This window comes from Haliotis rubra, unplaced genomic scaffold (assembly GCF_003918875.1).
Source record: "Haliotis rubra isolate DU_JTF1 unplaced genomic scaffold, ASM391887v1 Scf13, whole genome shotgun sequence".
Taxonomy (NCBI): Eukaryota; Metazoa; Mollusca; class Gastropoda; order Lepetellida; family Haliotidae; genus Haliotis; species Haliotis rubra.
Window position 1 is genome coordinate 21,413 of NW_025765225.1, and position 144,179 is coordinate 165,591.

A 144,179-nucleotide genomic window follows, 5' to 3' on the forward strand; every position below is an offset into this window, starting at 1 on the left:
TTACGTTTTATGTGACACATAACGATCAGTGTATTGCACATTTACAGACATCAGTAATGCTCAGCTCAGTACTATTGATCCCGACAGGAGTGATTCTTACTACTGGTAATGATATTTTAATTGTCGATTACAAAACAAGGTACGTTGGTTGTTTGGATGGTTAGTTGGTTGTTTAACGCCACACTCAGCAATATTCCAGCTATATGGTGGGGGTCTGTAAATAATAGAGTCTGGACCAGACAATACAGGATCAACATCATGGACATCGTTCTACGCAATTGGGATATGATGACAGGTGTCAACCAAGTCAGCGAGCCTGACCACCCGATCCCGTTAGTCGCTTCTTAAGACAAGCTTGGGTTACTGAAGATCAATTCTAATCCGGATCTTCACGGGTTACAAGTACACTCTCACTGTTCAACGCATAAACTAGGAAGTTGCGTTATCGTGATCTTCGATTGTTGTTTAACACCGCACCTTTAAACGTATAATGACGGTCTGAAAACAATCGAGTCTGTACTAGACAATTCCGTGATTGACATGAGCATCGAACTACGTGGTTGACGTACGATTACATGCCTTGATGGGAGATGGGGTGTTTACCAAAATTATTAGTATATAGGTTATTCATTATTAAAATTCAAATGCGAACATTAACACATCCAGCTTTGGAACTTGTTAGTAATATAATTAAAATGCAGAACTGGCAAACAATTTCAGAAACAAATTCTCCAAATTTCCAAGTGAAATCACTGACAGTGTTTTGCACTGCTGAAAAGTATAATATAGTAAAGCACATAGATTCAGTCAGCAGTCTCTAACCTACCTAGTTAACTTTTAATTGGCTGAATCATTACATATATCAAAGTGTATGATTTAAGACTTATATTAGATCTGCTTTAATATCCCAGTGATTATCATCCTCTAAATGATGTCAATATATAGCAAATATATTCTCTGATACTGGCCTGGCTTCAAAACCATGAAAACTATAGTACTGAGGACGGTTTTATTGTTAAAAGTTGCCCTTAATTCAACAGTTCACGAACATATAGTCTAATGTACACCTGTCTAAAATCAATGTTACTCAGGAGGGGCTTTATTGTTAAAAGTTGCCCTCAATTAAACAGTTCACAAACATATAGTCTAATGTACACTTGTCTAAATCATTCCTCCTCATATTTTCTGTGCTTTTTCATTGTGATGTCTTAACATGATTACACTGTGTATATTTATATAGTCAGTGTTATCTAATAGTGTGTTTAACCTTTATATTGAGCAATTTATAGGTATATGTGTATATATTTGTACGTTGATAATTTCACCAAACAGTGAGTGAGTTAAAATGTAACATCATATTTCAGCGATATCGTGACGATTTACCTAATATGGATGTTTATTATTTTTTCATAAACATTTTTTTAATGATAAGGATATGGACACTTATTCATGTTCATGCAAAATGAATCCGACACCTTATGGCCATTGTGGTGGCGCGTGGTCCTGTGCTTAAAGCTCAGGTCACAAATCGGTGAAGTTAAGCAGCGTCGAGCTCGGAGAGTCCTTGGATGGGTGACCGTGTTTGGCAGCTTGACTCCTGAGAGTTTCTAGGACTTGAGTCCTGCCCAACAACGAAACACATGTGGTCTCACCTTAGGCAAGTGAGTTTGTTCAAAATTGTCTCTGTTCACCCAGCAGGAAAATGGGTACCCGGTCGAAAAAAGTCATATGACTATAACCTTCTAGCGCCTAACAGGCAGCTTGGGTTATCCGGGGTAATAATGGCCTTGGATTGTTAGCGCTATGAGCATACCTAGTGTGGAGTTTGGCGCTATATAAATGGACACATTATTATTATTATTATTATTATTATTATTATTACATTGTCCTGTTAAACACAGAATATGCATGGATCTATTTAAAAATTATGTCCAAATGATATATGTCAAAGTGATCAAAATAATAAAAATATTTTCTTCTGTATTGTCATGCCGGCATGTTTACAAGCACATAGTTCAAAAACACTGCATTGAAATTAATTAATTATGTCTTCATTATGTAATTAGAAAACAAATGCATAATACATGGCTTTTCATACGAACAAACATCCAGAGGACAAATATTAGAAGCAATGACCAACCCTATCATTAAAACCATTCGTATGGATTTAAACGCTTTTCCCAAGTTATTTTACTGGGTGTTCGAACAATATTGCCGCCAAACCCTCCTTGCAATGATGAAAGATATGGGACAAAATAGGCGACATTTGCGTCATTATATCTCATAAAATAAAGATGCTAACGATATTTAACTGATGTGGTCGTTCATTGAAGAAAGATCGACATCCTGAGCCATACTTACGAATCATCAACAGAGCCAAGAGGAGTCACTTGGCTAAACTGCGCTGCGGTAATCTACAGTCACGTATAGAACAGGTCGTTACAACAAACCCCCTATCCCCCTGTGTGAAGAATTTGTCCATTGTGTGATTGCGTGGATGACGAGATGCATTTTCTTTTGAATTGTTATTTTTAACAGGATCTTATATATCAGCTCATGAACGAAGTTTTTTACTTATGATAATAAAAATGAGCAACTATTAGATATTCTAATGTCGTCAGACCCGTTAGTTTTATCGTCAACAACATGTTTAGATGAGGACTTTCATATTTGTAAAAACCGTTTATCATCTTTCATATCAACTATTTATTATATCTGAATTTAAACCGAAATGTACATTAAGTTACACATGAGATTATAGTGTTTCATAAGCCTCAATGGCTGGGCGAATGAATAACTTATTGCCTTTGTTGTGTATTTTAATTAAGTAATCATTCGTGTGACACTTTTAATAAACAATATCTGTCGGTCTGTCTGTCATGTATTGTGTGTACGATTTGTGACAAGAGCCAGAGAGACGACTTTCGTGTCTCGAAACTCTTTAGGTAACGTTTTCCTTCTCTAAAAGCTAAGAGAGATGGGCGTTATTCTGGTGACGTATTCTTTGCTATAGTATCCATGAAAATAGTATAAAGAAAACTACTAACCTCCCGATCTTGGATTTATCCATAGTAAATGTAGGGCGTGTCGGGCACCATTGTGCAGTCCTTGGCGGGGTCGGTGAAGCGTAGCGCAGCCTACCCCGTAGACTACTTTTAGTTTGATATAAACAAGTAATTCAATTTAAATTGAAAAAGGTGCCCCAGTGAGTTGTGAGATTCAGGACCTGAACCTGAGGAAATCTGGACTTGCTTCCTTTAGGGCTTTCCAGAATTGGCTGGGTGGAAGGGAAATTAATGTGGTTCAGGGACTGTGAGACAGTCTGTTCCAAGTTTAGAGAAACACTTCCGCTTCTTGAAACAGGATAAAGGCTCACTATGTGGAAACGTGTGTGCTAACGTTTATAATTACTCGTTTGTTATCTGGACCGCGAGCCGCGAGCCGCGAAGGGGTCCTGCAGCCAAAGACGATAAATGATATGATCAAATTTAGTCATACACAACGCCTGCTAGTGTTAGTGATTGCTATTTATGAAAAACGCGGCTATTATAACATCCAGAAAACTGATCTTTTCATTTTGTAGATGGCGTCAACGTCTCCAGGCAGAAGCCGCCATTTGTTATCTCTGAATGACCAAGAACAGCCAGGCTTCCTGGCCAGCCTGACTTCCTCTGAAGATGGTGAGCCAAACATCATTAATGTGGACGAAACGTTACGTTAGTGTTCAGTGTGATGGCAGTCGAAATGCTATGTTAAATTAGATGTGAAGATCGGTGAAAATTATACGATTGAAACATGATACAATAGGCTGAGAAAGAACCGCATTGAACTCTGGGTACACTTCAGCATTTTGAAACAGACTATCATCTGCTATAAGGAAACGCTGTCATTGGTAATGTATTTCCCGCGAAATATGTTTATAATTCTCTTGTTATTTTGACCGTATGTCTTAATCATTACATAATGGATTTGTTGAGGCTACAAAACTTGAAAAAGTCGTTGTTGGCATCAGAGATGGACCAATCTGTTGTTGTTTTTATTTGCTTTATTTAACGTCGCACGCACAACTAAGGTATCTCAGCGACGGGTGAACCAGTCTGAATCTACTAGTGATATTTATAGCGACACATCCCGTCACGTATTAGGAAAATCCTAAATGATCATAGGTCAGCGCATTTACTTGTAACATCCAGAAAACTCATCTGTTCATGCTCTAGATGGCGTCAAGGTCTTCAGGTGCGTGTTGCCCTTTTTCATCTCTGGCCCAGAGCAGCCTGACTTCGTGGGAAGTTGGTGAGCCGAATTTCATCAATGTGGACGAAAGGTAAGTTTCGGTAATCTTAAAATATGTAAAAACTGATAGAAAATATTTATTTGACATGTGTTTCACTCAATGTATGTAGTGAAGCAAATGAGTTTAATCATCACAAAAATATCTTAAGCAAATCCTCGAGATCTTGCTCGTTTTGCTCCTTGAATAAATGCTGGGGCTATAGTCTTATTCATACCAGGGACCATGACTAAACGTTGTTTTCTCTCTACCATTGTGTTTTCCTTTAAACACCAGGGTGCCGTTGTACAAAACAACCGGAGCGCTAAGCCTACCTTAGGTCTACGTTAAGGTATGGGAGTTACGGTCACCTTAGGTCTACGTTAAGGTATGGGAGTTACGATCACCTTAGCGCTAAGAGTAAGACTACCTTAGGTCTACGTTAGTATGGGAGTTACGGTCACCTTAGCGCTAAGATCGCTTTGTACAACGGCACCCTGGTGTACAAAGTGTCGAGGAAAAGATACTCCCGGTCGTTTCTTCTAGGAAACAGGGTATAATTTATTCTAATGTCTGCCGCAGACCCGTGCCGGTAGCTGTCATATGAGCCAACGTGGTGGCCGTATGGGTTACATTGCAACTCGCGATCGCTGTCTCAAACAATTTGAATCATATCACATTGATTTGCTATAATAAATCGCAAACAAAAGCAAGAGGATAACATTTTTTGCGTTTCACTCCAAGGAAATGGTTGGAAACCTTATGATTGACATACATGCAGCGAAAAGCAAAAACAATTTGTCTCAGGAAACCTTTTTCAAGGTCAGAACAATACCTTCTAATGCAGCTTTAGTGATTTGGAAATATACGCTCAGTTCATTGCAGCAAAGCTAGAAACGTATATTTATTTAGGTCAATTTTATCAAACTAATTGTACTGAAAAAGGAGTGATACTTTCTTGTTCGGTTCTTCAACAAACTCGTCAACCACTTAATCATTATAAAAATCGCTGCAAATATGAAGTCACCGAGTTACGAGTGTGGACATGAGACACGTTTTCAAGTGCCTAGATTTTAATATTATGATGCTGCTCAAATTCTAGAGTTGTTTATATGTATTTTGATGCATTTCCATGTACTACCTATTTAATCCATCATATTCAAGAATGGCACGGTATACTTCAAAATTGGGACCAGTCATGTCCTTTAATTGCTGGCATATATGATCCCATAAGGGTTAGTGAGGATTTCTCTTCCAATACTTTTCTGCATTGCACCCAGAGGCATTGTCACTCACCATTTGACGTCCAACACACCTTGGCATCCTGTGCCTAGATTTTCGAAGCTCTCTTAGCGCTAAGATAGTCGTAAGTTAATGTTAATGTATGGCACTTACGACTATCTTAGCGCTAAGAGAGCTTCGAAAATCTAGGCCCTGGTTCGCGCCGATTATGCAAATGAAATTTACATCACATACATGTCATCAGGTTTGTTCAATATTACTTACTCACTCAGTTTACTCATTGCAACTTGTCAATCAGAAAGCTTGCTTTATTTGTGATCAACCATGATATTAACACTTGATATTAACACATTTACAGTTCCAAGGGACTATCAGAAATGATTTTGACTCCATTATACACTTTTAGCTGTTTGAATTTCTTCCAGTCTGTCTACCTAGAGTAGATATTGCATAGACTTAGTATCAAAGGTGTGCTTCTGTATGTGTGCAGCATTGCCAGACCAGTTAGACGTTCAGTGCTTTTTGTTGCACGTGTCCACAGCTTGATCCTTCGAAAAGTGGAGAAAGACCTTTCACAAGCCACACTGCCCACTACTATTTATTTATTTTTCCACCAATCAATGTTTGTGTATTCAATGTTTTGTGTGTTATTCTTTATTTGGTCTATCCTATCTCTTGGAGTCATGTGGATTAAATGCAAACCTTTTCTAGTTAAGTCTTTTGTATTGCACAATATGCGTTCAGTTCCGGGTTCCGGGTAGTATATGTCATTGCCTCGATTCTTTATATTTTTCATTAATGGTTGTTGTAGTCATATGTAATTAGGTGTATCATTCTGGTACCGATCATCTGTCACATGGGTTGCCCGCAATCTTTGCGTCAGTAATTGAGGTGTGGATTTCAGGCTTAGACGAGGGTATGTGACACTCAAAAAGAGTGTTATGTTAATTACGGCTGGATATTGCCCTGATTCTCATATCGCGATATATTGCAATAATTTAAGAGATATTGCAATGCATATTGTGATATATTGACTGGAATCTTTCTGTCCAAGTGCATACATCATACATTCATAATAGCTCTCTGTGTGCGACATCATCTTCTTATTACATATCATACTTCAGGATACCCGTCCACATTGTGTATGGCTTTACAGATAAATCAAGTATTATTGTCCGACTCTCCTATAAACTATGTAACAACAAAATGATAACAAAGTAGAGAATTGGATTAACAAAGGCCAGGTGTGGAAGGCGAAGCCGGACGCAGGGCCAAGCGAAAGCGATTTAAGTACTTGCTCTCCGTTGGACCCTGAACAGACGAGACAGGTAGCGGCGATGTTCTAAATGCTATTTTGACCACCCGAAGGTTGGAAGTAGCCTCTATTGGAAATTCTAGCACGACATGGTGTGATACTCGATTCTGATTGGCTGAGAGCTCATCAAAACCGTACTTAAATGGCAGTTTAAGACCGCTAATTAAAGTGACCGATTCGCCGCGTATGAATACAACGAACTCGTTGACCGTATTGTTTGTAAACAAACATTTTGCATGTCGGACATCGGCAATTTCTACCTCGGCAGCATCTTTGGTGTTTTTGAAGTAAAAAGCGAATGGTTTGAAGAAGAATTTCTTGACCCTAATCCCAGTGAAGAAACTACGAAGCTGGAAATTCCGTCAGCAGCGCAAAAGCGGCAGTATATTCAAACCGGGTACACATCTAGCGGGCATAACGTCGACAACACACGTCCTAACCTGACCGCTTCCGTCCCGGCCGTAATGCCCAGTCCTTCCACTTCCACTGTCCATGTATCCCACATTAAACGTTGCATGTCGGGTCTTTTCCAAATTGGGAATAGTAGGGTGGTTATCAACAATTATTTCCGTGAATAAAGTTAGCGGCGACTAAACTTAGCGAGTTCACGGTTTGAATTGGGGCGAGTCGATTGTCATACAGTAGGGGAGATCAATAATTCGCTTTAGAAAAATCAAATAATTGTACTTGCTCACAGTATAAACTGTATTTTTTTATTTGTGTATGCTACTTATTACAAATACAAACATTCTGGTTCCTGAAATAAAACATTTTTGTTGTTGAAAATGTCTTATTTTGTTCATTACACAACCTGTCCCTCAACGGGACGATTCCTAGCGATTTCCCGGTAAAAGGCCCCTTCACGCTTTGTGTTCTTGCGCGCCAAACAGTTCGGTTTTAGAACGACGGTTTTTATCAGTCGTGCTATACTAGCCACATAAAGAAACTGTTCATTGTCAAAATATTATCCCAGTTGATAAGTACGATAACAATGTCAAAGGTACATATAAACTTTAATGGAGGGATCATGAGACCATAACAAGTCGGGAGAATTTCAATTGAAAAGTCAATCACAATGACGTCACGAGTCCACAAGCGGGACAGGGGTCAAACGACCATGTCACAAGCTCAATAACGGGTATGTCCACCATCGGCATTGAGAACAGCAGTGCATCGACGACGCATAGAGCCTATCAAACGTGCAAGGCAGGCTTGTGGGGTGCCACGCCAGATTCTCTCAAGTTCTGTTGGAAGGTCAAGGACGTTATCTGGCGGATGAGCAACACGGCGTTGACGTCGATCCATCTCGTCCCAAACATGCTCTATCGGGGAGAGTTCCGGTGAATTTGCAGGCCAAGGCAGTAAGTCAACGTTGTGGTGTTGCAAGAAATCCATAGCAACCCTTGCCGTATGAGGGCGGGCATTGTCCTGTTGGAATGTTAACCCAGGGCCATGACGTTGCAGAAAAGGAATGACCACAGGTCGAAGAATCTGATCCTTGTAGCCCACACCAGTGAAGTTCCCCTGAACAATCACCAAAGGAGTTCTTTGGCGTGCTGTTATTCCACCCCAAATCATCACGGAATCACCACCAAAGCGATTCCTCTCCAAGACACAGGCCTGTGCATAACGTTCTCCCACGCGTCTATAGTCACGTTGAGGTCCATCACTATGGGAAATGTTAAACCTGGACTCATCTGTGAAAACAACATTTCTCCACCAAAACAAGGGTCTGCGGACATGATTTCGGCACCACATTCGGCGAGCTTGTCGATGACGTTGTGTCAGGATAGGCCGTATGGCGGGACGTCGTTGTCTGATCCCGTGATGACGTAAACGTTGTCGAACTGTGTTGGGGTGGATACGGTGAAGTCCTGGGATGGTTCGGGCAGTCATCACTGCAGTCTGAAACCTGTGGCGAAGATGGGTCACCCTTATCCAGATGTCCTGTCTTGGCGTTGCTACACGTGGACGTCCAGAACGTGGCCGATCGATGACGTCATTTGTGTTCTGGTAGCGTCTCACCAGTGCAGAAATGGTGTTCCGGTGGCAGTGGAAATGTGCAGCCACTTGTCGTTGAGACATTCCCCCACGGACAATCCCAACGACCTCATATGACGTTGTGCAGACGTGAGCCTTGGTATGCTATGCGGTTCAGTTCAATAGCCGTTTAATTTTTTGAACAATCGCAAGGGCAGGGGTTGAGCTTTCCAAAGTGACAGTATTGTGTGGCATTCATTTGCTCTGTTTCTCTTTCCCGGAATGCACGTGCAACAATGTACTGCCCGTCTCAAGGACGAACCCACTGACGTCACGGAACGTGGCACGTGCATGCATGTTGGATACATGTCACTAATCTCTGAGTTTAAATCCTTATGTGTCTACACAGGTTTGATAAATTTAGATTTAAATTATTTTTAATGCACAGTTTCTTTATGTGCCTAGTATAGAATGAAAATAAAGCTACTCTGTTTTCAAGTTTGCGGTCCTTTATCGTTGATTTAAGACCGCTAAATGTTCAATTTAAAAACTCACGCTTACGCGTTTTAAATTAAATATTTAGCGGTCTTAAAATCAACGATAAAGGACCTCAAAATTGAAAACAGAGAAGCTTTATCTTCTAAATAGACTGCCTAGCAGCAGCAGCGAGGTATAAATCGAGCGAGAGATCGGTCCCGCGTCCGCCCCGAACCTCGCCACCTGACGTCATTTTAATTCAATCTAAAAGTTAACAAAGTTAAACATATTTAGTATGAAATCTGTGGGTAAAGAGATTAAGGTTATGTAAAATAGAGATAGGGTTGATAACAGTTATAGTCTTTGGAAGTTTGAGATGAGAAGCGTGATTTTAAGTTACAGGAAATAGAAGTGATAGAATAAAACGGTTTGGCAAACATGGGGAGGGTGGGAGGGAAACTGAGAAAAAGATGATAAAATGAAACTGCTAACAAGTGGTTGATAAAATGACGGTTATCTAAAATGGCGGAGGAATGAAAGAAAGTGACGTAATATAAATATGATGACGTGTCCAATTGTGTGATGACGTAATGTAAGCGGATGTGATGAAATGCACATCATTGGGTGTTTGTAAACATGAGCACGTGTTTTGTTAAGAAGAATTTATTGTGTTTGCTGTAAATACATGATATGTAATTGTGAGTAGAATGAGAATAATTGTAGGAATTCAGGAAATGCATGGAGCCGTCCCCATTGTGTATGGCTTTACATCAATGGTTTACAGATACATAAAATAATATAGAGCCTAAGTGTAGAATGTTTAAATGAAGTACTGTATTGCAACAAAGTTTTGCGAAAATAAAGATACAGGTAAAAGTATAACATGATTTTCATGGTCAGTGTGCACTTCAATGCAGTATGTAATTATTGTTACTGTATGTCAGTGATTCATTCAGATTCAACTCCAACATAAACATGTGTTGACATGAACTATTGCAAAATGAAACAAAAACATGATTTAGGTGAACTACTTGAGCTTAAAATCTCATGTGACCTCCAGTAACTTACATCCTTGACTAGAATGTCATTATACAGTCCTACAAAGTGTATAAGACTTTGGCCTGATAACATACATGTATGTCCCATTATGAAACAAACAAAAATAACAAAATAATGTGAAATTTTCTCTCAGAGCCAGAGGCTCTACTAATACGTCCAAATAAAGATTTGTCAAATCTTAGAAGGGCATTTAGAAGTGCATTATGGATGTCAACTTCTTTATTGTGAATAACACGACGTTTCGGAGTGCATGCTTGGTCCTTCACAACAAGAAGTTGCCATTCATAACTCGTGCTTTTCTCAAAAGATTGGTGCATTTGAGGCCATTTAATTCCTCCAAAACGTCACATATTAAACCATTCAAACCCGCAAAACTTGAAGCATTTGGTAAAATATTTGGCACTTTTGGAGCAACTTATGAAGACACTTCCTCTTGTAAAATGTTACATGAAACCAACTGAAAAAAAGTATATTTGGCACTTTTAGAGCACATTTTGTTGCCGTGGATGGCAAGGGCAGATGATTCAAAGGGAGCTAACTCTGGATGACCCAATATATTGCAGAATCTGAACCATATCGCGATAATCGTATCGCAAGATACTGTACCTGTAATATTGCACAGCCCTAATGTCAATGCTTTGATGTTCAAAAAAGTAATTTGCGAAAAAATGCTACGGGGGCAGCTTCCTTTCCCACCAACCCCCAACCCCACGTGTGAGCAGCTTGACCTTGCTCTGTCTTGTTCACTAAGTTATTACTGCAAGCATGTTTGCATGGTTGTGCAGTGGAACGGTCCTCTCTTTGTTGTGCAGTTTGTGTTTTTGTATTCCTCGTGATGAGTTTGCAATTATCCATTACATTTTCTGTGTGTTCATTCTTGCAGGTGCTTTTTAACAGTCTTCTCATGAATGTTGGAAGATTTTCATTTCTTTTTTCGTATTTGTCTCTATTTGTAAGCAGCAGAATCTCTCTAGTTATGTGCAGATGACGTAATTAAGTATCAGACAACAAACACCGAGACACATGTTCTGTGGCGATGACGTTTTATAATTTTATGATTATGGACGCAATTGTGGACTTACATGTATAAAATATTCATTATTGACCATTTTAATCAGTAAAAATGTATTTTACACTTGATTGCGGCATAATTGTATTGGAAAAATATTGCAGGGCTTTCCATATCCACCCACCAACGCGAACTTCGCCTCCCAGGGCTGCCGTGACAGAAACATGATGTCTCTCTTTGGACAGGATAACCTTGCGGAACATTCTGATTCCGACTCACAATAAACAAACGTTTCCCTTCTCTAAAAGTAACGAAGGGCGTTATTCTGGTGGCGTATAGTTTGCTATCGTATTGATGAAAATACTGAGAAATAATTCTAACCACCCGTTCCTGGATTTCAATATTGTAAATATATGACGTGTCTCCCAGTAGAGTAGGCCGCCATTGTGCAGTCCTTGACGCCAATGCATCGTACCCAGAGAACCAGGTTGGCTTGCTTGCAAGGTCTGGGGTTGATTCATCTGCTGTCGCACTCGTCTTCTCAGCTCATGAGTTCGATCGGGTTCAAGCAGCATTCGAAATAAACGTCGGTCCTCAGGCCTGAAGCCGACTGAACCCTCGCAACACTTTTGGTTACTAGGTCCTTATGGTCTTGTTTCCTGTGAATGACTATATTGTAACTAAAATATACGGCCTACATATTCTGATCAGGCCCCGAGGCTATAAAACTGTGGTAATAGTTTTTAGAGTTATACTAGAAAACGATCGCATACTGAATCATGTCGAAAAACGTACGCATTTAAGGCGTCGGTGATTTCTTGCCACCCATCGGTACGCTGTCGATGGATGGACTTCACACCACATCCCTTAATATCTCCAAAGAGAGTTCCCTCTCTCTGCAGAACGTCTTGGATGAGGCATACCACGCCCACCGTTGCTATTGTAAATAAGCAGACGACAACATCCGGGTCGTTTTCTTACCTTTCTAGATGGAAGAGTTCCAAACTGCCGCATGTATCATAAACAAAGAGTACATTGAGCATACTCAAACCGAGTGTGAGTTGTACTCAGCTGTGAACGGACTCAAAACGTTTTATAACCTCAGCTTGAGTACAAAACTCAGCTGAGCGTGATTTTGAGCACGAGCACGGATTTGAGTACGAAACTGAGTTGAGCACGAAAATGTGTTTATAACCTCGGGGCCAGGACCCACAACTTTCTATGGTTCTGGGCCCTTAGGGTCCCCAGCTTTTCAGGGTAAAGGGCAAACCCAGGGTTCCAGTCTGTGGAACGGGAAGGCAACATGGTACGCAAGGCGTTGCGCGTAAGAACGACAGTATGGCGCGTAGCGTTGTCATGTTGAAATATCACTAGAGAGCCACGACACAGTGGGTTTCCCATCATACACTTTGAGCGCAAGGAAACTGCGTCAGGTTAGGTCCTGTGTATGGTTGCCTATCTCAGAAACTTGCCGAGCGCAGTTGATTCCTGATGGTCTTTTGGGAGGTGACTTACCTCATTTGTACGTCCTATTGGTGCGACGTCACACGCGACGCCCAAGGCCTTGGACGATCTGAAAAAACGGCGCCCTTCTGTTGCAAATGTATCCTCAGACTGTATATTGTCTGACGACTACAGTGCAGAGCAGGTGCAACCACGGTTTCGGCAGGCTTTTGCAAGGAGAATATGAATGGATATCTCGAAAGACGATAATTCCTACTCCGACTTCTGGCAGAGGACATACAAATAGCTGCAGAAAAACGAGAGCGAAAATCAGTGTTGGTGTGATGGACAAAATTGAATGGCCAAAATTGAATGGTAAACGATTGTCCAAGACCTGGAAGACCAATGACCGTTATGACAAAATCCTAATTCACCTAGTGAGACACAATACAAAGACCAATGCCGGAGATTCTAGCGCGGGAGTCCAACTCTCCACCAGTACCATCACAAGAAGGCTGCGGTCTGAGGGAACGTCGTCCGATCAGACATCCTTCCTCGCCTATAAGCTCAGACAGAAACGTTTGGCGTGGTGCAGGCTCCGAGACAATCGGAGCCTTATAGCATGATATAGGGTTCATTGGTCAGATGAAAATTCCTATTTTCTACACGTTACGCATGACATGTCGGAACGAGGGATATCACCTGGTAATGATCCATGCAGCTGAACCCTTTGGTGGTGGGTCAGTGATGGTAGCACTGGATCCGTCGTCGTGCAACATTTTCATAACTATCCCTTCCAGTCGTGCGATATTAGTGGATGCCAAAGCTCGATTTCATCGCCCACGTGCAGAAAACGCAAGGAGCCCCAACATAGTCACATTTGAAAATCTGAGACTATCTTGTACTCCAGGTTCGTGATAGAGATCCTCCTGTTCAAAATCTGCTGAAATTGGCAGGCACCCCATGAGGAATGGTGAGAATTCAAAGCATGATTGACAGTATGCGAGACTGGCACGTTATCCATGGAAGGGATGGCTACATCAGGTAATCAATGTGGCCTCCAATGGTGGTGCAAACAATTATTTTAGAGCTGCTTGAGAATCAGGTTGGTAGTTACAAAACTTTAACTTTGTTTTTAATCACTTACCATTATAATACGCGTTTTCAAAGCATATACAACGTCCAGTGTTTGAAGCACTTTAGTGCTATACACATTTTCAGTATAATTATTATGAAGTACTTATATCAATAGAGGGTGGTGATGGATTAATGCTGAAGTATATATATATATATATTATACACGCACGCACACACACACAATAGCATAAAAGCCTCACATATATGACCACTTCTGTTCCACATTAAAGCCTAACAAAGTTATAAAATGTACTACTGTATTATCCAGTATTGTAGATTCAATGTTCGCCTGTTGAATTTTCAATTACCATAACAAAACTCTTTTCTCAGGTAGAGAAATTCTATAACTTCTTTGGGGGGGTTAAGGTGTCGGTTGTACTTCAGATTGCTTTGAAGCTGCTGCTATGTCCCTGATGGTGCTCACGTCAAGTCAATAAAGACCAGAAAGAAAACTAGAAGAAATGTCTGACTATCTTTATTAGCCTTATTAATTATAATCATTACATTTATTAACACAGACATGAAAAAGAGCTGCAAAAACAACCTTGAAGCTACATACAAATAAGCAAAATATGGATAAAACACTCGGATAGTTTGTGCCAGAAAGTCAACATTTAAAAAGTTAATGGTAGAAACAGCAAAAACAGTCTATGTATCAGAATAGTCTTAAATAGGGGTGGGGATATGTTGCCTCATAAATACTTCTCCATGCTTGAGTAGCCTAAAGTCAGTGGAGTTGTGTACTGACTTAGTGATTAACTCACAATAGTTGTCTGATGGATCTGGGTGTGGTTTAGTCATGAACAGACAAATTGTGTACGTAGTAGAAGTGAAATGATTCCATGTTATGTCTTCACGACAAGGGACTAAATCTATATTGATTCAATATGAATTCAGGGTTAGAATTCGTCAAGAGTAATCAAAGCTTGTCTACTATATTATCAGCTGGTCAGCATCTGACTCGAGATAGAACCTTCACAGCCGCAACACTAAATGACCCGTTTAAAAATGCATTGCCGAGGTGCATTTGAAACAACGTTGAACATGGACACAAATACTTCCATTATCCAAATGATGCCCCGTTAAGTTTTCAAAGACACCATACAAGATGACAGGAGTAATCTGAGCCTCTTTCGACAAGTGGGAGTACAGTCTACCATGTATTGAGTCAACCTAAAAGTTGATGATGATATTGCCAATGGCCAGAAGAAATCGTAGTGGACCTGCAGTTGTAGAAAACTGGTGGCCTTATCTGCCAGAAAATTGCCTACATTTAGATACAGAACTGTAAGTAATAGTTTAATCACATCCTAAATAGCTTTAATATACAGCAATTGTTTCAACTGTAGCTTACCTGTAATGAACAGCTTGCTGACGTGATTTTAGCAGTCCAGAGTTTAGGCTCTTGAATTATTTCTAAGCATATTTTCATTGATTGAGTTCTTTGAAATTTGATGATTTATTTTAAATCCAAACAATGAGTACGTCCTTACTGGTGCATATTAAGCCAAGACACATGGCTGGACATTATTCACACATAACATCCGCTCCCCCTGGAATCTTCACATTTGATGTAAGGGTCACCAAGTTAAAAGATCAAAGGAAAAACAGGTCTCATTCCTGGTCTATAAGACTGTTTGTCATTGACAAGATCTAGTTGTTGGGTCAATAATTTATCATTATCACATAAGCTATCATGATCATGTCTTGGAAACGGTGGGCATGTGCATGATAAGCAGGCTTGAAAATATGATGGTTCTATTAATGATAATGACAAAGAATGATTGGAGAGTTGATATTAACCTTTGCTCTGCTTTTGGACAAGGTCTGTTTATAAACTCAACATGCAACTCAGATGAAATATTTGCTGAATTTGTTCTTTCACATCAGTTCCCAATATTTCACCTCTTTCACCGAGGTCTGCAACCAGTAGGACAGACTGACAAGTGATTCTTACCATCTGGCTACTACAACAAAACTAAAATTTCATGAACTAAAACTACATTGAATGACGTGGGGTGGTGGCGGTGACCATTTCTAAACCTGGTCCCATATTTCTTCATCAGATGAAAGAGCTATTACAGTAGACCTCTAGCACATTTCAGTGATTAAGCTTATTTGTGTGTCAATGACAAACCATAACATTCAGACCCTGCAGACTGAATGAGTAGTGTTTCTTTCATGCTCTTTCAATCTCCAATAATATATTTCAAACCGTATCATTATAGTTCTTGTTAGAAACCATCATTCAAATCTTATGGATTATAATGTTCATAAGCATTTATTAAAGGCAACATAGCCCCATGTTGAGTCATCACTTGAAGACTTACCAAAGTGGTATTCGACCCACCACAAGGACAAGGGGTTTTTTTGGTTGTTTTGTTTTGTTTTACTTTTTGGGGATTTTAATATTTTTTTTACCTTTTATGGATTTTAATTTTTTTTTAGTTATATTTTGTATATGTTTTGAATGTATTTGAGCAGCAAATTGCTGTCCCATGTCATTTGACCTGAACATTTTCAGGTCTACTTTGTTCTCTCATTCATTCATACATTCATTATTGTCCTTTATAGTCATTTGTCACTGTATTTCTTAGGGATGACTCAACAGTGGGCAAGTGGAGTTGGGATGGCTAGAACAACATCTAGCCTGGGTGATCTCTATCCATAAAGTTGTAGATAGAGATCTTTAAACAAAAACAATGACATACTCATATTTCTAAACATATGTCATTATCTTTGATAGCCTCCCACAATGTCAGCTGTGACCATCAGTGGGAGGCAAGGGATGCTCCCAAACAGCATTAGGATGCTCTCTAATGCTGTTAGAGAGCATCCTTCTCCCCACCCCTACCCACGCCCACCCATTTTTTTAGACTATTCTGAGGTTAGCTGTTTCTACTGCAATCTTGATAAAGATTGTGTCATCTTTCAAGTAGTTGTTTGTCGGGTTCTCCAGGACAGAGTGGCTGACAAACAGAGGACACCCAGATGCGATGTTCATCTCGGTCTGGGGCTTGCGGAAGCTGCTGCTACTGGGATCAGGGTGGAAATGATCGCTCAGATGCCTCCGCTCCACTCCTTGGTCCAGCAAGTAGAGGGTGACCTTCTGCTGGAACGGCCAGGGAAGGAGAGAGTCGTACTCTCCACGCATGATGACAAAGAACAATGAGACGTGTGTTGTCTTGCCCATGCCATCGCCGTTCAGGTAGACCCTCGTACACATTTTGTATCCATACTTGCTGGTGTAGAATGGCTGACTGTAAAGTGACAGAGTTCTCCCACTCACAGCCTCCTGCTTGCGGCGCGTGTAGTCTCGGATCTTCCACAGCAGGACCCCATCATAGCTGGCAGTTTCCAAAATCTGAAATCTCAGATCCATTTCTGCAATTCGCACATCATGGATACCAATTTGTCGGTCATGCGCAGCAAGCTGAGTGGTGAAGGCATCTACAATGAGAAAAGTAAAAATGCTTTCTAACATCTAAAAATGATACACCCATGTTATCAAAATTGTTTTGATGACACAATTCAGGTGTGTAAAAACTTTGTTTTCAAACTATCCATTTAGAGTATTACAGAATTGACTCAGTCAATACTCAGTTTTACTTTGAAAACAAAGGTAAGAAGAACTCTGGTTTCTCTTCATAAATGACCAATGAAAATGGGTACATACAATAAGCACCAGAAAGCCATCGGCAGCATTGTGTGAAATATGCAAGACATAAAACTGCATTGTTATATCAAATATCATCTCTTCCACTATCGCAAAACAACTGAAAGAGAAAAGTCATAAAAGTAAAGCATGCATTATCATAAGTAAAAGAGAAGTGTAATAGTAAAGCATGCATTGTCATTATCCTAATTGAGAGAGGCATAAAAGTAAAGCATGCATTATCATTATCATAAGTATGAGAACAGAGGCACATTAGTAAAGCATGCATTAACATTATCCTAGCCTACAAATCATGTAACTGAAGGCACATATTCAACTCAAAGATATGATCAGTCTAGCCAACAGGTGGTAAATTACTGAAATAGTTAGATTTGTGTCTGTTCTCAAATGTGTTATCTGAATATTTGTATAGATGTTAATTGAGCTGACCCGGTGATTACTGCAGATTGAAGTATTCTGTTAACAGAAACAGTTGTGAGATTAACTCCCTCAACACATAAAAATCCGGGATCGGGTTGCCTTAGTTGACACATCATCATATCCCAATTGTGCAGATGGTATCAGGCTAACTGCCCCCTGGCAACATAAAAAGCGGTTCCTAAAATTGGCACCCTCAGAAATCATATTGAATTATACAGGTATCTTTGATAGTTTCAGTGAAAACTCAACTCTGCAGAAGTACACTTGAAAAACACATGGAAAATGCATTTACTTTTCTGTTGAACATGCACAATTTAGATACAACTTGAATCACTGAGTACAAAATGCTGAAAAAATTACCTATGAATGTATCATAAAATACATGTTTGATTACCTCTGCATAACCAGAGTGATGAACAGTGACAGTCCTCTAAGACAGTCGAAGGATTGGAGGTCCATAATGCTTGTATTCTTGAATACATCCCGTCAATGCCCTTCTTATCAAACAATTCAAATAGAAAAATGATAAAAAAAACCATTTCTCAAATGAATAAGATCGATGAACAAGATGACACAAACTTAACATGTAAGATATTCACAGTTGTGTATGTCGGAATCAACATGAATGATCTTACACATAATACAAAGTTGGAAAGCATATAAAGGGACATAACCCTGTCTATTTAAAGCGCAAATGTTAGAACTCATTTTGGATTGACACCAATTACATTAGTGTGTACAATTCCATTTCCCCAACCTAAACAGTGTTTGAAAATTTGTGTCCCCATTGAGAAACTGACAGCACAGATGGACAGATGAACTACCTTAAAAAATCTTCCACTTAGATGTGGAGAATAAAAATATTACAAATATGGGGTTGATTACCCGCCAAGTTTGAAACCGGTGATAATCAGAGAAAGAAAAGGCCTTTGTACAAGTTTCAAAACATATTATGTGGTCATGTGCATGTTATTTCCACATTAGAAACAGTGATTAACCGTGACACCCAACTGCAATTACCTGTTTTGCATTGTGTCACATGTGTTCATGTTTTACTGAACAATTTGCCATTTTTTGTGACAGTGAGTGAGTGAGTGAGTTTAGTTTTACGCCGCTTTTAACAATATTCCAGCAATATCATGGCGGGGGACACCAGAAATGGACTTAACACATTGTGCCCATGTGGGGAATCGAACCTGGGTTTTTGGCGTGACGAGCGAACGACTTAACCACTAGGCTACCCCACCGCCCTTTTTTTGTGACAGATGCCATTGGTGGGATAACATATGCCAAAGACATATATACATGTTTATATATTAATGTTCATCAATCTGCAGAAATATTTTCGGTTTATTATGTTGGGGAATAACCAGAATGAGCTTCAGACATTCTTGTTCCAGAGGCAGTCAGTTTAGAAATATTCCAAGCTTAAATGATGCATATACAAACCTTACCTGCAAGAAGATATTATAGTGTTAAGTATTAGAAGTCTAAGTGGTGATACTGATATAACACACAATGCTTCTAAACAGCTGGAACATCCCAATGAGTCTTTGAGGATAGTTTACAAATTTCTAGTAAAAAAGAGCAATGGACTACTTTTTTACTAGAAAATGAAACTGAACTGTGTCATAGGGCAGTCTTTCAGTACCATGAAACATGAAAACTTGAGCATGGGTAAACAGCTTTCTAATTGCAAATTACAGTGGTCACAAGTTTGATTTGTAGCTGTGGGGACTTCTGATATATGTATATTTACCGATAAACTGGCTACTAACCTATCAATGAACAAACTAGAGTCAGAAGCATGTTCACTGATTAACAGGCTACTAACCTCCTATCAATGACCAAACTAGAGCCAGTAGCATGTTCACTGATTAACAGGCTACTAACCTATCAATGACCAAACTAGAGTCAGTAGCATGTTCACTGATTAACAGGCTTCAAACCTATCAATGACCAAACTAGAGTCAGTAGCATGTTCACTGATTAACAGGCTACTAACCTATCAATGACCAAACTAGAGCCAGTAGCATGTTCACTGATTAACAGGCTACTAACCTCCTATCAATGACCAAACTAGATGCCAGTTAGCTAAACCTACTATTATCAATGCATGTTCACTGATTAACAGGCTTCATACCTGCCATCATCAATGACTAAACTAGAGTCAGTAGCATGTTCACTGTTCAGGCTTCAAATGCTATTATCATTGACCAAACAAGGCTTCAAACCTAAGCCTGTATTATCAATGACCAAACAAGAGTCAGTAGCATGTTCACTAACAAGGGATTAACAGGCTTGAAACCTGCTATCATCAATGACCAAAGTAGAGTCAGTAGCATGTCTATTATCACTGATTAACAGGCTACTAACCTCCTATCAATGACCAAACCTAGAGTCACTGTGCAGCAACTTCATGGCAATAGAGTTAGCATGTTCACTGATTAACAGGCTTGAAACCTGCTATCATCAAACCTGCTATTATCAATGACTACTAGACCAATATCAATGTAGAGTCAGTAGCATGTTCACTGATTAACAGGCTACAAACCTGCTATTCAATCAATAGACCAAACTAATGTCAGTAGCATGTTCACTGATTAACAGGCTTCAAACCTGCTATCATCAATGACCAAACTAGTGGAGCCAGTAGCATGTTCACTGATTAACAGGCTTCAAACCTGGCTTCAAACGCTGATTAACAGGCATCAAACCTGCTATTATCAATGAGTAGAGTCAGTAGCATGTTAACAAAGGACGTGGAAACAGGAGAGTAGCACACTGATTAACAGGCTTCAAACCTGCTATTATCAATTAGGCTTCAAACCTACTATTATCATTGACCAAACAAGAGAGCCAGTAGCATGTTCACTGATTAACAGGCTTCAAACCTGCTATCAATGACCAAACTATCAGTAGCATGTTCACTTATTAACGGGCATCAAACCTGCTATTATCAATGACCAAACTAGAGCCAGTAGCATGTTCACTGATTAACAGGATGCTATTATCAATGACCAAACTAGAGCCAGTAGCATGTTCACTGATTAACAGGCTTCAAACCTGCTATTATCAATGACCAAACAAGAGCCATGCATGTTCACTGATTACAGGCTTCCAAACCTGCTATTATCATAAACAAGGCTTCAAACCTGCTATTATCAATGACCAAACTAGAGCCAGTAGCATGTTCACTGATTATCACTGAAACATATTCACTGATTAACAGGCATCAAACCTGCTATTATCAATGACCAAACTCAAACCTGATCAACTGATTAACAGGCTTCAAACCTGCTATTATCAATGACCAAACAAGAGCCAGTAGCATGTTCACTGATTAACAGGCTTCAAACCTGCTATTATCAATGACCAAACAAGAGTCAGTAGCATGTTCACTGATTAACAGGCTTCAAACCTGCTATTATCAATGACCAAACAAGAGTCAGTAGCATGTTCACTGATTAACAGGCTTCAAACCTGCTATTATCAATGACCAAACTAGAGCCAGTAGCATGTTCACTGATTAACAGGTAGAGCCAGTAGTACATGTTCACTGATTAACAGGCATCAAACCTGCTATTATCAATGACCAAACTAGAATCAGTAGCATGTTCACTGATTAACGGGCATCAAAGCTAGTATCATGTTCACTGATTAACGGGCTTCAAACCTGCTATTATCAATGACCAAACTTCAGTAGCATGTTCACTGATCAACAGGCTTCAAACCTGCTATATCAATGACCAAACTAGAGCCAGTAGCATGTTCACTGATTAACAGGCATCAAACCTGCTATTATCAATGACCAAACTAGAGCCAGTAGCATGTTCACTGATTAACAGGCTTCAAACCTGCTATTATCAATGACCAAACTAGAGCCAGTAGCATGTTCACTGATTAACAGGCTTCAAACCTGCTATTATCAATGACCAAACTAGAGCCAGTAGCATGTTCACTGATTAACAGGCTTCAAACCTGCTATTATCAATGACCAAACCTGCCACCATCAACGACCAAAAGAGCCAGTAGCATGTTCACTGATTAACGGGCTTCAAACCTGCTATTATCAATGACCAAACTAGAGCCAGTAGCATGTTCACTGATTACAGGCTTCAAACCTGCTATTAACAGGATTCAAACCTGCTATCATCAATGACCAAACTAGAGCCAGTAGCATGTTCACTGATTAACAGGCATCAAACCTGCTATTATCAATGACCAAACTAGAGTCAGTAGCATGTTCACTGATTATCTGCTATCATCAATGATCACAGAATAAAGATATCTGTAAATTCACTGATTATCAGGTTACAAACCTGCCACTAACCTTTTACTGTCAATGATCACTTGAAAAACCTTGTCTGCTTGTCACTGTGAGACTACAAACTTTCCACTGTAAAATGCTCATAGATTAGAGCTGTTTCAGAGCCACAAATTAACAGGCTACAAACCTGCCATTGTGCTCAAACTGCCATAGCGGGCAACTGTCTGACCACCCTCCATCCCTGCAATCTGCTCTGTCAGACTCTGTGACTTTTCACGGAGTGTTGTCAACTCTCGACTTTGTTGTTCCAGCTGTTCCTTGCGCGGTAGTTCCTCCACCCTCCTCTCCAGCTTAATAACTCTCTCAGTCTGGGAAACCATTTTCAACTGCGAAGAACCATATTGTAGAAGTTAACCCCTCTGCCAGCCTGCTATCATTCATAATCACAGGAGCTTGCTCTGCATGTTCGACAGGCTACTAACCTACTACAGGGCTCCAGATAAGGGCCGTATTGGTGTATGTACGGATAGAAAATATGCACGATACGGTAGGAAATGATTTAGAAAACATAGCAGATACGCACTACAGCAATGGTGTTTGGTCTTAGAATCATTTACAGACGTATTTATCTGAAAAAGTATTGTTTTATTGTTTATTGACCTGTTTACACAAGACTAGCAATGTTGTGGTACATATATGAAACGAAACACAAGATTACTGATACGCGCCATTAAATTCCATTCAGTACTCAGTAAATGTACTCTTAAGTTTTTCCAGTACTCCTATATTCAATATAGGAGTTGCACTCCTGATGTTGAAATATTATCTGAAGCCCTGCTACTACATTACTGATCACCGAGTAATGTGATCTGCAAGTTCACTGACGGACAGGCTATCCACCTGCCATCATTAATGATCACAGTGTGGTGATCTGCAAGTTCAATGACGGACAGGCTCCAGCTGCTATCATTAATGAACACAGTGTGGTGATCTGCAAGTTCACTGACAGACAGGCTATCCACCTGCTATCATTAATGATTACAGTGTGGTGATCTGCTTCAATGATGGTGTGGGTATGGACTTGCTGTCATTAATGATCACAGAGAAATGTGATCTGCAAGTTCACTGACAGACAGGCTATCCACCTATTATTTATGACCACTGAATGGTGTGATCAGCATGTTAACGGATTCACAGGCTGCTAACCTAGGTACTACCATTAATGATCACAGAATGGCGCCATCTTCAGGATAGCCCAACCAGGGGCTACTAACATGCTACCTTCACATGAATTTAGTTCAAATTTCAGGTGTAAAAGATCACTGGAAACACTGCATCTGCTATTTGTATTCAAACAATTATTTGCAGTCATGGCTTACCCTCATATCACGAACCGTAGTCTCCAGCTTTCCAACACTTTCCTTGAGTGAGGCATTTTCAGCAAGAGTCCTTTCAAGCTGAGCTTTCAGCTGATCTCTCTCTGTTGTTATCTCCTGTTAAAAAATGGTATCAGTCAAACATTCAGCCAAATTGCTTGCTTAAACCTAAGCAGAGATGCCAACCAATGGTAAAGGGTAGGAATCAAAGTCATACTTGTAACCTAGTTCTTCCTAAACTGTAAACACTATATTTAATGATTTATTCTAAGATGCTTTGCTACAGGCACTGACAATGCTTTATACAGCGATAAAATACACTTTTGCTATTGTGTCACACTGAATTGACGTCACCAGGCCATTTCAGTCTGCCCTTTCATAATCAAACGTAACTGTGGCAGGGATTTACCTGAGTCCTGTTTTTGAGGGTCCCTGGGACTCATTCATACTCTTAATTTTCATCGGTCCCAGACAACAAAATGGGGGTCCCATACACTTAAATAATATTATTAATACTGTTATTGTACAGTGTATCATGATCATCACATTAGTTGTTAGAGTAATTGATTTGCAAATGATACCATAACCCAGCTAGTAGCAAACTCTTTGATACTTGATTGTTACTTGATTGGAATTTTTACAAAAAGTATTTTGACTTTTTCTGCGTCCCTGTGGATGCGCTAATAAATTCCATTGTGTCCATTGTCAATTTTTACGCATAAAAGACTCAGGAATTCGCGTCCTGTAAATCCCTGCTGTGGTAACTAACGCCACGATTTACATCAGTCGTCATTGCTTAGTATGATTTCCTAAGGTTCAACTAACTCAGTTTGCACCCAGTTTCATGGTTTGCAGTTGCATTTATCGGATAACATCACTGGTTGAAACAAAATGCATCAGCTTGACTCGCAATTAAACAGGGATACAGTTTTGTTTGTTGGCTAGGCCTGTATCCATAGTTCCACAATGCATCCATGAAATGTCACATAACTAGTCCACTAGTCCATAGATGTCCTACGTGACTGTAAACTGTCTTGAGTGAATGAGCATATTTTAACGCTGCTTTTAGCAATATTCCAGCAATATCACGGTGGGGGCATCAGAAATAGGCTTCACACATTGTAGCCATGTGGGGAATCGAACCTGGGTCATCGGTGTGACAAGCAAACGTTTTAAGTTTAACCACTAGGCTACCCCACCACCCTAAACTGTCTTAAGAGTGCATCTTAATGCAGGGTCAGACACATCAATAGGACAGCACTTGTTTTAGCTATAGGTCCCTTTACAATGTTTACCTGTTGAAGAAGCACATTGGCTAGTACTCACTTTAATGATAAATAGGTTTGTACGATTGTAAATGTATCATCAGCCATTCAATTTCCCTCTGTAGCCACTTTCATGAATGTAGTTTGATAACTGGATTGCAGAAGCTGTTGAGTTCAGGGTTTGTTTTGCTGTCAACATACCAAACCTGTCTCTAATGCAGGTAAACAGGATGTGATCAGTTATACACCAAAGAATGAACTACACACAACTGATATCACAAGTTTGGTCAAACAAAATATCTCCCATCCATGAAAATTGGGTCAGACATGTTCCAAAAACAAAATATCTTCCTTCCATGAAAACTGGGTCAGGCATGTTCCAAAAACAAAATATCTCCCATCCATGAAACTGGGTCAGGCATGTTCCAAAAACAAAATATCTCCCATCCATGAAAACTGGGTCAGGCATGTTCCAAAAACAAAATATTTCCCATCCATGAAAACTGGGTCAGACACGTTCATCAATGAATTTGATGTGGCAAACAAAAGTTGTTAGTCCATAAAATTGAGAAGAGTGGTAGTTGTTAAATCATTATTTAAAAAAAAAAACGGCTATAAATTCTTGTCTTTCAATTACTTGAATACACAGCAATCTTCTTTTGAATAGATTTTAATTCAAATCTGCCTTCTGTGATCTTTTCTTGTCATTATTGCATACACAGAAATTTCTAGAATCCTGCATCACTTTGCAAAAAGCACCAGTGCTGTTCAACACTGTCCACTAGGAATATCCTTTGGGTTGATGAAAAGATTCCCTTGTCCATGGCATGACAGTTTTCAGTACTGGCTTGAACATGAAGGCCTGTATCAAGTCAAGGGAATTATGGACATTCCATTCCGTTTTATTAGCATCATATATAATCTGATAACATGAGTAAAGAAGTTTACCATTGCTTGTGACACAGTCCACATATTGCCAGTGTGATGGATGAACTTTCTTAAGTGACATTTGCTAATATCCCAAGGAACATATTTGCTGTCTCTTCCAACAAAGCTGGTTATGTTGTGAATTAGGTGAGAGAGGCTCCCAGAATATAGACAACAGTGATGAATGAGTGTCTGAATATATGTGGTAAATATTTATGGTTTTGGTGAAATAAGCTTCTTATCTTCTGTGCATATAGAGCCTCTCAACGATCAGTAGAAAGTGCTGACAATTCATCATCATTGACAAGCTGGAATGATGATGTATCCTATCTGATAGCCTCTGTCTAGGTCCACTCAAACGTTGATTGGTTTTATCTGTGATGCATGTGTGCCTCCTACAGTACTATGTCAACTGGAAATCATACATCAGCAACATGACACTTGTTATTCAAGAAACATATGTGTCCAGTTTACAGTATCAGTTCTCCACTTCTCTGATACGTCATCAATCCTGCTCGCTGAAGAAGTGCAATTATCATGATTATAGAGGAGGATCAAATACTAGAAAAATACTTCTTTCCTATCATCTCATATTTGTCAAATCATAGAAGACGGAATAGAGAGTAACTGAGTAACTTCACGGTAGTGGTGCCCCAAATAATTGAAATAATCGAAGATTGGTTGCAAGGACTAAATGACCAAGCAATCGATCGTTTTCTCATAATTGAACACAAACAATTTTTGAACACTTGTTGCATAACAATATTTTCAACAAGGTTGGGTTTGTCTGTTGCATATCATAAGCACTACAGGCTCCTCCTTGTCATGACTGAATGTATCTTAAAGACTCCAGGAAATTAATGTTCCTAACATACTCGTCATCCTTTATAAATGTGAAATTTGCAAATGCATCTTGTGAAATTTACAAAAAAACAACCTGAAAGAACTACATGTTTTCCTCCTTCTTTTTTTGTGCATTAACAAACATAACCAGGAAAATTTGATAAATGATGCTCACCAATTATTTTTGATGACTGATCGGTTGTAATGAACCAATCATACTACCTCACAGACATGTAACTTACACCAAGTTCAGTCCTGATCTGCATGCTCTGTAGGTCCATATTTCCAGTATACATTGTCACAAGTTCCAGATGCTGGGAAATATCCCGCTTTTCATGCTCTGCAATGTCTTGTGCACTGCCCTGAAAACATTAATTGAGAAGTTCATCACAATCAAATAGCCTTAGATAGTATTCTAGGACTCTATTTATTACCATAGATGACCATAGATAAGCTGATCTAATAGATAAGCATAGGTCCTAACGTGACCCTTAAACTCAGTTACACTGAGTGACTTGGTTGATCACATATTAACACATCCTGGCCCCCTTTTCACGAAACAAACTAAAGCCTCAGCATTTCCCAAATTTGAGAAAATGCATATCCCTAAATAAACTGAAATAGTTACTAAACTCAAACTTAGTACCCAATTTGATTTCAGTAGATAGGTTACTTAAGTTGTTTGGGTCTTTTTCCCGTTTCTCAAATTCTCAAGCTCAGTTTGAAAATGGAGTAAAACTTGGAGTTTGTTTTCAAGAAAAGCCTGGGTTGAATTGCTACTCATGCTATTAACCTTTGGTTCATTTTTTAGGCTACCTGATGTAATACACCCATATTCCTGCCGACTGCAACACACACATTAGAATCTTCTTAACTTTCAGTATATATACTTCAGGGTTTGGGTCTTTGACTTCTGACTACTCAAATTCCCTGGACTCATATGTATACCCTGGTCATAAATTCCTTTTTACAATATCTTGAAACGTGTTCGTATGTTTGTATAAAGTTAATACTTGTTGTGTGTATTTAGTTTTGTAATATGAGCCTGAGACCTGAATGCAAATAAATTGCTTCACAAAATTTGCTTATAATTGTATGCAATTACTTACAGCAAAAGTACACCCGACAGACTTGAATTTGCATTCCTTCGGTTTCTTCTGACAAACATTGAAATGGTGCTCCAGCTAAAATTCAAAACAGCAATTCATTGTCCCAGATGTACTACATAATCTCCGTCTAGAGAAGTCCACTCAAAACAAAACATTGCAATTAACAGACAAAACAAACAAACATGGACAGGAAACAGTACTGAAATGGTTTTTTTTTTGTATAATCAGAAGCATGGTTTATTTTATCAATATATATTTCTGTAATTTGTCCCAGAAAATTAAATTTCATATGTTGATCATACCAATCTGTTGCTCCCTGTGACACCTCTTCAAAATTGATGATGCAGTGTATTGCAACAGTCATGTTGCCCAAAGCAATGCCATTATACACCAAAGACCATTAATTTTAAATGAGTTCTTTGAACTTCATTATAAAACATACAGTCATAGTTTCTTGGAGGTTAAAACAGTAAAAGATTTAAGTGAACTTACAGGTATAAGAACAGATGACATGATGGTATATGTTATCAATATTTAGGCTGTTAATGTTAGACTGTTAAAGGTAAGTGGTAAGTAGGTATCTGCAGACCTCCTTCCTCTTCATCTGAGGTGCACCACACTTGTAAGGACATGAAATATTTGCTTCTGGGCAGTCCGACTCCTTGTGTTTCTGTTCACAAACAAATTAAAAAAATTCAGATCCAGTATAAGATTAGTAGTTGCATCAAAGGTCAGAAGTACAAAAATAGTTCCAAAAGTAACGAATAATGTGCTTAATGTTATACAAATACAGGTTAAAATACAAAAGAAAGAAACCATGTGAAAGAGGACAAGGTGTACTAGAGAACAACAGTGCACACTAAAGGACACCAAACAGTAACAACAATGTTGACAATTAAGAACACAGGAATCGTTACAACTTGTACAATACTCCAATTTTTATCAGCCTCTTCTGCTATGTTTATGATAACCATCCACTGTGTTACTACAGGGCTCCAGATAATTTTTCAACATGAGGAGTACATACTCCTTATTTGTTCAATATAGGAGTACTGGAATAAGTTAAGAGTACATTTAGAGTAATGAATGGAAATTAATGGAGTATCAGTAATCTTGTGCTTCGTTTCATATATGCACCACAACATTGCTACTCTTGTGTAAACAGGTCAATGAACAATAAAACAATACTTCATATAACACCAAACTGTCAATAAAAGACATCATGCTTTCCTGGTAGCAAAGGGTAAAGACAATGCAAATATGAATGCAACATGTATATATTGACTTTACACAGATTGCACAAGGAACCACGTAATACATTTGACACCTTAGTGTAGTATGGAGCATTGTGTGCTTTTGATGATTCATCGTATCTACTGCAGAACAAGTCAGTATGTAATTTTTATAGCATGAATGTTTTATTTTACTTAACCTGACTCTTACAAATTGCTTATCTCTCAGATATTTTTTAAAGAATTATTTTTTAATGTAGAATTGGTGAAAAGGAATTTCACCCTTTTCATCTTTCATTTTACATAAAATCAGAGAAAATCTACCCGAATGTTTTTTTGCTGAAAGCAAGTGTTTAAAGTCATACTGCTGAGTAAATCCCACCCATTACACCTGTTGAGATCTGGGTTGGAAATGGTCTTCAGCAACCAATTCTTGTCATGAGAGGAGAGCTGCAGAAGAGCGTGATCGCACTAGTTAGCTTGGTCAGTGTATTGTACCCCAATTGCACAGATCAACGCTCAATACGTCAACCACTGGATTTTCAGGTACAGACATGATTATAGTCATGTTTCTGGAATATTGCTTGTGTGGTATTAACAACGAACAAAAAGCACTTCCTGAATCATAAACAGGATGTGGAGTTGGGGGTGTCGCCATCTAGAGGAGTATTCCTGAGATATCACGCCACGTCAGTTATAATAGGACGAAAGCTCATGGTGATTAAGGTATCACGTGTTTACCAGTAATGACAAAGAAGTTCATACTTCCTGGTTTCATATTACAGCATAACACCCAACATAACAAAAATGTGTGCATAGAAGGGGTGATCTGACAAACTACTAATAATAGTGATATTGTTATTCATTCTCTGACAACGATTACATTCATAATGTGTAATACTGATAACACTGAAAAGCTGTACTGACTCAGAGATTGTGTGCAAGGATTTCCATGATTATTTGGGTCCTGTCTGCCAAACACGGTGGCAGGACAGCTTGACACATGATAGGGTTCATTAATATGTATGGGGGTCCATGGTAGGAACATAGCTTATTGGACATGCTTGCATCTTTCACACAGTGCCCAATACATCCCACAAATCATTGTTGTTGTTTATCTTTACTTCCATGACAGTCAAGCCATAACTAACTTCAGTTCAATTGCAGCTGCATACCTGTGCCATGGCTATTGGGATGGGCTGTCTGCACTGGTCACACTGAACTTGGCGATATTGACACTGCTTCACGTGGGAGTCTAGAGATTTCTGGGGGAGGATTTCCATACATCCATTGTGCCTGTTTGGGCATTCAACAGGCTTGAAGGTACATGCACTCACATGCTTCTGTAAAAAAATACAAAAAAAAGAACAAAGTGAACAATGGCTTTAACATTTCTGAAAGAGACAGGGAGTATTACTTTCTTTGTCAAATATCCATTGTTCATATCTATGAATGGTTTCTTTTCTCTGGCAGATCTGTTCAGCTGTTTAATGGTTTCATTCCAACTATACAGATGTGGTATCATCACAGGATACATTAGACATTAATATTTATGGACTTTTAAAAATATTTTATGAAACAACCTATACCATTAAAAGTACATCTGTTAAAATTGTAGTACGGTAAGATCAATTACACACACATATACACTCACATATATAAAACCCTCTATGAAACTTTTTGTTTCATCACAGAGAGTTCTGCTTCAGCACAGCTTTGAACCATACTTCATTAATATCACAGCGTGTCAGCTGACTTCGGAAGTAATGCTTTTTGTTCCGTACTCACAAATAAAAACTCGTCACTGTGCACTTGAATTTATTGTTTTCTTCGTTTCCAACCTACAAACTCCGACGAACAATGATGACTCAATGGCGAACGTGAAATTGTGTAGCTTTCACGCTTCAAAAATGACACACAGACAGACAAACATTTTGCCGCGCACTGAACTGGTCTAAGGGAGATAACTCGTCACACTACCTGCTACACTACCCCCAAATTAGGATTCTCTAATTTCAAACACTTGTACAGCAATATCTGCAAACACAACAGTACCACCACCTGTACATCAAAACTATTATGAATAAAATTACTTCAAATTCCTTTAGAATTTCACTGCGTTAGCATCACACTAAAAGTATTGAGGTGATTTTGGCACACAATGTCTGCTCATACCATGAATGTTCATGTTAATGTTAATGTGCAAATGTCATTTTGGCACTGGTTGCACAGTTCAGAGTTCATTCTGCTCGTCCTTCTCCACCAGTAAAACCAATTTTGAATTGGTCTCTCCAAATAAGATACAGGTCCAAGTCTCTTACCACTCACTGTCAGGTTTCTGTTTCGACAGCCACCTTCACTCTGCATTACTAGATTGTCCTTACCAGTGTAAGTTTCACAAACGCGTCGCGATCTTCCACTGATTCACGAGGTAGATTATCATCCATGATTAACACAGCGTCACCAGCTTTCAAAGTTCTACATGGTGCGTAACCACTTCTGGCGTGCTTGCAGGTTTTGCACAAACTCTCTTCTCCACCTGTGCCAAAATTCATTGACACAGTGCTGAACCGTCTCCATTGCTTGCATGAGAATACATGTCCTCTTTCTGAAACTTGCCGGGCGGTAAAACAATGTTTGATTTAGTGGTGAGAAGATGATTTGGTGTCAGCGGTTCTGAGGAGTTTGGATCAAACAAAGTGTCCACTGTTAATGGCCGACTGTTTACTATCGCCATTACTTCAGCGTTAAATGAACCTTCCGTCATTCAGTTTGCTTTCGACTTGTGACATGAGGTTAGAGAGTACACTTCTGATCGAGCGAGATCTGTCATTTCCCCATCCTCCCCATGCTGTGACTAGCACTGGGTGGATTCATGATAAATGACTCAAAGTCACAGTTTTGCTCAGCATGAAGTTCTTCACAGAATCAGGATCATATAATTCTCCTTGAGCTCCCACAAAGTTAGTACCCTGATCACATCTCAACTGGCGAACAGGTCCTCTCACAGCAATGAACCTCCTCAGCATTTATGAATGAATCCGTAGACAATGTGGTGGTAACCTCAGTGTGTACAGCCCTACACACTAAACAGGTAAACAAAGCGCCATAGCGGCTTTAGTTCCTCTTCCTTCTTTCCGCGTAAAAGCGGACCAAACATGTCCATACCCGCAATAGGTGAATGGAGGAGCCTCTGACATTCTTTCAGTCGGCAAGTTTGACATTTTCTGTTCCTGAACTGAACCCGCTGTTTCCTACATATCACACACTTGGCGATATGATACCTCACTGATGATGAACAACCCGATTATCCAAAGCCATGAGCCGCATTATGGCATTTGCTGTGAGTCCCGTCCCTGGTGTGCTGCCTCCTCATGATAATGTCCGATAATGAGGGTTGTGATATGATGGCAGCTTGGGTAGAATGATTGGATGTTTCAAATTGTCGAGAGTTCACTCAACTGCACTCTTCCTCCAACACGAAGACCATTGGAGTCTACAAGCGGGTCAAGCTTGAACAATGGACTTGTTCCCTTAACTTGTTTCAAAGGTCCATTCACGACTAACTTCACTTTATTAGGCTGTTGTCAAAGCACTTTCCGTCGATACAATCTCCGGATGTTCGACTTCAAAACCTTCAGTTCACCTGAGAAGCACTCAAATTGCACATGTTTAAGAATCTCAAGTTCAGCGTTCTCCAACTGATCAACAGACAGTGATCCTATCACTGGAGTCGCACCTAACTATCAACAGGTTCATTGGGTGATTTCTCACCGAATTCTATGCATCAGCCTTTGCTTTAATCTCAAACAATGAGCAACAGCTTTCTTGGCATTGTTCCACTTTGAACAATGACTCAGGCGACTTACGCCGAGCGTTGTTCGAACGCACTAGAAGCGAGGATTTTCACTCGCTTTATCTCTGAATCATCAAGAGATACCTCAAAACTTTCACATTCCTGATTATCGATGCCGAAGTGGGATCACACAAGAATCTTGGACCACTGGAGCCAGAGTTGATGTAGCCAAGTTCTGAGCACCAACACCTCGAGAAGCTTCTGTCTGCAGGGTTGTCCACACCTTTGGCGATGTCTCCACTGATCTGGTGTTGTATGTTCTCTGATCTGTTGAACCGCGATTGCCCACAAACACATGATAGCGAACTGAGTCATTTGATATGTAGCCCAACACTGCCTTGCTATCAGACCAAAACACCTCTCTTAACTTCTCACAGTGAAGTTCCTTTTGAAGAAACTGACTGATCCGTGCGAAATAACAGGCGGCTGTTAGTTCAAGTCGCGGTATAAGTGACTGGTTTCAGGGGACACAGTCTTGTTTTCCCAATAACGAAGGCACAGCACACATTGCCATTAATGTCTGTACTCCTGAGGTAAGTACACTGACCGTAGCCTAACATGCTCGCATCAGCAAAATGATGAAGTTCCTGCGACTTGACTTCACCAAAATGTTCAGGTTTGAAACATCTTGGAACTGCTGATTTCTCTAGATAGAAAAGTTCAGACCTCCATTTCTCCCACTGAGATCTTAGATTGTCTGGCAAGGGACTGTCCCAATCCAGCTGATCCTTGCAAGCAGCTTGCAAAACCTGTTTGCCTGTTAACACTACAGGAGGCGATGAATCCCAGTGGATGCGTAGATGGAGTTAATAGTTGATACCACCGCCGTCTGGCGAGAGAGGCTGATCCTTGAGTGTGATGCAGAACTGGAAAGTGTCAGATTCTATACACCAGTTCACACAGAGGGCTCGTTCGGCGGTAAAAGGATCTTTCATGAGGTCAATTCCTTTACCTCCTTGGCACAGTCTTCCTCGGGATTGCTGCTATCGTCTCTTGAATTGATATGCATTTGTGGAGTCTTATTCCACCCTCACTGCACATCTGTTTGCTCTTCTGTATGAGCTGAACAGCTTCTTCTACTGTGGATACGGAAGTCAAGCCATCATCGACGTAGAAATTCTCACGCACAAACTTAGCTGCATCTGAACCATACTGGTCCTCGTAATCCTTCGACACTTGTTTAAGTCCATAGTTGGCACATCCTGGGGATGATGCTGCCCCAAACAGGTGCACAGTAATTCTGTAATCTATGGGCTCAGAGTTAATGTCATTGTTGTCAAACCACAAGAATCTAAGATAATCTCAGTGTTTTTCTACCACATTGAATTGGTAAAACATTTGTTCAATGTCACATTGCACTGCAATAGGTTCTTTGCGGAATCTACAGAGCACACCTATCAATGTGTTTGTCATTTCTGGTCCCTTCAGAAGATGATCATTGAGTGATATGCTATGATGCTGGGCACTACAGTCAAATACTACACGTATTTTGTCCCTTTTCTTGGGGTGGTACACCCCATGGTGAGGTATGTACCAAGAACTTCTTGATTCATTTCTCAGATCATACACTGGCACTTGTTCAGCATGGTGATTCTTAAGAAGTTTGTCCATGAAACTCTTATAATCACTCTGGAAATGTTGGTCTCTCACAAAATGTCGCTTCAGCTGCTGGAGTCTATTTAAAGCAACAGTTCTATTGTTTGGTAAGATGGGATCTGATCCCTTGAACGGCAAAGGCATTTCGTAATGTCCATCAGGTCGTTGATGTATGCCGTTCTCCATCATTGACAGAAATTCCTGGTCATCTAATGACAATGGATCACCTGAACACTTTCTGTCATTGAAATCCATTTCCATCATCTTGGATACATCGGCTGGATATACCGGGTACTTCCTTGATTGAAGTCTTGTAAGATACACACACTCTCTTGGTTTCTCTGGTTCAGACTGCTTAACCCACATGGAGCGACAGATGTCATCACAGCGATGACTGAATCCAACCACTCCACAGTGGTCAACATCCATATGATGAACAGTTCCAACTATTCCCAAACCCAAGTCTGTTTTTTGTCCATAGGGATCATCGTCATTGACTGGAGGAACTACTTCACTTGGTGTGAGTGCACACGGGCAGTTGTAGCCTATCAACAAACCAACATCAACATCACATAGAGGGATAAGTTCACTTTCCAGATGCTGCAGATGAGACCACATTCTTACTTTACTTGGAGTTGGTATGTGCTGTCTATTTGCTGGCATAATGTCTTTGGTGTATGCTGTAGGCAAACTGATTTGCTCGTGATGATTAAAACCACGAATTCGTAGACCACTTATCTTCTGACTGTTGATAAGCTGATCTTCTGCCGTCATTGTGGACAACATCAACTTGACATCAGGTCCTTCAACTTGCAATGACTTACAAGTTTTGTCCAGAATGAATGTAGTGTCCGACTGAGTGTCCAATAGGGCATAGACTAAGCGTTCATATTCAGGCCTATCGATCGCGATACCTACACAGGCAGTATCATAGAACACTGATCACCTTGTCCGCTGTCAACATGACCACTCACATGACTAACACTGGATTTTGTTGCCTCACTTTCAACCCTGACTGCTTTGTGTTATTTCCTTTGCTTCGGTTTGATGAGAGCGTTGAGGCAAAGATGATTCTCTCTGATGGATATTTCCATGAAAGGGTGTCGGGTGGTACCTTCCACAAATGGAGCATCTAATTCTCTTTGGACAGTTCTTAGATTTGTGTCCTGATTTCAAGCAAGCAAAACACAAGTTTCTTTCCTGTGCGAAATCCTTCCTTTGCTGCATGGACAAAACCACAAATGCTCGACAACTGTCAATATCGTGATTGTTCTTGTTACAGTACAGACATACTGCGCTAACTTTCATAACACCTCTACTTTCAATTAATGTCTCAAATGCACGTTTCCAGCTGACGAAAATGATTGGATCACCCATAAATACCCCAGGTTCAGGGATAGGAACGCCGAAGGCCCGGGTTCGATTCCCCACATGGGCACAATGTGTTAAGCCCATTTCTGGTGTTCCCCGCCGTGATATTGCTGGAATATTGCTAAAAGCGGCGTAAAACCAAACTCAGTCAGTCAGTCAGTCAGGGATAGGAAGCCTTCCAAGGGAGACTTGATCAGCAAATGTCTTTGTGATTTCAGCAATGTTCAACGAGTTGTCATTTTGTCTGAATTCAGGAGATAAATAAGAAAGTCTAGTGGACACACAAGGTGCAGGGGTAGGTTTCCAATTATTCTCTCTTGTTGTAGCTGTAGCAACTTGAGGTTCCATGGTGGGAGTAGGGCTTCCACGGGTACTCGAGTACGAGTCGGGTTTAGCTGGACTCGAGTCCATTTTCAAGGACTCGAGGACTCGAAAAGAGGAGATAACTCGAATTATTGACGTTGACGGTCTGTCTGCCGTGTGCTAAGCATGAGCGGCCGTTAACGTCTAATATTAAGAAAAAGATATAGCCGGTAACTGTATTATCCCGGAGGAAATTCTCATACATCCAAACTGTCTTAAAATGAATATATACACAGTTCACAAAAATATACACAATAATTACATGCTCAAAACGAATGCTATTTACAAATAAAACTGACATGATATAATTCAATTAACCACATAGGTAAAGAGGCTGAATAATTCTTGTTCTAATCACATGATAATGATTCAAAATATTTGTTGCATTCACGAATACTTGATGGTATGAAAGACTGTCGAGCTCTGTTTTGAGGGAAGGTAATCGACAGCGCGTCCAGAAGGAAGTAGTTCAAAATGGTGAGATGAAATATGTCAACTATCAAATCTAATTTTAGCTGCCTTTTGACTATATCGGAAATACACTCCAGAAATTTTGCAAGCAGTATTAACAATTTTTGAAAAGTCTGTTTTGTTAGCGATGAGACAGATCTCCATACCAACATAGAAAATTGTAGAGTCAACACACTTTGAATAAAGATTTGATAAAAAACTGTCATTACGGTTTTGTCAATGCCTTGACGATAATAATGTTCAGAATCAGAAATTAGGCCAGTAACAGTGGTGTCATCTGCAAATTTCACAGTAAACAAGTCATATATTGACAAGTAACAGTCACTGGTATACAAATCGAAGCATACGGATGAAGGAACACAGCCATGTGGATCTCCAGTAGAGGTTGAGAGAAAAGAAGATTGATAGCCATTGACACTGACATACTGAGTTCTATGTACCCTGAATTCTTTAACCCATCTGAAAATGTTTTTATTAACACCTAGGTTAAATAGTTTACTCCTCACACGGTGTGGCTGCATGGTATTAGTTGTTACAAGTCTGCAGATGAGAGTAAATATTATACATCGATTGAGATTTCACTTCTTAAAAGGATTAGGTAACTATCTTGACAATTGATCGTTGCTTGAAAGGTATGAATTTCAAGTACTCGGGTCCGAGTCGAGTCTCATCCCTCGAGTACTCGAGTCCCAAAAAATGGACTCGTTGAAGCCCTAGGTGTGAGTCTCGACTGCATCAGGCATCAGGGGATTATTGACTATATAATCTTTCACATACTCTTCTGCACTTTGTTGTTTCTGATCAATTATAATGTCTCTCCCATACAAAAATGTCCTTTCACATTCATCAGCTAACACAGAAAACCTCGCCTCCGCCATGTCTAATTCTTTCTGCATCGATAATTTGTCTAGTTCTAATTTCTTACGTGCTTCTGCATCTGCATATTTCATCTGTACTTTCAATGCGCTATGTGGAAACGCTTCGGCCTTGATGAAATTCTACTTCTGTCACTTTTCACACTAGCAGCCACATTTGATTGATTGTCACTCATATTGGCGATGAATCTATAAATATATGCAAGAAATTAGCATCAACTACGATGAAAACAATCTGACAATGTCTTACTTCACAAATCCACAATGAAACTGAGCCCGAATGACAAAGCACATGGCGACCACATGGCAAAAGCGAACGCACATTTCCATCCTATCTCAGCTTGTGAATACAATTTCACTGTTCCGTACTCACAAATAAAAACTCGTCTCTGTGCACTTGAATTTATTGTTTTCTTCGTTTCCAACCTACAAACTCCGACAAAAAACGATGAATCAATGGCGAACATGAAATTGTGTAGCTTTCACGCTTCGAAAATTACACACAGACAAACATTTTGCCGCGCACTGAACTGGTCTAAGGGAGATAACTCGTCACATTACCTGCTACACTTTTTTTGTACTAATTGTAGTATGTGCAGCGAGTAAATTAGAGCATGTGATGATCACTCTGATGTGTTCAAATTTTAATGGAGTTCTGTATGACTTGACGTTTGTTGATATCGTCTTTGGTTATGTTGGTGGGTCGCTTGCCATAGTCGATTCTGGATAGAATTGTAGACTTTTACAGTGAAATCTCTATTGCGGTAGAACCTGAGTTTTTCTATTTTTCAAAAGGTGGCAGTTTGCTGACTGGCAGACCCGAGTAACATGGTGATGAATCGTCAAACCAAACTCCCGGGTTCTTTACTGCGGTTGATGGCTGCATGACGGATCCTTTTGTGTTTATAGATGTCCTATGTCACCAAGGGCTTTAGTGGCTCATTTAGGACCAAATACAATTACTTCTGTCTTGCCCTGGTTTAGCATTAACATATGAAGTGAGTCTTTCCTTATTTGAAAACAAACATGTGACTGGAAGAAACAGGATCATCCTGAGCCTTGACCATACTTCTTATCAGAATGGTAATATCAGTTCATGTTCATACTGAATTAACTGTAAAAATTACACCACCATAATCATTTTGCACCCCATAATAACATGCTCATACTTCCATTATAATATAACTCATACAGAACACAATACTGTCCGTGAGATACAACCCTGGGAAGTTGATCAATTTCCTTTACAGCAGTCTAGCGTGAAACACAATTCATCAAAAGAAACATTTACACAGACTACCAATCATTAGCCCGAACTGGATTTGATTGGAATAATCAGATGTATGACATATACATATATATATAAACACAGTCAGAATGTCAGACAACAGCAGTGCATTGTACTCTTACATTAAGATCTTTCCATGGCACTTCTTTTCCACATCCCAAGTTCTTGAATGGACAGTAGACAGGCAAGTTTCTTATTTCTCTTCTGGCACTAACATCAGGGTAGATCTGGAAATAAAATAGAGGATATTCAAGCATTTCCATTTCAGCAAATTTGTCGCAAGCTCAGCTTTCAAAACGACATATTTAGGCTTGGAATAGTAACAAACACCATCCTGAACATAATTTAGAAGAACCCCCAAAATATAGACCTAACTTTGCACACTGTCTGAGTAAATTAAAACTCTATTTCATCACAATAGTTTATGTATGATGTTATCAGTGACACAATTTTCATATCAATAATCGTTTTTCCGATCAACAACATTTCCAAAATCTTTTTAGCCAGCCCTTGTTTTTCATATAACTGGGGTTTATCCAAAATTTCAAGCTAAGTGCTTTGGGCAAGCAAATCTAGAAAACATTTCATCAAACTTCAACTTTTTACATTACTTTCTAAATTCATTAATAGAGTTATATTACGTCATTTTTCATGAGCTTTTCACAGTATTCATCAGCTTGTGGACAAGTTACTGGCTCGCCCTGCCGGAAAAGTATTTCAACGCATCCTTCACACAATCTGGAAGAGATATACAATACTGATAGGTTAAATTCACACAAACATCAGTGTGCCTGGATTTCTTTTGGAAACTTAGTCTTCCTTACCCTGCTTTTAACAGTAATTCAATCACATAATAGCATACAGTAGCCCATCTCTGAGTGACAGGCAGACAATATTCACTAATCTTGTAGATGAACAGATCAACAGCAAGCCAAAGGTTCATGGCCCAGAATCACCACTTGGTTTTCAATGTTAGTGGTATATAATCGAACAGATTCATTATTCTCACAAGCTAGACATAGGTTACAAGACATATGCATAAGAAAACTAAAGATACATACTATACTACTCAGAAGAGGTCAAGGAATCCCTGAATTTATCGAGATGGATATGGTTAAACTTATTGCACAGATTAACTGAATCATATGAAAATGTCTGGGTTATTCTAACTTCTTTTGAGTTGTATTTTTATTGCTATTGTTTCTGGAGGCCATTGTACCTTGGAATTGTTATTTGTATCCCAATTGCATATATCGATGCTCATGCTGTTGATCACTGGATTGCCTGGTCCAGACTCCATTATTTACTGACCGCTGCCATATAGCTGGAATATTGCTGAATGTGGTGTAAAACTAAACTCACTCACTATTTGTTTCTGGTCTAAAACTTCAAGATAACCTAATGAGAATGAGATTATATTTCAAATGCAGAGATTTTATGAAAATCAAAATAAACCTGCTGTTCAACACTTACCTGTGTCCACATTTTGTCTGAACAGGATTCTTTAAGACGTTGTGACAGACAGCACATTTGTACCTGAAATGAAATCAATTGTTTCATATTCCTCTTCTTGTATTTTGCTTACAAACTTTCATTTGCATACTCTCTATAAGGGAACTCTGAGAGCAATATAATATGGTAATGTGTCACCTACATATGCTCCAGAAATCTGTAGTGGAACATTCACAGAAATGTTTTGATAGGAATCATGCACTTCTGAACACAGTTGAAACACTTTGTGTGAGAAACAAATATTGAACAAATGGGCCACGTTGTCAAGAAAAGTCTGCAAAGTCATTTGCTAGAAAATATGTTTATCCCCAAAGACTTAAAATAATCTTCATGATCTGTGATCATCACAAATAAGAACCATTAAGCATGGTAAAGAGAGGATTGCTATTCACAGGAATACTTTTCTCCAATTTCAGATGAAGGAACTGAATCATCACAAAAAGAACAAATTTCCATTTGTTGGACACATTTCAACCGACGAATAAAGACATGACGATGAGGAATGTTTTCTTAGTTTCATCAAGGCAGACAGCAGTGGATTTATATGTCATTTTTGTCCACTTTTGTATGGTCAATTAGTTAAAGACTTCATTAGCAGTCAGGTTTATGACGGTATCTAATAAGTGCTTCATAAGTGCCCAGATAGCATTCGGATGTTGGCCCAACGTTTGGCCAATGTCTGAATGCTATCTGGGTGGTTACCTTGGCCTCCTTTCAATAAGGTTATCATAAGTCACTAAGGTAATAATAAGTCACTTAGGTAATCTTAGGTAATCTTAGTGCAGTGTTAAAGAATGGGAGTAAGTTAACCTTAGTTAATTAAGGTTGCTTCGTGAAAGGGGCCACAGAATGGTTACTTGAATGGTAAACAAGTCATTATTAGACACCAATGCCTTGAACTTTGCATGAATCTGGCCATCGTTCATAGCTTTTTTATCAAATAATGTCCCATGTTCCAAATATTATTTTTTCTTTTTCATATTCTGCAAGGCATCTATCTCATGATACTTACCTTTCGTCCACATTGATAAAGTTCGGCTCACCATCTTCTGAGGAAGTTAGGCTGCTCTCGGCCAGAGAAGACAAAGGGCTACTTGTACCTGAAGACGTTGACGCCATCTACAGCATACAAAGAAGAGTTTTCATAGATCATAGATGGGGTTTTCCCTAATGTCACGCTATAAAAATAACTACCACGCGAGTTCTATCTCTGGTGCCAGCGATGATATTAACATTCTTTGTAGCCTCAACAAATTCAGTTTTAATGATTTAGACAATGTATGGTCATACAGTCAAGATAACAAGATAAATCTAAACATACTTCACAAAACAGCGTTTTCCTAGGTCGTCGCTATTTCACTCTCGTTCAGAGACCACAGTGGCGGACCATATTTATCGAGTGGTACACATTCTCATATCGCGCGTGTTATTCCGTGTAACTGTTGTTTTCTATGCGCGACGCAAAATGCACGTGCGCGGTTAGCGCGTCCCTCTCATCGAACCCAGATAAATTTATTTATGCTGAACCAGAGACTATATAATAGTCTATTCTACCATGACTTCAGTAAACACTGGATTGTGATTGGTTAATTAAAGTCATTCAGAGGTATATAATCACGTTATACAGGTCTCTGTTTTCCGTGCGCAATCATACATGGTTTACGGTAATGCACTATTTTTGTCTGCCCACTAACATGGCGGACACCGAACAACCTACCGATGCATCGATAAATTACGGCGATTTTACTGTCGGAAATTACACATATGTCTTTAAAGATGGATTTAGCGACGACGGGCACGACTCACTACTTGCGTAAATCACAGCAATAGGTGTTTATATATACAAAAGTACTTCGAAAGCATGGAAACAAATATTCAGTCGAACAAGATCAAAACATCGTCTGCTTTCCGAATAAAAATTCAGCAAAAACAAATATGTTTACGTTGATTCTATGTTATGTCAGAATAGATCCAGCAATAGACTGCTACAAAATTTCCGTGTTAAATCAGCTTTCGTCAACGATATCGCCACTGATCTTGATCCGGTAACGGAGGATGCATTAACATCGAACGCCGAAGAAATTTTAGATTCTAATGCCTTCCGTCCACATAAATAAACAGTTGGGTTATCAATTCAAACAAAATGATATTTTGAAATTTGTACTGTTTCAAATTTAGCGGTAGTAAAACACAATTAGATCTACAGAATCTGCAAACCGTTCTGTTTAGCCCAACATATTTTTTTTCTAAATGTATAATATCGTTGAAAAAGTTATTTAGCTTAGTCATGATCCCTCTTATCCATTACACTGCTTGATCTAAAGTAGTCTATTAAAGTATAATTAATTACCTTACCGTGTTTATGCCAGAGGTACACCTCGTGTCCTGATCCATCCTTTCGGAAATATCACCACAAATCTGGCTCTTTTGTCAACAGACTCGCTTGAACATGCCAGCCAATGCGATTCAATTTGAATTCACTACACTTTGAAGCCACTAGGTCACAAAACACTTTCCAAAATGTGAAAATAATATCCGTAGAATCGAATTTGAGCACAAAGTACACACATGAGTGTGTAAGAGTCACCACAGCTGTCGCACGCAGACGTAGAGGTGCGTGTAATCGTCAAGGTTGACAGGGCGCAAAATTCAACAGTATCTAAATTCGGTACAACACGGACTTCCTCGTTACAGCAAAGCACCACTACTCTTAAATTTTGTACCAGTACCGGTAATTAGATATCAAAGACTATCTCAGTCATACAATCAGGTTAACCTTGCGCAAACTGTCAGTGGCTCTCCTGTCGCATCTTTCCAAATGTAAACAATGACTTCGAGAAAAGGTCAAGGCCATGAGGTTGCTGCCACTATTCTGGTGGGGAAAGGGTCTACGGTGGAATTTTCAAATGTGAACCAAGCTTTGAAACTTATTTGATATATGTTTTCCAACTTATCAGTTAATGATTGGTGATTGATGCATTGAAAAACAAAACGTGATTTGTTATTACTGAATCTGGAGTTTGTTAGTCATTGACGGTTTGCCACCAAACACCCCGTTTCGGGCGATACCACTTGAGATTGGAATGCGAGGCCGCTTCACGTATTGACTCGTAACCAAAGAAAGAGCTCCACCTGAAATTGTTCATAAAATTGTCATGGTAGAATGGAGATAAACCTACTGTGTGGGAAAATCAGAGGTATATAACGAAATTATAATAGCTCTAAATTGTTCATTTAAAACCTCACGCTACGCGTTCGGTTTTAAATGAAATTTAGAGCTATTATAATTTCGTTATATACCTCTGATTTTCCCACACAGTAGGTTTATCTCCTAAATATCTATTATATGGTCTCTGGCTGAACCCAGATAAATTTATGTATGCTTAATATATCCTATTTCGTGTTTCCAGTTGCCTAATAGAATAAAAGTAGTTATACATAAAACAGTTTATTGTGTTAATGAAACAATGATACTAACTTTTCTTGAAGGCAAATGTAAAACGACAAGAAACGTTTAACGTTACCATAACCGTACGGTAGCTGGGTACTGTCTATTTAAGTTGACAAGGATGTCCGTATGGCTAGCGGCTTCACGCGTGCACGTACATGACGCCCGCCACATTTAACCTATATGCAGATAAACAACAAAAACACACAAGCGATATGATTACGCTTAGTGACACTGGAATACTGATGTTGACTACGCTGACACTGTGTTATTGATACAACTTTACAACGCTAACCGACTGACAACAAAAACTTTGTAATATTACACGCGAGATGTGGCTGTTGGGGTGAATTGCCTCCCTTGAATATACTACAGTCGATAAAACGAACACATGCACACGGTCTCTGAACGAGAGCGACGACCGTTTTCCTACCGTAAATGATAGTCTGTTTCAAAATACTGAAGCGTACCGTACCCCAAGTTCCATGCGGTTTTATCGCTGAATCTGTTTTGTTTGTGTTTTTCAAACGCTTCATTTTTAACGGCCTACACATCTAATTAACATATTTAATAGAATGGTTGAATTTAGCTGAGAAATATCCTAAAACACGCGTAACACTATTTCGATTTCCGTAGCGATCCGTTGTTTACATTCTCGCCTCTTTCCGTAACCTCCAAGAAGATCGGCTTGTCCCGGAATAACACGAGTTGGTGACGAATGTCCAGCGCAGTACAGGTTACACACCACCAAATGTTTTCCCATAGACTTCTTCTATAGTAACCTTATAAAAAAAATTAAATATCCAGGCTATCAACAGCCATTCCATGTACACATGGGTACACTCTGGCCTTTAAACTACCATAAAACAAGGGAGATATTATAAAATGTCAGTATGTCAGTATGTCATAACAATAACATAATATTGTTATGTGTCTATCGTCACAAGGACAATTCTGGTGATTGAAGATGCACGGAGTGTCAAGCCAAAAAACAGACCAGGAAGAGTTGTTAAATATGTAAAGTCGACGATCAAATGAGTGCAGCTTGTGTGGTTCTCTCATGTTTATGTTTACCTTCTGCCTACCGGAAGTACTCAGGCGCGTCACGTGATCAAAACACTGACGTCACTGTGGTCTTCCCTATATCAGGCCAACTTGTCCGGCTCGTTTTGCGAGCACAGGAAGCGGAACAAATCAACCCCAGTTCCGCACCAAATGTCACCTACTGGAAAATATCTGTACACACAATAAGCATAAGTGATGGTGATAAAAATGACAGCACTAAATACTTAAAATTGTGGTCAGTTTTTATTACTGGTTGGATGTGCTTTTGAAAAACAAACATCTTACACTATTTCATCCAATCACAGCTGTCACATGTCTCTCGCTCAGGGAGCATGTGATACTGATTTAGTGTAGTGGAACCTGTAAGGTGCGCCCTGTCTCGCATATCGTCACATCCACGGGGCGTGTCACGCTTAGAAACAGCGTTAGAAAGACATATAGGTATATAGACCCTATCCTAGTACTATATAAAAGGAAAGGGATGTAACGACGCCTCCTCCTCAATCAAAGTTAGATTTCACCACGTAAACTATGTTTAAGGCCCCGTCGAGGCCTACGGATCGAAAGCAACATAATTTCCCTACAAAATGAGCTATAAATGGTCACAATCAGATCATTATTTCAAAAGTTATACGCCACGACTCGCCGAAAACAGCTACCTCCGCAATTCAAAGCCAAAATCATGGATCACCCAAGACAGCGAAAACTCACCTTTTAAATTCGTTTATTAATTCCAGCCACGTTGACAGCACCTATGTAGGGCTAGATTCGATCGGCAGCGGCATTCCACGGGTCTAAAAACTTATTGCAACATCTACAAATCATTTCCTCGACAGTAAGCAGGCATTTTCTCCAAAACCATCGGCAATCATACTCACTTGTCGGCCATGGATGACCTTGACATTCAAGTTCGAGTTCGAGTTTTCCCATATTTTATTGACGCTTCTAGACATTTCTAGATATTTTTGTATACTTTCATATTTTATGTACGTTTCCTTTTCTTGCCAAAAGAAGAGGTAGTAAAATATGTAAAACACTGTTCAGCGTTCATAATTTGATTTGCACTTTAGAAAACGATATATAGAATGCTTGAACGCAATGCTATGTGTGGCAAATAGAAGAACACTTCACCGAAACAACCTGATTTATGAAATATCTCAAAGAAAATCAGACTGGCACCCGACGACACCAAACACCGGCAAGTTTGACAGTGTTAGGCGTTGACTCGTACGTTGAAATACTCTGTATATATGTCCATAAAAGAATGACAACGGGGAAAGCTCTATGGATACGCAACGTCTTTATGATTAAAGTAAGCATCGTTTCGGTGAAGATGCTAAGTGATGTACAGGTTATGCTAAGTGATGTACAATTACTGCAGGAAAGGCTTATGCATGAGTAAACTAATAAATGTCACTCCAAGACGTTATCCGTAAAAGATCTCGGTGTAAAACCAACAAAAAATCCATGTTATGTCATTATTGTATTAAATAAATAACTGAATGAGAAATCACTACAAAGGAATTCAAATGGCAGTATAAATGGCCGTGCAGTACTCTCTCTATATATTCACGGACATACACAAAATATTGACACAGTACGAATTTCCCTCATACGCGTTTCAACTTTATCTTCAGGGAGTGATTAGTAGATTATTCTCTCACTCCCTGGGTGTGATCCGAAATTTCCGGACTAGTTTTGACTCCCAGTCTGATTCTAGTAGCAGGCACACCCCCTGCTCTCCTGAATCTTAACAAAGTCAATAAAATAAAATTCAACACTGTTCTGCAATGAATAACACTGCCACAACATGCACAAAGAAGAAAGTTTGAACATCGTAAGAACTTCCTTTGCCAAGTAGTGAGTGAGTATGGCTTTACGCCGCTTTTAACAATATTCCAGCAATATCACGTCGGGGGGACACCAGGAAAGGGCTTCACATATTGTACATCTGTGGGGAATGGAACCCATGGAATCCGGCGTGACGAGCCAACGCTTTAACCACTATATAGAGAATACTACACGAGGTCGTATAATTCGTATGTAATGAGACCGAGTGTGGTATTTTATTTATACCCACGTCTTACATGCATTAAATTGACAAAATAGCGTATTTTTGTTATTTTTTGGTTTCAAACCGAAACCGGTTTCATAAAGAGGTTGCGGAAGTTTTGTACTGTAGTACAATATTTGCATGGCGTCACACTGTAATGACGTCACTGCCTTGGTAACCGACGTCAGGATGCATGTCAGTTGTCATCGCCTCCAGTCTAAGTAAACTTAGTCTCAGTACTATTCGTTACACTCCTCTACTGAGTGTAGGGTAACGAATAATACTGAGGCTAAGTTTACTTAGACTGTCATCGCCTCGTACAGCCTCCTACAGTAAACTACTCCGTAGCAACCCCGTTTCTTGGTTTGCAGTTGCTTCATTCGGCTAACATCACTGGTGGAAACATCGCGTTATGTTTTTCGACGGATATAATGTCTCAGTTCGACTCACAATTAATCAGCGACACGGCAACGTTCGCAATGTTTACATTCCCACAATGCATTTAAGTTGTAGAATGAATGAATTCACGTGTTTGTCATGAATGAAAAAATAGTTACGTCAGAATGTGACCTTATTGAGAGGTCATCGGTTATCCAATCAAATCGTTAGAATCTCAGGTCAAGTCGTTACGACACAGGTGAACGCGATACGACACTCGTGTGACGTACGAGATTAGTATGCAACTACCCATACGTTCACCACGTGGGTAATAAAGGTTGTTACCCCATCGCCCCCTTTGCAAAGTTGAGTACAAAAACTTCCAAATAAACTTAACAATAATAAACACTATGTTCACCGCATCACACAAAAGGCGAGACTGGTGTTGTTTTTTATCATATTGTTAACTATTGTGTTATTGTAGTGAAAAAACAAAACAAACAAGAAACAATGTCCTTATGATGTGTGTATATTTCTTTAAAAAATCAAAACATCTGTGCAACACAGCATTTGTTGAGGCATAAATGTCTTAAAAAACAGTTCTGTGTGTATTCATGTACTGATACTTCAAAAAGGAGAGTAAAACTGTTGAACAGTGTTCCAAATAGTGTACTTTTTAGCACAACTAACTCAGTCATCACCGACCTGACTCGGGATTCAAAGAAAATTCAGCCTTGGCTATTTACCGAATTCTGTGATGAAAAAAACATAACTATCTGTCTGAAGAAAGTCAACAAATGAAAGAGTGTGTCTGCAGATCAGCTAAAGGTAACCGCTGCGGAGGCTGCAGTACTGGAGAAGGCAACAGTTGGTCAGAGTAGATCGTCAGCCTGGTTCGAGTACCGAGTGGGACGAGCGGGGTGCGACGTCTCTCTCCCCCCCTTTTTGTGTAGATTGCGCGTGCGCACTCTCTCTCTCTCACACACCCACACCCTCCTTTTTGTCCTGAAAGAAGTTTTTTATATGACCATTGAAACTCTCGGGAAATGAAGTCTGCACCCCTACTTTCTCAAGAGTGTGCAACCCCAACCCCCTTTCTCAAAAAGCTGAATCCGCCCCTGCGCCTCCAACTTTGGCTTTCATTGAAAATGTAAAGATGATCAAATCTGGTTATTATAAAAAATTATGCCTTATGACCAGGCTACAGAGAGTGAAAAAATGCCGAACATGGGTGTCAGTTTCTTGTGAATTGGGTTTAAAGCATTAGAAAGTGAGTGAGTGAGTGAGTGAGTTCGGTTTTTACGCCGCTTTCTAATATCACGGTAGGGGACACCAGAAATGGGCTTCACACATTGTCCCCATGTGGGGAATCGAACCCGGGCCTCCGGCGTGACGAGCGAACACTTTAACCAACTAGGCTACCCCACCCATTTATTGCGTTAGTTTAAGAGCAATTATTTCATGTAATTTCAATGGTAAAAAGGTGAAAATTCACAAGTCTATAGACAAAGAGTTCGCCAACACAACAGCAGCCTTATTTGTTTGTTTACATGTACTTGAGTCGACAAGATGGCGTCAAAGTACTTTGTATGGCTACCATTTGTAGCAATTACTGCTCGGTACCGTCTCGGCACAGACTGGGTAAGTCAACGAAGTCGCTCTTGCAGAAGTCTTCCCCACTCTTCATGCAATGCGATGACCCGTTGTAAAAGTGTCTGAGGCCTGTTGTTGACGTTGACGTACACGTCGATCGAGTTCATCCCAATGGTGTTCTATCGGGTTTAGATCTGGTGATCGGGAAGGCCATGGCAAGACATTAACGTTAGAATTGGCAAGGTAGCGGACCGTTTCGTGTGCTGTTTGTGAAGTAGCCTTGTCATGGTGGAACAACTCCCTCTGTCGGTCCGAATCTGTCGTGCTTGTCGAACTAGGGGCAACACGTTCATTTCTCCGACGGTAAACACGCTGTCTTCCATCTCGCCGGTGAAGACGATATCGTGATTCATCACTGAACCAAACTCGCCTCCAGTTTCTAAAGTTCCACTTACGGACTCTACGACACCACCGCAAGCCATTGCGCCTACGGAAGTCTCTTAAAACAGGGGCGACAACTGGCCTTCTTGGTCGAATCCCTACTTCACGCAATCGATTCCCGACAGTTTGGTAGGAAATTTTTCTCAAACCAGGGATGCGTTGTGCAGTCTCCACGTCTGTGGCAAGACGATGACGCAAGTGAGCAGCCCGTACGTAGCTGTCACGGGCTTGGATGGTAACTCTTGGACGGCCACTTCTCGGGAGATCTTGGGCGGAATGGGTCTGCAGGAAACGATCCCAAAGGCGAGATATGGTGCTCTGATGAACGTTGAAATGTCGGACAACTGCAGACTGCGACTCCCCAGCTTCAAGGCGGTCTATGGCGATGTTTCGATTGGCGACACTCAGTCGTGCATGAATGACAGAATTAAACACAACTCTTTCCTTTTTATAGTGATCGATACCACATGCCTTTCCGCTTACTTGCACGTGCAGTTTGCTTTGCATGTTTTCTTGTTGACGTTTTGGCGAATATTTCTTCAATCGCTTCTAAAACAAGGAAAAAAATAAAAATTGCTGTGTTTTGGCGCTGAAGCTGTTTACAATCACACAAATATATTCTTTTTGCCGCAGCTACATGAGTCCAATATTCTCAAAATCACTTACATGTATGCGTTTCTCTTTTTGAGGAGTGTAATTGAATTGTCTCTGTAAACAAGAAAATGAACATCCATCCAACAATTCTTCCTCAACCCCCACACGTCAAACCTATTCGTTAACAATGCTCTCAAACTTTGTCACAATCATAACTATGAAATCCAAGGACAGTTTCATGTATGTAATCAGGACATTGTGACATTGTAATGTGGTCAACTAAAGGTCTACATGTATAACGTATACGTAAGATTAATACAATTTGGGATTCTTCGGAAGTCTAATTTGACACAAAAGAACGACTACCCCACCCCACTCTCAAAACATACAAATGCAACAACAAACAGGCAAATCAAACCGTGCACATAAAGTTTGAGTAAAAACACTAAAGGATAGGTTGTTGACGGTTGTATTAACATGTATATCTAGACAAGGGTAGGCTATTTTGCAATGTTGATTTTCTTGCTACTATCAGTTTTTCAATTTCGGTTATCCACCTATTCCATAAGTGTAACATTTTGAAGGTTGTTTGCACTTGTTTAAATACAATTTGTGTGATGGACACTGGCACATTTTTAATTGTTGTACATCTATAAAAACAGAGTTTAGCTGGTGGACAATGGATATATTTCAAGTCAATCCAGGAACTATCAAGTTACATGCAATTACTCAAGAACTGGAGGACACAAGTTCACCAAGGCAGCCAACACTTGTACCATCTTGCCCCCAGTACACGTCTCAGAGGACTACCTTCTTTTGGCAAGTGTGATAGGCAGGGGACGCTTTAACTCGCACGACCTGCATGGGCGGATCCAGGAATTTTCAAAACACACACACACACACACACACACACACACACACACACACACACACACACACACACACACACACACACACACACACACAGAGGCTCCACATAACATCAACTTATATGTGGTCTTTAGACATTTTCAAGGATTGGTGTGTGTGTGTGTGTGTGCTCGGGAAAAACACACACACACACACACACACCCTCTGGATCCGCCAATGACCTAGATGTTTCAACGTTCTGTCTTGAGTTGGGTCTTGCCTTTGGCGGATGCAGGTACTGTTAGCTTTGCACCCCTAGTCAGAAATGCCTCTGTCTTGGAAAATCCAATAATTATTGGTTGCTATGCAACTCTAAACAAAATAATTGCTGCATAGTTTAGACTTAAACTGTAATGAAATAGAGTGAATAGTTTGGCTTGAGAGTTGTGGCAACACATACTGAATAGCTCAAACAAATTTCTGCTGACCACAGGAAGCTAAGGAGCTGTCATACTGGGCCAGCATTTTACCCGATGAGCTATAATGCCTCCCTATCTATTCATGGAGCCAAGAAGTAACATGTTTAACGAACTATTACTGTTGACAGGGGCGGATCCAGAGGTGGGTGTGGGGTGCGCCCCCCAATATGTCCATGAGGAGCATTCCCCACCTAACCTTTGGATTTCAGTGCACCCCTATTCTCCATAAGCCTAGTTCCGCCCGTGTGTTGGTAATGTACATTTTGTTTCATACAAAACACAAATAACTTCAAAATGTAAATGACAAAATGGGTATTCATATTACCTGGGGCAAATTTCTCAATGATGCCGCTCTGAAGTGTAATGACCTGTCACTGGCTCGTTCACCCCTACACAGCGAAGAAGATGCTGGCTCCAGATGTGTTTAAATGGTTAAAATATCAACGTTTATTACAGGGTTTTACGCGACAGAAATGTGACCAGTACAAGAACACACATGCGTATAGAATGAACGCAGAAACTATATATATAGCGCATATTAAACCTGACTGAACTAAATTGTCTACAAGCAATATAAAGTTCATTTTACATCTTACACTACACTACACTACACTTACACTACACTAAGCAACACTACACAACATTATGCAACACTACACTTACACTACACTACACAACATTTTACAACACTACACTTACACTACACTACGCAACACTACACAACATTTTACAACACTAAACTTACGCTAAGTAGGGAACGCCTGAAAACTCACAGGCAGATATATCAACAGTGCCGAAATGCTACCACCTCTTTAATCATCTCCGCTAAAAGGAAATATTGTCTTCACAGTATAGAGAATAGTATGGGGAAACCTGTTTCCCTTTACAGGTTTATGAATACCCTGCTTGGCAAAGGAGGTGATGGTGATAGAGTACCTCCCGGACAAAGTCACATGGGACTCGCAGATTCCTTCAACTCATTTTTCATTTCAAAGATTGATACCATTCGACAAGGACTTTCAGCCAAGGAAGTTGATAGGTGTTTCAGTGAACCTCTCTTCACAGGCGATCCACTAACACAGTTTGCGCCCTTCACCCCCAAGGACATCGAATCAATTATCCGCTCTTCAAAGCCTACCACCTGCGACTCCGACCCATACCAACTAAACTTCTGTTTCAATATCTTGACTTGTTGCTGCCAAACATTACCAAAATTGTCAACTCAAGTTTGGAGAGTAGTGTATTTCCAAACAGATTCAAGCATGCTGTAGTCAAACCTCTGCTAAATAACCTGATCTTGACTCTCAGAATCTTCAGAACTTTCGTCCTGTCTGAAATGTATCCTTCATTTCCAAGACAATTGAGAAGGATGTGCATGTCAGACTCAAAGACCATCTCTCTAAACATCTTCTGCTTGATGAATTCTGGTCCAGTCCTGTTTGTGTTGTATACCAGATATGTCGGAAGGATTACTACAGACCACACAGTTTCTCACCATGCCTACGCTGATGACACCCAGCTCCTGAAAGCATTTCATCTGTCAGATCTCTCCACGTCTCTTCAGTGCATCGCTGAATGTACGCAGGACATCAAGTGCTGGATGACAGGAAACATGCTTAAACTTAATGACACAAAAACAGAAGCAGTTCTCATTGGTACAAAGCAACAACTTAGCAAGGTCAAAACCGACTTCCTTACAGTCGCAGACGCTGACGTCAGATTCTCTGATGTTGTTAAGGATTTGGGTGTCCACATCGACTCTTCCTTGACTCTGGATGCTCATGTTAACCGTCTGAGCAGGACCTGCTACTTTCACCTAAGATCCATTGGTAACATTCGGCAATACCTGACAACTGCTGCAACTCAAGCCCTTGTTCGAGCTCTTGTTACATCTAGGCTTGACTACTGTAACAGCATCCTTTCAGGCCTCAGTTCTAAACTCCTTGATAAGCTTCAGAAGATCCAAAACACTTCCGCCCGCATCATCAGCAAGACTTCTAAACGTTCCCATATAACACCGGTGTTGAAAGAACTGCATTGGCTACCAGTTAGGGCCAGAATTGACTTTAAGATCCTCTGTCTGACATACAAGTGCCTCCATGGTTTGGCTCCCTCCTACTTGTCTGAACTCCTACATCCGTATGTCCCCGCACGCAACTTGCGCTCAAACACACAAAATCGACTGGTCATCCCATCCTACAAACTGAAATCCTTTGGACACCGATCATTCTCTTACTCTGCACCTGTACTTTGGAACTCTCTCCCATGTGCCCTTAAAAGCTCTGACACAATTGACATTTTAAGTCCAGACTTAAACCCACCTTTTCTCAGTATATTATGTATAACTTCATCTGTAAATACTCCAGTGTAAATATTCTGTAGCGCTTTGAGCATGCCTTAGGGTGTGGAAGGGGCGCATTATAAATATGCATTTATTATTATTAACTACATTACACAACATTTTACAACACTACATTTACACAACACTACACAACAATTTACAACACTACACTTACACTGCACTGCGCAACACTAGACAACATTTTACAACACTGCACTACACTTATATTACGCAACGCTACACAACATTTTACAACACTGCACTACATTTTCACTACACTTACACAACACTACTTTTCACTACACTACATGTACACGACACTTCACTACACTACACTAACGCTACACTACACAACATTTTACAACACTACACTTACACTACACTACACTACACCAACACTACACTACACTACGGAACGCTACATTTTAAAACACAGCATTTACACTGGCTACACTAACACTACACTACGCAACACTACACAACATTTTACAACACAACATTTACAATACACTACACCAACACTACACTACACAACATTTTACAACACAACATTTACAATACACTACACCAACACTACACTACACAACATTTTACAACACAACATTTACACTACACTAGACCAACACTACACTATACTTACACTACACTACGCAACGCTACACTACACAACATTCTACAACACAACATTTACACTGGCTACACTTACACTACACTACGCAACACTACACAACAGTTTACAAGACTACACTTACACTACACTACACCGACACTACACTACACTACACTACACTTACACTTACACTACACTATGCAACACTACACAACATTTTACAACACAACATTTACACTGGCTACGCTTACACTACACTATGCAACACTACACAACATTTTACAACACAACATTTACACTGGCTACACTTACACTACATTACACAACGCTACACTACACAACATTTTACAACACAGAATTTACACTGGCTACACTTACACTACGCAACACTACACAACATTTTACAACACTACACTTACACTACACTACGCAACACAACACAACATTTACACTGGCTACGCTTACACTACACTACGCAACGCTACACAACATTTTACAACACAACATTTACACTGGCTACGCTTACACTACACTACACAACGCTACACAACATTTTACAACACAATATTTACACTGGCTACGCATACACTACACTACGATACGCTACACAACATTTTACAACACATAATTTACACTGGCTACACTTACACTACACAACATTTTACAACACTACACTTACACTACACTACGCAACACAACACAACATTTACACTGGCTACGCTTACAGTACACTACGCAACGCTACACTACACAACATTTTACAACACAACATTTACACTACACTACACTTACACTTACACTTACACTTACACTACGCAACGCTACACTACACAACATTTTACAAGGAAGGATAACAGAAAATGGACGAACAACTTCTTTGTTGCTGCGAGAGCTTACTTTTCTAAATGCCTCTAAAAGAAGTTAACATTTTACAACACTAAACAACCTGATTACATATACCTTACAGGACCCTTGAAATTGGTAAGAAGGGGCCCTCTGGACCTAATTTGGTAGGACAAGGTAAAACCATGTGTGAAATATAGTATGCCAATTTACTAGTGATGCATGTGGACTGACGAATTTTGTTTTGGAATGAATCACGATTCCACATGTCAAATAGAAATTTTGGAGATACTATTACTTAGCTTACACTAGATACAAACTGTAAAGCAGTTGTAACCTGGCCACGATTGACATTGCCATTTCTGTCCTCAAGTGGCATCTTTTGGTCAATCTTCGGGGACGTTGTGATCCTATTTTTCTTGGTGAAGGAAAACAGACTTGAAATTTAGTCTTTGGCATCTTTTGATGGTCGGCGAAGCCGCGATCCAATGCAAATACCAAATATACCAAATATATTATTAATAATTTTATGTATATATCTGCTAAAACCTTTCACAAAATGCTCGTTGCAATTGCGTAAATATTCTGTTGGAGTCCAGTCAGCACGACGAATTGCAATAATTAATTTCTTAGGAAGTTCTTCATCCTTTGGAATACAGCAAAACATAAAAATTCAACAATCGGCGGTAACGACTGGCAGACATTATTTTTCGTAAATAACGAGTCCATGAAAATCGAAGTCAACGTTATGATTGTGCCGACAAACAGCGTAGTGCGTTTTGGGTTTGTTTTGTTTTGTTTTGGTTTTGACGTGAAGCGAAGTACGTATGCCCGGAATTTTGTTTTGCGCATAATAACCCAAGATGACGACAGTTCAATGGCGGAACTGAAATTCATGTATGAATTCAAATTACTTCACCAACATAGAATAAAATATTCAGTCGAACAAGGCCAAAACATCGTAGAAGAAAACTTCAGCTAGAAAAGATATGTTTACGTAGATTCCAGGTATTGCCAAAATACGTAATTTCCGTATTATATTTAGCCTGTTAACATGTTTCTTTGGCGATATGGCCACTGGTCCTTACCCGGGAACGGATGGTGCATTAATAATTGAACGCCAAAAGAATGCCTTTCGTCGACATAAATATAGACAGTTCGGGTAATAATTACAACAAAGCTGAAGTACATATTTATGAGAAAAATGTACGGTTTCAAATTATGCGGCACTGTACTGTGTTGCCCGTAGAATATTGTGACATCATAATAGTGTGTATGTCGTAGCAGTGTTCTCGTTGCATTCATTATTCACCACTTGTGCACTTACGAACGAGTTTTATCTTTCACTTTATCACTATACACTGGAGATAAACCTACCATACATGCATTTCCTGTATCAACGTGTGCGAAATACGCAGGCAACATATGGGAAAGCGCGTAAAATCTCCAAATCATCATCATCATCATCATCATCATCATCATCGCTGTCTTCCTTATCATTCACTTCCATGCCACTACTTGTGCCGTGTTGATCTATATTTTCACCAACGAGTAATTATTCGACATGTGCCGTTATCCAATGCACGGAGATGTTCAGTTAAATTCTTCTTCTTTATCCAACTCCATCTTGAATCCAACTTTGGTAAGCGGACGCATGTACCTCTGTGTATCTACTTAACTGCGATGAGTTCAAAACGTTTCCGTGTCTCTTTAACTCGCTTATATTTTGCGGATCACTATTTTAAGCTTACGTGCGTTTCACAAAACGCGGATCCAAGCATGGGTTTTCCCCGTTTATATTTAGCTACAGGGGAAATCACCTATAAATGTGCCTATAGTCTGTTTCAGTCAATCTTTTGGCGTACTGACTGACTGACTGAGTTTTACGCCGCTTTTAGCAATATTCCAGCAATATCACGGCGGGGGACACCAGAAATGGGCTTCACACATTGTACCCATGTGGGGATTCGAACCCGGGTCTTCGGCGTGACGAGCCAACGCTTTAACCATCAGGCTACCCCACCGCCCCATATAGGCGTAAGCATTGCGTATCGGTTCTAAATTGTCATAGTGTTACTCGGCAATCATTAATGGATTTGTTCACTATTTCCGAATTATCGTTAAATCAAATCATACAAATTATATTGCTTGGTTAAATGTTATATACTCTGTGTTAGGTATTATGTGATACTTATATTAAGGGAAATCAGAGACCATATAATCTATTATATGGTCTCTGGGGAAATGAAGTATTATCATCATCATAAAGATCATGTACTGTACAATTCGAGACTGACATCAATGTATAATATACGCGCCTTTCTGACAAACTGTATTTATACAACAATGCACTTTTAACATAAAGAACAAAAAAGTATTCTATGGTGTCCAATCGTATGATGGCATACGCATGTTCAGTGAGTATTTGCTAAATATAATCACACGATTGGTCAAAGGGAGGAAAAATCGAATCTGACGTCGAACCTATAAATAGTTGGTTTTCCCAGTCCAAGAATAGTCTTTTTCCTTATCACAAGTTCACTATTGTGAACCTGTTCGTGTTGGGGTGTGTTATTAATGGATATATTTATGTGAACAACTCAGGGAAATGCATATTTCCCTTAAGATAGCTCTGTGTGCTTGTTTCTTTTGCTTAAATTGCTACTGTTATAACTTGTGTCTTGTGTTTTCTTAAACAATAAGAGACGCTATATGAAATGACAATGCGCAGATATATGTTTTGTATACTCAGCTAAAATAAGATAAGAATCTCTCTCTCTCTCTCTCTCTCTCTCAGACTTAGAACACTAAGACTTTGTCACATCCTGTCTTAACATGGTAGGAACGTCAGTTGTTTGTCAATAGCATATCCAGCAAGTCGGTATGTGTGGCATTCAAGCGTTGTCCTTGGTGGGCGTTCTTGCACTCATAACACGAACCTTAATTTGACATGCATGTTTATGTTCATTTTGTCTATTTCTTAAGTAATCTACAAGTCATGGATACAGGGTACTCCCATGTTGTTCAGTTATGTGGCCACGTCATCGTTAAAGGGCAATCTGTCTGAGCAGTAGTGACGACAAAAATAGGTCCACATCATGCATATTCATTTGTACGCCCGCTTTGTACTTGTGCATGTGATCGCAGCTGTCACGTGTGTTTCGGCACAGAAACGGAATGACACAAAGGTCGGGTAGTATAAGGAACTATACGCTAATGTCTGATAATTAGGATCTGCTGAAACCAGGCTGCTCCATTTTTGCAAAACTAGTCACCACAAATAGGCCACAGGGGCGTGTCACGCTTAGAAACAGAAACAGCTTTAGAAAGACATAGGTATACATAGACCCTACCCTATTTCTGTATAAAAGGATCGTGACAGTACTGACACACCCTTTGGGATTAGTATCATGGGCAAGTATGACCAATGACCAAACATAGAATAACGTTTTATGGTATCATAGACAAGTGAAGATTCCGAGTTGAAAGATGTCTGCAACAGCGTACATGTGCAGGCTAAATAGCGTTGAGGAAATACCAAAACGGTCTAAATGACGTTTGTTTGCTTGTTTGTTTGTTTGTTTGTTTCACTATTGATAAATTCAAATGTATTTTATGGGGGCGAGTGAGTATGCCTTTACGCTGCTTTTAGCAATAGAAATCAGAAATGGGCTTCACACATTGTACCTTGTGGGGAATCGAACTAGCATCGTTTAACCCACTGCCCCTTTTATAGGGATGTTTAGTAAGGTTAAACATGCAATATATGTATATATATATATATATATATATATATATATATATATATATATATAGACGTACGTACGTGCGTGCGTGCGTGCGCGTCCGTGTGTGTGTTATGCAAACTGAATAACCCATCACTTATGAATCTGGAAACGTTACAAACCATAAGATAGGCTTTATTGAAAAAAAGACCACCTTATATTTGGCATCTTCACAGAGAATACACAATGCTTTTTGTACCACCTAAACTAGAACCTTTTTCGACAATGTATCGATACCACACATATATTCGACAATATCAGTAATATCGATTACGCATCAGACAACAATTACTGTGAGTCCATGTAGATAACTACGCGTAAGAAATGACGTCATCATGCACACGGGGATTACCCAGTTGAGAAGATCGGTTTGAATCATGGTTCGCCGTGAAACATGGCTCAGTTCTTCGTTGGACACGACTGGAGACAGACGCACATGTATACAACCTGTGCCACTAACGCAGGCCGTTAAGCATTAAAGGGATGCTTGCCAACCGAGTCCAAGCCATTTCCTATGTGACAGCCCCCTCTTATCGGTCTGTGGATACTCACGATTCATCATGATACTGACCACTGTGTTAGTTGGACAAGAAGAGGATCTGTGAACTAAACAAGCGACCATCGAGATTCTCTTTGTTGGATATACATTTTTAGGTGTATGGGACCCTGTTTTTTTTTGTTTCGAAGCTAAATTCTAAAGGGATGTTACCTGGATGGCCATACAACAGGTAAGTGAAACTGATTTCCTTTCGACTGCATTGCTTTTGAGACTTGAACTCCCAGTCTATAACTGGGCAGCGAACTACGCATTATTTCAACCGGTGATTCCTCAGTCGGGCACCATTCATGAACACCTCCCAAAAATGCAACCATTTTGATATTGCCATTATCATCCTGTCTCAGCCGAATATTGACAATGACAAGTACTTCATGAAGACGAGAGATAGGCCAAACGGCTCATAACATTTCCCTAGACTTATCATGTTGGTGGCGAAGGGAAGGTTGTGTTAGCTTATATACTCCACGGAGTGATCGATGAGTCATAGTTTCGTACGCAAATAGAATCAAGTCATGTTCGTTTATCTATATGTAGATATTCGTGGTTCTGACAGCTTACACTCATGCTGGAGGTTTTGGCAGTAGTGGCAGTTCACAAGGCCACGTCATACCACGTCATCTTTGTTTTTATAAAGAGATTCATTGTCTCTTGGCAAATTGAATATCGTTGGAGCACACACTTCCCTAAGATAAGGTATATCATTGTGTAATATGCTTGAACCCTGCATTTTCCAACTGCCTCAATTTCGATAGTCTCCTTGAACATTATTCCATTGAAATCGCTACCTGTTAAATAATGTGAGAGAAAAGCCCAAAGTGCAGGTCTTTACGACTTTGGTTGAACCCACGAACACGGTAGTGATGCTGACAAACGTATCCCGCCTAGGCAAGGGAGTTAAAATCCTGTAAAAGTCCCTAATCAGCTCCCAGATTGTATCACCTATTTCAGCACGGCTCCCTTGGGGGCTGCATAAATCGCCTTACACGCGCATGCCGCGCGTCGTTGGATAGCTGTGTCCTGTAGCTACACGGAGAATGTTTCCGTTTGTTTTTTACGCAACTTTATAGCCGAGCAATTAAGGTTTCTGTGATTTTAAGCTGTGCGGTTTTTTTCCACGTAGGCCCCGGAGGAAGAAATTTCTTCCACCCAGCCTCCGGTGGAAGTCGCCTGCGCCATGGCATTTTTCAAGCCTTCTACTTTGTCATATCTATGCATGTTATACGTTGTTGGAAACCTTCGGGAAACGCTCTCTCCAAATATGCAAACGTGAATATTGTGCTGCCCCTGGTAACCAGTCCAGATTGAAACTCCGACGTGATGATGTTTGTGTAATTTACTGAAGTTCAATTCTTCTGTGATATAGCAATTTTCGCCAACATCGCGCAGTCATGATATAACGGCTACTATTCTTACACATCACCTCAGAATATACATTTCTATAGCGCGTTTGAAAGCCTATTAAGGCGTGTTTTAGACAATGTATAATACGCACATGTTGCACATTCAGTGGTGGAGCTATATAAGTATTAATGTGCGAATTGCAAAATATATGGGACGTGATATAGATTGGCGGAATTTAGATGAATCTCTACACCGGCTATACCGGCGGTGTTAATATTTACATCTATAGTGCATTTGCAAGATCATTCATGTGGGATTCTGGGAATATGTAATATGTTGTTGTGCAACATTAGATAGTTGAGCAATACAGGAATGAAAATGCTTGACAGAACTAAAAAGTACAAGCGTTTGGAATCTAACCATAACAGCAATACCTGTAGTGTTATTATTTATACTGTTAGTGTATCGGAAAGCCCTTGAAAATGCGGTTCTGCCAAGGTATAATGTGCATTCGATCGACACCTGATAGTCGGGCTATGCGCGCCTTTATATTTTGCTGATACCGGATCAAATCTATGATCTGGCGTGCATGCTCCGTCGGCCCGTCGGCGTTATGACAGCTATACTTTATCACAAAAGCCGCCTCTATTGTCACTTAATTAGCTTTATATCACACTCTATATATCACATCTACGTATCATCATTGTTTTTATAACGTCTGTTTGACCTGTCCTCATGGATTCGTTGTATATACATGCACATCTCTAGCTTCCTGTAAATCTAATAATTATCACTTCATTAGCTGTATATCACTCTGCTGTGTTTACTGTTTAGTCTGAGGCGTGGCAGGTAATTGCCGGAGATGTACCACTAATCAGCAAATTTAATTTCGTCACCGTGGAGATTTGCTAACGTTTTGTTAATATCACTTTGCCTGGGCCACCTCCTTTTGATAAGCAGCTTTGTGATTTTATAATCTTGTCGCCCGACTGATTTCAACCTTGTGCATAGAATGCTTGGTTTTCTTTGCTTTGGTTTGCCCTTGCCCCTCCAAATGGACGTCATGCATAGAATGGAGATGGGCAATTCACAATTTCCTCCTCTCCCTTAAAAACATCCGACTTGGTCACATGACAGTGAGCTTCATCTAAACCATTCCATTGGCTATCTGGCTGGGACGTGGTAATATAAGTGAATGCTCACAATATCATCTTCACAGACCGAGTGTCTTAGTTTATGCATGGTTCGATTCTTAATATCTATAGCGCATTTGAAAGGCCTTTCCAGTGCGCTTCTAACGATGAATAACATGAACATTTGCGACGTTGTGCAAAGGTACCAGTCTTGTCCGTGTATAATGGTAATACATTATGACAATCAATTATAACGTCAGAGCCCTTTCTTTTCATAAATCTAAACATGCACCACTGTATCATGCACATTGCACTACTCGTGATATGTTATGACAAGAAAAACAACCCCAGTCATTTGTTGCCTGCTCCCAACAAATTCCCGAATTCAAAACCAGGGCCTCTTCCAAGGCATTCAACGGTGACAAATGCTGCATATTCATGACTCCACCGTAATATGGTCAATATCGACACACTTGAGCCATTGTAATGCCTTTCATATTTGTAAACCTAATCCTGTACATTTCAAAAGGTTGATTGTTCATTGTTGTTTGTTTTGCTAGTTACAGATTCTGTACGTACAGAATTTAGGCTAACCTTCATCAGGTATCAACTACTTAGTTACTCCAGGGAGACTATATAAGGAGTGTAGAGTATCCCTGGTTACACGTACTGACCCCTACAGGATTCGCGGATGTTATTTTAACTCTTCTTTTTTTTCTAATTGACTATGTTTAGAGTCTTTGAATTTTCCAGTTTTCTGTCCGTCATGTTTTAATTCAGTTCAAGATATCAGTTTTCAGCACTAATGTGTTCCCAGTGGTGTTCTTGAGCACTGTTGAACACATAATTTGGTACATTGTAAGGGGTTTCTTTTGGCAGATGAATTTCTCTGTTCCTTATTGTTCGCGTGAACTTTTGGTCTTATTCTGGCCCCTGTTAGGAACACTAAACGCCACTAGAGATCACTATACATTTCAGTTGTATCTAGTGCGGTTCACGTAAAAGTAATCATGGCTTTACAGTGTATGAACATATGAACTGCGAAGCCACTGGTGTTCACGGAATTGATAAGCATGTCCTACATGAAAGCCAATAGCCGAAAGACCCTGCCATTTATATAGTAAGGTAAGCACATACTGTATATTTACTTTATATAACGTGATAGGTTAACGATTGACAAGTTTTTTCATGTGTTTGTGCTGATGTGGGGTAGGATGCACTCGCCTTTTCGCGAGCACCTGTTGATAGGGATTCATAAACACATGAAATAGTATCATGAAATGGACTGTATTACCAGCTAATTACAAGTGATTTTTTCACTTATACTACATTAACAATATTTGATTATTTGATTTTTTTGTCCATATGAATGAGGAAATATGCCTATGAAACTTTTTCCGTTCGTGCTTTGTTATCAATCATTCGAAACTGAATAATAATAACGCATGAGAAGAAATAATAACGCCCGTTTATTTAAACCGCTTGAATTTATCCGTATTTGCAAATTGATCGTGTAATATTCTACTTAAAGTTTGATAAAGATAAAAGAAAATGTTATCAAAAAATCATCCAACAAAAGAGGCTAAAATATGCCGGTATTCAATAATTTGGAAATCATTATAGAACCTCAGTTTCATGACGAACGGATACAGTCTTAGGCAGGGTGTACACGATGAGCCTAAAAATTGTGTTTAGATGTATCCTGTCAGAATCGTTGCAGGTAATTACAGACAGCGAATCAACGTTATCATTGCTAGAGAGCCAGTTAGGATTGTAAGGAGAACGTACGTATTCTCCTAAGAGAAGCTAAGACTAATTTCAAAATGTGTCCTTTGTAATACAATATCATCGCACACTAATTTGCATAAAGCCATGGTCTGTTCTGAATAAGTCGCATTGGACTTAGAAAATAACCGCATTGCTCATTTCCGCACTAATCTCTCCTCAGTAAAGTCCTTTTTCTACGTTTCCTATCTCCCTCCCACTGCGACTGTAGTTAGGCCGAACTTAGTTTAACAGATATTTCACACTTTCACATATTAACTACCTAAATTGTAGATATAAATGTGAAAAAAACATTATTTTTTCTGTTTCTGACAGTACTTTAGCCGTGTATGATCTGCGGAAAAGATATGTCCTAACGCCGATCCTTGTAGTGATCCAAACTTCAGCTGCTGATTACAGTATATCAGCTGAACCACTGAACCATTTCAGTGCATCTCCTGTAATTCCTAATCAATACTGCAGCGCGTTGAGTAGGATGTTAGGTCGTGTTAGGTCTAGGAGTATTGCAGTGTTGCTGCACCGTATGTATCTACTGTGTGGATTGATGGCTATGATTTGGCTACTTCAGTGGTTCATCAGTTAAGATCTTTCGACAAGTGCTTTGGCATCTGAAAAACTAATGTTTGTGGCAACTTTATCTTGTTAACCTGTTAACCTGTCTTTAACGATATTGGAACATTTTGGAGCTGAAAAGGAGACAGATAGGTGTGGGTTTGCAAGGTTTCGTTATTTTTGCGGGTTGTGAAACAATTTACGCATTGTACACCTTGTTATCTCCGAGACAATATCAATTTCTGCCATGTCATCGAACAGTAGATCTATGTCTCTCAAGATGCCCTTGCTGGTGTTAAGTGTTCGGTATGCAGAAACTGACACGGATATGCCGACAATGATTCAGTTGACATGAGATGAGATGTCTGTCTCATATTGCATTCAATTAAATGTGCACCTGTATACAAGCGATTAATGCTTTTGACGTGATCTCCTGCAATGCCTTGTAAGTTCTTTGATAAACATCCAGGGCGCCCTATGCAGAGTCTCAGTCACTATGAAACGTAAGTAGCCACTGCATTGGACTGAGGCGGTCATATGTTTAGAGTAATACTATTAATTTGAGTCGCAAATAAGCCCATGAGCCACCGGCTTCTGGGCAGGCGACTCTAGGCAAATATCAAGAATGAAATTGTGCATGTGAAATTCCAAAGTATATAAATCATTCGACCCAGGTTGAAAAAATCATTTAATCATTAATAATCCACTTGGGGCAACAACATGACCCGAGTTCCTTTGTACCAGTGACTTACACGAAAGTTACATGACAAGAACCCTTCCATAATTATAAGAAAGGTCTTTTGCAACTCCAGGGTACAATTCCGTATAGATCACATACGTTCTGATGAGTAATGTTCAGGTGACAACATGTTTTTGTTAGATTTCATGCATATCCATACATTTTCAAAACTATCCATGTCCAGTCATGACGTCAAGACGTTTGGTGGTGGTTCTTTTCAATCTACATAATTAGGTCTACTGAACTTCTGATAGGACATTCTAAGTGTCCAGATCCAGGATAAACATGACTAATTGTATCTGTTGTCGTGCGAAGCGGATGCGATTTTGGCAAGTCCTGACACTTCTTCATTTTTGTTCGTCAAAAAACAAAAGTGAACAGATATACACGGGGCTGTACATCTACTCACGTAATGTGTGAATTATCACATTTTAGTTGAGTTGAGTAGTATTGTTGAGAATCCAGTATCTTAGTGAACTGAGGGCTCATTTTGTCGTCGGTTTATGAGCTAGGTGAGCTATGCGCACAATATCAACTTCTTCCCATTCAATGTCTGGTTAAGTTATCAAATGCCTTCAGTAGTATTCAGGACGCTTTAAAACCGCTCTTATGTTCACTTTTGTTTATTTGAAATGAAGCCCGCCCAGATACAGAACATGTTAATAAATAACTTACACGTGCTGTTGCTAAACACGTATTCACTATAACTTTCACAAAGATTTTACATAATAATGATTAAAGTGAGTCTGAATGTTTGTATGCCTGAGATTCACTTACAAATTAGTTATTAATGTGATCATTACTTGAGTTGTATATTACAATATATTTTCTTAACGATATTTTCGTTGTGTATTTCAGGAGACTCTTTTGTGTTAGTATGGAGAATTGCTCAATTAATATATAGGAAATGTATCGAATGACCACGTTTCTGTGATTGTTAGACGGTGGTAATATTTATATTCTTAACATATATATACAATGAAAAAAGCTTTAGGTGAAGCTACAGGAACGAACATACACCAATGTCTGTCAGTGAAAGTAATTGCTTCATATGGTATTCTACCATGGCTACGTGAAATGCTCGAATTTGATTGGCTAATCAATACAATCAGACGGTATCAATTTGGATTGAAAATGCGTCTGATTTCACGGCGCTTCACTGCGCACGTATACAACACTGCCGCACTACTTCAGCTTGGCCACCAACATGACTAATATCAACACAACAGACGTGATGGAAATGCTGATAAAACATATATTAAAACTCGAAAAATACAATTATACGATTTCTCCTCCACAATTATTAGGGAACCTCACTATCATAATTATTACCTTCTGTTATAAAAATATTCAAACTCAATTACAATACACAGCCCCAAACATAAACAAACAATATATAACATATAAATCAGAAAACCTTGTAAAAATACATCCCTGTCTATCCCTATTTGTGCAGCAAAACGTTCGTAAACATTTACCTACCTGGTAAATGGTTTCCGTTTAGAATGGGAAATTCGCAAGATAACGGTCAGGCGAAACACAAAATTTATGCCACTCATACTCCATCATGTCCCGTTGCACCGTTCAAAATGTCAAAAATTGAAACACGAGAATTCCGCTCTCTGCCACCTTCCCAGCAAGGCTGTCACTCCTATGTTCGTACACTTTGAAAAAAGCTTGGCCACAATCCAGTCCCAAATGATGAGAACAATGTTCCAAGGAATCCCAAGTTAGTTGCATGTACACAAAGCAGCACTGTCACTTTTTCGACGAAATTTCCGTCGCATGCCGGGGTGGAGGCACGTACGTGAAATCACGATCGACACTTGCCGATCATAAAAATCAACAGGCTTTGATGAGTTACAGGTCGTAGGTCGATCAGAAAAGGGTCTATTCTTCGATTCTGCAGGGTTCAGATTATTTTCCACTGTCACTTCGAATTTCAACCTTTCGCAAATGTAAACACTGGCTCGTCCGCCATTTCAATCTGTTGCGCAACTGTCTACTTGCAAGAAAATAAGTAGGTCAGACGATTCCATTATAGTGTGGCCAGGGGCTACAATAACACGGCACACAAAACAATAGGCTGGTTTTGGTCGTGTGGAATTGTGATTATAAAAAAACAACCTCTTAGGTGTTACATTATTGCATTGAATAAACAGTAGTTTGTTTTCTTTGGACAGAATATTTTTTATGTTGCAATGTTCGCAGTGTCTTCCGCCAAACGAGGAAGTTCGATTTTAAATCGGTTATGGTAGAATGGAGATAAACGTACTGTGCTTGGAAATTAGATGAATGTTAGACCGAATTGATAGTCTCTAAATTTCATTTGAAGCCGAACGCGTAGCGTGAGGTTTCAAATGATTAATTTAGAGACTATCAATTCGGTCTAACATTCATCTAATTTCCAAGCACAGTACGTTTATCTCCTAAATGACCCATGAAGATCCGGGTTAGAATAGGTCTTCAGCAAACCATGCTTGTCGTATGAGACGACTAACGGGACAGGGTGGTCAGGCTCGCTTGACACATGTCATCGTAACCTATTTGAGTAGATCGATGCTCATGCTGCTGATCACTGGATTGTCTGGTCCAGACTCGATTATTCACAGACCGCTGCCTTAGACAACAAACAAACAAACAAATCATAATAATATGGTATTATATCTTGATAGTCAAGAAGCGTGTAACCTTAGTGAATACCCCTGCGTGTTTTCCTTACGAAGCGCAATGACTCACTTTTCATATGTATATATAGACACAATGCATATTCAACAGCAATAAGACCTTTACAAATAATAGCACAACTTTGATAAACTGTATACCGGAGACGTAGCGCCAGCATTTTGACCCCATAAAACTCAATCGAGTAATCCTTCGATATGGGCAAACAAAGGTTGTCAAAGGTGTCAGACAAGAGTGTTGTTTATGCGTTCAGGTTATCGGGTATGGAGACGTCATCTCGTCGATGCTGCATGAGTGTTATAGTCTTTATCCTTATACTTCTTTATCCTTCGGATTGTATTAATACAAATTATTCGAATTACAGCAGAGTTGTGCATGTACCTCTGTTATATCAAATACAAAACGTATGCTAATTTGGGATACACGTCAGGAACACACGTGGTTTCTTTCAATGCATGTGATCACCGCTACGTCGCTATAAATAGTCAAGTTATTGTTAGGTCCAAGTCACACCAGTATCATGGTGACATATAAGTTAACCTACATATTGTAAACAAATCGTGACATCGGTTTCACATCCAGCCCTCTGATGTCAGCTGTTGTCGATAATGCATGTACAAATATCTCAGTAGCAGTAAGGGTTAGAGAACTTCCCTCCCTGTCTGATATATTGACGGGCTGATTATTTCACCTCCAGTGTAGCGAGTGAGTAAGTTTAGTTTTACGCCGCACTCAGCTATATTCGAGCTATGTAACGGCGGTGTACAAAATTCGAGTATGGACCAGACAATCCAGTGATCAACAGCAATAACACCGATCTACGCAATTGGGATACGATGACATGTGTCAACCAAGTCAGCGAGCCTGACCACCCGATCCCGTTATTCACCTCTTACGACAAGATATGGGTTGCTGAAGATCAATTCTAACCCGGACCTTTACAGGTCTTGGGTCAAAATCACACCCATTATCATGGTGACATATAACTTAACCTACATATTGTAAACAAATCGTGTCATCGGTCTACTGTTTTCTGCACATATACTGAAAGGCAAAAGAAACGTCGTGATTTTGGAAATGACAGTGAAGTGTCAATGGAGTATTTGAACCGATTTTGTATCATGTATGCATTCAGGGATAAATTGCCGGCTTGAATGACAATCGTTCACTAGTTTTCTGAACATATATTTTCTGAACGTGTATATTTTACAAAAATATAGGTTCAAATACTCCATTGATACTTAAATGTCATTTCCAATATTATGACGTTTCTTTTGCCTTTCAGTATATTTTCACCTCCAGTGCAGTGACGTGAGTTGCCTAATCTACGTCCTCGTTGATAAGGAAATCGACGCGGTTTCTAATATCTACAAATGATATGATCTCAACTAGAACGCAGTTAATCACGAATGGGAATATTTTCCTGACAAGTAAATGAGATCCTGTATCGCGTGACTAAAGAAATTGAGTCGATTGTTTACAAACCACATCGTACAGCCGGAATACTCCGGAGACAAATGCATATATATAGTCAGAATTGTTCAATCGACTCTGATTTTAACATATATTTCTTGTGGATGTGGAAAGGGCATTGTCACTTCTCTTTTCACAACTAGATATGTATGAAAACAAGGCAAAAATGTCATACTATGGAGCAACGCAATGGAATGGTTTAAATTCGGGTATATCGATGATTTGATATCGTTCAATAACCATCAAATAGTCATTTCCCTTCCACTGATTTACCCACATGGGAAGTTGAAATTAAGGAGACAAGTAATACTGCCTCAACATTTTCATATTAAGATCTATGCATAAAGATTCAGAGTGTCAAAAACTCTCCACAAGACTGTATGACAAAAGGGATGATTAAACTTCCCAATAGTCAACTTTCCTTTCATGCCGAGCAACATTCCAACACCTCCAGCCTTTGTGTTTACATTGCACAACTTTTGAGATTAGATCGAGCGTGCTATTTTTACTAAGATTTCAAAGAGAGTCATGCCACTCTTGCTCAGAAGTTGTTTGATCAAGGTTACAACATTCAAGGCCTCAGTAAAGCTTTCAGAAAGTTTTATGGTAGATCTAGACATGTGGAGGACATTTCGAAACTTGATAAAAATGATGTCCGATTCAATTCACTATTTTGACTTGTTCCATACGTTCCCGAATTATTTCAGGTGAACAATTGACTAGACTTTGCATATGTTCATGACGGGTGCCCCAGGTGGGCAGGATACGCTCACCTTTTCGCGAACACCTGGTATCATCACTATTACATAGTGATTAAACACATGCTCTGTGATAGTATCGCACGGTGACAATCACTGAATTGTCTGGATCAGACACCAGCTGTGATACTGCTAGAACAAATATATGCTCATGATATAGTTACAATTGTACAATCGACTCTACTTTTGGCAGAGATTTCTATGAATGTAGAAAGGGTTTTGTCGCTTCTATTTATGATGAGGAATAGATCCACGACTAAAGAGCATTTTTAATATTTTCACAACAAAAATTAATGTCATAAGTAAAATATCTCGCAGTCAAAAGGACAATACTGGTTGTACTTTCAAAACCTTTCTAGAGCTTTTAGCAAGTAGCCTAGCAATCGTAAAGATCAAGGTTAGAATTGATCTTCAGTAACCCATGCTTGTCGTAAGAGGCGACTAACGGGATCGGGTGGTCAGGCTCGCTAACTTGATTGACACGTGTCATCGTATCCCAATTGCATAGATTGCTGCTCATGCTGTTGATCACTGGATTATCTGGTCCAGACTCGATTATTTACAGACCGCCGCCATAGCTGGAATATTGCCGAGTGCGGCGTAAAACTAAACTCACTTACAGCAAGGAGCCTAAGTTAATGATTTTTCCAATTTAAGAAAAGATTGGTATGTTTTTCATTAACAATATGGGTTATATATCCAGTTCATGGGAATCAATTTCAATCGAGAAATCATATACACATGGCAAACCACAGCGTACAGCCGCAATACTGCAGAGACAAATACATGCTCGTGATAAAGCCAGAATTGTTCAATCGACTCTGTTTTCAGCAGTGATTTCTTGTGGACATGGAAAGGGTTTTGGCACTTCTATTTTCACAACCAGATTTTTTTTTTTAAAACAAGGCACAAATGTGCATACTATTGACCAAGGAAATGGAATGGTTAACGATAAGAAATAGATCCACGTCTAAACAGCATTTTAAATATTTTCACAACACAAATTAATCTCGGATCATAGTTCAGAAACATAAACAAGTAAATATATCTGTCTGATTTCTGAATGATGACAAATGTATCATTCTGATTATTTTTACCGTACGTTATCTGATAGTTACAGAATTATCATTCATAATTGATTGATAAATGAAAAAAACAATCGGTCTAACTGATACCAGGCTTTCCGAAAGAATGAGCATATCCTCCCCAACTGGTGGCACCCGTCATGAAGCAATATAAAGGCCAGTCAACTGTTCAAATGAAGCATACGGGTACAACTGGAAAGATGGAACTGCATGGGCCTTCACTTTTTAAAGATAATATGTAACGATGTACATGGTCATCACATTTTGTAAGAAAATCAGCATGGACAAAGTAATAGAGTTATCCATGTGTGATGTTTTGACATTTTGAACAACAAAAGAAACGCCACACCGATAGCGGTTTCTTAAAGCATTTTCGGGAATCACACAAACGACATCACCAAAAATTGTACCAGTAGGGTCAACGTCAGTATCGTGTGTGGCCTCCATGGACATCGATGACGTCGTTGCATCGTCTGTACATGTAATGAATTGGCCGGTTGATGAAGGCTATAGGCACTTAGGTCCATACTGTGTTGAATGCCTGATTGAGTCCAGCCACAGTTATCGGCCTTGGTTGGGGGCCATTCAGTCTTCTTTGAATCACGTCCCAAAGGTGTTCTATTGGACTTAATTCCGGACTGAGTGCAGGCCATTGTAGGTTTAGATGCCATGTTGTCTTAGGAAGTCCAATGTTGTTCTGGCAGTGTGGTCACAAGCGTTGTCTTGCTGGAAGATGTGATTTCTGTAATGTCCAAAATGTGGTACAACGTGGGGTCTTATGACTTGGTTAATATAGCGAGCAGCTGTCACGCCATTGTCTCGTCCTGGACCGAGATTCTCGGTGCACCACTGGGTCCACTCTCTGGTTCAGACCGATTGCACCCCACACCGTGATGCTTGGGCCATCCCACGAGTCTCTTTCAACAATGCACTCATTGAAAAATCGTTCCCCACGCCGTCGCCATACACTCATTCTGCCATCGGCTGTCGAAACACAATATCGGCTTTCATCAGAATAAAGCACAGTTCTCCATTGTCGATAACGCCAGTTTCGATGCTGAGATGCCCATTGCAGTCGGTTTTGGCGGTGACGAACGGTGAAGACAGAACCACGATATGGTCTGTGAAAGCAGAGATTTCTTGCGAGCAAACGTCGGCATTAGTGGGTCTATTGTGAGCTCTAATGGTCTGGCGTGCTGTTTCCGTCACTCTGGTGAAGCGATCCTGCAGATGGTTGCGCATACAATGTCGGTCTTGACGTTGTGATGTTACTGAAGGTCGTCCACTGCGTGGATGGTCTTGGATGTTGTTAGTGGCCTGATACCGTTCATGCAGTCGGTAGATTGTCCTAACATGAGCATTAAATTGATTGATTGTCTGGCCAACTTGCAATCGTCTCAAGGCTTGGTTCCTCTGATCTCAAGAATGATTTCAGGTGAGTTTGGGACTCACTTTTATTGGTAGGATTGTCGCAATATGCACGTGCCTTTTCATTTTCACGAATGACATACGGAACCTTTCCCCACGTCTGCCTTGTTAGGTGCGTTTGGTCGCTATGCCTTTTCGTCAGAAAACACACTGATGTTGGTAATAACTATCAATTTAGATTAAAAAACATGTTAACGAAACGGTGCAATCATATTAAAACCACCACCTTGTAAGAACCAAATTTTGCATTTGGTTTTGAAAGATGGTGTTTCTTTTGCGGGTAAAATATTATTGTGTGTGGTTATTTTTAAGATCAGGATGTGGCTGTATATTAGCTGGTCCCTGTCATACATCGCTCTTTGTGATAATTTTTACAGAGTTTTTGAATCCAGAACAAATAGAAATGGGCACACGTTGATAGTTCTAATGCAAGAATTGACAGATTTCTTCCCATGTTAACATACTGGGCCTGGTTTTTCGGAGCTCTCTTAGAGCTAAGATTGTCGTAAGTTAGTGTTAATGTGTGGCACTTACGAACATCTTGACACAAGGAGAGCTTCGAAAATCTAGGTAATGTTAATTTAGACTGTCAGTAGGAACAGCTACATACGTATCTTGTATGGCAGTCAATCTTTGGGAAGCTGGCTGGAGTTTTCCAACAATAATCATAATGACAACACCATGCACCCAGCGAAAACACTCTGAGATACATTCATGAGTTTCCGCATATCTTGTGGACCATTGTTTGGTAAGCAACAACGATAATTATTGTAAGAACAATTAAGTAGGAAGCTGCTTCTGGAAGCGTAAACGTGAATTTCTTCACAGATTAGTACCATCATGTGAAAAATATCTAAAAGTGTGGCACCAATACGCGCCCCAAGCTGTTCACGCCTTTTGGTATACATTTGAATAACTAACGAAGGATGTTATTGTCTCCAATAGAGAAGTCACGACTTACCTTATGACCAACATGTTGGTAGTAATATGGTAAGTCTTGGCAGTCACAGGTAGTGGAATTTACATGTCAGCATTCTCATACATGGCCTAATAATTTATCATTTAGAAAAAGGAAATTGTTGGAGGTTCTGAAATTTTCAATATTGTGGGACATTACATGTTTTGTATACAAATTATACAATTTCACTTAACATATATTATTTCATAAAGTGTTTATACAGCCAGTCTTCGCCATAGTAACTGTGTTGTTACTAATGTGTATTGATGTGGCTGTAAGTAGTCATGCTGCCTGTAAAAAATATCCCAGTATTCTGAAGTATGACGTGCATTAACACAGGGATTTGTCAATCCATCTTACTTCATCATCAACATGAATGTTTCACATATTCTGCATATTTGGGCCATGTTTGAACCAAATCCCTGGAGAGTGATGGTTTGTATGTGGGAAATAAATATATACATAGATACATAAAATAAAATAAAATAATAATAATAAATGTTTTAAAAAATGAAAAAAGAAATGATTAAAAAGTAATATAAAATATACAACAACAACAAAGATAAGAAAAAGACATATCACTCGCTCTCTCATTCATACCCTTGCGTTCTCTACCATAACTAATCATTCACAAGTTTTACATACATGGTACATTGCCCATTTCCTTTCGAATTAATTGAACTTATATTTATTCCAGCTCTGACCTTTTCTATAATATAATAATACTTTGATTGCTTCTTGAAGTGCGACAACATAGGAATCATCTTTCGCAGCTTACATTTATGAACATAATATTTGGTTAGTAGTAGCATCAAGTCCAAAGTAGCATCTGTATGAAATGTGGGGTGAACACCCAAAAATGATCAAATCACATTGAAGATATAAAATACCTGTGTATACACAGTTCAACTCCAGCCGATGTGATGAGTAATGCCAAAAGTTCTTACTTGCTCTACAATTCCAGAACAGATGAACTATTGATTCAGGTTCTGCCTCACTGAAAGTATACAGATTACTTTCAACAATGTCCATTCTGATGTGTATTTACAGGTAGAATTCTGTGAAGGAGCCTGAATTGCACCCATCTTAGTTTATGATCTAATGTGGGTTTTCAAGGGTTTAATAGATATATTAAGCCAGTTTATATTGATCACAGTTTCTTCTTCCCATTTCTCAATTACTTTTAGTCTTTCATCATTATTTATTAACCGAAAATAATAGGTCTTTTATCCTTTTTTTTGCATAAGAAAAGATACCAGTAAGCATGTATTGTTATCTAATATCTTCAGATGTTTTGATTTCTATGCCAAGGACGTTGCAGTATTTGTTAACTACCTATAAAATTCTTTGAAATTCAATAATTATCTCGAAAAATACATAACAAAACTGTTCAAAAGACATAAAATCGCCATTATCATTCAATAGACTCGTGAAGATCCGGGGTAGAATAGGTCTTCAGCACCCCATACTTTGCCACAAGAAATATTGAAATATGTCATGTTCATGGAACTTCTTACTTTTAACACATCTAGCATCAATAGCTATAGTTCTAACAAGAGAGGTTCCCTAAGGAAGTCTTCATAACTACAAGTTTAGTATTATAACAATAATTAGCAAAGGCATTCATAGTGTCTCACCAAAAGCTATTTTGCAGTGATTATGAAAGCATTAGTGGGTATTCATTGCCAAAGATCAATGGCTTTAAATACTGAGGACAATCTTTAGTGAAAAGATTTTTCCACTTCCTTTCATAATAAGCACAAAGTAGTTTTCTAATCCATGTTTTTTTCAAAGCATCAACATGAGCAAATATATTTATCATTCCAAGCCCTCCTTCAGCAACTGGCTTGCAAACCGCTCACCGTTTTATTTTGTTATCCCAAAGGAAACTAAATAAAATACTTCATAAGAAAGTCTGTAGGTGGGTTAGGAAGAGTTAGAAAGAAAACAATTAATTTGGAAATGAGCAAGGCCTTTATTACAGCAATTTTTCCCAAAGGAGTTATGGTTCTTTTCATCCATCTTTTAATAATTTCTTCAATTTCATAGATTTACTTTCCTTATTGAATCTGTTCATCTTGTTAACATCCACAGAAAATATAATTCTAAGAATCCTGAAGTTCTCAGGTTTCTAACGCAAGTTTAAATCTAGTCTAAATTTCACATCACTATTTCTATGGTTTCTTATCCAAACGACTTCTGATTTATCCTAATTTATGTCCATTCCTAATGTATTAATTAGAGCTTCGCAAGATTTCTTTGAACCATCTACGATAAATTCAGTGTCATCTGCGTATTGCGCAATCAAGTATTCAATGCCATTTATCATTATTCCTTTACTATCTTTATTTTTCTTTACAAGAGCTGATAATATTTCTGCGCAAAGTGAGTTATATAGGGAGATAACGGGTCCCCTTGTCTGCAGCCCCGATGAATTGACATCCAAGGTGACATTCTTCCATTAATTACTACGCTTGACTTAATATATACTCTTCACACTTTGCTAAGGACCAAATCATTGATTCAACAGAAAACTATGATGTCGGGTCAGATTTGGCTTAAATATCTCAGCTTATTGTAAGCATGGATCCTAGGTTCCAGTATTTCACTGCATCTTGTGGATCCCATACCTGCTACTGACAGGTGTTGTGTACTTGTCAACAAAATGGTTGATTGGTGCCATGAAAACCATTTTTATGGTTACTCAGAAATAATTCCTGTTTGTTCTTCACTAAATATATTGGGGAGAACCCCTTTCAGTCTATTTGCAATGATTGAAGACAAAAGTTTATATGAGGAATTCAATAAAATAATGGGCGCCAGTTTTTAATAAGTGCCTTGGTTTGTCTCCCTTTGGAATGCAGATTATAATTCCTTGTTTCTGGGTTATAGATGAGTGACCAGTTTCAAAAATGCAATTCAGTGATCTTGATAGGTCTCCAAGGTCAATCCAGAATGTTTTTAAACATTCATAGGAGAAGCCATGAGAGCAGTGACTCTTGTCATCTTTATATTTTTTAAGTGCAGTTAGGAGTTCATTGTTAGTTACTGGCCCTTCAATTCTATCTTGGCTTTCAATCTTATATATATATGTTGCTCACTAAGTAAATTCTTAAGATCTATACCGGAAATGAAGAGACCCAAGCATCCACAAGATTTGGATTTTGAGGTAATATTCAATCTCCACAATGACATCTAACTGTCTTAACTGAATACACACACAAATGATATCTACTATGCCAACTATCCACTCACTCCCGTACATATGAAAATAAATGAATACTAACAACATTCAAGTAGTGGAAATATACGGAAGCGTCCTAGTGCCACAGTCAGAATTTTTTTATCTCCTAATTAGGTGATACTATCTCCTAATTAGGACTTAATATCTCCTAATTAGGACGTAGCTATCTCCTAATTAGGTGATACTATCTCCTAATTAGGTGATACTATCTCCTAATTAGGACTTAATATCTCCTAATTAGGACATAGCTATCTCCTAATTAGGTGATACTATCTCCTAATTAGGTAATACTATCTCCTAATTAGGACTTAGTATCTCCTAATTAGGACTTAATATCTCCTAATTAGGACTTAATGATCTTATAAATAAAGTCAACCAGTAGTCATTCACTTCTGTTTGGGTTTAGCATCTTGGATGAAGTCATGGATGAAAGCATATGCGTTTGTTTCATGTTGGGCATGCACTATTCTGAAATTGTGGCTTGTGTGGCCCATGTAAATGGCATCATTATCAGCATGAAGACTTTGAAAAGGAAAATCAAAACGACTGAATCTGTTTAGGCGAAGACATAATAGTGATATTGCAGAAGTTGCTATGTTCGTAGTGAAAGTGAGTGAGTGAGTATGGTTTTACGCCGCTTCCAGCAATATCACGGCCAGGGCCAGAAGAATCAGGACAAATGTGTGCTTACAAGCTTATGTATCTGAAATGCATAGAAGAGGGATTCATTATCAGTCAAGACATGGTGCTTCATTTGCTGCATTTAGTTGTGGCAGAAATGAGAGTACAAGAACACCCAACTGCATGTACTACCATAGAGATCGGGTAGCCTCCCTGAATGTGAGAGGCTACCACACAAATGAATCCCCCTTGTTTCCTGTATAGCATGGCCGACGCCAAGTTGAAAAAAACTCAAGTAGTCCGTTTGTGTAATGACACATGCCTGCACAAATGCAACTTTATAGAGCGAAATAAACAATGACAACATACAACTTCTATACACAATATTTAATATCCCCGTGCATGCAGAATGGACATGGGTAGCAGAGCCTCCCCAAGCCACCCTTACAATCTATATACAGATGTCTCTTGAAATATACAATATACACTTTACACATCTCTCTACCATGTGGTGGTGTCTGGTGGTATGTGGTGGTGATGGTGGGTGTGTGGTGGTATGTGGTGGTGGGAGATGGTGATGGTGATGGTGGTGGTGTGGTGGTATGTATTTGTGTGTGTGTGTGGTGGTAGTGGTGGTGGTGCTGTGTCTGCTGCTGCTGCGGCTGCGTCTGCGTCGTCGTCAGCGTCAGTGGAACCACATTTTGTCATTCATCAGAATGTTTGACTCTCATGTGTATCTTCAAATTATAGGGGCGGTGGGTTAGCCTAGTGGTTAAAGCGTTGGCTCGTCACTCCAAAGACCCGGGTTCGAATCCCCACATGGGTACAATGTGTGAAGCCCATTTCTGGTGTCCCCCGCCATGATGTTGCTGGAATATTGCTAAAAGCGGTGTAAAACCAAACTCAGTCAGTCAGTCAGTCTTCAAATCATAAGACCATGTATAAGTATTTCCACACAAAAAACAGATATCCATCTTGATGTTTCTCCTCAAAAGGTCAGTGACAGAACAACAAGGTTCTGGGCTAATCATACCTCCATTCATTGGCTCTTCTCTGATTCTCCAATGGCCATAGGCCAGACTGGTTACACCATCTTCGGGAAGATATCGCTTGTCATTGAAGGGAGACGACCAAATATTGGTGCATAAAATGGGGAAATATGGGAAATGCTAATGGAACTACTGTTAAATTAATTGTTGTGATTGCACGTGTAAAAATGACTGTAAAACTTAGTGATAACGTTTTGTTTGTTTTTATAAACATGGTTTACAATATAGTTGTGCAAGACGATTTGAAAGGTAGGCCTACTAACCCACTGACCTAGTTATACAGGTCACGTCTGTTGTACATAGCCAGGCGTGTATGCACAGGCTTAGACTCGAAATATATTATTGGATACAAGTGGACAGACATTACACTATATATAAAACTATGTATAAACCTGGGACAGCCTTCTGTTCAGTTGGGAAGACGTATGTATGTAGCCTGTTACAGATTCGTAAGACAGTAAGGACTGTGTTTATATGACAAGGCATGCTTACATGACGATCTGAAAAAAAGTGACTGCTGATCTCAAAGATAATATGGATTATGCGATACTGTGGATAAATAATAATGAACAGGTGACGTCATTGGCGTTGGGTGTTCTGGTACTCTTATTTCTACCACTACTAAATGCAGCAAAGACGCACCGTGTCTTGACTGACAGCGAATCCCTCTTCTATGCATTTCAGATGCATAAGCTTGTAACCACATATTTGTCCTGATTCTTCTATAACATATAAAGTTATATTTGGGATTACACTTTTAGTAAGTACAATCTCTGGTACTTTTGTTGGGTTGGGTCCCATCAGGGATGGCATCCAATCGCCAGCCATCCGATCGCCAGCACACAAAGTCAGCCGGCTCACCCACCGCGACTTCCAGCCACCGCTGGCGATTAGGTGCCTGACTCTGAGGGTGTGGGTTCGAAACCCGGATGGGACTCAACCCGACAAAAGAACTAGAATTTGTACTTTACTAAGAAAGTGTAATCCCATATATAACTAAGGTTACATCTGACCACTTTCTAAATGGCACTGTGTAATCACTGATTCTGCTACCTCTTCTACCTCTTTCACTAGTATGTCTTCGCCTAAACAGTTTCAGTCATTTTGATTTCCTTTTCAAAGTCTTCATGCTGATAATGATGCCATTTACATGGGCCACACAAGCCACAATTTCAGAATAGTGCATGCCCAACATGAAACAAATGCATATGCTTTCATCCATGACTTCATCCAAGATGCTAAACCCAAACAGAAGAAGTGAATGACTACAGGTTGACTTTATTTATAAGATCATTAAGTCCTAATTAGGATATATTAATCCCTAATTAGGAGATAGCTAAGTCCTAATTAGGAGATACTAAGTCCTAATTAGGCGATAGTATCACCTAATTAGGAGATAGCTAAGTCCTAATTAGGAGATATTAAGTCCCAATTAGGCGATAGTATCACCTAATTAGGAGATAGCTATGTCCTAATTAGGAGATATTAAGTCCTAATTAGGAGATAGTATCACCTAATTAGGAGATATTAAGTCCTAATTAGGAGATAGGATCACCTAATTAGGAGATAGCTAAGTCCTAATTAGGAGATATTAAGTCCTAATTAGGAGATAGTATCACCTAATTAGGAGATGAAAAAAATTCTGACTGTGACACTAGGACACTTCCGTAGAAATATGAACATTTGGACAATTATATTTTCAGATTTCCACAACGTTCACCCCTGTGGGCTTCTTGAAAGCAGACCAGACAAACAAGGAGCAAAGGCACCTCATCCTCGCCACAGACCGTCAGAGCAAGTCAAGACAATGGTTGGATGGAAGGTGGTTAAACGGCCGTTTTACCAACCCTTCTCAGTGCATACCTTCGTGCGGTCAAAGCAGGATGTAAAGATGATGCCCTTACTTTTTGTAATAATCTCCTCACGAAATAAATCGGTCTATGTGAAGGATTTCAATAAACTGCTTGACCTACTGCTAGTGTCACCATCTGTGGAGTCTATTGTCATGGATTTTGAGGCTGCTACATGGGGATTTATAATTAGTATAATAATGTTGTCTATACAGGGATATTCCTTTAGCTCAGAAATATAACTTCCCAATAACTTTTATATTAAGAATATAATATCAAAGTTGACAAAAACTATGCATTTATGGCATATATTTAATCATTTTAAATAAATTGGAGTATTTTCTGATCAATTGAACTTTCACGCATACCTTAATGAAAAAACATTACGGTATGAGTGAAAGTTCGAGAGCAGGATGAATCACGGTCTTCATATTCACTTTTACTGAGGTGTAAGGAAACTCAGCGTTCAGTGTTATGATCTGAATTTAGTGTTTCTGGATCAGTGATTGAAATGCGTTTTTGCAAGACAATTCCGATATAGCTGCCAAACCGTCTACAAATATAGATTGGTGTGCAGTATTGCCCATTTTTTCTTAATGTCAAACAACAAAACGGTAAAATATTGAACAAAATGTAGAACATGTAAACAAATGAAACTATTATTTACATGTCGGATTCTGAAATAGTATAGGAAACATTTTGGTTTGATCGGCATTCTATAAATTCGTGCGTAAGTAAGGAAACATACAACTTTATGGACAGCAGTAAACAAGAAGTTGTAATCCATACAGTTGCATGCTCTATTACAATAGACTTTGTTATTGGGTTTAGGTTTATGCTGCTTTGGGCAATATTCCAGCAATATCACGGTGGGGCACACATGCAATGGGCTTTACACCGTGTACCCATGGTTGGAATCAATCCCTGTCTTCGTTGTGACGAGCGAACGCTTTATCTACCCATCCGCTCAGACTTTGTTATTGGAAATAGTACTTTTAGCGAGAGCCAAAGGAGGCAGGCATTTGAGAAACTGACGTCTCTTTTCGATGCTATTACCATGGAAATTCTGCCTTCATGAGATCGGCAATATTTCAGCCTTATCGTGGCTCTCATTTCAGTATATGAAAATATTTACTAAATATAGTTTGAATATGGGTCCTATCATCGATGGACATGTTAATAACTAGAATATCACGGGTACAATTTATAACTAGTTGATAGCAGTTTAAGAAAATTAATTATTGATCAACAACACAATATAAAAATGGTTAACAGATCATCATTAACTGAAGGTAGATCACCATACCAGGGACCATGTACTATTGCTACCTGCATGGACCCTGGCTGGAACTACACCTTTCCCTCAGTCTAGCAAAAATCAAAATTACGAATATACTACATTTAAAAAAGTCAGACATGCATGCATCAAACGCTGTTGAGCGTTCATAGCATTTTAGAGGGACAATTTGTTTACGTTATTTCAACCACCCTCAAGGGTACATCTGCTCACAATCTAAGTTATTTATTAGCATTATATTTAAACTGTTATGTAAATTCCATTACAAAATGTATAAATGATATTACCTATTGGTCAGAAAGACTTATCAGTACCCCAACACCGACCACTGCCACACCCTCTCCCTCGCACACACACACACTCCCTAACATACATATCGCTCTGGCCCATAGACCCGACATTTGAACCTTTTAAACAGACACCATGTGTATGTCAAGAAAGACACGCACGTTATTAGTGGTGCTCAGTCATTGGTATCACCTCACCTCACCTCACCTTCTAATTATCTCAGTACATTATGGCGTGGTCGGACGCGCTAACGAACCCAATGTGACAGTTACATTGAAGATTGATTTGAATAATCTTTGAATGCGATCAATGTCTACAGCTGTAATGGATATAGTGCGCTGTACGTTCGTGCTTTGGTTGATAGATATGTCATCTGAACAGGTATGCTTGATCAAAAAGTATTTTTTAAAGCAAATAGAGTATAATATAACATCTAAATAGGCTACGCTATAACATTAGATAACATGTTGATTAAAACAATTTGTTCACCCCTTGCGCATCGAGCCAAATTTGACCAGCTTGTCACACATTATCCGCAAAGTGCACATTTTCTGAGATTTAGTGGTAGGAAAAGAAATAAACAATTATTATGATTTAAAAGCGTGTCGAGATAATCTAGGATACGGTCTTTCAGAATCTGTAATTGATGGACACAAATGACAGTATTATACATTCATGTTGACAACCAGGTTTAGAATCAAAACTGAAAATGCGCATCTATACTATTTACTTTAAAACCACAACAAAACCATTGGGAATCACAGTTAATGTATCTGATCAGATATAGTGAACGTATCTAATGCTTGAAGATATCATTTCAAACATTAACAATTTCAATGCAACATGAATAAAAGACCAAATGAAACATTAAATAAGGCTAAGGTTAATACTGGGATATCTTTGATTACAGATATCTATGAACGAACAGTTTTAACGTATCTGATGATTTTCATGATCACGAGCAACGCATCAAATATTGTCATCAATTTGATTTGAATAATCTTTGAATGCGATCAATGTCTACAGCTGTAATGGATATAGTGCGCTGTACGTTCGTGCTTTGGTTGATAGATATGTCATCTGAACAGGTATGCTTGATCAAAAAGTATTTTTTAAAGCAAATAGAGTATAATATAACATCTAAATAGGCTACGCTATAACATTAGATAACATGTTGATTAAAACAATTTGTTCACTCCTTGCGCATCGAGCCAAATTTGACCAGCTTGTCACACATTATCCGCAAAGTGCACATTTTCTGAGATTTAGTGGTAGGAAAAGAAATAAACAATTATTATGATTTAAAAGCGTGTCGAGATAATCTAGGATACGGTCTTTCAGAATCTGTAATTGATGGACACAAATGAAGAAAGGTTTTTAAAATATCGACTGGTGAAAAAGAGTAGTCATTTTGTTGAACGTCAGATACGTTAAGTAGGTAACATATTTCAAACCAGCCAGAAAGAAAACCCGTTGCAACTTGCGAACGCTAGATAATTAATAAGAATTTCATACAACGCAGGACAATAACAAAATAAGTAGAACAATTGCAAATATGAAAAACAAAAACAATGATTTTCCATGTTTTATTCTAAACGTTTCATGTTTCAAATTTTCAGTCAATTAACATAACCATAACGAGACGTCCAATGCTGGCACGTACTTTGACAGTATTATACATTCATGTTGACAACCAGGTTTAGAATCAAAACTGAAAATGCGCATCTATACTATTTACTTTAAAACCACAACAAAACCATTGGGAATCACAGTTAATGTATCTGATCAGATATAGTGAACGTATCTAATGCTTGAAGATATCATTTCAAACATTAACAATTTCAATGCAACATGAATAAAAGACCAAATGAAACATTAAATAAGGCTAAGGTTAATACTGGGATATCTTTGATTACAGATATCTATGAACGAACAGTTTTAACGTATCTGATGATTTTCATGATCACGAGCAACGCATCAAATATTGTCATCAATTTGATTTGAATAATCTTTGAATGCGATCAATGTCTACAGCTGTAATGGAAAACTGTCGCTGAGTTTTCCCTATTGCATCCTCAATGGATCCTCAATCACCACACAAAATGACTGTATTACCCAAATTTACTAACGTCAGGAAATACTCGTTTCATCCGGCGGCCATATGAACGTTTGAAATCTACGTATCATCTGGCCGTCAGATTTACACACGTTTAAAGGGGTGTTAAAATAAACGAACAGTCGGCTCTGCATTTACATGTACTTCACAGGTGTGTAAATCTGTCCATTGTTTCCATGTGTTTCCTAACATGTGTAACAGATGTAAATGCTGTGATTGTAGGACATGCATTTCAATACCCTTGAAATCTTGTATGACCAGGGTTAGGTTTGTCATATATTTTTGTACATGCGTAAATGGTTGGAAATGAGTAAGTATAGTGTTACAAGATTAGAACTACTTTAACATGTATTTCAATGGTGCTGTAATGTAACTGTCACATAGGGTTCGTTAGCGCGTCCGACCACGCCATAATGTACTGAGATAATTAGAAGGTGAGGTGAGGTGAGGTGATACCAATGACTGAGCACCACTAATAACGTGCGTGTCTTTCTTGACATACACATGGTGTCTGTTTAAAAGGTTCAAATGTCGGGTCTATGGGCCAGAGCGATATGTATGTTAGGGAGTGTGTGTGTGCGAGGGAGAGGGTGTGGCAGTGGTCGGTGTTGGGGTACTGATAAGTCTTTCTGACCAATAGGTAATATCATTTATACATTTTGTAATGGAATTTACATAACAGTTTAAATATCTGACCTTAGGTACACTTCTTATATATGCTATACAAGGAGACACTGCTAATTACAATAAAACACAGACGAATGTGTTCACACAGACATGAACCGGTAGGTCCCTAGTTTTAGTGCTCACTTGTATGAGTTATCCGACTGATCATAACAAATTTCATTATCTATACTTTCATAAAAGATTATTACAATGTATTAATGATTCCCGGTGTAAATTACTGTTGTAAATGTGTGAACATGCACATATTTGGTATGACCTCTTTTTGATTCGGAATACAGGTATTATTCCATACGGACGTTTTCTCAAATTTCAGTTACCCGACGGAATATACTGTAGACATATTTTGTTTCCACCTCTTGGGTAGACTAAAGAAAATTGTAGTGATTGCAATTAGCTCATAATTTTCATATTAGACCTATTTTGTTTCCATCTGTAGGGCAGACTATAGGAAATTGTAGTGATTGCAATATTCTCATAACTAAGCAGTTTCGATAATTGTTGAAAGCTTACTACCTGACAGCATTATGTTGCTCATGCGTTTTCTGCTTTTGCTTTTTGCTGTCTAATTTGTTATACATTATATAATTATGTTAATAATTTTGGTATCTCAATATCATGGAATATAATATGTACTTATTAATCCATCAAAGTACCGAAACGTATTATCTGTATGCTTTACTGTTATTGGGTGAAACTGTTAAAAGTACCTTCGTACAGAATTTCGTGGAAAGAGAAACAGAATCAGTGGAAAACTAAATTGGATAAAGATCGCAAACAATCATTATTTATATTCCACTTTTTAAATAATCAGTGTGCAGATCATGTCACTAACATACAAACTGAAGGATATATGGTGACAAAGCTGGGTTCAATCTTGAATGTATAATAAATGTACCAACAGTATCAAGGAATGATGGGGTACGCTCGTGGTTAAAGCGTTCGCCTGTCAGGTCAAAAACCGGAGTTTGATTCCCGACAAAGGCACATTAAGACTGGAAATATATTATTTTGATAAAAGGCAAAGATCTTAATTTCAATTGAAAAAAGAGACGAAGTAATTTGGAAGATTCACAGACTAACAACATCTATATTGGGTCTACAGGTGCAGGAAGCATCTTCAATTATAAAATCACATTCCACAAATATCAGATAAAGGTTTAAATGACATGCATATTTATTGGTATCTTGCCAAGCTCTGTCCTCTCTCAATGCAGTATAACCAGAGTGCTGTGGTCACTACCTCCGGTGGCCAAATTCAGCAATCCCATTACTTTAAAGTATTTTCTTACAGGCATATATATGCAAAGTTAACTTTTACGGGTATGGAAAGAGTGGGGGGAAACACGTGCAAAGTATTAGTACGATGACATTATCCTTCAAAAACATCATATGTACAACAATCACTTATCATTATGGCATTACAAAAAGGCCATATTTCCAGACAGCAAAACATCACCTTTGGCTGGAGTTCCAAATAATTTGACACCGAAAGCCTGTCAGTTAACGCAAAGGAAATAACCCTTGTGTTTTAAAGTGATAGTCACAATGAAGTGTAGGTTGCCATGCATTTTATATTCTGTCTCACAGTCCTTGAACCACATTATTTTCCTTACTGTTTAGTCTGTCTCACAGTCCCTGAACCACATTATTTCCCCTACTGCCAAGCCCTCTGTGCAATGCTAAAGCCTTAAATGAAGCAAGTCTAGATCTTCTCAGGTCCAGGGTCTGTCAACATCTGCAAGAACCCTAACTCACTTTGGGGGTCGGGTTACAAAGTAAACATATCTATAGCTAACTGCCATGGCTCGCCGGACTGAATCTCGTGTCTCCCTGGGGCTCAATTTAAATGGGCTTGTTTGTTTCTATAAAAATTATATATATTCAGACACTAAGCGTTAGTCTATGTATTTTCCGATATGATGGAAATACTAATATTGACCAGATAAAATTCTAAAGGAGCCTTTCTTCAAGCTGTGACTAAACGCCATACATAGCTAGAATTGCTTAGATGATTGACTTCATATAAGGCATCACAGATATTTCACAAACATGGTACAAGACCCTTAGCCTCATTAGCCTATTGCCTCACCACTTGCGAATTAAGCGTTGGCAGATGCATGAGATGTAAATGTTACTGGAGATGTTGGTCCCGCCAGCTGTGGGTGTTTGGTATGGCTCTCCATAACCCGAACCCTGCAGTGAGTTTTCCTAGAGACGGAAAGGGAGAAAATATCGTTCTGTGACTATGGAAAACCAAAAATGTGGACAACACACCATTGTTTGGGTCTTTTAATTGTAAATATGATTCAAATAGCTTAACCTAGATTTCGATATCCTCCGAATGCACATTTGGTTGAAAATATACATTCATCCCGAGCCAAGGACGAATGTTTATATCAGAGACCATATAATATATTATGGTCTCTGTTTATATATGATTAAAAAATGTAACAGCACTAGTATCCATTTTGTCTTTTGTCTTCTACCCGTCAGAACTAGATTAACAGCTAGTCTCTGATATGAACATATTTTACAGAAAAACAATTGATAGTAAAAAAAGAATATTATATAAGGAAAAGGAGCCCTGAGACTTTCTCCTGAAGCTGTGGAAATCTGGACTTGCCATATTTTGTAGACTTGAGTGGGCTTGGATATATTTGCTTCAGGGTCTGTATGACAGACGACGTCCCAACACACGCTCAGTCACATGTGTCTCCAGGTCACGAAGAATCAGTGGTTAGAGGCCCGTATTGCAATTCTCGTGCGTTTGCCAGGCACGTAGCAAGCCAATTTTTTCGTGTAAGCCCTATGGGCTGCAAAGCCTTATATTTAGGTGGTATTGAGGGCTTGCCCAACTTTCATTTTTTATGAGACCTGAAGAGTTATCGTTTGACGTTTGATGATTTCAATAGCTTTAAAATATTGTGGAAAGACTTCCGCCTGTATCCCCCCTTAAAATTCATTCTAGTCAAATCATATCACCTGAATATATATTCCTCTTCCGATAAGGATGAGTTTTAACGTGTTTTGTTTATTTAATCTGAACATACTGATAGACATATAAATGCCACTCAAAGAAAGTTTTCCTCATCGTTAAAATTTAAGGGGGAGGTGTGTGTGTGTGTGTTACGGACGGAAGTCTTACCACCATGGAAATTCGAGTGTGATTTCCTCATATACAAATATGTTTGGACATATTTTATACATGTCAGCTGCATTGATACAATACCATACATCGAGTATTTTTGGTGTTTTTTTCTAAAATAATTGATAAACAAATGAAAAATATACAACTGCATTTCAGTGATGATTCACATATAATCATGACTGTAACGAAACATCCTCATACATGTCGATGGAAAAACAATCATCACTGAAAGTTATGATATGAATAATAACCTGTTTACTGTAAATGGTAATGCTTTAATCAAAGAATATTGTAGTCAGTATGATACATAGAGGGATTTCCACTTTTTAAATGGAACGTGTGTGTAGGTATTTTTGGCAAGAATTAGAAGAAAAATTATTTTTAGCAAAGATCATGTATATGCTCGAGCTGTTTTTTATAATGGTAACTACGCCCCTGTTTGCATGTGTTGTTGACGCGGCATGGACTCCTTGTAACATCACTATTTGATTATGATTCACAAACACATGCCCATGATATGGTCGGAATCACGCCACGGATGAGCAGATACTTATCATGAAAACAGGTTTTTATGTAGGTGGCTTGAAACTCGCTTTTAAAAAGGCCTATTGGTTCGATCACAGTACATTTCGTTTTACAGCTTCTCCTTTCTTAACATGCTCACGTCAAAACTGATTTAAATTCTAATCACAGATTAAAGAATAACACAATAAATAGTATGCCAAATTATCGTTACCATGACAACCCTGTGATATTTCACCTTATGTAAAAGAGTAATGCAGATGATACTGTCGGCTGTAAATTTTGATAAGTTGCTTCATCGCTATCAATGAACACTGGGTATCTATACAATTATATGTGTGATCAAAGGCCATATGATAGATTATGTGGTCTCTGGTGTGAAGGAGGAGAACTTGCGTCGCTAGTTTTCTCGATAATCTGAACACATGTATGTAGCGTGAAACCGGCAGATACTTTAGAAGAAAGTGTTTGCCCTACCTGTAACAACGATGTCCCGTGTCTATAAAAGGGATATAATGTGGAGATGAATGACATGTACTTTTATCTTGGCCCGTTTATGATGATACATACTGCGATCTTTCACAATAATCCCTCTGGCTATCAGATTGAAGGTACGTTTTAAACATAACCGGTATTTCTATTATTGTATTTATAAAGTTCTTCGAACGTTCTCCATATACGTCCGTCATATACATCGTGCACTACCCTTTTCTCTTTTGATCTTCTTAAACGACTGTTAAAAGTTCGAAGAATCCTGGTCAAAGTAGAAAAGTCTTAAGACTATTCCCTACAATTCTGTAACTTACACATTGTACCCTAAATGGGTAGAGCTTTCGTTCGGGGGAATATCAGAAGGACAACGATACAGTTATTTCCAATGTTGTAGAAAGATCTCCACTTACTTAGGAAAACACTGAGATTTTGTATTCATGTCGGAATGATATTTTCAGCCCCTGTCAGATCAGAACTTGAACATGCGATGTCCGCGTCTGTGTCAGACTAAAGGCCTATAAACTGTTTAGCAACACTGGGGCGTAATAGCCATAGATCTTCTCCAAACAAGGGAATATACATCTTGTGAGAATGACTTTTTCGACAGGGAAATTTACAGCAATGCGACATCACAATTACTTACGTGATATTTACTCGCAATCTGAGTTATGGGTCGTCAGTTTAAACAGGACAATATAGACGAATTTCACAAAAGGCACGGAGATCCAACATGTCTATGATATACTCAGAGAACGCACCCGCCTGTGCTATCCGGTCATAATCGCTACTCGATAAAAACAATTTTTCATTTCATGTCTCACAGAATATATAATTTGATTTGGCATTGTTTCTTATTGTATACTTTTGCGTTAGTGAAACAAACTTTAAAGTTTATGTATGGCGTTATTACAGCAAAGGCTGAGCGAATGGAAAATAACATGGTTCAGGCACTGTGAGACTATTAAGAAGGTCACGTGCAGTGCAATAATATTCCAATTATGTACTGCCACAAAATATTTTACTGTAGATGCGCGAGCTGAACAGACTTACGAAATTACGAGTTGGTTCGTGTAGCATGTTTGACTGTGCTCCAAGAGAGACAAAGTGCTATTCTTTTGGGGCAGCTAGGGACACTTGCGAGGACAAAGGGGCAACGCATCGCCCTTGTTCACCACTGAACCTTTCAATCCCTCGAAACATGCACCTCACAAGATTTGCCAACACCACAGACAAGGCGTTACTGATACTGGTAGCAAGAGCGAGTGCAGCTTAATAAGGCGTGTTAGCTTGCGTAATACCGCTTTCTTTGTCAGGCTCTTTGGTGATAAGAATATTGAGGTCACGTGAACGTTGATTTCAAACGTACTAAAATGTGTGAAAGTGAAATTACATGAGCCAAGTAATTCACATGATGGAAACATGATCATCTTGCTTGAGTACAGGTAACATGATGGTGTATGAACCGTTCATATACATACCCCTGAAATCCGGTATGATACATAAATATCTAAGGTGTGTAAACATTTGCAAATTTGAAAATTTACATGTGTTTTCCCACCTAAGTAAATTCACATGTTTCCAACCCGAGTAAACTTAGAACGAAATCGGAAATTTCAGCACCCATTGAAATTCAAAGGAATGCATTGGAAATACTGTATGATTATGTATTAAACGGGGTATCTGTTTTGAAATTCATATTTGGAAATCCCTGACAATCCGGTCAGGGCATACATGAACGAGGTGCTTGTGCATACGAAAATGTACGATGAGCATATGTTTCAAAGGTATAGATTCATATGAAATATATGCCCGAAGTTAGGAAATATCTGAGAACATACGTAAACCTGGTCATGGCATGTATTTCCTACTGTATTTACGTTTATTTCAATGGTTTAGTATCCGGTTTTTTGGTGCTGTGAATGTAGCATGTAATATCACTGAAGTTGACCCAAATTTCATCAGGCCGAAATGGCCACTTGAAAGTAGGGATTTTCCCCTTTCCATGGGTTTGTTCCATAAATGACACCTTTGCATCACAATCTTTTGTGTCTACCTCCACGACCATTCCAACAAACCATTCTTTTGTCGTAGACTGCTGCTACAAACCGTCCTGCCTCTACAACAAAGGCAGATGATGGTATTTCGGTAGGCAAGATTGGATCTCTGTTTCGTGCATTCACTGCAGGATGAGACCGCCAGTTTGCACATAATGCATCTGCACGAAAGCAACCCCGACAATGGCAGGACACATCTCTCGAATGTAGAACACCGTCAACTATTCCTTTGTATAAAAAAGGTAAGACTGATTGCCCTGGGAATTATAGACCTATTATACTGCTTGAAGTAACTGGTAAAATATTTTGTAAAATTATCAACAACAGGTTAAACTCTTGGGCTGAAAGGGAAGAATTCTTCGTTGACGAGCAAGCTGGGTTCAGGAATGGTTTCCAAACACATGATAATATATTCATTTTTAATGCTATAATTGACAAATATCTTTCACTTTACAAAGGTCGCCTCTATTGTGCATTTATTGACTTGAAGGCCGCTGTTGACTAAGTCGATAGGTGTGGTCTCCTTTACAAACTGGCATGGCAATGTGAAAGGTAATACCTACAGGCTATTGAAAAATATGTACCAAAATGTTAAAGCTTGTGTGTCGATGAGAGATGGTTACAAACCGGTTTTTTTATTGTTTATCAGGAGTTCGTCAGGGATGCCAGTTGTCTCCCTTTCTCTTTTCCTTCTTTGTCAACGACATTGTTGAATGTCTATCTGCTGATGGTCAGAGGGGTATCAATCTAGACTTAGTTGAGCTGTTCATCCTATTGTTTGCTGATGATATTGCGCTTTTTGACTTTACAGTTATAGGTCTGCAAAAGAGGCTAGACAAGCTAGTTTCGTATTGTAACAAGTGGAAATTGAAAATAAATATTGATAAAGTAAAGTTATTGTATTCAGGAAGGCTGGTCGACTAAGACATTAAGAAAAGTTCCATTTGAATTGACAGTTGCTTGAAATTGTTGCACCATATAAATACTTCTCTTCCTCTGGATCTGTGGTATGTTACACAGAAAACTTTGGCTGACCAAGCATGAAAGGTGTTTAATATTTTCAAATCATCGGTTAAGAATTTTTATAATCTACCAATTGATGTTCTGCTCCATATATTTGATGTCAAGGTTTTGCCATTGTTACTATACGGAAGTGAAGTCTGGGGTTTCCACCCGTCGCCATCTGTATTGAATGTACACGATAGGTTCTGTAAACAGGTTTTGGGTCTTCCAAGATACACGCCAAATATTGCAGCGCGTGCTAAGATTGGTCGTTATTCATCAAAGGTAAATCAGTACATTAAGATTGTTAAATATTGGGTTCGCCTCCTGTCTCAAGTTGAGAATGTAATCTTAAATAAGGTATATGGGTATCAGTATTGCCTTGCTGAAAAAGGTATAGATTGTTGGGCTTTTAAGGTGAATCTCTTTTGTACAGTTATGGTTTTGGCAATGTGTGGGCCAGTCAAAGTGTTGGAAATATCTCTACTTTCATATCATTATTTAAGCAAAGATGTATTGATGTAGATAACCAGTTGTGGTCATCTCGTAGTATACTTGTTTCGAAGTTGGATTTTTATCGCAGGCTCAAAGAAGGTGTAGCTTTTGAGTTCTATATCGATAGTGTTAGTGTAAAACAGTTTCGAATCTTCTTAAGTAGATTTCGTTGCTCAAACCACAATTTGATGATAGAGTACGGTAGACATTTAGGTCTTAAAAGGGAGGATCGTCTGTGCCCGCTTTGTATCATACCTAACATAGAAAATGAATATCACTTTTGCCTGGAATGCCCTTTTTATGGGAAATTAAGAAATGATATCCTCCCTAAATATTATCAGATATATCCATCTGAAGTGAAATTAGCTTAGTTGTTTACATCAAAGAATACGTATATTATAAATTGTCTTGCAAAATATCTATTTTTTACCATGAGTCTTCGTACCCACAAATGTATAATTATGCAGCTCCCATGATGTTGTACGGTGCTCTAATGATTGTATATTCTGTACACCTGATGTATAATTCGCGGTTATCTCCCATTTGACAGACACCCATTTGACAGACACCCAATTTGCAGACACTGAACTAGAAGGTGAATTAGGGTAACACCTACGGGTATAATGGAACAGTCCACTGTCTAGTGAGTAGAGCAGGGTGAGCCTGAAACAGGTTCGTTACTGAGAAGTTGGATTGTGGATAAATAGAACTTTGTTGTGATTAAATGATAATGATTTCTATTCTCAAAATTGATTTTACTACCAATTACTATCGAATATAAAGACAGGTTTGTCACTGAGAGGTTTGATTGTGTTTATTGATAGAAAAGACCCCTCCCAATAATAGCATATGTACAACAGAAGTTAACTGAGAAAACGTTTTGTTAGAGAGATATAGATATGTACATATTCGAAAACATTCTGATTTGCAGTGAATGAGACACCTGCATTGCCATGTAAGATACGATTAATACAAATCAGTGTTCTAATTTTAACAATACTGTTTAAGATTGTAACAGTTATGTTTTTGAGTAGTAATACAATGGACACAATAATAATAATTGGCTTGTATAGAGCCTAGTTTCCATAACAGAAGCTCAACGGCGCTGCATATATCGTTAAAAACACAGTAAGTGTGAAAAGAGTTCGTTCAAAGAAGTAATGAAAAACATTCTCACATCCATGGCCACATTGACATGATGCGTCATATTTTTTTAATATTTATTCTAAATAAATCGTAATTAAGTGCACTTGTCATATATCTTAATATTGTGTGCAAAGCATATGACTTCTTTATTCCATATGAATAATATTTAGGTTCACATTTGTCTTTATTTATTCATGCGTAAACTGAGATCTTTTAATGTTAACCCATCTGTGATGTCATCTTTTTATCTAGCATTTATTCAGAGTATTTTAACATTTTCCTTCCATTGTTGGTACGGGTCTCTCTCAGTTCATCTCAAATCTAAAATAGACAAAATTGTTAACACTGCAAGTAAAATCGCTGGAGTCAGATTTGAATGTTTATCATCAATATATGAGCGGCAAATCGTAAACCAAGCTGTCAAAATCATATCTGACCGTACTCACTACTTAAATTCGGAATACAACCTTCTCCCTTCAGGCCGCCGCTACAAAGTTCCAACTGTGAAAACTAAGAGAGCCCGTACATCCTTTATTCCAAGTACCATATCTCTCTTAAACAAATGTGAAGATACCTAAATCAAAGAATTTATGTAAATATGTTTGGTATCTCTCTAATGTGTCAGTAGCTCTGCTGATGTAACACAAATTCCTGAAAAGGCATTAAAGTATTATTCTATTCTATTCTATTCTATTTATATGATGCATAAGTGTCGCAATTTCTAATAGCTAAGCTAATGTTTTCAATCTGATGATGCCGACTCCCGTTAGACTAGAAGGGTAAACCGAAATGTTTATGAAAATAAACTGTTTTTATTTTGCAGCAGTAAAAGTTCAAATTGCTGTCGTTTTGTCCATCTTTCGAAATAAATAACATAGCTTCAGTTTGTTCCTGTGTTATTATTTGGACTATTTCATTATAATGTATAGGTAACAGGTAGTAGATAATCTGTTCACTGGGCCGTAAATATTGTTGTTTTAAGGTGTCTGCGAACTGGCTGTCTGCGTAATGGGAGGACACCTAATTCGCCTGTGGCCCCTTTACTGAATAAAAAAAAACTCTCTCTCACTAGTACGACTGCGTGTAGCTTCATAGTTCCAGGAATGGCCTTTGCGGAAGACGTTGCCATCTCTGCTGCTGTTCTTTCAATATCATCCAAAGTGTAGAATCGGTAGTTGATTGACTTTGTATTATCTTTCGCCAATTGATAGAAGTCATGTGGATCCTGGATGGTAACTTTGCCTTGATTGACGGCGTCTGCTGCTTGTCGTTTTGCTGACCCACGTAGTCCATCGCAAGGTCCTTTGCCATGGTCAGTCTCAAAGTAATTCCATCGTGCACCATATCGAATAGCTCTTGTGATGCAGAATGACATCAAAGATGAATCGGTTACGATACTGAGACGACGGACTATCTGTCCAGTAGTGCAGACATTTGGCATCAGTAAAATTGAAGGAAAACTGATTTGTATGGATAGTCAACTTCTCTATTGCAATGAGTGCGACGTTTGGTGTAGGTACTAACACCGTTATCAAGCACTTGATTGGTTGACCTATATAATATGTCTAAAATGGACTTTTATTATGCCTCACTGTGGATACGATCATTAGATTGTCAGGACTGAAATAAAGAACTTTGGAACGACCGAGGGAAACCTAACGGGAATAAACTCCGTACTTACAGAAAGTTTAAGAAACTATTAACAGCTGAACCATATGTCACTGAACTTCTGCCTAGATCTAATCGCAGTACACTTAGCAAGTTACGATGTGGCACCTTACCTCTTGAAATTGAGGTCAGTAGGTTTACACGCCCCAAAACACCTTTAGACGATAGAATTTGTAAATATTGTGATGGCAATAAGATTGAGGACGAAGTTCACTTTTTGGTCAGCTGTCCACTATATTCAGATTTACGATACGATTTGTGGGAAAATGTACTAAATATTAACCCTTTTTTTTCTCTCTTGCCACCTTCCGACCAGGCCATATATATGCTAGGTAATGTTAAATTAATAAAACCCTTAGCTGCATTAGTTACTAAAATGTTTAATAGACGTAAACGCACTTTGTAGTCATGTAATTAAATATGCCACACTCCACTGTTACTTATAGAATTGTGATATTCTATTCTGTTTTAGGTAGAATGTAGTGGCTTGTGTCTCACAGGCTAGATGTTATATTAAGGGTCTTATGGTACAACATGTTAAACACAAATTATAACACTTTCTTCTCGGTAACCATTTGTAAACGCAGTTTGTAGTTATGTAATTAAATATATATACCACACTCCATTGTTGCTTACAAAGCTGTGATATTTTATTTACTACTATCTGTTTTAGATATAATATAGTGCCTTGTGTCTCATAGGCCATATGGCCGGATGTTATATTTTATTGAATGTTTTTAAGTTTATGTATGTTTCATATATAACATGTGACACAAAAATAAAAATATTTTCTCTTTCTCTTCTCTCTTGATAACGGTGTTAGTACCTACACCAAACGTCGCACTCATTGCAATAAAGAAGTTGACTATCCATACAAATCAGATTTTATTCATCTTCACAACTTCTAAAATGCCTCTCAAAGAAATCAGTAAAATTATTTTTGAATTCAGGGATCAAATGCTTCAGAATTGTCAGTACGGATGTGGAATTGTGTTGATTGACATCAGAGACAAAGACATAGTTTTTGTGTTGAAGAGTGTCGGCCACATAGTATACGATAACCGGGTGTAGTGAATACATCAATCAGATATTATCTCAGAATGTAGATGTAGTGGCCTTACAAGAACACTGGCTACCCTTAGACAAGTTACATCATCTTCACTCTCTTAGTAACGTCAATCTGATAACATATAACTGTATGAAAGCTAACTCAACGTGTTCTCGTGGATCTCACGGACTTGCTATATTAGTAAATACCCACTCTCCGTGGAGGGCGAAATCTCTAACAGTCCACTCGGATTACGCAATAGCGGTTGAACTTATCAGACAAGGCTACTGTGATGTTTATGTAATTGGTTGCCGTTTACCTTCAACCAATGTATTACATGCAGCCTACTGCAATGCTCTCAATGAAATACTTGATGTGTATGATTATTTATCTGAGATAAGTACAGCAATTATACTTGGTGACCTTAACTCTGATGTATGTAAATCTCTTCTATCGCAAAGAGATGCGATTATAAAAAGTGCGCTATCGGAAAGAAATCTCGTAAACGCTTTAAGCACAACCAGTTTTAACATACCAACATATACCTATAGATCAAAGGACAACTTACATCAAAGCATGATTGACTATATACTTGTCTCCTCATGTATAAGCCTGATTATATTAGTGATGTTCAAACCATTGATGCATGCCCTTACAGTGTTTCAGACCACCTACCCTGCCTAATATCCATCGACTTGCCCGTAGTTAAACAGTACAACCGTGGAGATTACTACGGTATTCCCAAATGGGGAAGAGCCAATGAAAAAGATATAGGCTCCTATTAATATTCAATTGAATATTACATACAATATCATTATCCTTCCGTTGTAGACGAACATCAGGAAAACACAATTGATACGTATAATGATATGATTACCACTGCCTTATTACATGCAGGTGTCAACACAATACCGCATAGCAGTTATATTTCGGAAATCAGACCGGTTAAATGATGCTCACTACCGCATGCGCGTTGCTCGATGCAAATGGGTAAACAATGATAAACCTCGTGATTCCAACATCTCAATCACGCTCAGCCTATGAAGAAGAAAAAAGTAACTTTCGGCGACTTTTCCGACAATCCAAAAGGCATAATAGAAACGAAATGCTGAAAGAAATCGAAGTTTCAGCTAAAATGTAACTCTTTTTATAAAAATATTCGAAAACAGAGAGCAACTGTTACTTATGTCCCCGTTCTTACCTATGGGGAAGAGAGTGGATCAACACCCCTTGATATTTGTAGAATAATTACAAATGAACACATTATCTTTGCAGGTGACTTTATCACCACCCACCTATGAAAACTATTTAATGCTATCACTACCTCTCAATATGCCCCAAAGGAATATAGACTCGGTATGGTTATACCAATATATCAAGGCAAAAAAGACAAAAGTGACCCACGAAATTACAGAGGTATCACATTAACATCTTGTCTCGGTATGCTTTCTGAAAGGCACCTTCTTAAAAGAATCGAACATAAATTATCAAAATCAAGGCCAGATTTTCCGGATATGTTACAATTTGGCTTTCGATGCCAACATGGAGCCATTATGTCTGTATTCACGCTCATTGAAAGTATTAAAATTTATATGCATAGAGATTCTGCTGTTTTCATTGCCTTTCTTGACAACGAAAAAGCCTTTGACAGGATCTGGCACGATGGATTGTTTTATAAATTACACGAAATTGGTATAAGCGGTAATACCTGGAATCTTTTACATCACTGTTATACTCATAGCGAATCCTTTGTTTGTTACCAGGGTGAGAGATCAGACACATATTGTGTCAAGCAAGGTGTTTGCCAAGGAAGAGTTATTTCATCTTGGTTCTTCCTTACTTTTATAAATGACCTTATCACTTCTCTCAGAGAAGCCAGTTGTGGTATTTGTGTATACGGTATGCATGTTCCCGCAGTCTTGCTTGCTGACGATACCACGCTTATTAGTGCATCACCTAAAGGTTTATAATCATCATTAGACATCGTGTCGTCATATGCCTCTAAATGGCGTTTGACCTACAACCCAGCTAAAAGTACTATAGTTGTCGTCAGCAAAAGAAAATGCACTTACTCTAACTTCCAATACCGCCTTGGTGATACGCTTATCCCCCAATCTGAATCAGCTGAATATGGAGGTGTCAACTGATAATCTGTCAACAAAAACAAGAATCGATAGGTATTGCCAGAAAGCAAGACAAAACATAAATTCCCTCACATCTGCGGGACTTCCTCACTCTCAACTACACCCATTCACATGTGTCAAAATCTGGCTGAGAATGATACTTACAACAAGTCTGTATGGCTGTGAAATATTACCTAACATTAGAGGTCAACAAGCCGATGCACTTGAACTTACACAACGATATTTTGCTCGTATTGTGCAGGGACTTGATAAAAGATCATCAACAGACTCTACTATTGCAAATCTGGGATTGTGGACACTTATTGGTTACATCGATAAATGTAAACTCATCTTTCTTGGACGTCTGTGCAAAATCTCTTGTAATAATTTTGCCAAAAACATATTTTGTGCAGCAATAACCACATCTACAAAATCCCTTCAATCTGTGACGATCTACTATCAGTACTCTACAAATATAATTTACATGTACACATAGAAAAATATATTAAAGAAGGTGCATTCCCTCCAAAGTACAAATGGCGAAAAATTGTAAATACATCTGTACATAGCTATGAAGAACACAGATGGGTTATGCAAAGCTCAATTAATACAAACATGACGCTTAATGCACAGGTCCATTGCAAGTTAAACTATCATATCCTCTGGCAATTGGCATACTTGCATCCTAATAATAAATCTGCCCTCCAAATATTATTAAAATCTCATCACGTGGCAAAATATCTAAAGAATGTAACCTAAGTAACAAATATACTTATGATTATGATTTTCATATACTCCTACACTGTGAACAACTTTACACTGAGAGAAACGAATTTTATTGTGTTTATGATTGACATTCTTGATGTGGAAACCTATGTTGCCTTTGAATCACAGGATGAACTCGATATGCTCTCTTTTCCATTTGGAGGTGAAACTGTTGTTAATGATAATGTTGATCAAGGACATGGGAAACAATCATTTTACGATTTTCTTTATACATTTACCGAATAAGACGACATCTACAATGTTATACTGATTGATCTCTGCAGATGTATAATGATGTATGTCCACCTTCGGAAGTTTCTTGTATAAATTAATTGTATACACATGTAAATGTATGTTCTTATGTAAATTGTAGCTTTAGGTAATCATCTTGATTAATATAATTGTATATACATCTATATCAATTTTGTAACTTTGCCCCCTTCCTTGTATATATATATATATGTATAGAATATGTTTGATCTTCGGATGATCGTCTGGAGGAAATAAAGACTCTCTCTCTCACAAACAGGTTGGAGAGATAGTCATTGAGAATTCGAGTTTGTCTTTTCTCACCTTCGTGTTTCTTTTGATCATTTTTACTTGGCATGCATACACTTATCTCATCCCTTTCCATGAATGAAATCACTTGTCGCTTAAGTCATTCTCTGGCAACTGTAAGCCAGGGCCTAGATTTTCGAAGCTCTCTTAGCGCTAAGATAGTCGTAAGTTAATGTTATTGTATGGCACTTACGACTATCTTAGCGCTAAGAGAGCTTCGAAAATCTAGGCCCTGGCCCTCGCTTTAAGTTGAATCACCTTCGACTCAACGTTTCCCAAACAGCGTCTTGAAATACCAGTTGTTTTGTGAATGATAGACTGACATCTGTATTTCTTAGCTACCTTTCCTCCAATGACCGAGGACAAAACATTCATAGTCTTCTGTTTAGGGTTTGACATGCGAGATTGTTGAATCTCATCCAGTAAGACATTTGCCATTGTTAGTTTCTTAACAACATGTTTAGGAATCCCACTGGGACTTACGCCACATTGGTATAACTCCCTTCTGGTTCTTGTTGAAGGGGTTGACTCTTGTTGCGATTGTGCATTTTCTGTAGGAGCAAAGATTCCAGGCTCGAGTCTTGTTGATTTCAATTTCTGCATTGCCTTTAAACGTTGATATCTTTTCTTCCACCTTTCTTCATGTTTTCTTAAATTCGTCAGTTTTTCTGTTATTTTAGTAACTATTGTTTTACTTTTTCTCAAAGCATTTGAATTTCTAGTCTGACTATCATTATTTTGTAGACTAGATATCACATCAATATCGTCAGTACTGCTTGAAACAACGTTTAACTGGCCATGGTCTGCTTAAACAATTTCAAGTGTCTCGTTTTCTTTTTCCTTCTTTTTCTGGTTTTGTCTGTCCCTATACCTCTGACTGTATAATCTGTTATTCTCTCTAACCTGTTTCTGTTTCTTTTTAGCCAGTTGAGTTATTGGAGTTCTGTATGACTTGGCCCGCACTCGTTCTTTCTCTAGATATTCCTTATCATTCATTTGTTTACGTTCTCTATACTCCCGTTGATACTGTGCACGCGTCTTGCCCATTTTTTAAAATGTGTTGGAAATTGTACATTAGTAACAGTTATCTAAATTACAATGTTAAATCCATAATAGTGAGGGGGTTTTACGGGTAAATGGAAGTTGGCAAACGATACTGTGCGTCATTGAATGATTGTCTGTTGAGATTTGTTTAATCCATGTCAGATTATAGCAATTTCGTCAAATACGTTAATCAATTTTATCAGATACGTTAAATACATTATCAGTCTATATGTTACAGCTAGAAACCAGACCATACATTAATTCTGTAGGTATTACTAAAACATGCATCATACCTATTGCTTGTGTGATTGAATGCACAACAATTCTTTAAACCGATCGTTTAATCATATCAAATACGTTAACACCAACTAAGATACATTACATACATAACTCAACGAATGCAGCGAGTTTGTTGAAGGTTTTGTATTTCTGATATATGTGGGTCCAAAGATGAACATTTATTGAATACAATTCATACAAAGCTATAAATTAACTACCATTATTGAAGACTATATATGATTTCGAAACTTCACTTATCAGTGTCAGCTAAATTCTCAGCAATCGTTGTCAAATTGAGATCTCTCCCGCCAAAAACAATGGGTGGAAGTAGCGTGCTCTTGCATCAGCGCTATAAATATATTAATCCGAAATAAGAATGCACTGGAACACAAACTCTGAATGTCCACATGCTATTACACGTATCTGACGAAAACGTATCGGATGCTATAAAAGCAAACTTCGGCCTACAGTTGGAGTGAAGTTTATCTCACTTAGTTTCACACAGGTTTGTGATACTGCTGTCATCGGTGCTTAAAAACAATTGGTTTACAACTACTGCGCTGTACAGAATCCCTTCAATTGCAGATGACGATTTCACGTATCTGATGAAAAATGAAAGTAACAAACCTTCTATTTCAGGTACGACTACTAATATCTTTTCAAGTTAACTTTAGAAAGAAAAAGCACATAACTGATTTACAGATTGGGATATGTGGAAACGAAAACACTCGTACAACACGTCGTATGGTTTTGAATAAGTATTACTGGTCGATGACTAAAGTGTTAAACGTATCTGACGGCAATATCGGGGACACACAAATAATGCATTTTTTTTTTTAAAGAACAAATAAACTTTGTACTCTTTTAACTATTACATCTGAAAGATTTGTGGTTAGACTTATGCAGAACACCAAATTCATCCTTTAAAAACTTGTGGTTAATTAATACCGAGCAATTAAAAGTTGCCAAAAAGTCGCCTGCTTCACTCTCGCCCGCCAACGAAACCACAGACAGGTTACGTAACTCTGTCGCCAGAGCACTGCAGTGACGTCATATGAGGAACGATTTTCAGTTAGTTGTATAGAAAGTGTGTAGCACGCTCATCATTTTGATGATTTCTCGACATCAACGACGACATGCCGAATCGTTGCTTTGTCGTCAATTGCTCCTAGGGGTCGGGCGATAGTGTCACCATGCACAGATTTCCACAGGACCCCGCAGTTCGTGCTAAATGGGTTATGTTTGTGAGTACGAAGCGAGCGTTGTGGAAACGATATCTTACTTGTGTTCAGATCGCTTCACGGAAGTTAAAGAATCAAAACTACTTACTAGTTGTAGTAAAATATGTATATAATTGATGACCATAAAGATTTTCCATGACACAACTTGTAACATAACGATTTCTTCCTCGGAATTGAGGTTGTGGTCGAAGTAACAATAATATTGTAAGTAGTATTATATTGACACCCACCTCGCTTCCACGAGAGAAATTGTTATGTTATAAGCTATGTCATGCAAAATCATATTGGCCATCAATCAAATACATATTTTACTACCAGTAGAAAGTAGTTTTGAGTTTGTAACTCGGTGAAAACAAACCTAAATAGCATTTATCCTCAGACTGGCGGATGTTCGCGACAGGGCGCCGCCATTTTTGAAAATCGTAAAGTGACGGGCTAAAGTCTGTTAGAATTAATGAGATTATGGTTTGTTTTCATCAAGTTAGAAAATCAAAACTACTTTCTACTCGTAGTTAAATATGTATTGGAATCATAACCAAAAGGATTTTGCATGACACAACTTATAACATAACGATGTCTTCCACGGAAGCGAGATGGGGGTCGAAGTCACAATACTGCGCGATAAATTTCTTGCTACATTCACATGGTTAATGTCCACTCACCAGTATGTAGATACTAGTCAATATGCGTCTTTATATTTGGTCTTATAATCCTAATTAGTTTATTATCATACTTGTATGCATTTTGAAACTAAATAAAAAGCAGACGATCTGCTGATACTTATAGTGAATTTATAACAGAACTGTAATATCTAGACATTTTATAGTTTGCCAATGTTAATCATAATTCGCACACACACCCTGGTGTATGTTGTCTGTCTCATTACACTTCACGGCGAAAACAATGATTCTGTTGAATACTTCGACAAATGAATAAAAACAAAATGCAAATATTAAAATTAAAGCAGATTAAAGTTATAGGAACAATATCAGGCTATTACCTTGTTCGAGGAATGTATCCATCAATATCCACAAAAACGAGTGATATGCCATTCATCTGCAGCTGTTCCATGTGATGTGTCTTTTAACAGTTTAATATACGAAAAAGTGATAAATCTTTTCAGGTATTTCACATTGGTGTATAGTCTCATTGGTCACCCAAGATAGCACACCTGGCAACTAATTGCATAATGTCCGCCTTTCTTTAAAAACAGTAATTTAGTTAGCCAGTGTATTGCCGGCTAATCCTTTGAAAGAAGGACGTTGTTTTTACGGAGACACCGACACGACAGAGTGTATTCAGTATAGATTAGTAAATCTACATACATAAACACTACCTTTTGACAAATCCGCTGTGTAAGATAACAGTAATTAATCAATCAGCGTGTTATCGATTAATCCTTTGATCGATGTTTATAATGTTGAATATGTACTCCAGACACAAGAAATGCCAAAAGGGAACCTTTGTCGGGAAATCTAAGTGTGTTACCACTTATTATACCTGTTATAAATTCATTAACTGGCCATCAAGTGAATGATGACAAATAACATGTGTAGGTTTATACCACCTAACACGGGTTACAACAAGGGAGTATTAATTGCTGTATTTCATGTGAAAACTTATGGGCCGACACTGTTTTGAGAATACAAACAGATTTTTACATGACATGATTAAATATCGAGGTAAAAAAAACACAGAAATGGGATCAATTTGGATCAGTCATTATACAAATCAGGCCTAACGACACCAAGCGATTTTGACAGAATCGTCTATGAAAACAAGTTGTAACTCGGAAACTAGGCAAAGCAGGAGACAAAATTAAATGACAGTAGATTGTGAGAACATATAGCTTTCATTTTCCACAACAGTTGTCACGATTTCAGGTTTATACAAACCTGTAAACAAGATAATTTACCCCCTAAAATGTAGATGAATTCTGCATCGGCCCTCATAGCCATTCCTCATATGACGTCACAGAGACGCCCCGCTCTGATTGGTTGAAATTTCGTTCGCGGGTGAGAAATGGGCATTGTTGTCAAAAAGGTCGATTTAAGTTAATTAAAGACCGAAGTGAGTAGTTTTAATGACGGGGTTTCATTTATCACGATGCCAGTTAGTGATTTATGTATTTGTACCCCCCTAGAGTATATGTGATCTTTAAACAAAGTTTTCTTATGACTACCTAGTATTTCCTTTATGATTTTGCAAGTACTTAGATATATTGTCAAGTCCAATGAGATAGCATATTTACACAAATGGTTGCCTAACGTGGAATTGTTATCAGGTACTTGCTGGAGGAACAAAGGAAATATGTAACAAAGGTCTATACCACGATGCTGTGTATACCAAACTTACTGACACAAACACTGACGTGACATGAATTGTGATACTGTATGTGCGGGCCTCTGTTTTAGTAAGAAGAAAAATACATTTCAATGAAAAAATATTTTATAGGAGGACTGGGACAAAGAAATACGGGAAATGTGCGTTTAGTGGACAATCAGTGTTTTGCAGTTTCGCTTTTTCTCACATCTACTCCCATGTTAGCCTAAAGATCTACCAGTATGCAGCATCACTGTACTGGAATATAGCCGTTTGTTTCTCTGTGTGGAATAACTGAATAACATCCTGACTGAAAGCTTATTTAAAGGTTGGCTTTATTGGCATTTTTGGACACATTCAACGTATGCAAATATTGGCACTAGTATATCTTCGCAAATCGTGAAGGATTACTAGAAATTGCTTAAAAAGTCGATGTATGTATTTACTGCAATTTGACAGAATCTCATGCCACCTTAACACTTGCACGAAGTTTGCCTCCGCACTGCCGCGCAATTCGTCGCGATAATGCGTGTAATAACACCCATTCACATGCACAAAATTGACTCACGTAAGTAAATTTGCGCATGTGTAAATACATATAGTGTGTAATAGTAAATTTACTTTGCGTTCACATTCAATTTATGTAGAGTGAGTAAACTTGAAAGTGTAAATAATAAATAAATTAAATTGTCTCATTCTTTCTCTAAACTTCAACAGAGTAAGAAGACAAACACAGTATCAGATTATTGTAGAGAGGAGTATGGCTATTGCATAAGGTCTGTCACAAGATAGACCTCTCTGGAAGAAAGAAAGAAGTCTGATGGAGCGACATGAATAAATCTAATGACGACAAAGACTGGTACGATAATTTTCGAATGAACAAAGCTTTAAGGGAATTTCGATGTTATCTGCACACAGCTGCATGATTACTTAAAAGCTAGTGACCAAGCTGTCCGCTAACCGCTGGATGTATGAATGAAAGTTGCATTCGTAATATAACGGATGGCTTCAACTTCAGAATATAGAACTGTGGGAAATTTGTTTGGTTTTGGGAAGTCCACTGTTTGTAAATGCATTCATGAAGTTTGTCAGACCAACTTTTCCCCTAAATGAAGATTTGAACTGTCTTTTCCAACTGTGCATTAGCCACAGATGGATGTCACAATTCCTATCATTGCACCGCCGAAGGCTCATTGGAGCTATCTCAACCATTAGGACTGGTACTCACTTATCTAGGCCGTCTGTGATCACAAATATGTCTTCAGAGATATTAACATTGGATGGACTGAGGGAGTTCATGACGCCAGAGTTTTATAATGGTAATGTTTTTGACACTGCATCATTTTACAAGTACCTTGGAATTATGTTCACTCCTAAATTAGCCTGGAGTAAAGCTACATCTTGTCTTGCATCACAAGCTGATAAGGCAATATTCTCTGTTACAAATTCCCAGAGGAAACTTGGCAGCATTAATTGTACAGATTTATTTAAGATATTTGATTGTATGATATCACCTATCCTATGTTATGGGTGTGACATATGTGGCACATCCTTCTGTAATACTATTGAATCTGTCCATGTCAAATTTCGTAAATATGTTTTGATACTTGAAAAATCCACCTGTAATATGGCCTTGTGTGAATTAGGAAGAGTGCCTTTACAGTTTATTTATAGAACCAGTGCTGTGAAATACTGGTGTAGACTTCTAAACATGCCTGACAATAGATTACCAAAACAATTTTATTTTATGTAATTATCTTTAGACAGGGTAGGACGAAATTCATGGGCAACTAAAATAAGAATATTCTTTTTATATTTGGTTTTGGATTGGTTTGAATAAGCCAGGAAATTGGTGATCACAAAATATTTAGTGAATCATTTAAGCAGAGATTACATGATAATTTATTGCAATCTTGGCAATCAACTTCGGATAGCAGCCATAAATGCTTTTATTATAAGCAATTCAAATCTTTATTAAATGTAGAGAGCTACTTGGTAAATAATGATATCCCTCAATATTTAAAAACAAGTGTAGAAGTGAGCACAGCTCACATACCCCCGCTTCCCACTTTGGGACATGGAAATGACTGATATTGATATATGTAATGTGACAAGGATCAGCAGCTCACAAGACTTTCTCCTTGACTCTACTAAACTTTATATACATGTTAGATAATAGTTTTGCCATGTACTGATTACAGTAATTATTTATGGAAACATTATTATTATTTTTGTCCGTGGAAACCTGACATACAATTGGATTTGTGGCACACAATGAAGTGGACGTAGATGAAGATTGTTATTTTTTAGCACATGGCATATCTGTGGGTCATGATTAACTTGTGTATTAAGTTTGGTAAACCTAGCATGTATAGTTTCGATGATATGCTGTGGCCAGGTAACCATCAAACACATTTTGCACCAAGTCATGTTTCCATGGAAACAACAACAAAACAAATTCTGAAAAAACTTTAAAGTAGCAAAAGGCACATCAATAGGTAATCATTAACATGTGTGTGAAGTTTGGTGAACCTAGCATGTAAACTTTAAGAGATATGCTCCGGACAAAACCATCAAACACATTTGGCACCAAGTATGCTCCGGATAAAGTTTCGGGACGGACGGACGGACAGAATGAAAGCTATATACCCCCGTTACTTCGTAGCGGGGGTATAATTATATATACCCGATTTCGGTGATGTAATTTTAAATTAGCAGTTGAAACTGGTACATAAATCAATGTTGCATATAATGAAAGGCATTGCCTGTTTTGTGAATTAAATGGCACCTTGTTGTTGAAGATGAATGGCATGTGTTTTATATCTGTGATGCATATTCTCATATCAGAAATAAGTACATATCAAAATATTTTAGTAAATGTCCATCAATTATTAATTTTATATCTATATTACAGAGTAAAAATGTTAGTATCATCAAAGATGTATGTCTATTTTTATTTTATGTTGACAAGAAACAGATATCTAAATGAAATACATTATATGTGCTCTAATTATCCATCAATTTATGTATATGTATTTTGGGCCGGAGGCCTATTACTGAAATAAAATTATGTTTTGTAAATGGTTATTAAATTTGGAGTGTTTATGTTTAATTGAATGTTGGCTGTATGTCTTAAGAACCTTGTTACTGTTTTTGTGCAGCGAGATCGAGTATATCCATTTTATACGATTGTACTCCATGCGACCAACCAAACTAAAAACCTGTCAGAATAGGAAGTGTTGCAGTTATAACCCCACAGCCAGTTGGGGGGCAGATGGGAGGCCATTATTGGTGTGGGATGTAGCTGGTACGGGAGGACCAAGAGTGACATGAACTGCATTTGCAGCTGACATTGCCACCCTAAACGTGTGAAAACACTCCTTGAGTAACAATAATTTGTAATAATGGTGACATCCTGTCTAGACAGCATCCGGTGAAACAAACAATCGTTAACAACTGTTTCATATTTACTTTTATCTCATCAAAGCAATTTGCATATGTGTATATTTTACTATGCGTACACATGACCTACAGTGCACATTTGCACTCGTGTAAATATACTTTTGCACCTGGTCCTGACCACGTGTAAATTTGCTCATGGTGTATATTTACATATGTGAGTAAATGCGTTCACGTGACACATTTACACACGTATGTATAATTTGCTCATGTGTGCATTTATACATAAGTGTGTAATCTGGTGCATGTGAAAGGGGCTTATTATAAATCGTATGCATGAAAGCGTGAAGTCTAGTTTGCACACTGTTCGCGTCCTGTTTACGTATAAGTTACGCACTTGGCATGCAATGCGTGACCGAAAATGGTGCGCATTGTCACGCAATGGCAATCGTACGACCTACTTACGTCTAGGTCAAGTATTGTCGGCGCATTGGTTACGTCTAGTGAATGGCATGGTACGCACGACGAGCATAGTTCCAGCATGTGCATATATTGCCACAACCACTTCGCGCATGCGTGAAGCAGTCGTGGTATGCATGTGTGTGTGTGTGTGTGTGTGTGTGTGTGTGGATAATTCTAACTTTGGTGTATATCCTTATTAAATTGTGACTATAGGTTTATATAATCAGTGATATATTGACCAAGTGTTTAGTTTATACATACTAAGTCATTATGATGTGATGCAAATGCGTTTGTTTTCAATATTATTCATTAATCAACAGGAATTTCATATGTCAGATACCAAGCAAATAGATGCTTTGGACGAATCTCTCACGAGCGTGGGTGTTGCTTCTCCCAAAAAGACTTCAGTTGTGGAACTTGCGCATACACTACCAAAAGGAAGCCGGACCTCAAGAGACACATTAGGTTTAGACATGAAGATGAAGATAAAAAGAAACAGATCAAAGTAGTGTAGCATTTTCGTGTGTGACCAATGTGCTAAAACCTATAAGACAGTATTTGGACTCGCAGAACACCAATCGGGACACTTAACGAATTCAAATATCCATGTGACCAATGTGATAAGATATTTAATTTCCGATCTCACTATGATGGTCATCTGCAGGGGCCACTTCGACCAAGATGACCCAGTTTAAGAGTCCTTTCAGATAGGCAAGTTCCCTGACAAGGCATCCGAAGGGGCGCTGCCAGAAATTTCCCTTTGAACAATTTTAGGCTAATTCTCCAAAAACGTTTGTAACCTCACTGTATCTCATCAGTACGGTGATGTCGAGTGATACCTCTTCAGAAAACAGCATGAACACAATATTGTCCATGGGAAGTGAATTTGAAGCAACCAATCATGTGAAGTTAAGAAACTTGTCATCGCATTTAAGTTAGGTAAGACAAGTGGAAGCAATTCTATCATTAATCGTAGAATAACTTGCCCAATCTTTTTAAAGAGTATATATCAACTTTCTCAAGACAAAATCACCTGTCAGAGCAAAGAATCCATGAAGATTTACCAGGACAAGTGGAACAACGTTCAGTTACAAGTTACCTGCATAGTTACGATTCCCTAAGATGTATTGTGACGTTTCAATTTTATTACCGCAACGGCGGCAAAAATACTGATTTTGGAAAAATCTTGTCATAAAGTTTGCTCAAAAGAGCTGTGAAATGGAAAGAATATGTGGCTGTTTATAAGTATATTTCTGCAATAAATGGCCATTCTTCCAAGCTATTTTTTATGGTTTCTAGCATGAATGTAAACATAAGAACTGAGGCAACAATAGTTTTTATTCAAAACAGTTATCAGAAAAGGATAAAACTTTGAATTCCTTTGATCCTCCCAGTTAAAATGCTGCAAAGAAATAATTGGTTGTATAATCATAAATAATTCGTAAAAGGTGTTTGAGTACCCACGTGAGGCAGCTAGTTTGCGTGATCTGGACTTTTCTCCTCGAACAATTCAACTGGATTTCTCCGGATTTCTAGAGTTTACATAATGAATACATGTATTTCAATATTTGATACCCATTACAGTACAACCAGAAATAATTGAGAATTTAAAGATTGTAATTTTTTATATTTTCTTTTCACTCATTACTCACGTATTAAATGTGAATATTCGCAGAACATAACTCCAGATTCAAAGGCAGCAATGCAGGCTTCAATGCGGCGGTGCTTACTATTGATCAAAGAAGTTAGAAAGTCGTGGCCCATGCTGTCCCAATATCGGACCACCTCTTCTTTCATTTCAGCAATATTTGTCAGATTTTTCTTATTGCACTTTCCTTCATAAGTCCCCAAACATTTTCTATTGGATTTAGGTCAGGGCTATAGCTTGGCCCTCCTAATAATGTCATATTTTGGGTCCGAAACCAGACCTGTGAATGCTTTGAACGATGTTTTGGGTCGTTGTCCTGCTGGAAAATCCAAAAATTTCCATAGAACACGTGAGTAGATGGAAGTAAATGTCCCTCGAAAATATCTGTGTACCGCTCACTGTTCATATTCCTTTCAAATACACAGACGGGCGTTGCCCCTAACACAGATATGCCACCCCACACGTTAAATTTCGGACTGTACTTTGGGCGCTGATACAGAATTTCAGTGTACATGTATTAGGAAACAGCCACACAGAACTTTCATCTGAGAAAATCACATTGTCCCAGTTAAAATGTCTATGCTGTAAGCACCAGTTCAACCTTCGCTCCTTTTGTTCAGGTTTCATGATCGGTGATGGAATTCCTCGACTATTCTGCCAACCCATTGCATGCAGCTCAGTTCTAATTGTCTCCTTACAGACAGCCACAATTCCTCTATCAATCATATCCAGCCTTAAGTTTTCTAAACTCGTTCGTTTGATTTCAGCAACAAGAATACCAAGCCGCCTCCTGTCGCCGACAGTCAATTTTTTGGGCCTACCTGCGCCTCCCTGGTGCTCAATGCCATATTCATTTGCAATATTTTTCAAAACACGATAAACAGTGGACAAAGGGATGCCTGTTCTACTTGAAATCACTTTAGCTGATCTGATGTCCGTGTTATAATACTCTAAAATTAACTTCCTCTTCTCTGAATCATTCATGGACCGCCTCCGTGGTGTAATGGTTAGAGCGTCCGTCCGGAGAGCGGAAGGTCGCGGGTTCGATCCCCCGACCGCGTCATACCAAAAGACGTTAAAATATGGTACTTGTTGGTCCCTGCCTGGCGCTCGGCATTAATGGGTACAACAAGGACTGGTCGGCTAGGAGGCAGTATAATGTGTCTGAGTGGGGTATTCATGCTTCACTGCGGCATGGTATCTCAGTGGGCTAGCACTATAAAAACCAGCTTAAGTCTGGGCTAGTACAAGCAGCCGCGCATACACATACACACGCATGCACGTCGTCATATGAGCGAAATATTCTCAAGCACGACAGTTAAACCCAATTTCACCTCACCTCACCTAACTCATTCATAGTGAGGAACACTGAAAATGTCGTCTGCTAGCAAGTAAACAAAGGGGGATAACTCTTCACAAACTAATGAAAAAAGGATTAACAGAGTTGTCTCTCTTGAATGAAACCAAGCACTTGATAGCTGGTCAAGGTTGTTTATACTAGAAATCCAATTAAACATATTCCTAAAATTCTCAATAATTTCTGGTCATACTGTATTTACGGTAACATGGATTTGCTAATAGCGCATTGCCGGGAGAGCCACATTCACACGATCACTCAGCCGTGCCCATTACCGGTTGAGCCACATCTTTTTCAACTGTTTTTCTTAAATGTGGCTTTCCAGGGCTATAACCACATCAAGTACGTGGTCTACACTGCCAGTTGTCAGATGAACTGGTTGGGAACTGGTACAGAAGTTGATGAATAATAAGAAAGGTGTGATACTTTATGCGGATACTATCCTCTTTATTATATTATGATGCGACGTTTCGGTAAAGATTCTTATACCGTTGTCAAGCAAGAGTGAAGTAATACAGAGTATATATATATGTGGGTGGATCTTCCCGTCCGATAAACCTCAGAATAAAAAAAACACTTCGACCCCTCCCCAAAAAACATACCGAAAATCAGCCATCTCAGACCACATGATCAACTGTCCTAATCACATCAAGTGGGGTTATGTAGAAATATTATCAAAAAACAATTCCAGGACTTCACCAAAAGAAAACTGGCAGAAGCCCTTTAAATCCGCCGACACGAGCAGAGCCCAAGGGTTCCTCATCCCATCATCAAATTGACAATCATATTGTTTCCATATTTTGTATAGACGTATCATAACGATTTGACTGGATAACCGATCACCTCTCAAGTAGGTAACGTTGTGACAGAAGTACTTTCTCATTCATAACAAACACGTGAATTCATTAACATTCTTTCTACAACTTTCACTACGTCAATTAAGTTAGATGTTTTAACGTTATAATAGTTCATGGCAAAAGTGTACATTATTACACTATACATGGTCTCAGAGCGAACTGTATTTCTTTTCTAAGATGCCAAATTTACTACATTCTAGGGTTAAATACGATTAATCTAAAGCAGAAAACAATCAGAAAAACGACGGTGTCGGTGACCTAAATTAACAATCCTCGTTCAGGGCTAACTGACGCGCTGTTCTATTTACGTGTCTGCCAGTTTGATGAAGGTTTACGTTTGTAGCGACCAGAACTGGGATACGACCAGTTCTGGTCGCAACAATGTTTCCACCAGTGATGTTAGCCAAGTGAAGCAACTGCAAATCAAGAAACTGGGTGCTACGGAGAAGTTTACTGTAGGATGCTGTATGAGGCGATGACAGCTGACTTGCATCGTAAGGTCGGTTACCTGTGGTGTCATATAGCTGCCATCGCGTGGCGCGTAAAAAACGAACGACGTCGCATAAAAAAGACGTCGTCTTGCGCGACGTCGCTTTGTAACATATTTTTTTCTTATTTATAGCTACAAAACTAATGGGCGTCGTCTCACTATATCGAGGGGTTAGTGACAGATAACCTTAAGTAAACAATTCTGTCAAATTTACAGTATTAATGCTGTATAATTCGTATGGGACCTCGTGTAGTATTCTCTATATATTCCATGATATTTTGTCAATTCTAAAGAATGAAATGCATTCAGACAGAATAAAGATACCTTATACTTAGAAACACGTCTTTATCATTTTTCCCGTAATGCCTACAATTAACTTTTGGTCAAATTCATTTTAGTAAGGGTAGAATAGGTCAATTTACTATTTAAAATTTACTTCTTTTTTTTATCTCTGTAATAAATATGCTGAATGAACATAACGTCTAGTCTGATTCTACTGGACTGATCCATTATAAGAAAGGTATCAGCTTGAGGATTAGTTGTGTACTGAACCAGAAATGTTGTTGTTTTAAGCTGTCTAAGATATGGCAGTCTACGTTTTGGGAGGTTACCGCCTTACTTCCTGATCCCTGGACGTATCTTGTTGTTTTAACGTGTAGGAAGAATGGAACTGTAGGCAGAATGGGAAGACACGCCCTACAATGAACTCATAAAAACAACGGAACAGAGCGCTCTAGCCATCATTGCTAATTAATCCTATCTGATATGGGGTTCGTTTCTCCACAGGGGTACAATGTGCGAAACCTATTTCTGGTGTCCCCCGCCGTGATATTGCTAAAAGCGACATAACACTCACCCACTCACTATCTGCTATGCATATTCTGTTCTGCCTCTTCAAAAGCTGACTGCCTCCTATTGTTAATGCTTTAATTCCAATATCCATTGTTATTGTCAATCCCTTTGATACATACCCTCATGTTGTCACAATTTTCCACAAGTATGTCTCTTATGAAAGCAGACCATAGATGCAGTCAACATGACTATTAAAAAAAATCAATGAACACTTGCGATCTGCAAATGACATCTACAAAGCATATGATGAATTTCTTGAAGTGACCATATATGAATTGGAACATTGTGTACCAAGAGAAACCCTATATAAACCAACATCACACAAACATAAATGCAAGACAAAACCATATTGGAACAATATTCTACAGGACTGCTGGAACAGTGTATGTATTGGTGAGAAGAAATGGATCAAGTGCAGAAGCTCTAACTACACAAAGAACAAATTGAAACAGGAATTCCAAACATCCCGCAAGATATTTGATAAACTACTACAAACACAAGCGTCAACATCAACTCAATAAGCAGGCTTTACTATCATCGTTGTTGAACAATGGAAGTGGAAAAGACTTTTGGAAAGAGATTGGTAAAATAGGACTTAGCAACGAAAGACATGAATTCATTTATACCAATGGAGGTAGTGGATTCTGATGGCAATCTCCCATGTGACATCAGAGAAGTTATGAACCAGTGGACTAATGACTAGCAAGTTGTTTAATGAATCATTGGACGATTCTTATGATGATTCACACCTACATTATGTTAAGGCATAACTCCAGAAGATTGAGACCCAGTCTCTAAATATCATCCAGAATGTATCATTATTAAACTCACCAATATGTTTTTCAGAAGTCAGATCTGCTGTTTTCAGAGCGAAAACAACAACGCGGTTGGATCAGATAAAATTACATCAGAAGCTCTGAAAAATAAAATAAAACATCTGTTGAATCATTGCATAAACTTTATATTATTTTTTTTTTAAATGGAATGACACTATCACAGTGGAAATACGGAATTATAAATCCTATAATGAAACCTGGGAGTACTGATGTGAGAAACCCATAAAATACAGAAGAATCACACAATAATCAATTCCATGTAAAAACACTGTGATATCTTGAACCAGAGACTGTCTACGTGGTTGTAAAATAACAATATTTTATCAGAAGAGCAAAATGGCTTCAGAAAGGATAGGAGCTGTCTTGAGAACATATATTCACTGTATACAATCGTCAAAGACAGAAAGATAGCAAAACAAAACACTTCCGCATGTTTCATTGACCTGAAAAAGGCTTTTGAAAATGTTAACCATGACTGTCTGTGGTTTAAGTTATGTCTAACTGGATTTAGTGAAAAAATCTATTCATCAGTCAGATAGCTGTATGAAGATGTGAAATGTTTTGTGCCCCCCTAGAGTATATGTGATCTTAAATGGTCATATGAGCCCAATGTTTGATATAAACAACGGTGTTAAACAGGGATACGCCTTACACCCCACTCTATTTTCAGTATACTAGTACATTGATGACCTTGTGGAAGATATAAATGCTATAAATTGTGGAGTTCGTGTTGATAATACCTGTGTGTCATTGTTGCTGTTTGCAGATGTCATTGTGCTCATTGCCCCAAGTGAAGAATCATTAGCGAACATGTTAAACAGTGTCAATGTGGTGCTGTAAATGGCGTCTAACCCCACAGGTCCTCGTGTCTTTGCGAGGATTAAAGATGTTAAAAAAACATAAAACAGTTGAGATGACCCGCAACTCGAAATGCCTCACAGTACAATACATTATGTATTCTACCATGGCTACGTGAAACGCTCGAATTTGATTGGTCAATCCATAAAATCAGACGGTATCAATTTGGATTGAAAATGCGTCTGATTTCACGGCGCTTCACTGCGCACTACTTCAGCTTGGCCACCAACATGACTAATATCAACACAACAGACGTGATGGAAATGCTGATAAAACATTTATTAAAACTCGAAAAATACAATTATACGATGTCTCCTCCACAATTATTAGGGAACCTCACTATTATAATTATTACCTTCTATTATAAAAATATTCAATCTCAATATTACAATACACAAACCCCAAACATAAACAGTATCTAACATATAAATCAGAAAACCTTGTAAAAATACATCCCCTTCTATCCCTATTTGTGCGGCAAATGTTCGTAAACATTTACCTACCTGGTAAATGGTATATTTAATTCCGTTTAATTCCGTCAGGCGAAACAAAACAATTTGCTACTCATACTCCATTGCATCGTTCAAAATGTCAAACACTGAACTATGAGAATTCCGCTCTCTGCCACCTTCCCGCAAGACTGTCGCTGCTCCGTTCGTACACTTTGAAAAGCTTGGCCACAATCCAGTCCCAAATGATGAGAACAATGTTCCAGGGAATCCCAAGTTAGTCGCATGTATACAAAGCAGCACTGTCACTCTTTCGCATGTCGGGGAGTAGTAGATACAATAGCGGTCCGAGATCAAGTCCAACAAAAGCTTCTGTAAAGCTTTATTTCACAAATAAAGCTTTTGTCAGGCCCTTAGATCTCGCCCCAGTATATCTACTACTTTTGAACCCCTAGTTAACTTCCCGGCCCCACGTGGCACTATTGTGGCATTTCCTGATCACGTGGCGCTATGTCGTGTGAAACAGTTTAATGTTTCGCACCCCTTGTTCTATGTACTTTTTTTTCTCATCTTCGCCGATAGCAGACTTACGAGACTTGAGCCGGATTTCTTGTTTCATCTTACGGCATTTGTCGAAGTTCAGAGGATTGAGATTCCTCTCCTCTGAGATCTTACTGTAAGTGAGTGCTGCTGAGAATATCGCCACTTACCGTGTTCAGCTTTGCTTCAGCCAGAATCCTGATCTCGTCGTGTTTCAATGCCTTCCGGTGCAGTCTGCGTGACACAAACTTAAACACCAATCCAGCCAACCCTGACACCCCAGCTGTTATTTCGATGCCTAGCACTGCGGGTGCAGCAATGATGGTGGCCAACAACCCCACACCTACTGCCCCTAACCCGATACTGGTGGCCATAAGGGCGGTATCAACCCCATCCACGACATTGAAAGCTCTATGGTACTTCTTATACAATGCTGCCCGTGTTGGTGTTTTATGTCGCATAACTGTCTCAAGCAGAACCCGTCTACGGTTTCCAGTGGCTTCGGGGCTTCCTCCGCAACTGGGTATAGACCCATTCTGTGTGCATATAATATACTTTATAACATATCTTTTAATTGTGTGCTATTTAATTCTTGAGCAGTGTACTTGAGGCTTATAAGTTGTAGAGGAGCGTACAGGTAAATATACGAGATTCTAATAGGCGATACTGCTTCCACACACCCGTGGGCTTACTAAGGTGCTTATAGAACCCGTTAAGAGGTCCAGTTGTATGACGATACGGCAACGTTGGTTATTGTGTATGGGGTCCCAACTTATTTGCACCCCAACTAAAATAGGCATCATTCTCCCAATAGGATCTAGCTTGAGATAGGCTTCTATGAAGAGTGTGGAGCCTGGTTTCATAATAATAAGATCCAATTACGTCAAACCTACACCCATCCCTTAATGAATATAACATGTTACCCGTGTGATCCGTTAATAGCTGGACCCCACTTAACTTACACCTCGGAATGAAAACCCCAAGTAAGATACCGTTGTTCCTAATTTCGGAGATATACCCATCTTTGTTTAATGAGATATAAGGTGAGGTGAGGGTCATGTTGATCAACCATTTGGGTTCTTTATAGTCTGCTAGGGACACCCGCCTATACACGTTGTCTTTCAAGTGCAGGATGTATAAGATGTCTTCCTCACCAGGCTGATCAAACCCCTCCATGTCCACTAGATCGTTAAGCATGATGTTGGGACGATGACTAGTCATTATAATAATACTATTACGAGATAGTTTCCAATTGTTTTTCTGATAATTTCTCAGGGGTGCACTTCACCCCAATGAAGTGTATGTTGTCGGGTAGGAAGATCTTGGCGAGTGATATCGTGTCTTCCATGGTCACGGTGACCCCCTGCAGACTGGTGTGGGAGTCGACACCCACCCTCGAGCGTAAACAGTGAAAACGGCATACTGGTGTTGTTTCCCCCACCGGAGTTTGACCCCCTTCACGATTTCGACTTCATCTGGCGATGGTTCCCTAGGTAGACTTTGATGACCAGCGTGGAGTTCGCCGGTAGACTCTCCACGATGTTGACCACTTGCCAATTCCAGACACCAACCGCAATGTCACGTTTTGCACTCCAGGTTTATTCGATAGCATGTGGGCTACCATACTGGCGACAGGGCTGATGACTACGCTACGTCTCTGAGCCGGGACGTAATCCACGAGCAGGGTTCCGTTGTTCATGACTTTGTTTAGGTAGTTGTCTTTGTTCTCCGTAGGGGGAGCCAAGCCTAATATTGAGAAACCAGTTGCCTTTAGCGGGTAACAACACCCACTTGTCATCTTCGGTGAAGATGAGCGTATATGGCTGGTTTCTGGCGACGGTCGTTCTCTCAACATCTTCTATGTCGAACAGTTTGCCCCCGAACGATGGGTATACCATCCATTTATCATCACCGTTGTGGACTAGGGTGTACCGAGTGTTGACGGTCACTCCTGAGGTATCTACTATATCACCTAGGGTTCCACCGGAGGGGACTTCAACGCGTTTGTAAATGTTGTTTTTCAGTTGCAAGGCATACAATTTACCATCTACTCCGGGGTCGTCGAATCCGCGTGTGTCCCCAAGGTCGGAGATCCCCACATTGATGCATTTTTTCAACCTCATTCCGTGGCCTTGTGCGCTAGTCATTTTATGTGCAGCGTTATGCTGAGGTATCCTATATTCACAGGATTATGGTTTAATATCTAACACCGATATTACCAGCTCTGGGATGTTGCCAAGAGTTAACCTCTTATACTGCCGCAGTGAAAACGACTCGGTTCTGCCGTCGTTGTATTTCTCCGTTTTCAACGGTACGGCTCTCAGTATCGTGGAAGGGTGACCACCTTGAATGTTGTCCGTTGTGCTCAGCTGGCCGAGATAAACGCACAGTTCTCGGTACGGTACTAGGTCGGGTAACTTCGTGCCTGTGACGGCAGTTGTTGGTTTTATCTCGTCCGGCAGCATTCTGAGTGTCCTCGCCAATGGTCGGCCGAGCCTCAAGGGGTTTATTCCGTTGTTGATTAATACCACTGTGCCGTTTGAGTCGTTCATCTTGAGTTGGCCCCCAAGGGCTTGAAGACCTCATCACTTAGCGAGCACACGCTGTAGTAGCCGTCAGTTATCTGGTTGCAGGCGCCACTGACGAACAGCTTGTTGTTGTTGACGTTGATGTTAGTCCATCGCGGTAGGTAGGTGATATCGCAGAGTGCGACTTCGAGTTGACCCGACGTGTTATCAATCGCGTGCATAAGCTGAACGGACTCACCGCTCGTTATTCCTGGAAGTGTTACGTACATGTTAGAGTATATATGCTCATTATATAATACTTTAAAAATGGACAAACAAGGAGTGTTTTACTCCCCGGGAGTGTTTTACCCTAAACTGGACATAGATTTCCCACACATGAAGATCGTGGTCGCTGATGGGTTGTATTTCGACGCCCAGTTTATAGATGTATTTGCTAGGTATAGGTTTTCGGTGACTAACGCTAAGGTAGTCCACGCTTGGTTCAACAACCCGATGCAGTTCTGGCAGAATCAACTCAACTTTGCCGTCTGGTGTGTGACGACTGGGTGTGGCTTGCCATTAAGCGACACAGTCAGTCTGTGTTCACGTGTACTACCAGGTCAGACGTATCCTCAAAGAGATCAGCGCTCCACTCCCACAGGACAAAGCATGGGACGCAGTAAACAACCAGTACGATAGACGGGCCTATGAACGTATTTGCAACGAATTTAAGCTAGACCCGAAGACGGATTGGCGTTTGCCGGGGCCGAACCACGGGTTAGGTATCCCCATCGCTCACAATATGCCTATCGTGGATGTCAGCGAGAAGATGGAATAATGGGGGTACAAGTCGTATCATCACCTTACAACAAACGAGTGGGATGACCGTTACATGGCTTTCAACAAAAGCAAGGATTACCGAGTCTGGAGGTTCGAGCAGGGGCCAGCGGATGACTGGAAAAAGTTCATGTTGGACACGTCGAGGGGGTTCACTCATGCCGGCATCGAACGCTTGAACAACTCGATTCGAACGTACATGTGGGCGCTGTTGGGTGCGCAGACGCAAACGCGTTCCAACATCCTCGGTAAGGGGACGCTCAGAAACAGTTTGTTGTTAACGTTGAGGATGCTATCAATGCTCCAGTTGATCTACCGGGTGCCATACGACGATACCAAGACGTGTTGGAATATGCCCGGTCAAAAGTCGACTACGTGTTTTCAACGTGGGGCTGTACATGGCTCCGAACGACATGCGACTTAGAATGAACAAAGTGGTGGGCTACAACAACGAAATAGTCAACCCCGATGTCAACGTCCCCCACGTACCACCTCCCACGACCGGTGAAACGGGTATAGTCGTACCACCCCCGGAGTCCAGGGTTCAACCCACACCCCCACAGTCCCAGCCCCCACACGTTCAGGCATCCAATCAGCAGCACATCGACCCCCGGGTGAGCCTTCAATCGCAGCGTGCCCTTCTTATCAATGGTAAACTTGGCATAGTCTCGTACCGACGGCTTGATGTTGTCTCTCTTTTCAACTGCGGCGTAATAATCGTCGACGGCCGGCTGTACAAGTTCAGCACTTAAGGGGTTGTTCGTGAATGTGGTGTCATCCTCCCCGAACGTCTGGGCACTATCATCCCACATATCATCCATTGGGATGTCATCATGGCTGCCTTCAGCCATTATTTATATTAAACTTTTATATTTTATCTATACAACAATGTATGGTAGGAAACTAGATCCTTTCCGAAGATCAAGAGAGCCTCTAGGCTTCAGAGCCGTGCGCCAGTCGGTGACCATCACCAACAACCCCAGCAAGATAGACCAGAACCAAACGCTGCTGGTTAGATTCCCAAACCTGGGTGAGAATGACCTCATCGTACCAGGCACGGTTCGACTGACGTTCAACCTCACGTTGACCTCCGACAACGACAAACGCAAGCTAGTGCGGAACGAAGGTCGGGCCATCATCAAGAAAACCACCATCAAGATCAGCGGTAATGAGGTGCTGAGCATCGACGACAGCGACGTGTTTCACTGCTACGGGGCCCTCTGGAAGCGAGGAGAAACAGCGTCAATGGCGATGTACCAAAGTATCAGCAAATCGACTCGGTTGGCGGCGTGGGGGTACAGCTTCACGGCAGACCAGCTAGACAAGATCTCGGACGGTGAAAAGGCCATCACAGCCTGCCGCGGGAACAGGTTCTGCGTGCGCGCTTGACTACGAAGTTGCTCGACGGGACCGCGCCATTTTACCAGGCCGAGCTGGGTGATAGGCTTGAATACGAGCTCACGTTTAACGACTACAGCAAAGTCGTGCGTACGCCGAACGTTGATGAAGCCATATACACCATCGACAACATCTCTCTGGAGTTCGACATGGTCACTAGCCCGGAGCTGGCCAGGCAGGTTCGAAACCAGTACTCGGGGAAGGTGGCCATCCTGTACGACTGCATACTGAGACATAGATCGGTCGTGCGGGATAAGAGCAACGCTGTGTGGAATATCAACCTGAACGTGCCGGCGCGATCGATGAAAGGTATCCTGATCGATCGTCCCCGTGGAGGATTACGAGCCATTCCGAAGGGACATGCGATCCACGGATGACGATAAATTGCACGGCAGCGGTCGCCGTATCGACAACGGTAGCGAGGGGATAACAATCCAGATTACCAAGAAGGCTCAACCCGCAGGCAAGTTGAAATTATATCTGTACGTTATTATGGACGCGCAACTTAATATAGACGATGGGAGATTCATGCAAGCCATCTAGTGATGGCAGTAGGCCACTGCCTGCTGGCGGCAAGCCATCTATTGATTTACCCCGAGACCCGCACTGCGCCATAGTGTGCGGGCAGACTGGTTGTGGGAAGACCGTTTTCGTGCTGGATATATTGGAGGGGTACTACCGGGATGTGTTCGACAATATCGTTATCATGTGCCCTACTCTGCACATGAATAGAACGTACACGGAAAGACCTTGGGTGATGACGGACCGGACGTACACAGAGTCGACCTGGGAACACGTCGGCAGGACTGGTTGAAAGCTTATCACAACAAATTCAAGGGGGAGTCGACGCTGTTTATCCTGGACGACTGCAGCGCTAATCGTGAGATAACAAAAAAGGGAGACATGCTATCGTACCTGGCCTTCTCCGGCCGGCACGCAAAGCACAGCGTCTGGGTGCTAACGCAGAAGTTCAACTCGGTGTTGAAAGACCTCAGGAAGCAGACACGATGGGTGGCCTTATTCCACTGCAAGGACAGGGATTCTTTCGAGGAGTGTTTGAGAGAGAACTATGTGATGAGCAAACATGATAGGGAACGTGTGAAGAAACAGCTCGCTGAAACTAAGCATGCTAAGCTCGTGCTCAAGACCAACCAACCCGTGGCCTATAGGGTGTTTTAGCTTAACAATGCTTAGCAAATGCTTAGCAATGCTTAGTAAAGCTTAGCAATTAATTGTTACAGTTCTATAGGGTGATGGTTGTTTTTGAAGTGCTAGTCGTGTGCAACTTAGCCTTTATCTCGTTATGTTTTGCCTGCATCGGGTATTATATTATTAAAACTAAAACTTACTTATTACATTATAAGATGGAGTGTGATGAATTGCTAGAACAACTGTTGGTGCCACAGGATCAACTGTCGCCACAGGTGAGTGACGACAAGCGAGAGAGACTGGTGGCGCTGGCAGTCGGTGGTAAAGCCAAACATTACTTTGGGGACTACACTCCCGATAAAATTCACAAAATGTCAGCCAAAGAAATCGATAAGCTGTACGCGAGATACAAGACTAGACTCGGGGCCGAGATGAAGACTATAGGATTGGCTATGACCCAGATCTACATTGGTATAGCGTCGTACTTCCTTCCCATTCCCCAGGAACGCCGACTTTACCTGTGGGAGGACCTCCAGAAAGACCCTTTTATTGAACACGCCTTGAGCTCTATCAGCTGCGTGCTGTGCCACAAATACGGTATGTTTTTAGCCCCGGTGACGGTGGCGATTATCACAGCAAAGCATTGCCAATTTAAGGAGGGGAAAAATGATAATAATAGTATAGAAGATGGATGCTGCCCAAGAAATGACACAGGAGGAAACCTGAATCCTACAGTCACCAGGCGGAAGAACCCTAAGAGAGTAGCTGCCGGTAAAAAAAGGTGGTCTAACCAACATAAGAGTAACTACACGTGGAACCGGGCTCCACTCCTGTGGATTGCAGGCGCAACTACCGCTGTGGCTCTCTCATGGTTATATAATAAACAACCACCCAGGGAGTCCCGGGAGGGTATCCCTCCACCACAGTTAGAGGTCAACCCACATATCATGTTATAAATATATATTTTTATATCATATACATAATGTCTGAGGGGAAAACGTTCGTCAACGACGCATACCACGCCACCGTGATCGCCAGTCTAGCCGTAGGGTATGCTCGGTTGACCAAAATGGTGCTTAAACAACCGACTATCAAGCTAGATTTCAACCTGCAGGATATGGGTATGCTCATAATGAACCTTGTTATGGCGATGGCCACCAAGGACATCCTAGTAAAACAAGGGATCGTACCAGAAAATATTTTGAAGTAAATGTAACTATATATAGGATGGCTGCGATCGCCATGATGGTCGACAGAGGCGTTAGTAAGCTTCAGGCATTTTTCGGGAGTACTTTCCTCTTCGAAATTACGAGCAGTCGAGGCATCCAGCCGAGATACAAGCTGAACGAAAGCGCCACGACCTGGCCTTTGAGAAATTTCAAGCAGCGCAAGCCGAGTACGCAAAGAAATGTGTACAGAGGATCAATTACATTAACGAACAACTCAGGCGTGAGAACCATGCCGTTAAAACATTCCATGATGTCGACGACGCAGTGAGAGAATACTACCTACTTACCAGTAAACAGCTAGAAACACTCCCTCCTAAGCCCACACTCGCTCAGTACTACACACCATCCCCGGGACAAAAGGACCGGGAACTGGTCTTTATCGCGCTGGGCCTAGCAGCGACTGCGTTGGTTGTAAAACAATTAGACTAAGTACTCATTTAAGTATACCAAAGATGAGACCCGGCCCGTACCGATGCCAATACATACATATGGGGAAGATCGAGGAGTGCGGTAGGAGATGCAGGACTGAGGGGTACTGTTGTTTTCATATAAAGAGTATCAACTACACGTGTTCTGTGTGTGGTGTCGGGGTGAAAGGTCACTACTGCCTATGCAAAGCTCACGGAGTAAAGCGTGAGTCAGACATCATCTTATCTACGAGAAGAAAAAGACTACAGAAAAAGAGCGTGAGCGCCTCCTCAGGATCGAGGTGTAATTAGAGATTATTTACAAGTATGAAAATAATGAATAGCTGGCGAATTGAACATGTATTTATTACTGATGCCAAGCCTCTTATTATTAACAAACTCGAAGAATTGGGACACATCAACTGTCAAATGATGATTGTTGTAAATCAGGATGTCTTCATAGAGTATATTTTGACTGAATCAGTTGATCTACATTCATATATCAGCGACTTTCTGGAAATAATAAAACGGGAATACGAAACTGAGCCAATAATCGATACGGTTATTATTGGTGAACAAATGTTTTTAGTTACCTTCCCGGCGGCCCAATTAGAGATTGACCTAGCTATGTGTGTACACAATGTCTACTACTTGAGAGCTCAAGCAGATTGCGAGGCAACGAGGTGTAATTGGTTACTCTCGAATGAGGAAACTTCAGCTGTTGAGGTTACTTAACATACAACCCCCTCCCACGGTAAAACAACTAAAACTCCGAGCAAAAGAGCGAGGGTTGACGGGTTATTCCCGCCTGGGGAGAGCCGGGTTAGTCGCATTATTAAACGACCCCGTAGCAAAGCCCCACACTGTGAAACAACTCCAACAGGAGGCCCGCGAGATGGGGTTAATAGGCTATTCCCGTATGATGAAGCCACAGCTTGTAGAACTATTACGGCGGAATAGAGCTATTGACCTAGAGTTCATGCACACTGAGCGCGCTGTAGGTAATTATTTGAGAGGCTGGCGCATGCATATTGATAGGAACATAGACATCGCCGATATCAAGCCTCTAATCGCTGATAAAGTCAATGAGGAACTAAACGATTTGGGAAGGATAAAGTTTCAAATCACAGTGAAAATGTCACTCGATAAACAGCAGGGGGAACCCCCAATGGGGTCATTGAGTACGTTCAGCCTTACTTCCAAGGTAGACAAGAAGTCGTGACTCATACCGAGACTATATACGAGTCAATTGATATCAGTTTTCAGCAGATACGAAAATACCTAGAACACTACACGCTCGGGTTCCGGGTGGGTCGTGGATAAAATCGATAATGTCTATCTAGACATAGCTAATACGTGCCGTTCAGAGGCGGGTCGTACCTAGACTTGCCGCCCTACTACAAAGCAAAACAGGCCATGGTCAACATCAAGAACAGAGGAGACAATTGCATGAGGTTAGCTATCAGGTCAGCCTTGTTTCCAGCTGACACTGATTCGAACAGGCCTTCTAGTTATCCCCAAGACGATGGGCTCAACTGGGATGGTATAACCGAACCCACCCCCCTATCCCAGATCACTAAAATAGAAAAACAGAATGATATAGCCATAAACGTCTTTGGGCACGAAGGTAACACAACGATCGTGCACAGGGTCAGTCCAATGTTGGGGGAGGGGGGGAACCCCCACCGCATGATCAATATATTCATGTTTAGGCGAGGTGATAAGTATCACTACACGTGGATAAAACACCTCAGCAGGCTGTTGCACGAACAGTCGAAATACGACGGGAAAAAACACTTTTGTGTACGATGCCTGCACGGGTTCAGCCGACCCGACCTGCTGGAATCATTGTTATTTGCACGCCCCGGGACCTAATCCCTTGTTGATTGATGAGTGAGTCAAGGCAAGTAATAGTCACCAATTAACAAGACCTACTGCCTTGTTAATTAACAAGTTTTTATGCCTCTTAATGAAGCCTCTGGAAGTAAGTTAAATCTTTCATGGGCATTAAGAAGTGGAATGCATTACTGTGACCTGATTTTCACCTGATGAAGGAGCAAGCATATGCTCGGAAACTTCGTGTTATTCACAATAAAGAAGTTGACATCCATAAATCTTGCTTTTCTTATTAAAAGGGTAATTATTAAAATCTGCTGAGCTGTAGGCTTGTTAATCATGTCGCGGTGTGATTATGGCTCTAACACACCTGAGAGATTCGTCAACAGTGTGGTATGCACAGGCGGTGAAACTTGTATTGTATTACATTGGGTTGGTTGCATATTGTTGTGTTATACTGTCAGTTTGTATGCATGTGTGAATGAGGAACCTCACATATTATGACATTGAAAACAGACTAAACTTAACATTTATTCCATGGTCAATATCGCAATGTCAGTGATATGGTAGTATACGAAAGTTTGTTTCACAGTTTTGATAATACCTTCTTTTATGCAGATAAAATTATTAAAAAATGAACGAATAATGCCATGCTTCTCTCAGAGTAAGGGAAGATAATTTATATACTGATTCTGATCAAATTAGATATTTCTTTATCGTCCGAACAGAATTCACAGAATGTTTTGTGTGGGTGTGGGTGTGTATGCATGCACGCGTGTATAACATCTAACTTGAAAGGTATTAAAATTAGGTCGTTTGTAACCATAATGACTGTATTGGTTGGAACACTTGAGGAACAAAAATAATTTCACTCTTCAAAAGGAACTGGAACAGTAACATTTTTTCATGTTTTCATATGAGCTTCAAAACATTGAATGAAATAAATGCTGTATGATGAAATGGATCAGAGAACATTATCATGGCATAAATGACGTGTGAATGACACATGTAATGGTCAAAAATATATAATCACTATGTTAGTTAACTCATGACCAGACACGTCAAACTGGTACCGATAGATATATATCTAATACATATAAATTCAGTATTTCTTAGTACCTGAAATAGAAAACACGAATTTGGAATGAGATGTTTTCATCTGAGATCAATCTGTTAGGTAGCAGTTTACTAAAGTAGAACTTAAATCAACTTCAAAAGATTGGTCATTCGCAAAGTGAAGCAGATCTCACTTATACTGCAGTAAACAGTATGGGGATACACAACGAAACATACCACTTACGTGATAACAACTCCCCGTTTATTGCATAGAGCGGCATTTCGATGTACAACGTTCAGGATAAACAAGCTGATTGAATGTTGATTGATTCCATCACTTGGAGAATGGAGTGGATTTCGACTTGTTGATCTTACTCTCCTGTTGGCCACAACGACGTGCTACTTGCTGAATTACCTGTTGTTAATTTGCTGCTTGTCACTATGCATATATACTTCTATTCACCTGGTTGTAGAAACTTTTATCTTGATAACGGCGTGAGAATATACATAAGTAAAGCCTTTGATAAGGTCTGGCATAGAGGAATTATTTATAAACGGAAAACCTTTGGTATCCAAGGCGAACTATTACAATGGTTTGAAAGTTATTTAGAAAATAGAGTACAACGGGTCGCATTTAACGGCTATAAATCTGACAAGAAAACTGTACTAGCTGGAGTACCTCATGGCTCTGTCCTTGGACCACTTCTTTTTCTGATATACATCAATGATATTGTATGTGATGTTGACAGTAACATCCGTCTCTTTGCGGATGACACCTCATTACATGTTATCATAGACGATCCATCAGTTGCTGCTACCTGTCTTAACAAAGATCTAGATAGAATTTCACAAGTGGCAGGTTACATTTCATCCAAATAACACCGAAACTACTCAGTTCTCACGTAAAACGAAACCGTCTCTAAAACCGAACCTATTCATGAACGGAACAATCATAAAAGAAGTCAAAAGTCATAAACATTTAGGATTAACATTCCAAAGCGATTGTACGTGGAATGATCACACTAATGATATTGTACGTAAAGTTCGCCCTATGATCAGTTGTCTGAGGAGTTTTAAATACCGATTATCACGTAAAACGTTGGATATTATGTATAAATCCTATATCTTGCCAATATTTGACTATTGTTCGCATATTTGGGATAACTGTACTTCTGAGCAATCGCGTACATTAGAAAATTTACATCTTGATGCTCTGAGAACTATATGTGGTGCCGTCCGTGGCACAAGTCATAACAAACTTTATAATGAAACCAAATCTCAGTCCATGCAAGATAGAAGGAATTGCCAGAAGTTAACTTTTTCTATAAGATGTACAACAACCAATTGCCAAAATATCTTTGTCACCTGATTCCAAACTCCGTCTCGGAACTACAAACTACAGCTTGAGGAATAACTCTGAAATACAAAGGAATTTACAGTCGCACTGCCTCTTATGCTAAATCCTTTTTACCTGCCACAATAAATTTATGGAATGCCCTACCAAATTCCAAAGCGTCATGTAATCTCACAGAATTTAAAAACCTAATTACAAAAACTGAAAATAAGATTTACTTTGACCTTAATTATGGCACTCGTTTTTGCCAAATCGTTCACTGCCGCCTCAGGTTCGGATGTAGCGACCTAAACGCCGATAAGTATAACAGACATTTAATAGACAGCCCTTGTTGTTCTTGTGGACATCATAGTGAAAACGCCCTACACTATTTCCTCACTTGCCGTAACTATACTCGGATAAGACTTAACATGTATTTTTACACTACCGGTTATAACCTGGATACCATTCTTAAGGGAAACAAAGAACTTACTCCCTGTGTAAACCAGAAAATAGTTGAATCCGTCCACTATTATATAACCAAGACACAACGCTTTAAATTTTCTCAGGAAAATAATTAAATTTACTCAACAACCTTCTCATGATTGGTTTATATTTCTACAATGGCTTGTGAGACACACACAACTGTAACTCTCTAACTTATGACTACTTAGAGAATAGTTGTATTTCATGTAATCTGTATATATTTATACATTTTTAAAATATTATATTTATGCAATGGTCAGTATCGATGACGTCAAATCCTCCATTTTCATGTTGTATTATATGTTGCATGGGAGCGGTGTTAATATAAGCAGTAATGCTTGTTCACCAATCCCAATTCATCTTCATGAATAAAAATATGTTTAAATCAGAATATACATGGAAACTCCCCCCTATAGACCTTTGATCCAAACGGATGAGTTAACAGAAATGTTGATGCCCGTCTGTTAGCAAATTAACATTGGATTATAGAGACAACGATACTTAGCATATATACATTGAAATATAAAACACATAAAAAACATAGAAGGCGTAGTAAGCCACGAGTGGTAACGGGAGACTATATGGACATATTTATAAGTACGTTATAAATATATTAAAGATGAGAAAGAAGAGACGCTGAATCAGCAAACTGTCTAACAGTTAACATTCCATTTTGAAACTGGTGCACCAACGAGGTGTAGGAATAAACTTCTGTTCAAGTTGAGCATTAGCCGTTTCGAAGTCGAATGTACACTTTCATGCTTCTTCTCATTATATATCCCCATGTAATTAGAGGGGAACTGATCCAGAGCGATTAATGTTTCTCGCCAACAGTCTAATTTCCAAACCAAACTGCAAGCTTGTCGGTATCTGCTCCCTCGACCGTGACGGACACAAGGACTGGGCTTCTGGCCACCTTGACAAAATTTCTTCAACCCAAACAGCGGGACATTAGGAAGGGTGGATGCTCATCAGATGCTGTTATTTGAGAATACCCCTGGTAGTTCCTGTCTGATTGCAATAAAGTATCCCAGCAGTGTATGTTTTTCGGATTTTCTAATGCATAGATGGCATAGTGACTGATCCAAGTTGATCTTATTTCTGTGTTTTTTACCTCGATATTTAATCATGCCATGTCTATTACATATTATATTTATGACAAATATGTGAATAACACGAAGTTTCGGAGCATATGCTTACTCGTTCATCAGGTGAAAATCAGGTCACAGTAATGCATTCCACTTCTTAATGCCCATGAAAGATTTAACTTACTTCCAGAGGCTTCTTTAAGAGGCATAAAAACTTGTTAATTAACAAGGCAGTAGGAATAAACTGGGCTGTAAGAATCTGGGTGACTACCACGACCTGTACTTGAGGACAGATGTACTCCTGCTAGCCGACGTGTTTGAGACGTTTAGGAGGACGCGTTTTAAGCAGTACCAACTCGACCCCGCATGGTACTACACCAGCCCAGGTCTGTCGTGGGATGCATTGCTGAAAAAGACCGGAGTTAGGCTGGAATTGCTCACCGATTACAACATGCACCTATTCATTGAGAAAGGCTTGTGAGGTGGGATTTCCATGGCTACCAAACGATACGCGAAAGCCAATAATCAATACGTGAAGGGCTACGACCCGATCAAGCCAACCAATCATATTCTCTACCTCGACGCCAACAACCTGTATGGCTGGGCCATAAGCCAGTATCTACCCACAAGGGGATTCGAATGGGCATCGCACGAGATCGATGTTATGAGCATCGCGCCGGATTCGAACAGAGGCTATATCCTCGAGGTGGACTAGGAATACCCCAATGCATTACACACATCGCACAACAGCTACCCCCTGGCCCCCGAACGTATGAGGGTTAACCCAGACTGGATGTCCGAGTACCAACATAACTTGTTAGGTGGGCGGGTGGCAGACGTTGAAAAACTCGTGCCCAACTTAATGAATATGACCAAGTACATCGGTCACTATCGCAACACATACAGCTGTACCTGTCGTTGGGTATGAGGCTGACCAAAATACACAGGGTGCTCGTGTTCAACCAGAGCCCCTGGATGGAGCCCTACACCAGAATGAACACGGACCTGCGAAAGCTGGCCACCAGTGACTTTGAGAAAAACCTCTACAAACTCATGAACAACTCGGTGTTCGGTAAGACTATGGAGAACCCGAGGAAACGCGTGACTGTGAAGCTGGTTCGATCCAAAGAGGAAGACAAGCTCAGGAGACTGATAGCCAGCACAGCATTCAACCGGAGCAAGATATTCACTGACGACCTGGTTGCCCTAGACATGAAGAAAAGCCACATCAAATTCAACCGGCCTGTTTACGTGGGGATGAGCATCCTCGATTTATCCAAACACCTGATGTACGACTTTTACTACAACGAACTGAAGAAACAGTACAGCGACAGGAGTGAAGTGCTGTACACTGACACGGATTCCCTGCTGATGGAGATTCGAACCGAGGACGTGTACGAGGACATGAAGAAACGCCTCGATTTGTATGACACCAGCGACTACCCCAAGGACCATGCCATACACAGCACGGTAAATAAAAGGTCCTCGGTAAGATGAAGGACGAGTGTGCTGGCACGCCCATAGCCAAGTACATAGGTTTGAGGCCTAAGATGTACTCCATCCTGAAGGCCGACAATGGTGAGATCCGAAAGGCGAAGGGTGTTAAGAAGTACGTGGTGAAACAACACATCAAACACGCCAGATTCAAAGAAGCCCTGTTCAAGACCCATACCTTCAGGCATAAAATGAACACGCTTAGAAGTGATGGGCATAGGATATACGGACTGACGATAAACAAGACGTCCCTGTCGCCGATGGACACTAAGCGTTGGATAGCTATTGATGGGATCAACACGTATGCGTACGGGCATGAGAAAATTGAACCAAGAACATAGGTGTATATATATACACGATACCATGTCACGGAACCAAAGAAAGTTTGAGGCTATTTACTACAGCCCGCGTGGGTACTGGAAAGGAGCTAGCAGCGTACATAAGCTAGCTAAAATGGCGCGAGTACCCCAAACGAGGCCAAAGCGTGGCTTGAAAAACAAGCCCTGTGGCAGATCTATTTACCGGGACCACCCTACGTGCCTAGAAGGAAGTTCGGTATTAACATACCCAATAGCGTTCACCAGGCCGACCTCCTATTCCTACCCCACGATAAGAGGTACAAGTATGCCCTAACCGTCGTGGACATGGCCAGTCGCTACAAGGAAGCCGAACCCTTGACCGCGAAAGACTCGGCCCAGGTAGCCCGCGGATTCGAACGCATGTACAAAAACGCAGTCCGCTGACGTGGCCCACAGAGCTGCAAGTCGACCCCGGGCGGGAGTTCATGGGTGCCATATCACACCTGCTAGACAAACACGATACCAAAGTCAGGCGTGGCACGGCCGGAGCCCATCGCAGCCAAGCCATAGTCGAGAGATTCAATAGGACTTTGGCAGAGCGCTTATTCGGGCATCAGTATAGACCATTCTTAATGATGCCTCATGAATATTCATATCTGTACCAAAACGAGGCTAAATGGGGCAAGGACACAATCGCATAATGGCGACAAAACTCAATGTATACTTCCTGGTTTCAAATATCCCTTGAACGGTACATTACGAAACTGTCCAGTAGTTCAGGGAAATCGCAGAGAAATGGGAAAGGGCTACACAAATGTTTCTGTAGCATATCCACGGATTGAAGGGTGAATAATTACTGTACATCACGACACATCACGATAAGTCATATGACCTAGATATCTAGGTTACGTTTACCATGTTGCGCAGCATTTATGAAGGGAAGCTACTCTAAAGTCACAGTAGTGGAAATATTACCAAGGGAAGTCAATTACGTTTACTTTATCAACATATGAACAAAGCAAAAAGACGTATTTCCTGACCTGGATTCTAATCATCCACTTCCACATGGGAGTAGTGTTGTTAATTCTTGAGCTGGATAATCGACATTATAAGTAATATGTAGATCAAGATAGCTCTCCTCGAGTGGATCTGGACCAAACAAATTTTTTGTATCATTCATGTGATGAAATTATTTGTTTGGTATTTTTTTCTGTTTAAAATGTTTTGTCCTATCGACTCTGTTTTATAGATATTGGGTATTCATTCACGCATTTATTTTCAGTTGTACAGGACTAGTGGTGATGGCGATGTGCGCGTAGCTGCATGTTACAATCGCAGAGGAAAAACGAATCGCCACATCATCATGTAGAAACTATTTATTTCAATCAACATCTATTATATGGTCTCTGGTGGGACACAATGTGCAAGACAAAACTGGATGATTTTTTTCAAGTTCTTTCTTAACTGATTTGGAGGTGAATAATTAATTTACCTAAATGGACAAGTGGTACCTGCATGGGGAATATTTGAATTAATTTTCAATACTATGTTACTATACCATATAATTGAGTTATTGTAGATCAGGTGTACTTATTCTGTACCACTGTAACTGAAGACATTTTTAAGGAGAACATATTACCAGATTAACATAACAGGATTCACACTACAGCAAACAATTAACCCAAATAAATAACGAACACCTGGAGTGCAGTTAATAAAAATGTATTTTGAAATGGTGTCTTAAAAGTCCAATAACAATAGACACATTCACAATAGCTTCCAACTGTAATACTGATGAATAACAATAACATTTTCAGAGGATACAAATTGAAAATATATTGGGTGCAATATTTATGTTGATAGAAGTATCCTTTTAGATTAGTCTGACATAAATGGCAACAATTACAGCTGGATCAATGCATAATTTATCATAGTTTTCTCCCCTTACACATTATCATAATCTCTTACCTATGAATGATGTTTTTTTCTGATTCCCAACTAACGCTTTTCAAACAGGATGAAATACATTCTTTTTCATCAATTATTAATTAAACAGCAGTAAATGAGTTACATCTACAACTATGTCATTATGAAAGACCTTTCTATTATTCAGTTAAATCCATCAATGTGTATGTATTACAGCTGTCTCTTTTTTCATCCACCAATTACGTAACACAAAAGCATCAAACAATTTCATTTACATTCATGTCTGTCAATTTTTGTGCTGTTTGGGCAAGGTACTTCACAAAACCTGGGAAGATATTCAACAAATGAAAAAGATCCAGCTAATCAGTGCCAATGTTTGAAATGATGGAATACTGTAAAATGTTCAATCAATTTTTATCATCATACATGAATTTACAAACTCTTAACTTTTCAAGTTCAAGTTTTCTGTTCAATTTTTCTATTTTGGCAACCTTTTCCATGAGTTGCCTCCCCTGTTCATGTAAGTTTTGCTGGAGTTGTTCTATGTAGGACTGGGGTCAGTGGCTGCTGTATCACTCTCTGCTTCACTGTAATATAAGCATTGTAAAGCATCACTTATCTCTTCGACCACACAAACAATAAATATATCTCTGGAATTACAAATATACATCAAGGAATAGAGGCTAACATCATTTCATATTTTAGACAGTATGGGCAATCAATATTTTTATATGTAAATAACATAGCATATAGGTCAAAGTTCAGTTGCATTAAATTCTTTAAAACCATGTCAGTTGGCAAAATTAACTTAATACAATCTGACATTCTTACTGTGGTAGATTCCTTATGGGAGGTTCCTGAGCTGGTGACATGCTCTCTGACTCTTAATTAGCAGCATCTGAAATGTATATTTAAACACTAAATATATTTCAGTTGGTGTAATTAGACTGTCCAGTAATGTCCTGTATCCCTGAAGTACTGGTCAGTATGCAGTAATTTTAAAAGTAGATACATACTTAAGATTATTTTAACAGCATGTGTACGTCCGGCATATACAAATGTATATGTAGTTGAAATGTTACTTTGATTTGCAGCCAATCTAATTTCACGGAAACAGAATATTTGCAAATAAAATTCTCTTGCCATCATGACAAGAGTGTCTGCACATGTCCATATGCTTAATTGTTTTAAATATATTGGACCGTTCATAATTTATGACTAGGGGGGTGATGATGATTTTAGGTGCGGTGTTTGTGGGGGTTGGGGTGTCTCCCACTTTGTTTTGGGAGGCAGGGGAGGGGTCAATTGTGTACATATGAACTAGGGGGTGATCACTGATTTTGAACATGACAATGTGTGTGGGGGTTGGGGTGGGGGTGGGGTTTGAATGTGTCTGTGTGTGTGTGACATTCACATTGTACATGTGCCCCTGATATTAAAACCTTGCATAGTGGACAGTTTGTACATTACACGGCAGATCTAGACTATGCCATGTGCCGTAATTATTTTGTACTTACTATGAATCATTTTCCAGGATCTCTCCGTATTTTCGTCAACCACTGCCTTCTTCTGATCTTATTCTTGGGAATATGGTGCAAAGGTACCGTAAAATCCTTACGGGCATCACTCCAACGCAAAGGCACACAGCAGAAATCTTTCCTTTTCGAGGTCGCCGTTTTCAATGTTGGGTCAACCTATTTAAGCCTCGCTTTCGATTTGACCTCGAGGTCATGCATATTGGCTAAGAATGGTCTATAGACCATTCTTAATGATGCCCCATGAATATTCATATCTCTACCGAAACGAGGCTACATGGGGCAAGGACACAATCGCATAATGGCGACAAATTTCAATGTATACTTCCTGGTTTCAAATTTCCCTTGAACGGTACATTACGAAACTGTCAAGCAGTTCAGAGAAATCGCAGAGAAATGGGAAAGGGCTACACAAATGTTTCTGTAGCATATCCACGGATTGAAGGGTGAATAATTACTGTACATAACGACACATCACGATAAGTCATATGACCTAGATATCTAGGTAACGTTTACCATGTTGCGCAGCATTTATGAAGGGAAGCTACTCTAAAGTCACAATAGTGGAAATATTACCAAGGGAAGTCCGTTACGTTTACTTTATCAACATATGAACAAAGCAAAAGATTCAACGTATTTCCTGACCTGGATTCAAATCATCCACTTCCACATGGGAGTAGTGTTGTTTATTCTTGAGCTGGATAATCGACATTATAAGTAATATGTAGATCAAGATAGCTCTCCTCGAGTGGATCAAACACATTTGTTTGTTTTATTCATGTGATGAAATTATTTGTTTGGTATTTTTTCTGTTTAAAATGTTTTGTCCTATCGACTCTGTTTTATAGATATTGGGTATTTATTCACGCATTTATTTACAGTTGTACAGGACTAGTGGTGATGGCGATGTGCGCGTAGCTGCATGTTACAATCGCAGAGGAAAAACGAATCGCCACATCATCATGTAGAAACTATTTATTTCAATCAACATGAGTGGAGCCAGAGACCATATCTGTTATATGGTCTCTGGTGGGACACAATGTGCAAGACAAAACTGGATGATTTTTTTCAAGTTTTTTCTTGACTGATTTGGAGGTGAATAATTAATTTACCTAAATGGACAAGTGGTACCTGCATGGGGAATATTTGAACTAATTTTCAATACTGTGTTACTATACCATAAAATTGATTTATTGGTGTATTTATTCTGTACCACTGTAACTGAAGACATTTTTAAGGAGAACATATTATCAGATTAACATAACAGGCTTCACACTACAGCAAACAATTAACCCAAATAAATAACGAACACCTGGAGTGCAGTTAATAATAATAAAAAATTTGAAATGGTGTCTTAAAAGTCCAATAACAATAGACACATTCACAATAGCTTCCAACTGTAATACTGATGAAATTTTCAGAGGATGCAAATTGAAAATATATTGGGTGCAATATTTATGTTGATAGAGGTATCCTTTTAGATTAGTCTGACATAAATGGCAACAATTACAGCTGGATCAATGATACATACACATTGATGGATTTAACTGAATAACAGCAAGGATCATAATGGCATAGTTGTAAATGTAACTCATTTGCTGCTGTTTAATTAATAATTGATGAAAAAGAATGTATTTCATCCTGTTTGAAAAGAGTTAGTTGGGAATCAGAAAAGGAATTATTGATCATACCGTACGGTACAATGTTACCTCCTGTCAACACGTCATAGCGACACTATTGTGCCACGTGGGGCCGGGAAGTTAACTGGGGGTTCAAAAGTAGTAGACAATGGGGGGCGAGATCTAAGGGCCTGACAAAAGCTTTATTTGTGAAATAAAGCTTTACAGAGGCCTTTGTTGGACTTGATCTCGGACCGCTATTGTATCTACTACTCGTGGTGGAGGCACTTTAATCATGATCGACACTAGCCGGTCATAAAAATCAACTGTCTTTGATGAGTTACATGTCATAGGTAGATCAGAAAAAGATTTATTCTTCGATTCTGCAGGGTTCCGGTTCGACAGTCAGTCAAGTATTTTCCACTGTCACTTCGAATTTCAACCTTTCGCAAAATGTAAACACTGGCTCGTCCGCCATTTCAAACTGTGGCGTAACCGTCTACTTCCAAGAAAATAAGTAGATTCTAGGTCAGACGATACCTTTATAGTGTGGCCAGGGGGGTACAGTAACACGGCACACAATACAATAGGCTGGTTTCGATCACGTGGAGTTATGATTATAAAAACCAAGCTCTTAGGTGTTACATTATTGCATTGAATAGACAGAGTATTTTTATGTTGCAATGTTAAAAAAAATACGAACGGAACCTACCAATCCCTTCACAGACGAGATTAATGTCGCCTCCCATCCCATGCCGGATTCCGCAGTGTCTTCCACAGGACGAGAAAGTTCGATGTTAAATCGGTTATGGTAGAATGGAGATACACATACTGTGTTTGGAAATTAGATGAATGTTAGACCGAATTGGTAGTCTCTAAATTAATGCGTTCGGCTCCAAATGATTAATTTAGAGACTATCAATTCGATCTAACATTCATCTAACTTCCAAACACAGTACGTTTATCTCCTAATTAAAACTCGAAAAAAAATTTATACGATTTCTCCTCCACAATTATTAGGGAACCTCACTATTATAATTATTACCTTCTATTATACAAATATTCAAACTCAATTACAATACACAGCCCCACAAACAAACAAACAATATCTAACATTTAAATCAGAAAACCTTGTAAAAATACATCCCTACCTATCCCTACTTGTGCGGCAAAACGTTCGTAAACATTTACCTACCTGGTAAATGGTATATTTGTTTCCGTTTAGAATAGTCAGTACTTTAGAAGCCTGACTGAAGTTACACGAAACAGAAGTAATGAGAATAAAGCAGTTTGGGCAAACAAGGGGTTTAGGGAAGGGGTGGGAGTGTTGGTGGGGGAGGGTAACAGAAAAAAAGAGAGGCTAAAATTAAATTGCTAACAGGTGGCTTGATGAAATGACGGTTTACTAAAATGGCGGAGGGATGAAATATAGTGACGTAATAAATTGATGACATGTGAATTGTGATAACGTAATGTAAGCGTATGTGATGAAATGCACAGACTTGGGCGTTTGTAAACATGAGCTTGCAGTAAAGAAATTATATATAATTGTGAGTGGAATGAGAATAATTGCAGAAGGTTAAGAATTGCATGGACTGACTGACTGAGTTTAGTTTTACGCCGCTTTTAGCAATATTTCAGCAACATCACGGCAGGGGACACCTGAAATGGGCTTCACACATTGTACCCATGTGGGGATTCGAACCCGGGTCTTCGGCGTGACGAGCCAACGCTTTAACCACTAGGCTACCCCACCGCCCCAGAATTGCATGGATCGTACAATAACATTTAGCCAAATAATGCGAAATGAATTTATAGATGCGTAAATATAGCAACCAATTACCTTAGAGCGACTTCATTAGTACTTCCATACACCACGAAGGTAGTCCATCTTTGACAATATCCATTACATCACGTGACATATCACATGACGCAGCCATATTATGATACGAGAGCTTGTTTGAGTGGCAGTTTAGAAGTTGAGACGTACAATATAGAACAAGTTTTATGGATAACAACTTCTTTATTTCGTGAGTGCGACGTTTCGATACAAATTCTTGTACCGTTGTCACTCCTGCTTGAAAACTGTACAAGAATCTGTATCGAAACGTCGCACTCACGAAATAAAGAAGTTGTTATCCATAAAACTTGTTCTATATTATGATATGAGAGATTGTACGTGCGCCTCAGGGACACTGATCCACCGCAATTCCCCGGGACTGGTTGCTTTTGTTATTGTTTTCCCCTTGCAACTACCCGAATGATATCCCGGAATTCTTGACTGATCATGAGTTGCGATCTCTGCCGCGCCACCCGTATAGTTACATTTATCAACAAAGGTGAAATACAGTTTCGTCTTGAAATTTACTGGAAAATGTAGTCTAAAACTTCATCTGCCAGTGGTAGAAAATGTTAGAATAAACTTCAATGTACGTCTTTATATATTTCCTGTTAATCCAAGCACAATTAATTTATCATTATATTTGTATGCACTTTCTAACCTCATAAATTAGTACACGATCTGTTTTTAATGAATTTATAAAATGAATGCAATATAGTTTGTGAATTGCCTAAGGGAATCATCTTTAACACATACGTGCGATATGTGCATGTTGTGGATGAGCATCACTGTATCAAAGAACTTCACGGTGATTTTGTTGAATGCTACAACAAATAAATAACAAAATATCAAAATTAATACCGACTAATGTTAAAACTAATGTCATTTAGATAAAGCCTATTACGCATGTATAAGCACTATCAAGGAGGAAATGCAGCAAAGGCTTCCCGTCATAAAACGTCTGGAAACAGAGACACAAACACCCCTGGCTAGGAAATGGGATGTCATAATGTTCACAGAGAGGATGTGGTGTGAGGCCTCTTGGTCCAGGAAAGCTAAACTTAAACAGCAGTTTGTTAAAGCCAGGTGAGGCTTTGATAAACTTGTAGAAACAGAAAAGAGGATACAGAAGCCAGTTACATAAGGAGCTGGGGACTATGTGTGAGGACAACAAATGAGTACTGGAAGCGTATAGGGAGAGACGGTGTAGGGAATGAGAGATAGAGGGTGATCACACTGGAGGTGACGGAAGACGATGGCTTAGTGTTCTAGAGAAGTGAAGAAAAGTTATGAAAGCCTTCTGAACCCTCCAGTAGGAGATACGGACCAATAGGTAGTTACGTCGTAAGATGGTGACTATTCAGATTTAGATTTCAAGTACGAAGTACGGAGCTTCTACCTGGGAAACCACAGAACACACTTCTGTAAATGCCCTCCATCACAGAGCGATTCGTTTTTCCTTGGTGTTGGGAAGTATGCGCCGAATGTGGCAATAAATGGAGAAAGTGGATGGGAAAGTGGTAGAGAGCCAATATATATCAAAATATACAAACGAGTAATAACCTTTTGGCATAAGATCGCTACTTGTACCAGTACTTTGAAAATCTCCAGTAAACTGTACAATTATATCCAAGTTAATGTCCCAGATATGTTAGATCGACTGAGATGGTTTTCATCTGTTAAAAGGAACAATTACATGTATCGTTAGTAATTGTTAGTAAACTTACCTCTGGATTATGGTTGCCTTAATTCTGTGGTTCCCACAGTCACATACAGAAAATAAAATGAAAAATTAAAACCCTAAGTCATAGCTATCCCTATTGGTATGCTTACTCTCTTAACCCCAAGAGTTACCTCCCCTTGACATGACGTCATCCTATTGTCTGTTTCAAAACCTCACAATTTTTTCCAAATATATAACTTCTAAAGGAAAAGGCGGGGAAGGTAGGGCGGGACATAAATCCCATAATCCAGAGGTAAGTTTACTAACAATTACTAACAATACATGTAATTGTTCCTAATTAAAGCGTAAACCTTCCCTCTGGATTATGGTTGCCTGAATCCCTCATAAGGATGGTGGGCTATCCCTAGAAGTATAAACCTCTACATACCACTAATATATCTTCCTGAGAACATCCCAAACCTTCTAGGATAACTATGACTTAGGAATATCTGTACCCTAATAACTCGTAGAGTTGTATTAATTGTGAAGGAAGATCAACCTCAATCATTAAGTGAGCAGTCTCTTTCCTTCTTGACTAAGTATTTACCATAAAAAATTCATCCAATACAACTTCTTACAACTTCTTGAAGACCTATCGTTACCCTTTACGTCACTTCCGGATACCTGACATTATTTCCGGTCCAAATCTGGAACCCGCTTCCTGTCTATGACGTCACTTCCGGTTTCCTAGTTGACCCCCAAAACCGATAATTCCTTCTCATGGACGTCATTCACGGTTCTGAGACACTTCTGGATGATTATTTGACCAAATCTACATAATAGTGGAACGAAAGAAAGAGACTACTCCCTAAATAACTGAACCCAGAATAGTGCTCGGTTAGTTATAAGAAGGGATATACAAATCGTTCCCTACCTGATTCTTCTCATTATTCATCTTCCTTTCTTGATGTGAGTCACACTTGAAGATCGGGTGCCCGACACTTGGTCCCTCAACCCGATATACTACAGAATCCCCCCCTTCAAACAAAAACAGGGGGCACTAGGCGGAGGAGAGGTGCTGTGCCACTACTAAGGGACCCAGGGACTTAAGGCCCTCCAAAGAAGAGGCTACATCTCTTAGATAAAAATTAATAAAAGTATTCTGAGATTTCCACTTACAACTCATGACAACTTTCTCAACTGAAACTGAGCCCCATGCTGCTACTGAAGCAGCTAAAGCCCTAATCCCATGAGGGGAAAACTTAGTGGAAACTGTCTCTTGATCCAACCCTTGATAGGCAAAGGCAATAGTCTTTCTGAGCCAGGAAGCAATAGTGTTTTTGGAGATTTCTGAATCTACATTCGTTTTGCAAGATAGGAAAAGACGACGACGACTCCGTCTAAAATTAGATGTGCGATGTTGGTACCATCTAAGAGCTCGAAGTGGACATAGTAATCTTGATCTCTCAGATCTTGAAGCAGTGGCTGGTAGAGCTGGTATCACATAAGATCTGTGTCCCAGTGGACCCAATGCAGCGGTCTGGTTATTAGCCGCGAACTCCGGTACTGTCCTACAAGACATTGACTGCATGCAGTTCTGACACTCTTGATGCCATTGCAAAAGCCAATAGGAATGCCGTCTTGAAGCTCAAATATTTCAAAGTGGTATCTTGCATAGGTTCGAACAGATATCTCTGTAGAGCTTGTAAAACTACATAAAGGTCCCATTTAGGGAATCTTGATGGGGAAGTAATGTCCATAATCTGGAATGATCTGATAAGCTTATGCAAGGAGCGATCCGATCCAACTGACAGTCCTTGTAGATCTAGCACTGACGCAATTGCAGGTCTATAGCCTTCAATTGTATTGTGTTTCAGTCTCTTAACTAACCTGAGGTAGAACAAGAAGTCCGCTATAACGGGGATGGTGACTGGAAGACTGAGGAGTCGCTGCTCTCTTCTCCACTGGTTGAAAGTGACAGAAGACTTACATTCTTGTGGAATGTGTTTGACTGAGCAGATTGTCCCACAGGGGTAGTCGAAGTGGCTTGTCTGTCACAAGATGAAGCAGATCTGTGAGCCACGCCCTTGTTGGCCAAGCTGCAGCTACAAGGTATACTACACAATTGTGTTGAGCAATCTTGGTCAGAACGTCTGGTATTAGTTTGAAAGGAGGGAATGCGTAAGCTATGAGGTTCTCCCACGATATTGATAGGGCATCTACTGCCCAGGCCCTTGGATCCGGGACAGGGCTCACAAAAATCGGAAGCCTGTTGTTCCTTGATGTTGCAAATAGATCCATGGATGGGGTCTCCCACTTGTTCGAAATGAGTTTGAAAGCATCCATATTTAGAGTCCATTTCGTAGTCACAACCCTGCCCTGCCTGGAGAGGGAATCTGCTAAAATGTTCACTTTCCCCGGTATGTGGCGTGCCCTGATTACGCTCTTCATCATATCTGCTATCCTGAACAAGTCCTGAGTAATATGAAGGAGGTTCTGCGATTTCGTTCCTCCTTGCTTGTTTATGTACGCTACTACCGTAACAAGCATTATACTTTTCCGATGAAGCTTCCAATACCAGTGGTAAAGGGCCTTTCGGAAGTGCCAACATCTCGAGACAGTTGATGTGAAGAGTACTTTCCTCGTGAGACCAAATACCTTGAGCCTGATATGCGTCCATATGAGAGCCCCAGCCTGTGGTCGAGGCGTCTGAATAAATTGAGACCTCTGGAGGAGGAGGTCGAAGGTACACTTCCTGAAGGACATTGCTGTCGACTGTCCACCATAATAGTTCTTGACGGACTAAGTTGGGGGGAAGATCGTTTCCTCTAGATCCCGACTGCGGAATTGGTTTAGCCAAACCTGAGGTTTCCACAAGCGTACTCTGCCTCTCATAGTAAAGTCTTGAATGGACGTGAGCGAGCCGATGCAGCTTCGTTCCCCATTAGACTGAAAATCCTGTTCCGAATCTTGTCCCATCGATCCCGTGGTGTGTAGATTTGGTCTGCTTTGGCGTCGAGAATGGCTCCCAGATACTTGATTCTCGACGTAGGTTCCAGTTCCGATTTGACAGGGTGAATTATGAAGCCGAGATGTGTGAACACGTGGATGATGAATTTTGATTGTTTGATCAGGATTTGAGTTATTGTATTCCTTGCTAGAAAATCGTCCAGGTATCCATGAATAGCAATCTGGCGGCGATGTAAAAACGCCATGATGGGATTTATAACTACTGTGAAGAGCCAAGGAGCCAGCGATATTTCGAACGGTAGAACTAGAAACTGGAACCTCCGACCGTTTACCGCAAACCAAAGATACTTTTGAGAACAAGGATGAATTGGCACATGCAGGTAAGCGTCCTTCAGGTCTATGCTGATGAACTTGGAGTCCCGTTGTATGAGAGTTCTCAAGTTGACCAGAGATTCCATCTTGAACTTGGGTGGTCTCCTTAAGTAATTCTTGTTCAATACTTTCAGGTCTATTATCATCCTCATTTCATCCGTATCTTTCTTGGGCACAAGAAATACCGGGGAGTAGAAACCGCAAGATTGATCCTCCTGAGGAATTTCCACTACAGCTCTTTTGTCTAGTAACTGCTGAATGGCTATCGACGCTCCCGTTAAATGATCTCCCTGCAGGAAAAATCTCCTTCCCCTCGGCTGATGAGTTACTGGGGGAAACTTGTCCCACGGAAGGATAAATCCCCTCTCTATGACTGACAGTATCCAGCTGTCTGAAGTAATTTGATTCCAATTGTCTATATACTGTCTTGCGAGACGACCTCCAACTGGGGATTGAGCTACCGGTTGAACAAAATCGAAATCTGTCTCTAAGTCGAGGGACATTTCCAAATCGCAAGGTGGAGTAAGTTGAATTGTTGGACTTAAGTCAAAACTTCCTAGCACCTGCCCTTGATCCACGAAAAGAACTGGTACCTCTACCTCTGCCCCTAGTAGAGGGGAATCCCCTGGCGTTAGCAAACGTGGAGGCGAAGATCGTGACCCTAGTATCAGATCTCTATCAAAGGCTGAACGTTGGAAAGGCTCCCAGCTGGGATAGGCGAAGACCACCGAGTAGTATGTGCCGGCGGATCCTCTCTAGTTCTAGTCTGAGGTCTGCCTCTGTTCTGTGAAACAAGGCCGAAGCTAATCTTTGATTCAAATTCCCGAAGTAACAGCGTCCTTAGCTTGAATGCGGCTTGACTGCATTCTCCATGGAACAGAGACTCTGAATTAAGGGGCTGTTGAAAAAAGTAATTCCTTGGCCGACTCAGGTAGACTCCAAACTGAACTCAACTTGGATGTTCTTTCCAT

The 144,179-nt window shown here is 39.5% G+C and overlaps 1 protein-coding gene and 3 long non-coding RNA genes across 7 annotated transcripts; 3 read left to right on the forward strand and 1 right to left on the reverse strand.

Moving 5' to 3' along the window:
* Window positions 1–3,587: 3,587 nt before the first annotated feature.
* On the forward strand, window positions 3,588–30,821 carry LOC124267063. 2 transcript variants are annotated; one of them, XR_006895932.1, is made up of 4 exons: window positions 3,588–3,680; window positions 4,218–4,324; window positions 30,218–30,373; window positions 30,745–30,821. It is a non-coding gene; the product is annotated as an uncharacterized LOC124267063 (long non-coding RNA). The 2 variants fall into 2 exon arrangements; XR_006895933.1 differs by having other exon boundaries at window positions 30,794–30,821.
* LOC124267061 (TNF receptor-associated factor 3-like) lies at window positions 16,805–56,910 on the reverse strand. 2 transcript variants are annotated; one of them, XM_046701899.1, is made up of 12 exons: window positions 56,454–56,910; window positions 41,395–41,501; window positions 40,344–40,406; window positions 39,512–39,608; window positions 38,993–39,097; window positions 30,226–30,393; window positions 28,408–28,488; window positions 27,819–27,893; window positions 26,952–27,071; window positions 23,678–23,791; window positions 22,486–22,684; window positions 16,805–17,382 (listed from the first exon to the last, which is right to left on the reverse strand). In XM_046701899.1, the coding sequence occupies exons 1-12, from the start codon at window positions 56,574–56,576 to the stop codon at window positions 16,805–16,807; spliced, it is 1,830 nt and encodes a 609-aa protein (XP_046557855.1). In that variant the 5' UTR covers window positions 56,577–56,910. The 2 variants fall into 2 exon arrangements, with proteins under 2 accessions (XP_046557855.1, XP_046557856.1); XM_046701900.1 differs by lacking the exon at window positions 56,454–56,910 and adding an exon at window positions 41,704–41,924.
* A 2,080-nt stretch (window positions 56,911–58,990) lies between these two features.
* On the forward strand, window positions 58,991–80,244 carry LOC124267064. The gene is made up of 2 exons (XR_006895934.1): window positions 58,991–59,589; window positions 79,975–80,244. It is a non-coding gene; the product is annotated as an uncharacterized LOC124267064 (long non-coding RNA).
* Window positions 80,245–93,141: 12,897 nt separating this feature from the next.
* Window positions 93,142–111,797, forward strand: LOC124267065. Of its 2 annotated transcripts, none has more exons than XR_006895936.1 (3): window positions 93,142–93,244; window positions 104,588–104,597; window positions 111,786–111,797. It is a non-coding gene; the product is annotated as an uncharacterized LOC124267065 (long non-coding RNA). The 2 variants fall into 2 exon arrangements; XR_006895937.1 differs by lacking the exon at window positions 111,786–111,797 and adding an exon at window positions 110,283–110,293.
* The last annotated feature ends 32,382 nt before the right edge of the window (window positions 111,798–144,179 follow it).

What these genes read in the sequence shown, in the direction of transcription:
- LOC124267061 (XM_046701899.1), bottom strand. Translation starts at nt 56,576, where the DNA reads ATGATAAGGAAGACAGCGATGATGATGATGATGATGATGATGATGATG. An exon ending in AAAAGCTCATGAAAAATGAC is followed by an intron (nt 39,098 to 39,511) that starts GTAATATAACTC and finishes TTTTATTTCCAG; the next exon opens with ATCTACCCTGATGTTAGTGC. An exon ending in CAGTTTGAGCACAATGGCAG is followed by an intron (nt 17,383 to 22,485) that starts GTTTGTAGCCTG and finishes TTCTCATTGTAG; the next exon opens with ATGCCTTCACCACTCAGCTT.